Raw genomic sequence first — 144,179 nt, 5'->3', positions numbered from 1 at the left:
GTTTCCCAGATATGACATCAAAAATACAAATAATACATAGATAAATTAAATTTCATTAAAATTAAAATCTTTTGTGCTTCCAAAGATACCTGTAAGAGGCAACACAGAGAATGTAAACAGACTATGCAGCTGATACAGGACTCAGAACCAGAATATTCAAAGAACTCTTAGTATACAGCAACAAAGAAAAATGGCCCAATTAAGAATCAAAGAATTTAAATAGCCATTTCTCCAAGAATACAAATATCCAATAAGCACAGGAAAACATGGTTGACATCACTCATCATTAGAGAACTGTTAGTCAAAACCATGAGAGTACTCGCTAGATCGCCAGTTGACAGAAGGAATTGAAACTCTTGTGCAACTACCCAATAAAAGATAAACTAAAAAAACGAATGAATGAGTTAATCAAATAAAAAGCATACATCCTTACAAAAATAGTATATTGATATTGATAGCATTATTCATAATGGCACCAATGTTAAAATAGTCTAAGTGTTTCTATCAAATGATGACCGGATACATCAAAAGTAATATATATACTACTGACACATTACAACATAAATCTATAAACATTACACCAACAAAACCAGACACAATGGCCATAGCATGCATAATTCTCTTTGTATGATATGTATCCCAAGAAACAAAGATACAGATTAGTGGTTTCTGGAAGCTGAGAGAAAGGAAATGATGGTTAGTGGCCAAGGGATTTAATTCTCAGTGATGGAAATGTTCTAGAATTATGTGGCAATCATTAATACATTATTTTATTTAGCGAATACTTCAGCTTTTTGCTTCTATTTGGCTTTTTTCTCAAGGCTGATGCTCTACCACTTGAACCACTCAACTTCAAGCTTCTTTCTGGGTAATTGGAGAGAAGGGTATTATGAGCTCTCCTGCCAAGAGAGGCTTCAAGTCTTGATTCTTAGATTTCAGCCTCCTGAACAGTTAGGATTACAGATATAAGCTCACAAAGCCTGGCTTTAGAAGTACAACTTTATGAAACAAAAATACCAGATATTTTAAATGAATTATATAGGCCAGATTGTGGCCTAGTGGTAAAGTGTTTGCCTAACATGCATAAAGCCTTGGGTTTGATTCCTTGGTACCACATACACAGAAAAAAACAGAAGTGGTACCGTGGCTCAAGTGGTAGAGTGCTAGCCTTGAGAAAGCTCAAGGATAGTGCCCAGGACTGGCAATAAATAATAAATACATACAGAAATAAATATAGAATGTAAATGTTTATTTCAGCAGAAATAGTAATGTAGAAAGTGTAACTACATAAAGAAAAACATGGTCTTGGTTTATAAGATAAATATATTAAGTATATAAATTTAAGACGAAATTATCCATTCAATGAAATGCCAGAATAAATACAAATGCTTTCAGTATAATAGACTTAAAAGAATTATTAGATAAAAATTGTCAAATACATTTCAAACAACAATGTGAAGATCAGGGATTTACTCCTATGAAAGCATTCCAAGTGTGTTATAAAGTCGGGAAAGTGTTAGCACAGACCTAGGAGGTACCAGAAGTTTAGACAGACACAGACTCGGGCCCATTGGGGTCTTATTATGTGGCAGAGTTAGTATTCAACTCTCAGAAACAGGAAAGGGTAAGAAAAATGGACCCAAGTACAAAGGAGGAGCTTTGGGAGGAGAGCCCACCAGCAAAAACTGTGCGGACAATATTGAGCCACACACAGCAGGAGTCAGGACTGGAAAACAGCGTGTCACTGTGTTCCTCAGTTTTACTCTCGTCAGATTGCAAAATTCAGTGTTTGAGCACATGGGAACTGGCAAGCACACAGGACAATAAGAGCTCTCAGCCCACTTTCAGATGTTTATTTTGAGATTTATTGGGTCAATTTGGTGATTTATTAACATATAATCAGGCTAGTACACTTCATTTGTGGCGTGTGTGTGTGAGAGAGAGAAGAGAGAGAGAGAGAGAGAGAGAGAGAGAGAGAGAGAGAGAGAGAGAGAGAGTGTCTTGGGACTTGAACTCAGGGCCCTGGGCTCTGTCCCGAGATTTTTTTTCTCTAGGCTAGTGCTTGAGCCACAACTCCAGTTAGTTTTTCTTTATTTTTGGTAGTTAATTGGAGATTCGTTTCCTTCCTACCAGGGCTCTTTGAATTGTGATCCTAAGTTCATAGCCTCCTGAGTAGCTAAGTTTTACAGGTGTGAGCCACCAGTGCCTGGCTCTGAGCTACTTTTAAAATCATCACAGAGAAACTCTTGCATTACTTTATGTATTCAAAAGAAATGCAAAACAATGCTTCTAACAGCCCTTCTATGGTGAGAAAACTTTGATATGACCTGCATTTCTATCAAGAAGCAGATAAGGTAGATAAAAGAAGCATTATATCTACCTTATTTGTCACTAAATTCCAAGCATCTGGCACATACTAGTTGTTCAATATATATTTGTTGAACTAGTAAGTCAACATAAAAGCAAGCGTGCAGACAGATACTCCCAAGCCCTTTCCATCTTCCTGAAGTCCTAGTACGAAAGCATCTGACAGAGCTTTCCATGCTGCCACTTAGGCTAGTATGGTTTGGAACTCATTTCCTACAGTCTGGTAGATTTTCTTAAATCACCTCCCCTACAGAAAAAAAAAGGAAGACTTCTCACAGTTATTCAATTGTATGCTTCACGTTATTTCAATAGGGCAGGGTTCCTTTCCAAAATAATAGTTTTCTCCACCTACTGACCATGAAAGATGGTTCATGTCTGTAATCCCAGCATTTCAGGGGGTAGAAACTGTGAGGAGGACCACAGTTTAAAGCCAGACCAGGCAATAAGTCATGAAACCCTCATCTCAACCACTAAAAATTGGGAATGGCAGTACACGTGTATCATCCCAGCTATGTAGGAGGTGTAAATAGGAGAGCTGCACTACACGCCAGTCCAGGCAAAAAAAAAAAAGTAACAATAGGACTGAGGGCAAAACTCAAATGTTAAAGTCCCTGCCTAGCAAAGGAAAGGCCATGAGTTATGCTCTTAGTTATGCTATCAGAGGTTGTTATTTCTGATGCCATATTTGTCACAAATTTATGCTTGCAGGGGGGACGGAAGGAAGTTGAGATGACATCTGCTTTAGGAGCTTCCAATGTACCTAAATTGAAGTCACATGGTCCCCGTGTAACAGTATATGTGGACTCTCAAACCATCACTTTGGAATCACTAATTACCAGTACAATTTTCCCCAACCCACTCATACGACTCCTTATTCAAAGATGATGGTTCAAAACTCAGAATTTTGAGCCAGCTCCCCATGTAGTTTAGAGTCTGAGCTACCAACCCACTCTTCTAGTGGGAAAGTGTCCGCATTAGGCATGCTGATATGCTGCTTTGTGTTGCGTCTGAAAAGTAATTTCTTCTTCCTCATACCTCCACCCCATGTATCATTGATGGCTCAGTGCTCTGTGCCTCGCACATGCTCCAAAAGTTCATTCAAAGGAACAGCATTTCTGCCAAAACCAATGGGTTTGAAGCAGAGGACTGGGAAACATCCTCAAAAAGGCCAAGCAATCCCTACTTCCCACCTAGTACCAGCTCTTGCAGGATGTCCTAAGGAAAGAGAAACCATGAACAATGCACTCAGTGGTAGAGTTGGCTTATGAAGTGGAATTCCAAAGGATTCATGTGAGTCTTTCCAGAGCAAGACACCAATGATGGGACTCAAAGGACCATCTATGGAAGCTTTATGATCACCAGGAAGCAGAAACTATTCCTTCCAGACACCAAACGACACAAAGATGAGAAAGTGACTTACACCTCCCACTGTGTGCGTAGGTCACAGTGCAGCAGCCTATGACGGATGGAGGCAGAGGGCAGGGCCAGGTGCATAGAGGCAGGAGGGGTCACTCCTCCATGCAAAACTTTCAGACAACTCCAGAAATGTTCAATAGGTGGTAAAGGGCTACAGGGTCCTAAGTAGAAAAACAGCGATTAAGTTTGTGTCATAACTGAAGGTCATCTTCAAACGAACCAAACTCTAAATGATTGCTTACATCTGTCTCTACTGCTGCCTTATTCTAGAATCTCAGGATTTCTTTCCTTACAACATCATGTTTGGCCTTCCCGAGCCTCAGTTTTCAGGCACTCTCCATTCTATTCACTGTTCTGTAGCCTGCACTTTTTAAAAATGATTAAGTCTGAACATTTTACTTTCCTCCTTGAAACCATTCATGCTCTCCACAACTAACAGGATAAAGTCCAATTCCTACAGATTCATGATTACATTATGTGTCAAACATAATGAATGTCCTCCAAAAAGCTGGCCCTGGTAGAATAAATCCCGTTCTCTTTTGCCTCTGCTCTATGCCATACTATCTTTAATTATAATAGCCATAACATTTCATAACATTATTTACCTACCTGGTTGTCTAATTCTGTTCTCGGGTAGAAATCTCCTTCGTGGAAGGTCTTGTATCTTCGTGGAAGGTCTTTCATCTCTCCTACCAGGGGTATGCACTACGAGTCCAATCCACATTGCATTTACTCATTAACACATTTACTTTACTACCTACAACTTCCTGTCTCAATACATTCTTATTATAACTACCAATGAATCTGTGCCTTTTGTCCTACCTCTTGCCTGAAATAGTCTCTGATCTTTTTCATTTGTCCTTTCATTAAACATTTTTAGTAGCTGATAATGGTGTCCCAATCAAACGTGTCACAGTCCCTGTTGACTCTCATTGACATGGACTCTTGCTCTGCCTGTTTCTTTGTATGGTTGGGATTTGGGATTCGTAATCAAGGCTTGGTATGGTACCGTTAGGTACTGCCAAGTAAGAACTACTGTAGGTGAATTTTGTGACTGCAATTTCCTGTATAATTTTGGTAGTACCAAACCCTAATCTCATGCAGCATAGATGTCTTTCTGTGTACTGCTATAACAAAATATCTGAGACTGTCATTTATGATGAACAATATTTGGTACAGTTCTGAGAAGTCAATATCCCATTAAAATTGTCTGGTGAAACTACATCTTCCTGAGAGGCAGTACCCTTGCATGGAAAAACAAGATAGTAGGTCAGCTTCTAAAGGGCCCACGTTTTCATACCATTCCATTGGCAGCATCTAAATTTTGGAAGGGACACAGTCAAAGCATAGTAATGTAGCAATCAACTCATATTTCCTTTTCAGAAGAGCTTAACCTAGTGAGAGAAGTTTTCCCTATAGGTTTTCCTTTGCCTAGGGCCACCTTTCTTTCAGCTCCCATTTTTCTTTGAAATCTTGTTCCCATTTCAGTTTACTATTCTCCCTTTGTGTGAGTCCAGGATCAGATCATTTACAAAAGGCATCAAAATCTAGAAATTACTCAAGTAATTTAGTACAACACACTTCCTCTTACACACACTTGTTTCTACATTGTCCATGGCTACAAAGGCAGAGTTAAGTAGTTTTAACTCAGACACCAGGGCTCAGAGTCAAAAATACTTACTGTCTGAAAATGTTTATATAAAATGTTTGAAAACTTTACAGTAGATAACCAGGGCTATAAAAGGTTCCAGCAAGTCTTCCTTTTCTTAATGTCTAAGAATTACTTTTAAAAATTCATTGATCAATTCAAAGGAAATTTTCACTCAATACGTTCATTCACTTGGGTGGGAAGATTTTCCAGAACATCTAGTTCTATCACATTACTAAAAACCAAAGTTAGGCCTTTCTTTTAGCTTCTCAAAATCCAAATTACCTTTTGAAGTCCAAAACAGAAATTCTCTCTTCCAGAAAGCCTTCCTAAAAGATTGCAGCTCATTTCATCAAAGACATATCCAAGGATATTCTATGCTCATGCCAACTATAATCAGTGGCTCAACCACTGTGTACATGTACATTTGTTCATACACATGTGTGTATATATAATTATACTCCAGTTGTATTGAGCAGGCAATTATTCTCCAGTACAAAGACCTCAGAAAATTGCCAAAATTCATCAGTTAGAACACCACCTAGTATTAAAGGTTTAGAAGGCTGACATAATCTTGACAGTCTACAGAGTTCTGAATCTGGTGGTTTAGGAAAGAATTCTTGGCTTTGCCAGGACAGTGGAAGGAATAGGAAATAGCAGGTAGGAATAGTTAATGTGCAGACTTCTGTTCAGACAGAGCTAGGGTCAAATTCCATGCTTAGCTAATCCTATGCTATCTGTATAACCTTGGGCAATTATTTAACCTTTCCAAATGGAGACTGTTAAGTCTATGGAGGGACATAGAATGTATGTATGTATGTATGTATGTATGTATGTATGTATGTATGTATGTATGTAGAAATAGCCAAGTCAGGGCCTGGAGTTTGGCCTAGTGGTTAAAGTGCTTGCCTAGAATGCACGAAGACCCAGGTTTGATTCCACGGTACCACATACATAGAAAAAAGCCGGAAGTGGTGCTGAGGCTCAAGTGGTAGAGCTCTAGCCTTGAGAAAGTCCAAGGACAGTGCTCAAGCCCTGAGCTCAAGCCCAGAACTGGCAAAAAGAAAGAAAGAAAGAAAGAAATAGCCAAGCCAGTAAGCCCTTGTCATGCTGCTACAGAAACAACTTCTTTTTTGTTAATCTCAGGACCACACTTGAAGATAGTTTTATCTAACAGTAATGTGTTCACCCTAGACTCTGATCTGCATTTATGACCATGTAAAATTTGGACATGACGTATCCAAGGTCACTGGGAGAATGCTTCCCTCAACCTTACAAAAAACAATCAGATGTCCATCAGTTTAAGTCTGATTGCAAAAATTCTACAGGACTAGAATATACCCAGAACATAACTTAACCAACCTAATAAATAGCAACAATTAGCTGATCAAGTTAAAACTCAGTCATCAGAAATTATTAGTTGACAGCTATGGTTATGGTGAATAGATCTTGGTTTTAGGTTTGTATTGTCCCTCCCTGAAATCTGTTAATATCAGTCCTGGGCTCTGTCTTACTCTTACAAAGAAATTTCTTTTTTTGTTTTTTTGCCAGTCCTAGGACTTGAACTCAGGGCCTGGGCACTGACTCTCCTTGGATACTTTTTACTCAAGGCTAGCACTCTACCCCTTGAGCCACAGCACCACTTCTGGCTTTTTCTATGTATGTGGTTCCAGAGAATGGAACCCAGGGCTTCATGCATGCTAAGCAAGCATGCTACCACTAAGTCACACTCCTGGCCCAAAATAAATTTCTTTTTCTTCTCTCCTGGGATTTGTCTTTTTATTCCAATGAGAACCAATTTCTTTTTCTTCTCCCCTACCTCTTATAATGGACAAATAAGGAGTAAAGCAGAAACTCAAGAGGGAAACAGGTTTGTCTGGACTTATACGGTCAGCACTCACTGGAGCAGCAAGGAGCCTGGAGTGCCCAGCAGTAGCCAGACCAGTCGATAGCAGGAAGAGTTCATACATTTATGGCCCCAGAGGCAAAGGGAGTTTGCTGGTAAGAAGGCAGATTTCACAACTGGGACTCTAACTCCTCTGGAGCAATGGGCACATTTCTTTGCTGACCTCCAAGAGGCTCTTCTTAGATATCCTTCCAAGAGTGGGACACACTGGCTTTCATGCTTCTCTCATGTGGCAATCTCTGCCAGGCAGTCAAAGGAATTCCCATTTTATCTTTACCTTGCCCAACATACCTGCCCACACCCTTACTCCCAGCACTGTCATTTTACTGGTCCTCTCTTCTGACTTAAATATGGTATTAAAATACATTTGTCTTTATCACAATGACAAATACAGGTTTAGAAAGTGTGATCTTGAGTAGCTCAAATCACTATTAAGACATTCCACAAAGAAGCATCTTTAAGGTTTAATTCCGACACTATCCTTTTTTAAGAATATAGCCCTCTACTTTACAGGTAAATCAAATAGCTATATCATATCTCATGTGGTTCCTCAAAATATCCAGCAATAATGGAAAAATTGGCAATTCATATTTCTCTGTTATATAAAGAACACCACAAAATTAAAAGCAATCAAATCCCAACAGAAAAATGGACATGAGGGCCCAGGAGGGTGGCCTAGTGGTAGAGTGCTCGCCTAGCATGCATGAAGCCATGGGTTCAATTCCTGGGTACTACATACACAGGAAAAGCAAGAAGTGGTGCTGTGGCTCAAATGGTAGAGTACTAGCCTTGAGGAAAGTCCAAGAATCATCTAAGGTGAGTACAACGATTCAAGCCTATCAATCATAGCTACTTGAGACTTGTTGTTCAGGAAATTACTGTTTGGGGATAGCGTAGGCAGAAAAAAGTTCCAGAGATTCCATCTCAATCAATGGCTGAGCAGAGATTCACGTCTGACATCCCCAGTGACATGGAAGCACAGGTATGAGGACTTCTGCCCAGGCTAATCTGGGCATAAGATGAGACTCTCTTTCAAACAGAACATGAAGAGTAGCTGGAGTAGCCTTGGAAGCACAGGGTCCTGAGTTCAACCACCAACCCAGCCACCATGCCTGGCGTTCCAATTACATTTTAGAGAGATTATAACTGTCAGTGCCTGTATCTAGCAATTTCCCTCTGAAGAAATTGTCAAAACTAATGTATTCTCACGTGTATGTGTAAGATTATTCAGTATAGTACTACTTATAATAGGGAGACTTTGGGAAAATCTAAATGTTCATCAAAATGGGGCACTGCTTAAATATGATATCTAATAATGGAACACTAGGCAGCTATAAAAAGTGCAGAAGGAAAAGATAGGTCCTAAGGGAAAATCTTAAGGATACTTTGTTAATCAAAATAGCCAAGTGCAGGATGCTATGCACTATACAATACGATCCACACAAAAATGTGATGAAAGTATGTACTCTTTCATATGCACAGATTATCACTAAGGAGATGCAAAGTCTCACAGTGATTGCCTAAAAGAGAGAAACTGCGTGTCTGAGGAGGAGAAATCAGATGCAGACTTGCCCTTGTGAAGCCTTTTCTGCCATTTGAATTCTGATAATCAAAGCAAAACAGTTGTTGGTTATAGTATTTTCATACCAAGCCCTTTTGGGAAGTAAAGATGGCACCAAATCCCTCAGTTTCTCCCCAAGCACTTTGCAGACACTTAGGGTATCAAGACCAGTTCTTTCGAGGAGGGACACTTCCTAATTCCCTAACGCAATTTCTATCAGTGCACCCTGTCTCTTCCTCCTGCTCCCACTCATTCTTGCAGCCTTCCCATTACCCAGAAGCCTGATTCTAGGTTGAACAGAAAAGTTCGTATCTGATCATGGCTGTACTTTGTGTCCCTGCTCTGAAAGCAGGTCTGTCTGAACATAGAGTTGTGTCATCTCAACAATTAACCTCCAGTTCACTATCTGTGAAAATAAAATTGCCTCTGCGGGAATGATGGGAAGCAGATTTCTTAACACATCATTGTTTTCGGGAAGGGAAAGAATTGCTGCCTCCTCCCTAAATTCTTTCTTCCTCCCTCAGAAGCAAAACAAACAAAAGTGCTGGTGGGTTAAAGGGAACAGGTGTTGTCTGTAACAACTGCAGCCAGACACCAATTCTGATCATTGCTACAGATAAAAAAAAAAAAAACATGATTTGAGACCACTTTTCTCAAAAGAATGATCATATTATGTTCTTGCCTGGTGGTTCTTCCCCAATCCTTATCCATAGTAGCCCAACTCCATTAGAACTACTACCCTGCAATCATTTGAGTCTTCCATCTTGGTTGCAACTTGGACACTAAAACCTGTCATGGCCTTCCCAAAACACTATCAGATCATGCCTATGGAATGTAGTTTTTCCTTGCAATTAGACCTTCCAAAGAACCCTTCAAAGTTGGACTCCTTTCAAGGGAAGCTGGCTGGGTTGCTTCCTCTGAGATGTATACCTTGCACTCCACTACTGTATGGAAGACACTGAGCTAAGAAATGGTTGCAAAGACATTAGACACAGGTCTGACCCTCAGGGCATCTCCTGACCACTAGATATTACAGCACCAGTCGTTCAAGCCTATAATCCTACATACTCAGAAGGCAAAACTCTGAGGATCGCAGTTTGAATCCAGGCCAGGCAGAAAAAGTCCATGATACTCCTATAGCCATGGCTCAAGAGAACTAGCCTTGAGTGAAAAGGCTAAGAGATAGTACCTAGGCCCCAATTTCAGATTCCAGTAAGCGGGGGAAGGAGTCAGGGAGCACACACACACACACACACACACACACACACACACATCCACACAAGATGACTACAATATAAAGTGTAACGATAGACACATAACAAGTTTTATACAAATGACAGAATGGAATCAACCATTCAATGAATCCAGGTTAGAAAAAGGCATATTTAATCCGCTGTATCCTAGCCAACACACCAGATATGTTACCAGAAAGTTTAGGACAGCTAAATATCCTCCAGTCTTCGTATCTATCAAAAGAATTTAGGTAAGACAAGGAAATCTTATTAAAACAGAAATACAGCAGCTATATTACAGGCAAGTTCTATCTTAGCCTTTGCAAGTTCTGTCCTAGCCTTGGCATAGTGAGAATCAGATGGCTTTCTGATTGGTGGATCTTTTTGTTTTCTATAACGTTTACTACCAAGACCTCATTCCCTTTCTCGTCTTCATTTTTTTTTTTTGCCATTCCTGGGGCTTAAACTCAGAGCCTGTGCACTGACCTTGAACTTTCTCAAGGCTAGTGCTCTACCCCTTGAGCACAACACCTCTTCTAGCTTTTACTGTGTATGTGGTACAGAGGAATCGAACCCAGGGCTTTGTGCATGCTACACAAGCACTCTACCAATAGGCTGCACTCCCGGCCCTTACTTCATTTTCTAGTAGATCTCTGCCCTCATTTGTAGTCTGGCAGAGTTATCCTACCTTAGGCCACCTGTTGATATCACTTTTTCATTCTTTTACCCTTATTCCACATGTCCTTGTCCCTAGCCCCCATTTCCTTGTCAATCATGCATGTATAAGTTTCACCTGCTACTTATGAGTTGTTTGGGCCTCAATTTCCTGCCTTTCTAGTACCATCACCACAGCTAGACATGGTCATAGTGTACCAATACCTTGGAAGTTCACAGAAGGGAGAGGTTCCAGCTAGCTGCAAGACTCGGAAAATAGGAGGTGTTGATGAAGGAAAAGGTGTACTTGGAGACATAACCTACAACCTGAAGCAAGGCAATAGGGAACATCCAGTGGCTTGGCTTGACTAGACAGAGTGGGCAAAGAGCTTAGTAAAGATGAGCCTCCGTTAGATATAGGTGGCACCTGTAACTACACCCCCTACCGTCAGCCTGGCCTTTATGCTTCTGGAGCTCGTGCCTTCACCCTCAGAGTGACCCAGGACCTAGATATTTTTTCATTAAAGGAGCTACATCCCAAAGAGTAGTTGAAGGGTCTTGCCAAGGTTATTCAGTGGCAAGTTGGTTTCATGTTAAGAAAATACACAATATTTTTCAATAGAAGACATTAGAATACCCTAAATAAATGTTGCTTGTGTCTTAGTTGCCTGAAGCTAGTTTTAAAAGGTTGTTCTTAGGGAGTTTTCACATTCTCTGTGAGTAAATAATTTCCTAATATTAAGTTGCATTGCTAAGTCATTCGTTCCATTAAAAGATCTTCAGGTAAGTACCAGGTTAAACTTCAGCTTTCATTCAGTTAAACTCTGAATCGCTACTGGGTGTATAAGTTGAGTTTTCAAATATAGGATTTTTTTTAATGCCAGGTCACCTCTGCTGAGCTTTTAAAATTTTCACAAGCACTGTTTTAGCTTTTTTGTGATACTTTTATACTATTCTCAGAGTAGTGTCAAACAGAGAACCTCTCTTTCCACTCTCCATCTCTTGATCACTGCATTTAAAAAAAATAAAGATTAAATGAATAAAGATGACTCAAATGTACATTTGAGAGAAATTACTTTTACTTATATGTTGAAATTCTTCACAAAAGCCCAGTGGAGCTGACATAATTTAACAATGCCTTTTGATGAGATGTATGGCGGTAGTCTGTGGGGTTTTTTTGTTTTTGTTTTCCTAATCCTGGGCTTGAGCTCTGGGCCTGAGCACTGTCCTTGGGCTTTTTCAAGGCTAGAGCTCTACCACTTGATCCACAGCACTTCTTCTGGCTTTTTTTCTATGTATGTGGTACTGAGGAATCAAACCCAAGTCTTCATGCATGCCAGGCAAGCACTCTACCACTAGGCTAAACTCCCAGCCCTGTTTGTATTGACTTTATTTACCTTTTTCTCCTTTCTTGTTTGTGCTTTATTTTGCTTTAGTTTTGAGCTCTTGATTTGGCTCAGGGAGGGCTACATTAAAAGGTGCCTATTATTTTCTGTCAAAGAAGGACCCCTGCATCACCCACCCAGAACACCTGTCACGGGTGCTCTGAAAATATCTTCCACCGAAAGAAATGAGCCTCACAGTTGTAAACTTAAAACCTTCTAGAGCCCCATGCTATAGAGTACCCTTCGTCTTGTGGCACAGGACAAGGCAGTAGGGTGCAGGATCTCTATCAACAAGCCACCAAACATGATTTACAATCGTTTTCTTCTAATACAGCCATCAGGAACACTGAATTCCTGAATAACATCCATGGCTACCAGGGAGTCACAACATGAGGATCATGCCAGCATGCTGGCATGAGGATCATGCCAGCTTCTAGCCTCTGCATCTTATCAACTGACTGACACGTACCCTCACTGTTTCTAACAAAAGGCACCTTGTTTAAGATATATTTTGGTTTGATATATCCGTATCAAATTCATTTCCATATTACTCTAGCCAACTCCATGAATTCACACCTGGCTGAAGTTAACCTGACATACATTTTCTCTGGAAGATCCATGGTATCATTCCTGGGTTTCAGAACACTAGACAACACCCAAATCTCACTCTCCTTGGGTGCCATCTTAAACAGCCAAAGCATATAAAACGGCATGGATTAAATCATAAAACAAACAATTCTTTCCAGTAATTAAAAAAAAAGCAGAGCAGGGGCTGGAAGTTTGGCTGAGTGGTAGAGTGATTGCATAGTATGCACGAAGACCCGGGTTCAATTCTTTGGTACCACATACTTGGAAGAAGCCGGAAGTGGTGCTGAGGCTCCAGTGGTAGAGTTCTAGCCTTGAGAAAAATCCAAGGACAGTGCTCAGGCCCTGAGCTTAGGCCCAGGACTGGCAAAAAAAAAAAAAAGCAGAGCACTGCCTTATCTGACCTCACTGTGAACATGCACACCTGAAGGCCCAAAGTATTTCAGCATCAGCAAACTCGGAAGGGTCATGAGTATGGATGTAGGCTGTATGTTTAGCCAGGAGGCAAATCTGGATCTGTGGAAATTACAAACAGTGAGGATCAACTGAATACTGAAGATATGTATGGAGAGAGAGGGGGTGAAGCAGGAGAGAGGAAAGGAGAAAGAGGCAACAAGGGAAACTCGTAGAATTAAGGGGAAATTCTGTGGCTGGACAATATCAAGGCTACATGAACACAAGTCACAGCCATCACTAGCCCCTTCAGTACCTTCTCACAAATTACAGAGTAACAAGCCTGCCAGCCCTCCACTCAGAAGCACACATGAAAAGCAGACACAGCAATCAACACTTCCCCAGAAAATGAGCCTGTGAACCAGCAGAGTTGGCAACCAGACTAAATCCAGGCCCTTTCTCACTTTCTGGATTGTTTAATTGTAAAGCCAAATGTGGCAACTTAAGAAAAAACTGAAACGAATCCTTCAATCAGGTCCTGTCAAAGAGCATATAGGGAGACGTCAGCATTTCCAGTCTGACTCTTGGTTCCTTCCAGGCCTTATTTTGTTAAAAGCCCTGTGTTGGTTTCCTAGCACTCTTGTTCCAAATTGCCAAGGACTGAGAAACTAGAATTGTTTTGCAAAACAAAGTTCTGTAGGGTACAAGTCTGAAATCCAGGTGTTGGCAAGGCTTCCTTTATTGCCTCCATAGCCCAGCTTCTGGTGACTCCTAACAAACCCCAGCATTCCTTGGCTTGCAGTTCTGTCATTGTAGTCTGTCTTCATCTTCATGTGGTCATTTCATAAGGATTTGATTGGAAGCTATCCATAGTCTAGTGTAACTTCAACGAATTACAAAAACTATTTCCAAATAAGACCACATTCTAAGATTTTTCATGAATATAAATTCTGATGAAATGGTCTTCAGCCCATGATCAACCCATAATTGAAGTCTGAGGCAATTTTAAGAGTCCTTTCCATCACCCAACATCCTTTGACTTGACTGTCTCTATCCCTTTTCATATTCCTCTTATTCTGAGTTCTTTGTTCCTAAAGTTTTCTTAGAAGGGAAAAGAAAAAAAAAAACAGCTACAAGAAAAATCCTAAAACCATTTCACCTTGAGAGTTCATGCAAATATATACCATCCCATGAACAATTATCTTAAACTTCACTGTGACCTGAGGGAAAATTCCAAAGGACACCAAAGGTTTGAGCTTTCTAACTGAATCCAGAATAAGCAGGAAGTTAGACATTAATGACCCCATTTGGTCACAATGGCTGTGAACTGCGTGGGGGGGGGGGGGAAGGCACAGAAAACCTGCCTTCATGACAAGGCTTCAGTCCCCTCTGGTAGAATCACACCATCATCTTAAAACAAGTCAACCTGGTGGGTGCAGAATTTACCTAAAGGGGTTCTTAAGTCTAAATCTCTTTGATAAAATTATATGTGAGAATGATTACATTCTAAATGTTCTAAATAGTAATTTGTTCTCTAAGCTTTGAGATCTCTATTCTCGATAAGGCCATGCACTAAAGGTACAACTCTAACATGTCTAGTTGGACATGTGAAGCAACCTGACCAATTACAGCACTGAATTCTCCCAGCCAAATTACTAAAGATTGGACATCACAGTCAGAGACAATGGGAAATCACATCTTTATAGGACTTTGAGGAGGGTGTAGTTATTCTTAGTGGTTTTGTGGAGATACCAGCTACCATATTTCCGATGTGGTTAACTGGGAGTAAAATCAAGATGAAGAGAGCTGAGAGTGATACTGGAAAATATCAGTTGAGCTCCAGATCAAGTTATAGCTATTTTAATAGATTTTCAGTCACATGACACAAACTCCTTTTGTTAATTAGTTTTTGTCACCTGCAAAATAGACTGTCTTGATGTAGCACTGACAATACTATGCCAATTTTGAGGATACATAATTGTCAGAAGCTATGAAAAGAAGCAATGTGATGCTTCCAGGCTCACTTACAAACTTAGCTATTTTTGTCTAGGCTGTCTTGGACCTTGAGACCTTATTTGAAAAGCAAATCAGGAAAAAATAAAGGATGAGTGTGTGGCTCAAGTGGACAAGTGTTTGCTCATAAAGTCAATCCCTTCTCCAGAAGTGTTATTTGTGTCATTTTCTGGTCCTTTCATATCTCACTGGCATCACTAAGGCAGATAGCCTTATCCATATCCCCGTGGAAAAGCAAGGTTAGTGTCAGCAAGGTTTAGTGACCGATTTCCAGTCACATGCCACGAATAGATGGGCAGGCTGACTGTCACAGGAGCCCAGTTTGGTACAGAGCTTAGGATGGGAACAGCCATAGAAGAGAGTATGCCAGGCACAATGTGGGAGGAAGGGAAGGAGTCATTGAGGAAAACTCATTGAGAGAACATGGGCATCCCATATAAACCCTAGACGATACTGGACTTGACATACCCTAAGCCTACACACTGCCAATCACCAGTTCCTGTGGTGATACATTTAGGACCATGGGCTGAGTTTTTGTGGTCAGATCCCATTTTTGAGTGGTTAAGCCACAAGTTTGCCCAATCTGATTGTCACTGAAGGAGGGAGTCATGGTAAGGGTGCCATTATCCCTTCCATGAAGAGGAGAAAGCTACCACTGAGTGGGTCTCAAACACTTGCTCCCACTAAATACTGCCTTCAGCCAGGTACTGGTGGCTCACACCTGTAATCTGAGCTACTCAGGAGGCAGAAATTGGGAGGATTGAAGTTTGAGGCTGCCCTGAACAAATGTTTGCATGACATCATCTCAACCAATAAGTGGGCCATCTCATGTCATAGCTGTAAGGGAAACTGAGATTGGAGATATTGTGGTTGGAGGCTGGTGAAAGCAAAACAGTTCACAACCCTCCCCCCCCAACAGAAAAAAAACAAAACTGAATGTAGTGGCACCAACATTTTATCCTAGCCATGGTGTGAATCATAAGTGGATGTATTAGTTTGAGCTGCCACAATTCTCTCTCAAAATAACAAGTACAAAACCAAAGCAGGAGGCATGGTTCCGCAGTAAAACATCTGCCTAGCAAGTGTGCCATCTTGAGTTCAAACTCCCCCACAAAAACAAAATGTAGCTCTCAAGTGACAACTGAAGAATCTCGTCTCTGGTACCTTGACTCCAGGCCCATGCCATCTCCTCTAGAGGCAGCTATGCTGTAGTCCCTCTGAGAAATAGTTGCTTATCCCACCGTTCAGCATCTGTTTATCAGCTGGTGAGGCCGTGAACCTCTGAGCAATATTGCTTGCTCTTCCTTTGATTACCTAAGTTCTGAGCAACTTCAACTAGATGGTGAGCATTCCAAAAGGAGAGAGAAACCCAAGAGGACAGCTCTGAAGAGTCCCAGCAGCCGATGACAGCCCATATTGTGTCACCAAGAAGCCAGCCTAGGCTAGGCCAGCCGGCCCATCTGCTGGGGCATGTCTCCATTAGTCATAACGTTTTCTTGCCTCAGGACTGCTCCTGCAGAGCTCTACACTGACGAGACTGCTGGTTCAGGTGACTGTAGCCATCTTCTGGGACCAAAACCTCAGAGCAGTACCATGTGTGGGAAAGAGATCAATGCATGGCCACTTTGGTGAATCCTGATGATGCCCACCTTCCAAAGCATTCCCTCATCCCCCTGCTCCTAAGGTTTGAGAGCCAGGCAGGATGAGCCAAGCCCCTTCCCCAGTTCTACTGTGCCGGCTTCCTACAAGCCCAGGCAGCTCAGGGCCTGTGGACCAGTCGTTTCCGAGAAAACCAGCTCTGCCTGCTGGGTTCTTTCATGGCAGATGTTCTATGAAAACACCAGTTCCCAGCAACTCTGACTCCTCTGTGACACATGTGCCTGGACTCAACTTCTCTGGGACTGCTCACTGGGTGACAAGTGCTTCCTGAAGCCAATACCCCAGGCCCAGAGAAAGGAGAAGGAAAGGGAGGACCATGGCTTGGGAATCCAAAGATCTGCCAGTGCAAACTACTTACAGTGTGCTATCACTCCTTAGCCCTCAGTTCTTCAACAGCATAAGCACACAGGAGGTGCTCAATGAGTGTATGAATGTATGAACATAAGCTGCAGTCAGGGGCCTGCTTACTGTCTAGTTCTCAAAGGAACTAGGGTTCTGGCACAGTGCCTGGCCCCCATGCTGTCACTTCTCCATAATCTCTGTGGACCTGACATAATTAATGCATGACCTTTCGCTCAGGGCTGCTGTGAAGAGCTAATGAGATCGTGCAAGATAAGCACTTTCGGACTATAAAGGAATTACACAAATGTCAACAGAGCCAGGCAGGCAGCTCCTAAATGGAAAGGCAAGGGGTAACCCCAAGCCCACAGGAGAATTCCGCATATGTAGCAGGGAAAAGGGCTTGGTGAGGACAAGCCCAGAACACAGCATGAGCCCTTACAGGTACTCACCCTTAGAGAAGAGGGAGATCCAGGAAGCATCTACAGACTTGCTGCAGGGGCTTGCCTGTAATGAGTTGTGGGTCTAGAAATGGGCATTTCAAAGACATAACTTAATCAGACTTTGAGGAAGAGGTATTTGAGCAATGACAAGCTTTCTGGTTTTAGAAATCATAATTGTTTTAGTAATTCTTATAAAGAAAATAATTTTCCTCTCCAGGTCTCAATCATACTTTTACCTAAGCTTTTTAAATCTCTGACAGAGACTCAGGTTTTTACTTGTTTATCCTAAGCCTATGTCAATTCCTCTCCCTTCCCTGAGGCTATGGGCTTTTATCGTTCTCTGAAAGGTCAATGTTTCTGAAGTCAGCTGTGGTAAAAGGTCTGTGATTCTGTTGACCTCCCCTCCAGTCTTTCCATCTGGGGACTCACATTCCTTCATGCCAAATTCCTTCCATTTCTATGAGTCACCTAAGAATTTAACTACTTTCCCATTTTCTATGCCCCAGGCAGATATTAGTGACAAACCTTGAGTTAGTGGATGGATGGATAGATGGATGGATGGATGGATGGATGGATGGATGGATGGAAGGATGGATGGATCTATGGATTTTGGCTACTTTCACCTTCTTGTACAAACCTATTGGTTCCCAATGATGAGCTCACCACTAAAAATACTCATTACTATTAAAAGGCCAACCAAACTGAATGAGAGCTCCAAAGCTGCTACAAAGTACTTTGCCAAACACACACATGCACACAATTAGACCTACATGAAAACATAATAAAGCCATTGGAGAAACAGCTAAGACTTAGGTTTGTTTCTGCCATTCCAAGCCCAACCACAGAGCCAACTCTTGAATCCTCCAGAAGCCTTGATCAGGTGAGACTGTCTCTCCACAGAAAGGATTTGAGTAAAGGTCCTTCAGTGCACCTGGCATGTTTAGCTGAGCTGAATGCAGCTGATGCTCTTAGAGCCTCTGCCAATAGTGTCCCAGTGCTGAGGGTCAGTCAAGCGGGAATAAGCATCATTCACAAAGCAGCTTGGAGATTGGTCCTAGCTCTAATGAGCACAGCTAGCTCCACAATCAGCTATTGATGTAATAAACAGGTACAGAGCTAGACTGTCTCCCCAGCACTGTGCTAAGTAAGACTGAGCATATAAGGAATTTCCCTCAGAGATCTGACACCAGGTCCCACGCATTCCTCTTTTCCCCCCATCATCAGCTGTCCTCCCTCAAAGGAATTGAAAGCAGATTGTTCCCTGTGATCCATGCTAAAAAAGCCACCAGTTGCTTCTCGTCTCCACTAGACCAGTATCATAGTCCCTGGAGTCCCTTGACAACATTAACAGGGAGCACAGTCCTCAAAGCTGGCTGTGATTCAGAGTGGCACATAGAGCTTCCAACGCACACAAGACTGCATCCTTCCATGGTACGCCAATTCTATAGATCAGAATCGGGCCTGGGCATCATATCTGCTCGAGTCTTTTTTTCTTCTAACTACCTTTCATCAGTATCATTTTTGTGCATTTGTATTATAAATAAAAGGTGTCTTTGTCAGGGCTCAGGAGGCAGAATCCTTGGATTTTTGCTAGCACTGCCTGACATTGAGTTAAGCATTGAGAAACAGACTATTAGGTGGCCAATCAGGCTCCTAAGTCCTGCTACTCAATCAGCACAAGCACAGAATGTATCACCACCTTCTGGACCTCTACATTTTCAGACATTCGCCCCAAAGGTGAATCACAAATGTAATTCACTTCAACTTGGAAAGTATGTGGTTTTAATAGCTAAGTTGGACTCAAAGAAAATCACTAGCCACTCCATGGCAGGTTTCAAAGCCAAAGGGGAATGTAAATATAGTTATCTGCGAAAAGGCGCTTCTACTTGACTTCTGCATACAATAGGGAATAAGTGACATGGGCACGCATGCGCACACATACACACACACACACACACACACACACACACACACACATGCATACACACGCATGCACACACACAGAAATGTGTGAATATCAGAAACTTGACAGTTTGGGAAGGAAATGGGCCTCCTGAATCAGAGCTGAGAGCTGCAGGAGTGGAAACCCTTCTTAACTCTATAGCCTGGGTCTCCCCAGCAACAATCACCATCGAAGTTCAATGGGTGCTGAAGTGCTCATCTTCCAGTAGATATGGAGAATGATAGCTTTGGCGAAAAGTTATTGAGGAGTTTTCCCATCAGCTCAGGAAATCAACTCTGCCTCGAGTCATGAACTATGAGCAGATAGCTAGCGTGTTGCTTAGCAGGATGAATCGAAGTTAAGACATGCTGGTCCCTTTTGTCTCTTCTCATTTTGTTCTTGAATTGAGAATCAGAATTTGACAAGAAGACTAAAAGAAGCCCTGTGGGTTGGTGTATTTCAGCCTGGCTAGAGGGGAGACAAGCTCCCCAGGAGTTTACAGTGGAGAGGTAAAACCTTGAACTTGAACAAGGACCCTAGTATCTGCCACCTACAGAAAGACAGAAGTGGAGAAGTAGCCCGTTACTGAGCTCTTCTGGAATTTGCTGAGGTTCTTCCTACCTGGTTCCCTAACCACACAGCCTTTGCCAAGTATTGGAAATGCCAGGATTTCCCAGCCATTCAGAACCAGTCAGACATCAACAATGAGAGGTGACAGAGACAGGCATTTGCCTTTCACTTATTGTATGCTGGTTATTGTTGGATACTTGGCTGTGCCTCTGGGAAAGATAGTCCTGCCCTTTCCCTATGGATGGAGCTGCAGTGCTGCAGTGCTTCAGAGAGAAAGGAACTCTATTGGGAGAAGAGCAAGAGTGGGATGGTTAAGACAAAAAGCACTAACTGCCAGTTGGGGTTTAGGCCTTCCTACGCCAAGAGGAGCTAGAGGGTGAAGGCAGAGGTGGGAGTCATTCTGTAACATCCTTTTCATTTTAGAGCCACACCCTAGTAATGAGCCTTTTGTATTTACCAATGAAATAAGTTCCAACTGCCACCTGGCTCAAAGTTTCTCAGCTCTGGCTCCACTTGGCTACCCCAAAGTATCCCCAATATTAGGCAGGAATATGGCCTTCTATCAGGACCTATCAGGTTCTCTAATCCAGCAAGTGCTGACCTGCCTCCAACTCTTCTGCCTTCTCCTCACTACATACAATCTCAACTCCCTCACCCTCCACATCTAACAATCCAGTTCTCCAAGCAGCCTGTACAGACCCACCTCTTCCAGAAACCACTCTAGCTGACATTCTCCTTTCACTAATTCTTGTTACTTGTGGTATCCTCATTAGAAGAATTAAATCATGCCAACACTAGACCTGTGAGCTTGATACTTGGTATATTCTGCATGTAAATAAAGTGTATCAATGGACTCAAGACTTACATTCAGAAATAAGCAGCACAGGACAAGGAAGTTGGAAAAGGCTGAGGCAGGCTCTGTTTCTCATTTATTCTACAGTGCACCATTCATCTAGCCTACAAAGTGACAGTAACTCCTTCAAGTTGTCCAGTACATACCAACATACCCACACATGGAAGTACTACGCAACTTCCAGACGGCTTTTTGTAGCTGTCCATTGATGACCACAAAGAAGAAAGGATGAACCAAGCTGAAGTTCAGTTGAAAAAAAATCAGCTTGTGGTTTAGGAAAATGTCAGCTTATGCTCCTTGGCATTCTGTAATTCATGTGCCAGGAATGAGGCTGAACCACCCCCAGCATGTAGTGGAGTCTTCAATCCCTCTTCACAATGAAAAAAAAAATAAAAATAAAAAACTGGGCCATACTTTGAGCCAAACCAAAGGGTAAACCAGATTTCTGCTGCCTGACAACCACCACTGTCCATTTGAAACACGGCCACAAGCTTTACATACTCAAATACCTAGTGACTTCCCAACAGCATAGCCACTCTTCATTTTCTCTGACCCAAAGAGCTCCCTGACCTCACAGGTTCCCACCCACTTATGCGAGACTGCCACTGAGGAACTAGGCCATTAGTCATTCTATTAAGAGTTTCCAGACAGTGCGTAAGCATGGGCAATCTGCAGCAAGCAGGAAATTATCAGTACAAGTAGAAGTGACAAAGCATTTAGCAAACATTGAACCAAGGAAGCCTGAAAGGTCTTTGGGCATTATGAAGTAAACCTTCAGGATGACTGAGAGCACAGGGTATGACATGGAAAGGAGACCGTACTACTTTTTGTGAGTGGGAGAGGTTTGGTGGCATGCTGTAAGGGAACTGGGAGTCGACTGAAAGAAGCATCTCAATACTCACAACTGTCACCAGCTCTTTGAAGGATGGAGTGCCATTCAGTAAATATTCAGAACAAAGCAGCTAGTTTTTTTATATTCATCTCAGTTGTCTAGACTGCTCATTCTGAGATGCTCAGTAGCACCCAAGGACACACCTTCCGAAATAGCCCAACTAGGATCACAAGAGATAAACTAGCATCAAGGCCAAATGGACCCTCAGGCACCAAACACCTTGTTAAAGCCTCAAAGCAAAGCACTCCCAACGACTTACAAGTTCTTATCAGAAAATTGAGGCTGAAAGGAAACAGTTAAGTATGACATCCAGGGTGGAAACTACAGACCAAGTGTTCTAGAATTCTCTCTTTCAGCATTTCCAGAGTGCCCTGAGAGAGCTGGTCAATTTCTTCCCAGAAGAACCTGCAGGAAGAATGAAGACAGGGAAAACCTGCAGCACTGGAGAGGTGACAGCTGTGACAGGTGTGAAAAACAGTGATAAGGACACAGACATGATTTGCAAAGCCCAGCCTCTTTAGTCCTTTGCTTTAGAGTCTAATCTGCAGCAAGTTGACATCTCACATGGCTTTAATATAGTCCATGAAGCTGGGGGGTGGGGTGGGGTGGGGAGGAGTTGACTCAGAGGAGGGGAGTCAAGCGCACAAGCAAAGGGGCCGACGTCTGGCAGTGTCACTATTGATGAACTTGGAAGTCTCTGTTCAGCCATTGGGACTCAAATTGGCTAACGATCTTTTCAGTGCCCTATTCACTTTTCATGGATGTAAGTTAGTAAGGCAGGTCAGCTTTGGACAGTCTCTCTGCCCAAAATACATGGGTACACTCACTGTCCCTCCCTATAACCAGCGGATCCCCACAAGTCCACTTTCCAAAGTGCCCTGCAGCTCTGACAACTGCAGGAGGTATAAGCAAGACAGGCAGAGAAGCAAGTGCATATGATTTCCTGTTTGCAAGGGAGACAACACAGAAGATGTGCTCCCTTGCCGCAGGGTCAAGCCTGCCACTGCTCCTAAGTTCATCCTACATCCCTGGCTCCTTTACCATCGTTATCCCAAGTCACCCCAGGTTCCCCATTCATCAAGTCAGAAGTCACTGCCAGTGCCTACACTGCAGCGTCAGCCTCTCACTCTTTGCCACTTTATCCCAACCCTAGGATTCCCCTGTGCTCCACTGGCTAGTGTCACTTCAGGCATTGCAAACCACTGCTATCCTTTACAGTGCTGCTCTACCTTCTTTCCTAGCCAAGTCTCCACCAGACTCCTCCTTCCCATGAATCTCTCCTTCATTGTCAAGCCTGGGCTTGGCTACCCCACCTCATGCCAAGTGTCAGCCCGGGCTCCTCATTTGGACCCTCCATTCTCAGATCAGTGACCACAGCTGCTATTTCCCTGCCACCTGGCACATAAGGAGGGCTTGTTAGCTGGCTGGCAAAGGAACATCTGTCCTTTTGGCCAGCAGCAATCACTAGATGGGGCTGGCAGCTGTGGGCTCTTGCAGTCTGGGCTGTTCCGAGGCCACAACAAATGTATTCCAGACACCCAGGAAACCAAACCCCAACACCTGCCCAGATCTGCAACACTCTCAAGCTAGACTTTAGAGGTCAAATGCCAACTCATTTTAGCTCAATATTTTGTGTGAAGTCCCAGTGACACAAGGAAAAGAATTGGAAAATGGCCTTAGTTGTTACATATTGAATCAGTTATGAACTTCTAAGAACAAGGTTCAAGCTTCTCCAAATTGAAGTTATTTTTATAGTATAGTACAAAGACTCTAAAGAACATTTACCATTGCGTGGTGGCAACTGCTGGCAGAGTCTCTGGAAGGCCTGCCACGTGCGTATTTGCTTTCGTGGGCTGGGGTTAACTCTCTCATTGTAATGTGCTTATAATTTTATGTGTGAAGCTTGCTCCACATGGGTACTTTTCAAAATACAGAAATGTTAGTGCTGGAAACTGACTTTCCCAAGGCAGCAGAGGGGCAATATGAGAACAGACTGCTCAGTAAGCTCATGAGCAGGCAGAGGCTCCAACAGGGGCTTGCGAGAGGGGCCAAGCACACCAGGCCTGCCACTGTATTAGGCAACTTTCCATGGCTATGTCAAATCTGACATGATCAACTTACAAAGAGGAAAGTTTTGTTCAGGCTCAATTGTGGCAGTTCCAGTCCATGGGCTGTTGCCTCACGAAAGCCTTGGGGCCGGTGGGGAGTGGGGTTCTACATGGTAGGGAGTAGTGGATGGAATCTACTGTTCACCTTATGGAAAGTTCACAAGACAGTGAACACTCTGGTCCCTGAGGAGTGCATGTCCCAAAGACAAAACCTCCTACTACCTCTCACTGCTTTAAAGTTTCGTCATATCCCAATAGTACCACCCTGAAGACACTTAGATCTTTAGGGAATATTTGAGATTGAAACTAGAGCAACTACCTGGGTCTGTATGTCCTCAGACAAGTAACTGAGAAACATTGTCTTATAGTTTAACTGATACTTGAAAAAAAATTTGCATAAAGAGTACCATGCAATGTATAGAACACCATGCCATGCCTCAAATATGTCTATCCTGAGCTAAACATTACATAAGTTTTTGCATGTATTTACCTCTTCATTTAGCATTTCTGTAATACATTTAGCATTTAGCATTTATGGTAATACATTCAAAATCTCTTGCACTTTGAAATATGGCACATTCTCATTGTAGCTACTCTCTTGTGTGATAAATACCAGAAATGATTTCTCCTATGTGTAACTTTGTACTCCCTCAGCCTTTTCCCACTCCCAGCTCCCTACAGCTTATTGTAACCTTCTAGACGGTCAGTGGTACCCTTCTAGAAGAGCAATGTTTCACATGTAACAGATCATATGGCTCTTGTTCTGTTCTGGCTTATTTCACTTCACATAATGATCTCCAGTTTTATCCTTGTAGTTACAAGTGACAGATTTTCATCATTTTATAGCTGAATAGTATGTGTTCCATTTCCTTTGAGGCCAGACTAGGGTACAGAGTGAGACCCAATTCAATTCTCCTACCTCAGCTTCTCAAGGGCTGGGATTACCACCTAGTTTGTGCTGCATTTTTTTCTTTACTCAGTAAATGGGCCCTTAAGTTGGTTTCATTTCTTGGTTATTGTGAGTAAAGCTCAGATGAAATCAAAGCTTAGAATGAAATCAGTATGTTAAAGAGACATCTGCATTTTTCTTGGATACATACCCAGTAGGTAGTTCTTACAGTTGTATTTTTAGAACTGTTTATTATAGTGGCTGTAATAATATTCCCGCCAACAATGTGTTCTATAGTTTTGCTGTATATCCTTGGTCTTTCAGCAATGTTGAGCATTTAACATGCCCTCTAGCATTTCTATGTCTTAAGAAATATCCTTTTTTTTTTTGCCAGTCCTAGTGATTGAACTCAGAGCCTGAGCACTGTCCTTGGGTTTTCCCTCAAAGCAAGTGCTCTACCACTTGGACCACAGCACCACTCTGAGTATGTGGTACCAAGGAATCAAACCCAGGTCTTCAAGTGCATGTTAAGCAATCACTCTACCACTAGGCCAAACTCCCAGCCCTATTTCCAATTTTTTTTTTTGCCAGTCCTGGGCTTAAGGTCAGGGCCTGAGCACTGTCCTTGGATTTTTCTCAAGGCTAGAACTCTACCACTTGAGCCTCAACCCACTTCTGAGTATGTGGTACCGAGGAATCGAATCTGGGTCTTCATGCATGCTAGGCAAGCACTCTACCACTAGGCCAAACTCCTGGCCCCCTTTCCATTTTTTTTAAAGTAAATTGCTTGGGTTTTTCACTAGTGAGTTGTACTAGTAAGTAGTTTGACCAATTATTTAAAAGAAAACAACTATAAAAGGGACTCAGTTATGTAGTTCACAAATATTTTCTCCTGTTTTATACTCTACATTCTTCACTGTTGATTGCTTTGCTATGTGGAGCCATTTTAGTTTTATGTAAACTCATTTGTTTTGATCTTGTTCCTGGTGGTATTTGTTGTCTTACAAATGTCTTGAAATGCTTTTCCTATGTTTTCTTCTAGCAGGTTTACAGTTTCAGGACTTCAGCCCAAGATAGATTGACCACTTATCTTTATGACTGGTAAGGTAGAGGTCTAGCTTCATTCTTCTGAATGTGGAGATCCAGTTGTCCCAGGACCATGAACTGAACAGGCTGGCCTTTTTCAGTGAATATTTTGGGCACCTCCAAGAACACTTCCGGATTTTCAAGGGAAAACAAAAGCACTGAGCATATGAGGATTGCTTCATATGTGTATAATAAAGACTCTATTGAGTTATAACAAATTTGTCTGCACACATACACACACATGGGTCCTACAAGGCCTGAGGTTAATCCCATAGCTACAGTCCAAAGAAGTCCTGTGCAAGGATGCATATTAGAAGCTGGGTGGGGTTTCTGGTGATCACTCTGGTTTGTGTTACCTTCTAATATAAATAATAGCTAGGTGACTTCTGTCTCTGGGAGCCAAGCCCTGTTTAGTCAGTATGTATGACTACATTGGTGCTTGAATTCTTCGTGTCTGCCAAGAATCCAAACAAAGCAGGCAGGGAGAGAAGAAACAGTTAGCAGAGAAACCCCACCCCTAGCTTCAAGAAAGACTTTTTATTTTTATTTTTTGCCAGTCCTGAGGCTCAGGGCCTGAGCACTGGCCTTAAGCTCAAAGTTGGCACTCTATCACTTGAGCCACAGCATTACTTTGGTTTTTTCTATATATATGGTACCAAGGAATCATCTTTATGCATGCTAGGCAAGCACTCTATCACTAGGCTAAACTCCCAGCCAAGAAAGATTCTTCTTTTTTCTTGTCATTGCACTCAGGGCCATAAAACCCTCCCTTAGCTTTTTTACTCAAGTCTAGTGCTCCACCACTTGAGCTGTTCCTCCACCTTTCACTTTAATTGGAAATCAAGAGCCTCACAGATTTGTAGCTAGGATTACAAGTTTGAGTCACCATCATCCAGTTCATCTGCTTTTTACAAAAAAAAAAAAAGGTGAGTCATAAGATGTAGCTACTCTGGCCAACCACTTGTCAACCAGATTTACATTGAACATGATTGCTTGTCACTCTACTTGGAAACCAATTAGCATATTGGTTCCTGGTTCTGCAGCTTCCCATTTAAGTTGCCAAAGACAAAATCATAACGGCAAAATAAGTACTAGTCCAGTCAAGTTTCTCTGAAGGTAAAGATGACCCTGGTCTTTGAAGTCAGAAGATTAGATTTATGTAAATAATCTCCAAAAAGAAATGGGAGCAGAATCTTCTTTCAGTGTCTAAGAGAACCTCATGAAATAATATGAAGAAATGTTTGAAAATATAAAGAAAAACTAATACATTCTGCATGAACACAAAATCAGAGGACAAATTCTTGCAAGGACTTACGAAGACATACCAGAGAACAAGCCTGTGATGCTCTCAAGCCTTGACCACAAAGCTGTGTCAACCAGAGCTGCAGTCTTACTGCCTGATACACAGCTGTCAGTGTAGAGCAAAGCCACATGTTTCAGCTCTTAAGAAACACAACTACAAAATTCCTTGCAATCCTCTGTCCCCTCTGAATGTTATTATTGGACAAATCAGTGGGGTCTTGTGAGGGTAAATTTGCAATGGTGTCCATATTGCTAAGTTGAACTTGAAGTTTCCTGAGTGTCCTTGCATAATTGCTGATTAGCAGTGCTTAGCAGAGGCCTGGGTCTATAAGACTTGGGAGTTAAGGATAAAACACAGGCCATACTATTGATCCACAGAAAGATGGGACAGTATACCACATGCCATCACAGCACAAACACTCTATTACTTATTCTACAGCTCATCATATTGGCATAAGGATGCAACTAGGCCCTCAGAAACTTCAGCAGATCTCTTCCCAGAGTTTGACCTGGCTTCCAAATCAGCATCAGATTCAAAACAACTGATTCTTTTAGAGCTGATTTAAAACAACAGCTTCTCTTAGAGCATCCACAGTATAAGCCCAGCTGCCATAGTGAATCACTTATGGCACATGGTTTCTATGGCTCTATGGCTCTGATCAAGCCTGGCTGATTCAGAATCTCATGCTGGTACTGACTTTCAGAATAAGTTTTTTGGCATATATAGATTATATTGCTTTTCTCTACATCTTGTACTCATTTCCCATCACTGTCATAACAGTTCAGCAAATTAAATAACAAAGTGACCCCTCACAATTACAGAGGTAAGGCCTCCATAATCCAGTGTCCCAGGATCACCACTCTTCGGTGGCTCTAGGAAGGGATATTTTCTTGCTTCTTCTACTTTCTGATAGCAACCAGCAACCTGTTTTCTCAGATTGTAGCTCTATCACTACAAATGTTGCCTTATCTGTAGCTGGCCTTTTCCCTTATGTCTAAGTCTGCATCTCGTAAAGACACATCAGCCACGCTAAATTTACCTGCTGCAACATTGCGCATCCAAAATCAGGGGAGAGAGAGGATACAGAAAAGGATATGCAGTCACCAAACTGGCCATTACTCAGTATAGCTACTAGACCCCCATTACATTGGACTCTCAAAGTCACAAAGGAGAATAAGTATGTGGATTTATGTGAATCTATTCCCTTTTGAGAAATAACTAACCCACAATGTAGCCACTCTACCAGGGAGAGTCAGAAATACAGAAACAATGTACTCAGATTCACAGTGGCACAGATCAGCAACACAAAACTGTAGCATCCAGACACAGAAAACTGACACAGCACTGCTGTTCAGCCCAGAACCAATGGCCAGGAACTGTGAGAACCCTGTTGAGGAACCCTTCCCAGCACTATTCATGACCCAGACTTCCTGGCTTAGACTCTTCCTTCCACCTGAGAAGGGACACCACACTTGATGGCAAACAGCCCGAACCCTTTTCATCAGCCATCCCCTCCCCCGATAATGACCACGAATCCACTGTATCCCTGGATACTGGTGGAAAAACCTGATCAGCTGAAAGACTACTGGGACAATGTCCCAGCATCTGGTGGGAGCTCCTCCCTTCCAAAGCTCACCCACCCTGAAGGGTTGAATCTAGCCCCCCTAGCCTCCACCATAGACCAAACCAAGCACCCATCAGCTCATGGAGAGCTTGCTAACCCAGGGATTCAAGAGTGAGCCAATCCACCAACTGCAAGTCAAGCCAAGGCCAAGCACACACCAACTACCAGGTGTCATCAAGCGGCCCAGAGCCAAGACCGCATCAGTCTGGGGCCTCAATCCCTCACTCCAAAGGATGTAACTGACGGCCTCCCCTCATATTCGTTCTCGTGATTCTGTTCAAACTTCTGCATCACTCTATGGAAGCCTGCCTCTTCAGAGGCCCGTTCCTGTCCCAATCCAGGAGTCGGGCAAGGACAACCTCCCATTGAAGTAGAGAAGAACTCGTGCCCATCCTCGACAAGGCTCAAATGAGACCCAAGTACTTTAATGCCACTCCTGGCCCCTCTGGAAACAAGATGCCAATCCAGATTTTTCATTAAAATCAGTACAAAGAGACATGATCATTACATAATACCAAAGGTAATGAAGAGGCAATTACAGTGGACAATATTTATGAAACAATGGAGCACCTAAATAAATTAAACAGTTTTGAACTTGCAGAATATGATAGGTCCTAATGCAGTAATTGTGGAAGATTTTAATACTCTTATCTCATCCAAGGACAGGTCAACCAAAAAAAACAAAAAAATAAAGAAGCCTCCGAATTAAATGACACCAAAACCCAAATGGACTTAACAGATATCAACACAGTATTCCACCCAACAATGACCCAATTTTCACAGTCTTCTTAGCAGCCCATGGAACATTCTCCAAAGTTTCTCATATGATAGGAGATGCAAAGTACCCAAGCAAATAGAGGATTGAGGCTAACTCCCTGCATTCTGTCTGACCACAGAATCAAACTAGTGCAACAAAATATATTGCAGAAAACACTCAAAACATCTGGAGATGGAATAATGAGACTAATATCTGGGTCATAAAAGAAATTAAGGTAAAAATTAGAATTTTTTACATTTCAATGAAAATACAAAGTTCTTACAATTCAATGAAAATGAAAACACCACAACAGAACTTCTGGGATACAACAAAAAGCAGTGCTGTAAGTTTATAGCTCTAAGTGTACCCATAAAACAACCACAAGTGAATGACCTCATGAAACAATTAAAAATGCTAGATAAAGAACAAACCAAACCGAAAACTACTAGATAGAGAGATATAGCAAAGATTAGGGCAGAAATTAAAGAGTAAAAGTGCTATACATAAGAATCAATGAAACAAAAATCTATTTTTTTGTTTAAAAAATTGACAGCACTGGCAAGATTGGCAAAGAGACAAAATTCAAATCAATGAAATCGAAGAGATGGTACAAGAAACATTACAACAAACTCCAAGAAATCCAAATGATGACAAAGGACTACTTCTAAAACCTACTCAAAGGAAGTCTTAGCACAAACAAATTTCTAGAGAAATACAAACTGCCTAAGCTGAACCAAGGAGAAATAAACTAGTTCAATGGGCTTGTAAACTTGTAACAAGTTTGAGAATGTTAGCAGAGCTATTTCAACAAGGAAAAGCCCAGGCTGGGCATGCATTGTTCATCCCTGTACTCCTAGCTACTCAGAAGGCTGAGACATATGGGTGGAGATTCAAAGCCAGCGGGACACTGATGTCCTTGAGACTCATTTCCAATTAACCACCAGAAAACTAGCAGTAGTACTGTGGCTCAAATGGTGGAGCACTGGTCTTCAGCTGAAGAGCAAGGACAGTGCCCAGGTCTAGCGTTCAAGCCCCATGACCAACAATAAAAAAAGTAAAAGCCCAGGCCCAGATGGACTCACTGCTGAATCCTATAAGACCTTTAAAGATAAACTAGCCCCAATACCCAAGCTTTTCTGTGAAATAGAAACAGAGGGAACAATTCTAAACTCATTCTATGAAGCCAATGTCACACTTATCTCAAAACCAGGCAAGGATAAAAAAAAAACCTACAGATTCATTTATTTGATGAATACAAGTAAAGAACAAAGCTCTTCAATAAAATACTAGCCAACAGAATCCAGAAACAAAAATCATCTTTTGTGACCAAGTAGGCTTCATCCCACATATGCAAGGCTGCTTTAACATAAGCAAATCAATAAGTATAATTCACCACATCAACAGTGCCAAAGACAAGAACCACATGATCAATAGATGAAGGGAAAGCCTTCAACAAAATACAACATCCAGGGCCAGGAGTTTGGCCTAGTGGTAGAGTGCTTCCCTAGCATGCATGAGGACCCAGGTTCAATTCCTTGGTACCACATACATAGGAAAAAAAAAGTTGGAAGTGGTGCTGTGGCTCAAGTGGCAGAGATCTAGCCTTGAGAAAGCCAAGGATAGTGCTCAGGCCCTGAGTTCATGGCCCAAGACTGGCAAAAAAAAAATACAACATCCAGATGAGGGGTGGGTGCGGGGGTAGGGAAATGGGGACCAAAACATGAGAAAGGTTATCAATGTTTGTGAAGTAATGCGCCTTCTATTTGGTGAATATAATGTAACCCTTCTATTAATTACAATAAAAGTTATATAAAAAAACTAAAAAAAATACAACATCCATTCACGTTAAAAGCTTTGGAGAAGCTTGCAATAGAAAGAACATTTTGTAAAACAATAAAGGCTATAGGTGACAGAACAACAGCCAACAGCATACTGAATTGGGAAAAACCTAAAACCATTTCCCCTAAAATGAGGAACAAGGCAAGGATACACACTCTCTCCACTCCAATGTAGTTCTGGAATTCCACACTAGAGCAATAAGCCAAGAAAGGATCAAAACAGGAATTCACGTAGAAGTCACATAGGGAAAGAAAAAAACCAAACTATCCTATTTGCAGATGACATGACCTTTTAATACATAGAAAGGACCCCAAAACACTCCATTCCCAAGCATCTAGAGTTGATAAACCACTTCAGCAAAGTAGCAGAATACAAAATTAACTCACAAAAATCAGTAGTCTTTCTTTATGCCAACAATGAACAAAGAAGGGGAAATCATGAAAATTCTATATGCAATAGCCTCAGAAAAATACCTAGAAATTAACCTAACTGAAGACAGAAAAGATCTTCATAGCAAAAAGTATAAAAATCTGAAGAAAGAAGTCAGAGGCCACTAGGAAATGTAAAGACCTACCATGTTCATGATAGGTAGAATCAATATCATGAAAATGGCCATATTACCAAAATGATATGCAAACCCTATCAAAATTCCAATGGTGTTCTTTACTGAGATAGAGGACACAACCCAAGAATTCATATGGAACAACAAAAGACCTAGAATAGCCAAAACAATTCTAGGCAAAAAAAAAAGTAATGTGGATGGTATTACAATATCAGATTCCAATTTCTGATTGGAACCGTAATAAAAACAATTTGGTATTGGCCCAATAATAGACCTGCAGATCAATGGAATGGATTAGAAGACCCAGAAACAAACAAACCATACATTTACAGCTATCTGACATTTGATCAGGGAGCCAAAGACATACAGTGGAAAAAATATAACCTCTCCAACAATTTATGCTGGGAAAATTCACCATCCATGAAAAAAACTAACAGTGGATCCCTATTTGGCACCATGCACTAACATCAGGTCAAAGTGGATCAAGACTTCAGTGTCAGATTTGAAACTCAAACTACAAGAGAGCGTGGGAGAAATATTAGGAATAGGAAGAAACTTCTGCAATAGAGTCTCAGGGTCACAACACATAGGAGAGAGATTTAACTATTGAGACAAAAAGTTTCTGCACAATAAAGTTTCTGCACATCTAAGGACACAGTTACCAAATTAGAGCTAGCCTACAAACTGGGAAAAGTTCTTTACTAGCAATGGATCAGACAGAGGCCTAATATCCAATACATACAAGGAGCTGAAAAAACTAACAAAACCAGTTACTAAATGGGCAAGAGAACTAGGAGAAAGTTCTCAGAAGAGAGAAGAATAGCAAAGAAACATATGAGGAAATGCTTCATCATCCCTGACGATAAAGGATATGCAAATCAAAACCATGAGATACTATCTTACCACGGTTAAATGGGCCAACATTTTGAATTCTAACTAAAACTGTCATGGATATGGGGGAAAGGGAGCTCTACTGCTCTGTTGGTAGGAATATGAACTATAAACTAGTACAACCTCTCTGGAAAGCAGTCTGGAGGTTCCTCAGAAACTAAACTTCGAACTTCCCTACAACCCAGCCACACCACTCAGACATCTACCCTGAATCATGAGCCAGAATATGATAAGAACACCTTCACATCCATGTTCATTGACTATTCACAATGGCCAAGATACAGAAGCAGCCCAGGTGCCCCACAAAAGATGCATGGATCCAAAGAAACTTGTGATACCTATTATATACAATGGAATTTTACACAGCCATTAGAAAAAAGAAAAGAATACCATTTGCAGGGAATTAGAGAGAACTAGAAAAAAAAAATCATGTCAAGTGAGGCAAGCCAAGCTCAAGAAATAGCTCATGTAACCTCCTCATAGTGGAGAGAACATCTAAAATACACTAGGATATGGCAAATTATACAGAATTCTAGGTATTCATACACAGTGAGACCAAAAGAGGATACTCTTAGGAGAGAAACATAAAAGTGCACTGCCTAAATGCTTATTTATATAAAGTCGTATACATATGGAAATGAACTCCAAGGTATGGAAATAAAATATTGTTTTAGCTTTTGTTTTTGATGGTTCTATCCTCTGTACCTTATGTGTGGTGTATTTATATATGTCTTTGGGATGGTGGAAGAGAGGTCACAGAACGAGGGAAAAGGGTCAAAAGTGGCAGCAGTGGAGCTTACTGAACATTGTTGAAAAAGTGAGCTACACAACTCATGAGTAGTGACAAGAGGAAGGGACTGGGAACGAGTGAGGGAACAGAAGACTCTGTACAAAAGGAAATACTCATTACCTGATTCATGTACTTTAATCCCTCTGTATATCACTTCTATAATAAATTTTTAAAATATATTGAATCACATGGGGTTTTAGTACCCTGCTTTGTTCTCTGAATATTTTGTGGCAAGTATTTTATTGCCACTATTCCTTCCAAATACTTTTATTTATAGCTGAATTATTTTGGACATCCAGGCTGTTAGCAATTTTTCACTGTTAATGCTGTGATGAACATATTTTAAAATATAGTCCTTTGATCACATTAATGATTTTCTTCAAAAGATCCTTTAAAGTGTGACAAATGACCAAACATTTTTAAGAAAATTCTTACTGTCAAATTATTTCCAGAAATATTGAGGAAATTTACAGTTCTATCCGCCATGTACTGATCTAAATACATTGCAAAAGCAAGTCAGTAATTTTTAAAGTTTTCAGATTCATGGGGAAAAAAATGGCATCTCATTATTTTGATTCATATGCTGTAATGATTCTGATCAGTTTTAGCTTGTCGGCATGTTGGTTTTCCTCTTATGAACTGTCTGCTCATCCAGTCATTTTTCAATGGAGTTACTAGAATCTTATACTGACTTGATACAAATAAACTTGCTTCTTTTTGTCACATTGTCATATTGTCACTTAGTTTTGATTATAGGTTTTTCATATACAAATATTGGTTCTATTATGTCATTTTCATATGTGTAATACTTTCATCATATTCACTCCCATTTTCCCTCTCTCCTCCTACTAGTCTGCTTCCTTTTCTCAAGTAGTTCTTTGGGGTTTTGTTCACATTATGTTGTTAAATCTAACAAGCTATCTTTTATCCAGTGGCTTTTGTTTATAAAATTTTCCCAACACCAAGATCAACTAAATGTGCTCTCTTTCTATGGTCACACTACATCAGAATTTGAAGAGCTGTCAAAGTCCTTCATTTAATAGATGAGGAAAATCCAGCTTGTGAGGTAAACTCAAAAATCAGATCATGCAGCCACGGTTTTATAGGATATAATTAGCACATGCACAAGTATTAACTATTTAAAGTTAATATTTTCTTTGACAATTGCATAGTTTTCTAACCACCACCCACCCAAGACTCAAACACCTTTACCAGTATCAGAAACCATCACCTGGTTATTTTTCACTATAAGCTATTGATATTTTTTTAAAATGTACTCAAAGGGGCCAGAAGTTTGGCCTAGTGGTAGAGTGCTTGCCTAGCATGCATGAAGACCTGGGTTCAATTCCTCGGTACCACATACTTAGAAAAAGCCAGAAGTGGTGCTGAGGCTTAAGTGGTAGGGTTCTAACCGTGAGAAAAATCCAAGGACCGTGCCCAGGCCCTGAGCTTAAGCCCAGGACTGGCAAAAAAAAAATGTACTAAAAAAAAAAATGGAGGTGTGACTCAAGTGGTAGTGCCAGCTTTGCGTGTAGCATTATTGTATCACTTTTAGCTTACCTATGGCAGAATACTGTTTGTGCAAATAAATATTACTGGCTCTTCCACTTGACTTTCATAGTGCTTGGACCTGGTGACCGTGATAGCCCTTCTGCCCCTGAGGCTCTTGAGCCCTGGTTCTTTCGTTTTCCCATACTGGGCTCTGCATACTCAGCTCTCCTGCTTAGACTCTGACCCTACTCAATCCCCGAGGATTCATTGAGTTAAACTCAGTTAAGATTCCTTAAGATCGGAGCCATCTCCCATACTCAACTCTATCTATCTTCTGTGGAGACAATCAAAATGCCCCAGGCATAAGCATAGCAATTCCTGACCCAACCTGAAGGTGGGTTGGATGCATACCATACTAGGAGATGGACCTGTGATGCTGAAATCCAAAACACTTCTCCCATAGAGTTCTGGATAATCTAGTCTGGCTCTTCCTCTATGCCACCTCTCCCACTGATTGTGAAGCCACATAATGGTAGCATCTAAATACCCACAACTCTGGTGCCTAGTAAAACATTGATGCAACTATTCCTCACCTTTCACCTCCTCTCACTTTCCTTCTATAACTGAACCTCTGGCTTTCTGTTATAAAGACTAGGAAATTAGAGTTGAGAAAAGAAGGCTTTTTACATTGCTTTGGAAAATAGAAGCAGTCATTCGTCAACAGGAGTGTTTACAAATCAATTGTTGCTGTGCTTATATAGCTGGAATGTATATTCTAAGACGCACTTATGTATAAATCAACTTGGGGGATGAACACATCTGCATGTCATACAATATAAATTTGAAAAATGCAAAAAGACCCTATCCTTGAGTATAATTACATAGAAAAAGAAGTACCAATGCCTGCATATAAGCTAGTGCAAAAATGAAAGCCTCCACCCTGAACTGAGTGGTGGTTAAAGTGGAACCAAGTTATGTGGATAAGTTTTTATAGAGAAACCATAACTGGCTTGATCAGGGCTAGAAAGAGGTTATCCATTGTTATCACAAAGACTATTACGTATCAGATCAGGTTTCAAGCCCTTGAGATGTTCACAGAGAGAAATCCCTGCCATTGCTGATGTTCCTGTTGCTTCTCAGTCCTGAGGCAGAAAGCTCTTTTTCCAGAGTCCAGATGTCAACTCACGAGGGGTCTTGTACCTTAGGATTGAGTGGCACAGGCCACTTCCATATGAAGGGTGCTGCATGAAAATAGTTCTGTATCTCCATGACCCAAAGAGTTCCTGATTGAAAAGTGGAACATAGGCATAGAGCGAAATTTATTCTTGTTCTAAGCCTGCAGCAGAGCTCTGCAAAAATAGCAGGTTCTCTGCCCCCAAGAAGCTCACAAATTAGTTCTGGCAACCATTCACACGGCAGTTCATTCAGCAAATGCTTTCTGAATGAGTATGTGGAGATCAGCAGTAGATGAAAAAGAACTTTTTTATTCTGGTAATCTATGGGCCCTACAGCCCACAGCAGGCTGTGGCGGCTCTTGAGAGGATGTGCGGTCACTGAGAGCAGAGGGCAACCCGAGTCAGGACACAAATAATGTGAGAGTTACGACATGCACTTGTCTCTCCTCCAACCCAAGTACCTGCCCCACTTTTCCTTAAACACTGTTAATCCCCCAAACACTGTTAATCCCCCAAGGTCCTGGACCCTCTTTGGCTCAGGCCCCAGGCCCAGCAGACTAGAGCCATAACTTTCCAAACTCAAAACATCCACTCAAAATAGATAAATCTCAGGTTCTAGAAGCCTGGGAAGGGATATTAGAAAAGCGTGTGGCTCTGGTTGTTCATGTATTGACAGCATCGTGTGGAGAAGTGTCTGTGAGGCCAGGACCAAGACTGAAGTCCCAGACACTACCCAGCTGGTGACTGTGTAGTCATTTAGCCACATACCTCACTGGTATGTTGACATGCCTACATCTTGCTGGATGTTTCCAGCTACACCCATTCTGTTTCCTAGAGGGGCTAAAGTTGCATAGCGTGGGAGGCTTAGAAGAGCAGATCTTGTCACCTATCCACAGAGGATAAGAGTCTGAAATCAAGGCCAAGTTGATTCCTGAGGGCTACGGAAGAAATGTATACATATGTTCCATGTCTCCCTCCTGGCTTCTGGCTTCCTGACCACTGTGGCATACCTTGATGAGGAGATTCATTACATCACCTGGATTTCCACCTTCATGTTCAAGTGGCATCCCTTGCATTATGTGTCTGCATGTGCCTGTCCCTGTGCATTTCCACAGGACGTTTCTTTCTGGAGGATACTATGTTGGATAAGGAGACTATCCTGATACAGTATGATCACATCTGAAATGATTACCTATAGTAACCCTAATTCCAAATAAGCTCATATTCTGAGATGCTCTGCGTTGAGTTGAACATATAAATTTACAGAGACCATAATTTAATCATGCTGAATCTCAACTATTCTCTTGAGGGTCTGTAAGCAACCATCAAGTTTACCCATCCACTAGGGAATTTGCAATGAAAAGGGGTATTAACAATGAGATCTGACAGTAGACATGATGGGGGCAGACAGGAGGGAACAGAACCCAGCACAGGGCTCAGGAGGTCATTGCCTCTTGAGACCAAGAGGAAAACAACACTCACTTCTCAAAGTGAGAAGTGCACACTGGAGAGGATGAATCCATGCTGGGAATTGCTGGGGAAAAGGCAGCTGCTAGCATGCTCACACCCAAAGACTAGAGAAAAACCTTAAGTGACAATACTAGGGCTTGAATTCAGGATCAGTGTGTGATCCCTTAGAGCACAGGTTTTCTGCTCAAACTGATGCTCTACCACTTGATTCTCAGATCTAGCTCTGCTCTAGTTCTACTTCCAGCTTCTGGATGGTTAAGGGTCTCAGACTTTACTGTCAGGCCTGGCTTCCAGTCATAATCCTCAGATCTCAGCATCCAAAATAACTAGGATTATGGACTGATGCCTGGAGATTTGTAACCCATGTCATGGATATTGGAAATGTTTTTCATATGTTTTTATTGTAATTAATAGAAGGGTTACATTATATTCACCAGATAGAAGGTGCATTATTTTTACCCTTTCCATTTCTTCCTTTCTACAGTAGTTGAATCTGTTTTAATCTTGATTTCTTTAAGAATTTAGATCTTTTTTTTAATACATAGGAAAAGATCTAAAACTAAAGCTTTCTTTGTGTACTACTTTTGCAGGATCAAAAGAATCAATGTTTCCTAATCTATTTGCATCCAATTTAGTTTTTCTATTTTCTCTTGCTCCTTCAAGGTTTGTATCTTGAACTTGACACACTTGATTCTTGCTGCTTTATCCATTCTAATGGCCCCTGCATTGTTAATTCAAGTGTTTAGACTATTTATACTTTTTTCTTTTATTTTTTCCTATGGTTTTAAAGCTCTTATCACCCTCTTTTCCTGCTTTCCTTTTTGGTAAATAGGTATTTTCGATTACATTATGTGTGATTATATTAAGTCACTTTATAACCTCCGTTGTGTACTTGTTTCTACTTTCCCTTTTGTGCTAGTAATCTATATTTCACAATTACAGCCAATATCTATTAAAGGAATTTTAGTGAAGTACTTTTAATCAGTTTCCCATATAGGGTACTTTCTATTTTTTTCATATAACAAAGCATCTTCTGTCTAAAGAGCTTCCCTATGTGTATCAAAGTATTTTCTGTTTTAAGGACTTTAACATTTCTGTGAGCCTAGGTCTCCTCTATAAAATTTTATTTTTACCCGGAATATCAGGATTTCACTTTGAGAATAAAGGGGATACTTTTACTTGAAGTAGAATTGTACATTGACAAGTCTTTCCAATTCCTTCACTTCCTTCATTGTAAAGATCCTGCTCTGCTGGCATTGTGTCTATACCAATGTTTTCAAGGTCACTGGCCTTTCCTGCAGTGAACTCTTTTTTTCATATATTTTTATTGTAATTAATAGAAGGGTTACATTATATTTGCCAGATAGGAGGTGCATTATTTCACATACATTGATACCCTTTCTCATGTCTTGGTCCCCATTTCCCTCCCCCCAACCCCCACCCTCAACCCACCCCCCATCTTGTTTTCCCCCCTCTCTATCCAATTTCAAATAACCAAATACAAATATATCAAATATATCAGATAACAAAGTGAGATACTGTAACAATATGAGATAACCAAGGGACAGAAAAAGAGATGAGAGATAACATAGTACATTAAGGACAGCAATCACTCATTATATGGCTTTTGTTTCTATATCCTAGAGGTCCTTTCATTTAGCATCATACTATATGGCCTTAGGTATCTGGGTTTTGCTCTATTGCAGATCTCTGTTAGTAGAGCACAAGGTTTCTACTGATTATGACGAATGAGGGAAACCATTGAGCCTATGTTCCTTTGAGTCTGGCTAACTTCACTTAATATGATTTTTTCTAAGTCTTTCCATTTCCTAACAAATGGGGCAATGTCATTCTTTCTAACAGCAGCATAGAATTCCATTGTGTACAAATACCACATCTTGTTGATCCACTCATCAACTGAGGGACATTTGGGTTGGTTCCATATCTTTGCTATGGTAAATAGTGCTGCAATGAACATAGTTGTGCTAGTAGATTTAGTATGTCCTTATTTCTGGACAATTGGGTAAATGCCTAGTAGTGGAATTCCTGCAGTGAACTCTTGAACTTACTTCTAGGGCTTTATGTGTGTGTACATTCACATGTGTGCCTATTGGCATTGAGCCTTGAACTCTTGCATTTGCTCCCTATAGCTCAGCTTTTTCACTCAAGGCTGGCTTTACCTCCACTTTTGCTAGCTAATTGGAGATAAGTCTCATGGATAAGTCTTATGGCCTAAGTTGGCTTCAAATCAAGATCCTCAGATAAGCTTCCTAAGAAATACACAATGTGTACTGGCGCTTGGCAAATTGTTCATTTTCACTGAAGTATTTGGTTTTTCTCATTCTTAGCACCTCAGTTAACTACGTGTGCTAGTACTAGGGCTTAAAACCAAGAGCCTCACATGCTCCCTAAGAATTTGTTCAAGGCTGGCACTCAACCCTTGAGCCAGCTTCTGGCTTTTTGCTGCTTGAGAGTTAAGGACTTTTGGGCTTTTCTGTTCCAGTTGGCTTCAAACTGAGAACCTCAGATCTCAGTCTGATTATCTTGGATTTGAGGCATGAGCCACAAATACCCTTATTTCTCTGCTTTCTAAGTATTTTTTCAACCTTTTATTTCTAGGCAGACTCATAGGTCACAAATTTCCCTCAATTTTTGTTTGTCCCAGAATATATATTTTTTTCAGAACTAAAACTCATTTCACAGAATATGTGATTCTAGGCTTTTGGGCTTTTTCTCCCTTTCAGCAATATAAGTATTTCAATCCATTTTCACCTGCCTCCTGAGAAGTTATATGCAATTCTCATTTTTATTACACTGGAATAAGCTGTTACTTCCCCCCAGCTTCTCATTCAGGTTTATGTTTTGTTTTCCTTTATCTTTGGTTTTCTGTAATTGAAAATGATATGGCTAAGTAATTGTTTTGGAAAATATCCTTCCAGGGTCATAAACTTCTTGGATCTGTGGTTTGGTATGACATTTTGTAAATGCCGTTATTGCTTTCACAATTTGCCTTTTGTTCCTTTCTCTCCCCATATCTGCCTTCTGACATTCCTACCATGGGTAGGGGATACCTTTCATTATGGTCTTTGAGAATTAAGGTTATGTTGCTTTCTCTTTGCCTTTCTATTTGAAGTAACAATATATCCATCCATAAGTTCAAGGAGTCGTCACAGCCATGTCCAAAAACGTATTCTCGAGAATGTTCAAAATTGGCTGGGCACTGGTGGCTCACTCCTGTAATCTTAGCTACTCAACAGCCTGAGATTTGAGGATCATGGTTCAAAGCCAGCCCTAGCAAGAAAGTCTGAGACTCATCTCCAATTAACTACCAGAAAACGGACAATGACTGACAAGTTCAAACTAGATTTCTCCTTTTATGTGTCAGTGGTTTTAATTTCTAGCATTTATTTATTTTGGAGGGGGGGATTCCATGTCCTTACAATATTACCCACCTGTTCTTGCATGCAGTCTTTATTCATTAGAGCATAACATCCGTGATTTTATATCCTGTCCATTCCAACATCTCAGTCTGGGACTGATGACTTTTCATCTAAGCTTGGGATTGGGAACCTCCGAGGATTTGGGTTTTGATTGTTTTGTTTTGCCTTTGTCAGTTCCTTCCCATTTTTTCCTTGATCACCAGAAATGATATACTGAGGGAAAGAATTACATTAAACAGAACTTTTATTGATGCAGTGGTAAGCTGTAAAAAGGGGAGGTGGTGGTATTCTGTTGACTTATGAATCAGGTCTTCCTTTTCAGTATCTCTACACCATGAATTTCTCACTGTTCTTCCCCCAGTTCTCGAGGTGAAGATAGGACAGCTAAAGGATATATTGGATTTCTTCTACATGGAAGGCTAAGTCTTACTGAAGTTGGGTATTGGCTTTGTCCTAGGTCAGACAGGATCTGATAAAACCCTAGAAGGTTAGACTCTGGTTTCAAAGATTTCCTCTTCTTGTCAGTGTTTCATTGCTGTGACAAAATGCCTGATGAAAAACTTAAAAAGGATTTTGATGTTTTCAGATTCCAGTGCCTCATGGTGGGCATGGTGCAGCAGAGCCAGCTGGCATATATGGTAGGCAGGAGGCAGGGAATGACTTGCCTTGAATGTGATCTGCATATCATTAGCATACCGTTTCCCCACCCCCCTCGTTACCCCTTTCTGGAGACTCCTCACTGATACACCAGAAGTGTGCTATACTAGCCTGGCCTGGTAGCTCATGCCTGCAATCCTAGCTACTCAGGAGGCTGAGATCTGAGGATCAAGGCTCAAAGCCAGCCCAGGCATTAAAGTCCATGAGACTCTTATTTCCAATTAACCACTAGAAAACTGAAAGTGGAGCTGTGACTCCATGGGTAGGGTGGTAGCCTTGAGCTGACGAGCTCAAGACGACAGTGCCCAGTCCCAGAGTTCAAGCCCCATGACCAACCAACTAAAAAAAAAAATAGTGTGCTGTACTAATCTCCTAAACACTTCTCAATCTAATCAAGTTGGCAATCAAGATGAACCATTGCAGCTTTCCCACAGGTAGAGACATGAGGATGCTTTGCCGCCAGTATTTACTATGAGAACCTAGCTCTGATCCTGAGAAAGACAAGTGATGGAGGGCATGACTTCTCAAAGGTTTTAGCTTAAAACCTATCCACACCTAGCCTTCAGCAATTTGTCAGTTACAGTGCAGGTTTTCCTCCAAGTTCTGATTGCCACAGAGATCTTGGGTCCAGTGTGTTGCAACCATATGTGCCTGTTAATATCTCTAATTTGGGGGTCAATAGCTTGCCCCATGACCTCACTTCTTGGATGTTTCCAAGAATTGTTGATCTCAGTTTGTTCAGCTCCGTTGTTGCTAGGGAAGAGAGCGACATCCTCTGAGCTTCTTACATACAGAACTGGAAACTGGATTCTTGCACTTTCCCCTCTGCTATGGTATTTTTCTGCTCTAGAATACTTTTGGTTAGCTCCTATTTCTCCTTTCATTATCTTCACTGTTTTTTTTTTACTGTTTTGAACATACTAGACACATTTATAATAGATGAATTGTTAAATAGAATGTTTTGGAATTTGTAGAAAAGCTGCCACATCACGTAAAGCTATACATTACTTCTCTGGTTTCTCCTAAAACATCTGTGTAATTATGACACATTGGTTTAAATGAGGTTTTGAGAAATTTGATCAAACAAGACATTTCTACCACTTGGCATTTGCATATCTTGCATTTGAAAATAGGGTCTGTGCAGAGGTTTAGACTGGACTAACATGAGCCCATGCTGGGATACAGTGGACCCCAACAGCTGAATTCCTCATAAATCAAAGTCAGGAAAGAATGTCATGCTATCAGGAAGAGAGCGCTTGAAGGGAAGCATCTACAGGGTTTACTAGGGACCATGGTTAGGTGGAAAGGAGCAAGGAATAGTCTCCCCCTTTAAGAATGGTTCTGCTAGCATTTTGCCGGTTTTCATACCCAGATAGACAATCACTATTGTTATAAGCCACCCAAATAGCCCTAGAAAACTGGGGAATAATATTAGTATATTACTATGATTTAAAACTGCCAGGCTTTATTAGACTTGTACCACTTTTCCTTCCACAATGTCCTGTACTGTTGCAGAATTCAGGAGTTTCCATTGCATTTGGGCTTTGAATTTCTTCCCGACAGTGACATATCAAGCTTTGTTTCCATGATCTTAGAAGTACACTCAGCCTTTTGTAAATAGCCCACAATTAGATTTTCTGTCATTTTCCTCACTTAAGGCTCGGGTTATAAGCAATCCTTTTGATGAAAAACATTCTACAAATACAGTTCATCTCTTTATAGTGACGTGGGACTTTACTATAAAGTTACCATTCCTCTTCCCACACTTAGTCTTTGCAAGTGAGTCACGAAGTCCAGGCATTCTCAGGAGAACAGGGTAGAGGGGGGGGAAATAGTTTGCTGCCAATTCCTGCTAATTTCATCATATCTACCATTCGTGGGTATGTTTCTTCTCAGCATTTTTCTTTTCTCCCAGTTAGAGGTCACCGTGTCTTTGCATATCTAGTAATTTTACAAATTTCACATTCTGAAGTATTCACTTTAGTTCTTTTTCAAGCCTGTGTTGGATTTTGACAGTTGTTTTTTTAGGTATGCCTAAAAGATTTAATCTAAGTGATCACCATTCAAGGAGCACCTTTCATGCTGCTGAGGAAAATGTGTCTGATGGAAATTCTCAGTCCTGCATAAGCTCAAGGGGGAAAAAAAGCTGGTCAACAGATCTTCAGTACTGGACTAATTCCCTACCCCAGAAGTCTTTGCCCAATCCAAGCTTATCATTCTACTCAGTTGCAGACATCAGGAACACCTGTGTACATTGCTGAGCTCCTTTTCCATAAGGCCAGTACGCTGCTCAAAGTCTTGGCTCTCGGGCCTCCTTATCCCTTACTGCAATCTACCTCCCACATTCAGCGAGGACTACTGGGAGTCTCAAGTTCTCTCTCCTGGGCCACACATGAGGAATTCACACCAGGGAACAAAAGCAATCAGCTGACCCATCTTAATTTCTCTCAAAACCTGGGTTCTCTATCCCAGTATCAGGCTGCAGCTAAACCATGTGTGGTCTGGAATTTTGGTCATTTGTAGAATTGCCATGGTCAAATATTCCCGAATTCCTCCTTTCCCACTCGAGATCGCCACAGTGCTCCAGGTTTCCTTGATTCCTGCATTCCCTCCACCTTTCCATTCTTCTGATCCACCCTACAGTACCCCAGGTTTTCTTCTTTCCCCTCCTCTCCCACCTGATAAAACTTGTAACATGACCTTTGTACCCCTCCATTTGTCTGCTTTACACAGAACAAGATTTCCTTATTCTTTCCACTCCTCCACTTGATAGGGAAAGAATTTTCCTTGCACTCTGGCACTTGAGATAAAGTTTCTCGTTTCTCACTATAATATCCCAGTCATTTGGGGGACCCCGAATCCCCAACAATAGAGTCACCAGCACTTAGAAAACGGAGCTAGGAGTCAGTTTAATAGCAGCACAGCAGCTACTCCCCACCTTCAGACTGACAGAGCAGCCCAGACCTCCAGTGGGCAGAGCTTTTAAAGGTAAACACCACACAGGTGGTAGTTACCATATGACGTCACCTTATGATGCCCGTCAATAACCACAAGGACGAAACCACACGCAGGTGATTGAGTAGGTTCAGCAGTTTTACAAAAACAAAAACAAGTTGGCAGCTAAGCCTGCCAGGTTATTACTTTCACCACACCCTCAACTGTGATAGGCATAGCACAAAGATCTTAACCCCCGCTTTTCCTCCACTTCTCCTAGTTGTCAAAATGTTTTTACTCGGCTCCTCTACTTGCTCAGGTTTTCCTCATTCCAACATTCTCTTCAGCTCTTCACTCCTCCACCTGAGAATTTAAAATTCTCTTGTCCCTTCTTTTCCTCCACTTCAGAAAGGCAGTATGCTCAAAGACTGTGTGTGTGTGTGTGTGTGTGTGTGTGTGAGAGAGAGAGAGAGAGAGAGAGAGAGAGAGAGAGAGAGAGAGAGAGAGAGAGAGAGAGAGAGAGAGAGAGGGAGGGAGGGAGGGTTACAGGCTTGGGCACTGATCCTGAGCTCTTTTGCTCAAGGCTAATGCTCTACCACTTTGAGCCATGGCTTCTAATTGCAACCTTCAGATCCGGTCACCTGAGCAGTTAGGATTATAGGTGTGAGCCACCAGCTCAAAGAATTTGTGTGTGTGTTGCCTATCCTGGGCTTGAACTCAGGGCAATGGCACTATCCCTGAGTTTTGCTCAAGGCTACTACTACTCTACCACTTGAGTCACGGATCCAATTCTGGTTTTTCCTGCTTTGAACCATGAGTCTCAGATCTGAGCGTGTAAGTAGTTAGGATTACAGGCATGAGCCTGTAATGTCACTCAGCTTCAAGAATGCTTTTGTCACTGTTTTTCCTCCACTCCACTTAAGATAGACGTGCTCAAGGATTTCCTTATTTCTCTTTTCCCTCCACATATCCACTTGATAGGTAGAGCTCTGGGTTTTCCCAATTTCTCCTTTCCTATACCTTGCCACTCCATTTTAAGATGCAAAAACTTAACTCCTGGGTCAAAAGTTGGGCCTAGTTTTAGAGTGCTTGCCTAGCATGCAGGTTCAATTCCTCGGTACCACACACATAGGAAAAGCCAGAAGTGGTGGTGTGGTTCAAGTGGTAGAGCCTTGAAAAAGCCCAAGGACAGTGCTCAGGCCCTAGCCTAAACTTAAGCCCAGGACTGGCAAAAAAAAAAAAAAAAAAAAAAACAACCTTAATTCCTCCTTCCCTCCACTCCTTTGGAGACAGGCAGATTCATGGATGTCCTTATTTCTGCCTTTCCTTCACTCTTGCACTTGAAATAGTACTTGAGGATTTCAGTTTTATTCTAAGGGTGATGTCAGAGGGGTTACAGTTACATAAGGCAGTTGGTATGTTTCTTGTAGTACATTGTTACTCACTCTCATTTTCTCCTACTTTCCCGACCTTCCTAACTTCCATCCCCCAGGTTGCAAAGTTCATTTCCAATCCAGTGTCCTGTGGATATCACTGTTGCATTGGTTCCCCTTTGGTCCTTTGTCTCATTATTTTGTTATTCACCTTCCCTCTCCCAAATCAGATAAGCATATGTGTGATATCCCAGCCATTTTGCGGGGGGGGGGGGAGGCCTGAATCCCCCAGCACTCAGTGAACAGAGCAAGGAGTCAATTTAACAGCAGCACAGTGGCTAACTTCCACTTTCAGGTTTACAGAGGGCAGCCCCGAGCTTCAGGGAGGCTGCGATTTGAAAGGCAAACACCACAGACAGGTGGTAGTCACCACATGACGTCACCTTATGATGCCCACAGGATGGAACCACACGCAGGTGGTCCCAACCAGGTGGTCGAGCAGGTTACGCATTTTTACAAAAACAAAATCAATTTGGTAGCTAAGCCTGCTAAGCCTGGAGGGAGAGGACTGGGGAGAATGTACTTCTTGGAAGAGAATCCACTTTTTGGAATGAATTTGTGGGTTGGCAAAGTCAATGTGGATGTCCTCCCCTTCATACCTCCAAAGTAGCCCTGAAACTGGGAAGAAGCCAAAAGGGAAATCATAGAGGACACTAGTCAATGTTCCCTGGAGTTATGAGCTAGGATCAGGCAACCAGCTCTCATTGGATGGCCAAAGTTGGAGAGTAAGAAGAGCAGACTGACAATAGAACGGGCCTGGGAGAGGTCCCAGGGCTAGGAACAGCAGCTGGGCTGGAAGCCATTTAAATGAATGCTTCTCTATGACAGTAACCTCAACAAACTGCGGTGGATGTAACTACAGAAGCATAAACTGAAAGATATTTCTGAACCAGCTGGACAATCAGAGGAAACCATGGGGAGAAAAGATTGTTTGAAGAGTCAGACAAAAGTTCCAACAGGGAAGAGCCCAGAGAAAAGTCCAAAAGATTTCTTCAATTAACTAATAAAAGAGAAAAAGGAAGAAAGAAAGAAAGAAAAAGAGAAAGAAAGAAAGAAAGAAAGAAAGAAAGAAAGAAAGAAAGAAAGAAAGAAAGAAAGAAAGAAAGAAAGAAAGGCTGGGTTACAGACTTGGTTCAAGGGGTAGGGCACCGGTGTGGGCAAGAAATCTAAGTAGCTGAAAACCCTGATTTTAAACCCTGGTACTGGTGTGGGGAAAAAAATTACTCCATCAGACTGTAATTTCTGTACTTTTTTCTTTCATGAATCAATTCTTAGCTCACCCTCTGAGCAAACCTACCCAGACAGACACTGTCAGTAGCAGCCCATTCTGGCCTCTTTTCCTCCCTTCAGCCCATAGAACACCAGGGCATTGTTCCTCCTAGAAGGCAGTAAGATTGTGTGGCTGACCGTCTCTTCCCTTTATTCCCCCCTCCTCTCCAGGCCTCTGGTAGCCACTCAACTTCTGTGGGATCAGCTTTTCTAGATTCTACTTAATGAGTAAGACTATGTGGAGTTTATCAGCAACTGAGGTAGGTAGGGAGATAGATAGGTAGATAGATCAGAACTCCATAAATGGACAAATATTATGTGTCAACCAAAAAGATAGAAAGTGTTTAAAATGTATTTTTTTTGCCAGTCCTGGGCTTGAGCTCAGGGCCTGAGCACTGTCCTTGGACTTTCTCAAGGCTAGCACTCTGCCACTTGAGCCTCAGCACCATTTCCAGCTTTTGGCTATGTATGTGGTACCAAGGAATCAAACCCGGGTCTTCATGCATGCTAGGCAAGCACTTTAACCCCTAGGCCAAACTCCCGGCCCTTAAAATGTATTTTTTAATTCAACTGGAAGCTGGTGGCTCACACCTATAATACTCAGGAGACTGAGATCTGAGGATTGTGATTCAAAGTCAGCCTGGTCAGGAAAGTCCATGAGACTCTTATCTCCAGTTAACCACCAAAAAAACCAACAATTGGAGCTGTGGTTTTTAATAACCTGGTGGGCTTAGCTGCCAAACTGTTTCTGTTTTTGTAAAAATACACGACCTGCTCGACCACCTACATGTGGTTTCATCCTTGTGGTTATTGGCTGTGGGCATCATAAGGTGACTCATACAGTGACTACCACCTGTGTGCAGTGTTTGTCTTTAAAAGCAAAGCCCACTGAAGATCCAGGCAGCTCTCTATCAGTCCGAAAGTGGACAATAGCCACCTCGTTGCTATTAAAATGACTCCTAACTCGGTTCACTGAATGCTGATGACTCTATTGCTTGGGGGGTTCGGGCCCCCCAAATGGCTAGGATATCAATGGCTCAATTGATAGAGCACCAAGGTTGAATGAAGTAGCTGAGAAAAGTCCAGGCTAGCTTCAGCAGATGCACTAAGAAAAACATTCAACAGCTGCTCTATTCAGTGTCCTTCAAACAACTTTGGATGAGAAAACATCACTACTTTCACTGAATTCTCCCAAATGGGTTCCAGTGCTACTTCTGTACTTTGGCATTCTTGCCATCCTGCCTGCTTACATACACTACTGTGGTCATTTCTCTAAGCTATTTCAACCCAATTTATGTAGCCTCCTAGGTGCCCTTCCTCTGAAGTTTATTTGGGTACATAGTCCCTGTTTATATTTCTCTGATGTCAGTTCTGGCTCAGCAGTGTGGCTCTTTCTCACCATGCTTTACCTTTCTTGTGAGATTACAAGGCCCTTACAAGCACGATTCATTTCTACATTATTGCCTCTTTTATAATACCTGGCACAGGGCAGCCCAATAAACTTGACTCTTCATCCATGACTGAAACATAACAGCTTTCTCCTAAAGGACAGGATGAAGGAGGCTATCCAGAGATAGACAACTTCTCCCAATGACAAGAAGGCCCTGCCTTAGTGAACTCGGGCCAGGGAATTTCATCCGCACAAGAGAAAAAGATTGGCTGCTAAGTGGTCTCTTCAGAAGGGCTTTGTGCCTCTCAAAGCCCTGCAGAAAACAAGGATACCAGCTGTCCCCCATCTCAGGCGAACAGGACCACGCCTTTCGTCTCTCTTGGGCCTCTTCTGCCCAGCAGGGTATCAGAGCTTGTTGCCAGTTGTCCCAAAATAAGGAAGCAAAGTTGACAGATGGGAGATGGGTTGGTGTTGGGTTTTATTTTGCTTGCCCCCTCCCACCCCACATTGTTCGTGGCAGCACAGGCCTGATTACAGGGTGATGAGCTCTGGAAGGAATTTGCCACTGGCTGGAAAACAATTGCTGCTTGTTTTTGTTGCTGCATATAAGAATCCACCAGGAGGAGGAGAGCATGGGGGCAAGACATGCCACACTTATCTCCAGAGAGGTAATTTGTAGCCAATCCAGCAGGTTAGCTGTAACTGATTCCCCACCCCAACCCCACCCCAGCTTCCTCTCTGACTTCAGAGGAAGTCAGGAGAATTGAGAGGTTGGGAAAGAGACAGGGTCCATCTGGTTTGCCTGGTTCTGGAGGTCCTGATCTTCATAGCAGGAGACATTTTCCATGTGCAGAGTGGCCATATCACATCTCAGAATGGGACTGTCCCAGAATTGGTCTCTCTGTCCCGCAGAGTATCAACAACTCTAAGGGAATTAGGAAAGAAAAGCACAGGAACCAGATAAATAGATGGGTATTTAGAGGAATGGAAGGGGCAGAAGGCATGGCATAAAGGATATTTTTAAAAATTCAGAAAAGAGGCCAGGAGATACTTTCCTTAAGGGGTTGGGGAGACTAGATAGCTCAACAAACCATTTATTTGCTAACATCTCCGATGCTAGCAGTAAACATTTCTGAAAGCCTGCCCCTCAGGTGTTAGAAAATGCTCCCTAGCTACATTTTCCCTGCGTAGGTGACCACACAGGTAAGGCATGAGTCTTCTTGAAGTGCCAGCCCCTCTTGCCTCCTGTTGCTGTGAAGTTATCATAGAAGGCCCAGGAATACTATGACTTCCCAGAGGAAGTCTACCAAGCGCACTGAAAAGTGTGTGTGTGTGTGTGTGTGTGTGTGTGTGTGTGTGTGTGTGTGATGTTTGCCTACCCACGTAGGAAAACGTTGGCTCTGAGAGCTCGGATCACTTAATTTTAGTGTCTGTTCCTCTCTTGCAGTCCTCAGCATGGTGGGCAGGAGGTTAGACACTCCATGATGTCTTTTTTCCACTCAGAGGCCACTCAACTTTCCAACTCAGCAATCGGGGCCAGGTCTCAACTCGCATAGTCCTGAACTTTTGAAAAGTCACTTTTGTCCAAAAATGAGAAAAGGAACCATGCTTTCTCCTTTTGCTGGTAAGTACACTTTCTGAGCCCTTGTGAAGGTTCTTTCAGTGGAGGTACATTGAGATTGTCATGGAGCCATCACCATCAACCATGCCAGAACATTTCATCTTGGAGATTCTCTGCTTTCCTTCCCTCAGCACCCACCTGACCCCCTCTTTCTACTTTCTTTGAAACTTGACTACTATACGTTGTATGAGTACATGCAAACACTTTATGTAAATAGTTGTATAGTGGTTATGTTTTTTGTGATTCACTTATTTTCTCTTTGCACAATTTCCTCAAGACTTATATGAATTATGGACTATAACAGGATTTTCTTCTTAATACATTTCACAATTTTTTTCATCTTTTCACCATCCCCTCATCTGTTTTGGGCTACTTAGGGAATAATACTGGTATGTACTGGGTTTTCAAACACCTGTTGATGACCTATCTCTGGTTATTTTAGGTATATGTTCAACAGCAACATTGCTGGATCATTTGATAATTTGGTCCTTTATTTTTAAAGAGCTCCCCTGCTGGTTTACACAGTAGCTGCATCAACACTGCAGGAAGGCTCTGAGTTCTTCGGATCCCTACCAAACTTGCTACTTTCTGTAGGTTTTGTCCTGTTTACTTTTTGACACATAGACTAACTATGACCCATGGGCTGCCCTGGAGAGCCTTCTGCCTCAGCCTTCTAAGTGTTAGGGCCACAAATGTGCCACCCCCCCCCCCCGCTTGTCTGTACTTTCTGTGTGTTTGGTTATAGACATTTTCGTGGGTATGAAATGGTCCCATTGCAGTTTTGAATTGAATCTCTAATGGTTAGTAAAGTTGTACATGTCCTTTTGTGCTTAATGGCTGCTTGTTCAAGTCCTTTGTACATTTTATTAGCTATATTCACTGTGCAAAGGATTTTCGTGTAATATTTTTATACATGCATATAATCAACAATAGAATCTACCACTACCTCCCTTATTCTTTTCTCATCTCCGTTTCTCTCTTCTTTTAAATTTCATTTTCATACATACATATAAAGTATTTGTCATATTTGTTCAACCTTCTCCTTCTGTCTTCCACTTCTCTCTCCAAACATTTTGCATTCCCTCCCTCCCTCCCTCCCTCCCTTCCTTCCTCTTTGTCTACATTTTTCTTACATATGAAATAAGAATCTAGATTTCTTATAACATTTTTTGTGGATCAAGGGGCTTGAACTCTGAGCCTGAGCACTGTCCCTGAGCTCTTCAGCTTAAGGCTGCCATCCTATCCCTTGAGCCACAGCATCACTTTCTGTTTTTAGGTAGTTAATTGGAGATAGAGTCTCACGGATTTTAGTGACCCAGCTGGCTTTGAACTGTGATCCTCAGATCTCAGCCTCCTGAGTAGGTAGGATTACAGGTGTGTGCCACCACGCCTGGCTTACATTTCTTATGTCTAGACAACATGTAATACAGTCCTTCACAAATTACTCCCAGAAATGATAGTGCAACATCATGTAGTAGTTCTATGTCTAGTTTCTTGAACCACCATACTGATTTTTCACCAGCTGTTTATAAAATTGTAATCCTGGCCAGCATTTCTTATTTGGTTTTTATTGTCGGGGTAATATATAAAGGGGTTACAGTTAATATTCATCAGATAGTGGGTGCATTACTTGTCACATTGATACACCTTCTCATGTTTTTGTCCCTGTTTCTCTCCTCCCACTCCCTCCTAATCATCTTGCTTTCCCCTCCCCCCAGCATTTATTGTTGGCTTTTGTTGTTGCTGTTTGTTTGCCAATCCTGGGCATGAACTCAAAATCTGGGCGTTGTCCTTGAGCTTTTTCAAGGACATTCTACCACTTGAGTCACAGCACCACTTCTGGCTTTTCTGTGTATATGGTACCAAGGGATGGAACCCAGATCTTTGTGCATGATAGGTGAGCACTCTACCACTAGGCCATGCTCTCAGTCCCATTTGCTTTCTTTATGATTAACATTGTGACTAGGATGAGAAGGAATGTCAATATAGTTTGATTTACATTTCTTTGACAGCCAGGGATGTTGAACCTTTTCCATATATTAATTGGCCATTCACACCTATTTGAGAACTGTTCGATTCATTTGCCCATTTATTAGATGGGTTATTTGTTCCTTTAGTGTTTAGGTTTGGAACTCTTTTTTTGCCAGTCCTGGGCTTAAGCTCAGGGCCTGAGCACTGTCCTTGGATTTTTCTCAAGGCTAGAGCTCGACCACTTAAGTCTCAGCACCACAGCACCACTTATGGCTTTTTCTAAGTATGTGGTACCAAGGAATCGAACCCAGGTCTTCGTGCATGCTAGGCAAGCACTCTACCACTAGGCCAAACTCCCGGCCCTGGAACTCTTTTTTTTTTTTTTGTCAGGGTATTTACTGTCGGAGTAATGTATAGAGGGGTTACAGTTACATTTGACAGAGAGTAGGTGCATTACTTCTCACACATTGATTCCCCTTCTCATGTTTTTGTCCCCATTTCCCTCTCCCCACCCCTTCCCAATTATCTTGTTTTCCTCCTTTTCCTTTCCTATTTCAAATCATCAAATAAACAGATATACAATATGCCAGGTAACAAAATCAGATACACTAACAATATGAGATTAACCAATGGACAACAAACGAGAAAAGAAATAACATAGTACATTAAGAACAAAAATCATACAAGATAAAGCTCTTGTTTCCATATCCTAGAGATCCTTTCATTTAGTCTCATCCTATATGAGCTTACACACCTAGGTTTTAAGCTATTGTAATCCTCTTCTAGGAGAGTCCTAGATGTGTACAAATGAGGGAAACCATTGAGCCTATGTTCCTTTGAGTCTGGCTTCCTTCACTTAGTATCATTTTTTCCAAGTCTTTCCATTTCCTTACAAATGGGGCAATGTCATTCTTTCTGGTGGCAGCATAGAATTTCATTGCGAATAAACACCACATCTTTATCCAATCATCTACTAAGGGGCATCTGGGTTGGTTCCATATCTTTACTATTGTAAATAGTGCTGCAATGAACATCATTGTGCTAGTGGCTTTAGCATGTCCTTGTTTCTGGATGTTTGGGTAAATGCCAAGGAGTAGAATTGTTGGGTCATAGGGGAGCTCTATGTTTACTCTTTTCAGGAATCGCCATACTGTTTTCAATACTAGTTGAATGAGTTTACATTCCCACCAACAGTGTAGTTAGCTTTGGAACTATTTTGATATATTCTAAGTATTAATCCTTTATCTGATGAATAGATGGCAAAGATCATCTCCCATTTTATAGGTTTTCTCTTGGTTCTGGTAATTCTTTATTTTTTTGTGTGCAGAAACTTTTTAATTTATGCCATTCCCTTTTTCAATCCTCATATTTTCTGAGTAACTGAAAACTTATTTTCTTAAGTTGAATAAGTTCTAAATAGTAAGTCCTTATCAGACCTATGATTTGCAAATATTCTCTCCCACTTGTTGGCTTTTTACTCTATTGATTCTGTTCTTGGATGTGCATAACTTTAATTTTTTTCAGTTTATCCAATTTATCTTTTCTTTTGTTGGTTGTAAGAAAAAATATTTTAAGCTCCTCTAGGGATTCCATTGAGAGAAAGAATAAGATAACCAAGATAAGATCCTCTGTCCTGAGTACTGTAATGTTTATGCCTCTGGGTATCATACCAGCCTCCATGAAGTCATTTTCCTGCCAAAGTTTATACTAATATGATCAGAAATCTTTTCTTTCAACCCTAGTTATTTAGGAAGCTGAGACTTAAAGGACCAAGGTTTGAAGCCAGCCCAGGCAGTCCATGAGACTCTTATTTCTGGATAATTAGCAAAAAAAGGTGGGAGTGGAGAAGATATTACTCAAGTAATAGAAAATTGGCCTTGAACAAATGAAAAAGTTATGGGACAGATCCTGAGTGCAAGCCCCAATAGCAGCACATTTTTATGCAAGACTGGAGGTGTGGCTTGAGTGGTAGAAAAGCAGCCAGGCAAATAAGTTGAGTGAGAATGCAAAAACCCAAATTCAGTGCCCTAGTACTGGCACTACAGAAAGAGAGAGAGAGAGAGAGAGAGAGAGAGAGAGAGAGAGAGAGAGAGAGAGAGAGAGAGAGAGAGAGAGAGGAGAGGGAGAGGGAGGGAAGAAGGTGAGAGAGGGAGAGAGAGGGAAGGAGAGAAGAAGGGAAAAACAGAAGAAAAAGAGAAGGGTAAAGGGGAGGGAGGGAGAGAGGGAGAAGGGAAACAAAATTAGAGAAAATCCATCTGTTAGAAGCATATGCTCATCAAAAAATTGCCGAAGGTTTTAGATTTGGGATTTGTTGTTATTTTGTCTGGCAGGGTTTTGGTTTGATGGTGGTTTTGTTTGCTTTTTTGTTGGGTTTTTTTTTTCCTGCCCTCTGTGATTTTTAACTCCTATAACAAGAAACTTGGAGGAATGAACTTCTCATAAAAAATCCAAACTAGGCCACTTCTTTAGCAGAAACATCCCAGGTTTACCGGACAGCTCCTATGATTCCAGAAAAGATCCCCTTATAAAGTCACTAAATGGTCCCGAGCAGGATGATCCAAAGGCAGACATTTAGCTGTACCGGGAGATAAGCAGTGAAAGCATCATCGTATAAGAAGGCATTCAGCATGCAGGGTCCTGGCTCCGCATTTTATGAGCACTAATCTGGTTCAGTGTTAACTACTGGATTCTCTGCCAAGAAATATTGGGCAAGCAGATTTTCCCTAGTTTCACTGATATGTCAGCAGCCGGTGGACATTGTCTATGAAGCCAGACCACTCTTGAAAATTACAAATCTGCTGAAATGAATTCATCATTTTTGCCTCATACAGAAAATACAGCTAGTCTAATGGAACATGACTTTAACCCACTAATGCCACCTGCAAGTGAGAAAGGGACAAGCTTTGCAGGCAGGAACTGCAAAGCTAGTGAGATGCTGTGTAACCTCTGCCTTTTCAGAGGCTATGCTTACAGCATTTTGGTGGGGTCTGATAGTTCCAGCCCATTCCTTTTATTCTTAACCTTCCAAAGGATGTTACTTGAATAAAAGTCATATGTCAGGCTGAGGCAATGGCAGTGAAGGAAGGTGACACAGAATGGTATTGCCACAGTCAGTCACTTCGTGGTACCTACAGATAGTTTGAAGCTGGGCGATGGTGGCTCACTCCTATCATGCTAGATTCTCAGGAGGCTGAGATCTGAGGATCAAGGTTCCAAGCCAGCCTGTGCAAACAAATACAAGACTTTTATCTCCAATTAACCAATCAGCAAAACAAAAAAAAAACCAGAAGGGAAGATGTGGCTCAAATGGTAGGGCACTAGCCTTGAGTGAAACCCTCAAATGAGAATGTGAAGCCCTGAGATCAAGCCCCAGTCCCAGAGCAACAACAACAAAAAATCCCAAGAGCCAAGTGCTAGTGGCTTAGATCTATAATCCTACCACAACAGCCACAGCACCACTTCCAGCTTTTTTCTATGTATGTGGTACTGAGGAATCAAAGGCAAACAAGTTTCATGTGCACCGTGGGGGGGGGGTGGGGGCGTCCAGGGCTCAAACTCAGAGCCTGAGCTGTCCCTGACCATTTTTGCTCAAGGCTAGTGCTCTATAATTTGTGCCACATCTCTACATCTGGCTTTTGGGTGGTTAATTAAAGATGAGCCACATGGACATCCTCACCCCAGCTGGCCTTGGACTGCAGTCCTCAAATCTCAGCCTCTTTAGCTAGGATTACAGGCATGAGCCACCAGCTCCCAGCTTGGGGGGGGGAACTTTTAAAAGAGTAACTTGGTATCATAGAAGGTAGTTGCAGGAACTTGGGGAAGAGTCAAATATGGAATGTCTCTTGCTGAACTCCAAATACTCTCTGTAAATGTACATTTTTTTTCCTGGTGAATGAATGCTGGCTTATTTTCAGTACAGGTCAAGTTCACATGCTTCATGAAGCCTGGACAATTATTGGACCTGAAGAAGTCCAGGTGGTTCTGATTAGGTCAGAAAGCAAAAGATTCAGCTAGGGGAGGACCCAGTATTCACTGGGCTAAGGTCCCAAGGTCAAAGCTCCTGTCCCTGCCTGCCAGATATACATTTCATTCTTTATCCAATGCAACTTCCCAGCTTCGACTTGAAGTCTGATTCCTTTTTCCTATCTATCCTTCCCACAAAGTCAGCAGGAAAAAAAAATCTGGCTTGAAAAAAGCCAGGACAAAAAGGCCCCAGGTTTGTTTGGACATGCCCCATGCTCTGTAAATCAGCATTTTAATGAGCTTAGTGAGCATGAATCAGAGACACCAGGGTCACATTTCCTCTGACATACTTGGGCGTGGGGGTGCAAAATGTACTCCAAGTTTTTCCTAATCCAAAATCAGGAGGCAGGCCAGACCCTTGTCAAGTCTCCTTGCTTCCTGATGTTTGGCCCAGCAACCAGCAACAGTTCCCTGGCAGCCTTTGGGCTGGGACAGGGCTAGAGATTGTCCATGACTCTTAAGTCCTGAGCCAGCATCATATGTGACAGCCACGCCAGCTCCAATATCAATACCAAGAATATCAAAGTCAACCAGAAAGGGAGGCAAGCGATAATGAGAACAATGAAAGGGCCTGACATGAAAAATTTCAGTAGGAAACAAGAAATTTTATAAGAACAAACATTCCCAAAGCCACTCACACTCATCCAAACACGTAACAGTGATCATTAAGCCACAGCAATGAAATAAGAACCCGGCAGCTTGCACTTTGGGAGAAGTAGGACTTCGTTGTAGGTGTGTGCCTTTTTAAAATGTGAGTTTTATTTGACTCGGCTTAGAAGCCAGAGCCCTTTCTCTTCAGTGGATCCACTTGGTCTTCTACACAAATTTCCATCCAGCAGGTAAGGGAGGAAAGGATGAGTCAGACAAGAAGAGAGCATTTTCCCTGGACATGCTGTATGTTCAGTCTGGGAAGTCCTGTAGAATGTGTAGACAATGAATGTCATTTTCCCCCATCTGCAGCCTCCATTTCACTAACAGCTGTCAATTGTGACCCTTGAGAAAGAAGACATCCAAAACTCAGGCAGCAGTCAAGGATAGTTTGGGGCAAGAGGGGGGATGCAGGGTATTTACATGTGTGCCTGTGGCATATTTCACCGCTGACCATGATTATAATTTATAGGTGATGCTTATTTCTCTAGCCAACTACTGGTTGCCTTCTCTTTTTCTTCCTCTGCAATGAAGCATAAGTCCTCCCTCCAAGCCTGATCCAAGTCACAGGTTAATGTGCCATGCCAGAAGGAGGTGCTACTGCTCCAATCATTGAGAACCCCCCCCCCCCCCCACACACACACACACAACAGCCACCCAAATCCAGAAGTCCACTGGCCTCAGGCCTTGGAAAGAAGCTCTGACCCCTAAGGAAGTCAGTTTATTCTTGTGGTACCCACTGTGGTCATCTTAGGGCCACATTGGGAAATGGCATTTGAGGTTTTTATACATCATCTTCTATCCCTTCAGATGAACTTGTTGTCTAGAAGAAAAGAGAAAATCACCCAGATATGTACAGGGTATCCTAAAAAATGGGAAATGACACCCTTAAGCCATCCTCCTTTCCATTGTCCATTCCAAGCATAAATAGCAACAATGCAGAGTCACTAAGAAAGCACTAAGGAGCCTGAATGACTGGACGATACTACAGCATGCCACAGTCATGGGATCGTGTACAAAGTATTGCAACGAGATCTCCCATCTCTTTAATTGTCTTGCTTGGAAGTATACCTAGAGCACAATTCTGTGGTTTGAGTCTTCAGCTAAAGTCCTGACACCAAGGAATCTAGGAGACACTGTGGCCTGGCTCCCACGTGGCCTTGCAGTAGACAGGTTCCAGTGGGCAAGCAGCTTGCAGGCCACAAACTGAGAGGTTCGGAGGAGGAGGAGGTAAGAGCTTCAGCTCACAGCAGAGCTCAGCTGAAATCTCAAGGACAAGACCCTTGAGAATTCTGATCCATTACCATCAACCCCCACCCGTGTATTCTGGCACTCAGGTGATGGGATATTCATCCTAATTAAAACCACATGGTGAGGGCTCAGCTATGGAAAATTGCTGGATCCTTTCTCCTCCTTCTCACCTCCTCTTTCTCCCCTGTAACACATACACACAACTTTCCCTCCCTTTATTTAAGCAAACAACTCTCTCTGTGATTAAGTACAGCCCTTTCTTATCTAAATAGTCTACAGATGTATGAAGACACAGAAGCTTTCTGCTCCTATTAGGGGCTTGTTCTGGTACCCATCTCTGTTCACCTACAAAAAGCATCCTTCTTCAGCTTTTGCTGACAGAAATTCCTAATACCCTCACTTCCCAGTAAACCAGCCCTATGCAGCAGGCAGTCCTCAATTTATCCCACGTGGGATTTCCCTCCAAATGTCTCAGTTACCCCCCTTTCTTGACTACTCCCATAACCGGAGTTTGAAACTGCCCAGATGTGAACACATGGAATAAGAAAAGCCCCAGTTCTGTTGTCAAATTCCTGTATTACTTTAGCTGTCCAGGTAAATAAATACTTGTAGCCAGCTACCTCTGAGAACTGCTGTGAAGCTGGGGACTGAGAAGTCTGGCAGAAGACATTGCTTGGGACATTAATAGACTGTTAGAGAAGCAGAAAATCGACCTAATGGAATCTGTGGGTTCCCAGAACAAGCAGTGTCTAAGAGAAAGAAGACATGCTATAATGGGGTTGAAATCTTGGGTTTGGGGTACAGTTCAGTGGTATAGTACTTGCCTAGCATGTACAAGGCCTCAGTTTTTAATCCCTAATACACGCACACACACACTATAAGTGGCTGAAGAATATTAAATCCTAGTTTTTAGTTTATGACCAGCTCTGATTCTCTGAATTGATTTCTTCTTAACCCAAAGTGTGGCTCATATTTTGAGTTCCTAAGAAAATAGGCTCTATATACGAACCCCAGAGATTTATGACAATAAAGACATTGGCGCTTGTCTAGCTCATGTTTGCTGGACAGACTAGCACCCATCTACAAAGGAAAGAATAAGTCCTACTTTTCCTCTAAGTACCTTCTATAAATTAAAACCTAGTGAAAATAATCTACAGAATGATGTGTGCAAAAAAGGAAGGATCTCCAAATAGCCTCCTGCTTTTTCTTCTCAGGTCACATCTGCTTTGTTAGAATGTTTTGCAAAGTCCAGTGTGCCAGACAGTGGAGGAAGCCCCTAAGAATCCTAAGGCATTAGTTACAATTTCAGATTTCCATTTCCCCATGGTAAACCTTCCTAATTAAGATTTCTGCAGAAGGAAGCCAGGAACTGCATGTGAGCAAACTCCTCTCAAAGACACTTTCATATGCTTAAGTTTATGAACAAGTTTCCACCTTTCCTGTGATTGCTACTGGATAATGAGAGCAGATTTCTTTTCCTCGGGAACAAATATGAATTGTTGGCACCTATCTTTATTGCTCCCATACGCTACACCTGGGTAATTGAGAAGGATGTGGGCTATGCAGCTTAATGGAAAAACACAGTTCTTGGCACTCCTGCATTCCTAAGCATAAGGTTCACACAATCTTAGCCCTGGGGGCCAAGAATTTAGGGTGACCTAGTACTTGGATCTGAAATGTCTGCACCTGCACCCCCATCCTTCTCAAAAAGATGTTATTTCATCCACAATAGAAATGGGTATCATCAAGGACACAAATGATAATAAATGCTGAAGGGTAGAGAGGAAAAGGGACCCTTATATGCTATTGGTGGGAATGTAAACTAATGCAACCGTCACTGGAAAGAGGTAAGGTTTAGTGACACTCCCTTTAAATGTAAGAACTCTTCACTTGGGGTTTTGACTTCGGTCACTTAAGAATTTCTGGACAAGTCATGATGATAAGAAAACTTGGCAGATGGGCTGGGAGTGTGGCCTAGTGGTAGAGTGATTGCCCAGCATGCATGAAGACCCAGGTTCGATTCCTCGGTACCACATACATAGAAAAAAGCTGGAAGTGGTGCTGAGGCTCAAGTGGTAGAGCTCTAGCCTTGAGAAAGTTGAAGGACAGTGCTCAGGCCCTGAGCCCAAGCCCAGGACTGGCAAAAAAAAAAAAAAAAAAAAAACTTGACAGAGTTTTATTAAGTAAACAAGCAGACAAGACAGACAAAATGTAGATTAAACACAGAAGGTCACACTAACAGTATGAGTGCTCTCATAGGGAGACAGACAGACAGACATAGACCCAGAGAAACACACAGCTCATTGTGTTGGAGTATTTGTATAGAAAAGGCAGAGGGTTTGGCTCCAAAAATTATGCAAAGATAGGTGCTTTGTCTTTGCTCTAGTCACATCTGGTGTTACTTTCAGAGTTTCCAGGTAAGAATGCATCCTGCCATAAAATAGATCCTTTTTCTTGAGATAAGAAGGCCCCTGCTACCTGCATTTAGGGGCTTAATTTGGGGGGGAAGCATTGTTCTCAGGAGGGTATACATCATGTCAGACAAATGTTCTCTTTGGATGATGAATGCATTCTTCAGGAAGGAATGCATTCTGTTGTCTCTCTTTGAAGCAAACATAGAACTTCTATGTTTCTAAATACCATATTTCTGAGTTGCCTTCACCAGGCCTCTGTTTCCTTAAGTTATCCTGTTTCATTTTCCCCTAGTTACTTTGTTCCCTTAATCTTAAAAGAAATATATGAAGGAATATCTCCTATATTTACTGTAAGCTGACTGTAGCTCATTTTTCTTCATCTATCCAATTTCCCACCCACTACAGAAATCTGTATGGAGGTGCCACAAGAATTGAAAACTGGAATTCCCCTGCAATCCAGCAATGCCATTCTTAGGCATTTACAAGAAAGAATGTAAGTCAGAATATAATAAAGGTCTCTATACACCACCCATGTTCATTGAAGTAGTATTCACAATAGCTAAGCTATAGAAACAACCCAGGTGCCCTACAGCTGATGACTGGATCAAGAAGTTGTGATTATATATACACAATGGTCTTATTTGCCTATAAAAAAATGAAATTATGTCACTTACAGAAAAGTCTGGATCTAGAGACCATCCTATTAATAGAGTAAGCTAGGTTCATATGTTTGTGTTTTATATGTGGGTGCTAGGCCTAAAAGATAAACATACACACATACAAATATGTATATGCATATATGTGATAAATCTAAAATATGGCCTATATATGTGTGAGATGCCATGATTAAGCCCCTTTGAATGACTAACATGAACTTAAAAAAATGAAATATTAGGAAAGTGAAAATATCCTGTCTGAGATATAGATATGAAGGGGAGATGAGCAGAGAACCAGAGGATATGTGCATATGTGTAGATGAAACAAAGAAAGCTGTTAACTCTAAATTGGAAAAGGAGGGAGAATGATGGAGGGTTGAGCCTAATCCAGTCACATTGTGTGTATGTCAAAATGTCACATGGCATAACAAAATGAAACCTCCTTGTACAACTTATTGAGACCAATTAGAACAAATACCAAAAAGCCTGGCACAGTGGCTTACGCCTGTAATCCTAGCTACTAGGAGACTGAGATTTGAGGATCAAGGTTCAAAGTCAGCCCAGGAACAAAAGGACCTGAGACTCTTATCTCCAATTAACCTCTAGAAAACGGGAAGTGGGGCTTGGCTCAAGGGTAAGGCAGTAGCCTTGCACTGAAGAGCTTAGAGATAGTGCCCAGGTGGAGATCAAGCCCTATGACCCACCAAAAAAACAAAACTACCAAAAAGAAAGTATAATAAATTTGAAATAAATGGGCCTGGAGTGTGACCTAGTGGTAGAGTGCTGCCCTAGCATGCACAAAGCCCTGGGTTCGATTCCTTGGTCCCACATACACGCACAAAAGCCAAAAGTGGTGCTGTGGCTCAAGTGGTAGTGCGCTAGCCTGGAGAAAGCTCAAGAACTGTGCCCAGGCCCTGAGTACAAGCCCCAGGACAGGCCAAAAAAAAAAAAAGTTGAAATATGGGGCTAGGAGTTTGGCCTAGAGGTAGAGTGCTTGCCTAGCATGCACAAAGACCGGCGTTCAATTCCTCAGTACCACATACATAGAAAAAAAAACACAGGACAATAATGGGAAACGAAGGATCATGACAGTGATGCTTTGATGAGGGTAACAATGATATCGACATGCAGTCGAAAGGAAACTCTTGCTTGTTGACCACTAGTTTCAAAAATTATCTGCATGGCTGGGCCAACATCTGTTTCAGCAAGCCAAGTGTATGAGTATGTGAAGATGTCAGGCAGTAACTTTAAACAGAACCATACAAGTCTTCCTACTTCACCTAAAACAGTAGCATTTCTGTGTGTGTGGTTTGGAGTGGTTTGAGGCCATTTGTTCACTGTTGGGGAAAACTGCTGGTTGCACCAGATTTGAGGATGCTTTATTAATTGGGGAGCCTCCTCTGATGGTGAGAGCCCAAAACTGCTTACAGAATTGAAAGTCCTATGGAAGAATTCTGCGACCTAATAGGAAACACTTATAATCAACAAAGTGCAATCCCAGAAAACCCAGCAGTCAAGGCGGATCTTGTGCCTACCACAGTTGGGATTCAAGGGTTCTGGTTGAGTTGGGATCCCATGGAAATCTCAGACACATCACAACTTAGATTTTGCCAATAAAGAAGACATACTGATCCACCACTCCAGACTCAAAGTGTCCAAGTTCCAGCTGGCAATTTGAAAGTGAAGTTGGGTCAGAGGGAAATGAACATCGGCAACCAGAAACAGGACTGAGAAACTCCAGCCGGGCTGTAAACCACATCCTCATAGAACAAATATGTAACCTTCCCTGGGATCTGAATTGAACAGTCTGGAGACATGTGATTCAGGCACTTATTCATAAGAGAGGGCAGTGTAGGGTCCCCTCCAGCCACCACCCAATTAGCATTTGAAACTGTTGAAATGACTCCTGTGTCTATGTGTGCTGTAGAGGAAGGTGAGTGGGCACTATGAGAGAGGAAGTCACCATTCACACCAGTGATTAATTGAGTGATTTTAGTCAAGTGAATACACAGCAGGGAAAGCATGAGAATAAAATGAACACATATGGGAATTACTATTAACATAAGTGATAACATCAAAACTCCTGGTCAAATGCAATTAAAAAAATACACATGAAATGGAATGCAAAGCATCTTCACAGTATTCAAAGCTTTCATCAAAGATTTAGTCTCTAGAAGAAGAATTCTCCACAAAGTAACGAGGGGAAGCAGGAATTCCATTACTATTGATTTATTCTTGCCAGTCAGAGTGGCTAGTCCCTTAGCCCAAGAAATTGCCTAAGCTGTGATTCTAAAGTAAATCATAAAGCCCATCCTATCTGTGTAATTTACAGATCCAAATGTAAATTGATGCTTCGATGGGATTCTGCCTTGAAATTCATGCTTGGAATTCTCTCCTCTTGTTCTGTTTTAAGATGATAATATTCTTCAACAATTTAGCCACGTTCTGTCAATGGCCTCATAGAACTTGCTCCCGAATGAGTATTTTAAGCTCAACCTTTGTGCTAGTAAAATTTATCAAACTGCATATGGACTTTCTTTTTTAGAGGTCAATGACTAAGCCAATGAGTCTGCACACTGGTTTTGTTGTACCCTTTGTTGAGAAAAACAAAGGTTGGTGATCATGCAGGTTTGAGCCCATAGATAGCCTCACATTTTGTTCTGAACTTACTGATGCAATGTCTCCCTAATAGTGACAGTGAGACTCAGAGGCCAGGGACCTTTCTAGTTCACCAATCTGCTGCAAACTTTTCTGAGATATTGTTTCCTACTTGAGAATAAACCCTCACATAGCCTAGCCACTGTTTTACACATTATTCCTGTGGGAACCACTAATACCTTGGATAAATACCTATCTTTGGGCCCCAGCCCAATGGAGAAAGCCCTGCTGCATAATATACTTTATCAAGACAAGCAAATACATAGGAAAATTGAACTCTTGACATAATCAGAATCAAGCTCCAGCTCTACCTATTCCTGAAACTACCCTGAACTTTAGTTGAACAATAGGAAAGTAGAATATTTCTAATTACTAATATATATATTTATATACACACATTTTAAAATCACCCAAAATTACAGGCAAATCTTATAAGGTCCCCCAATACTTTATAATTAAAGATCAGAGAGAATTTCTTCTAAAGGTATTAAAATGCTAGGATTACTAATTGTGAAAAGTTAATTATGTCAAGATTAATCAAGTGGGCAGCTGCATTGGCATGTTTATTTCAGACAACAGAATCTTTCACTGGTGATTCCTGATATCTCAGTTGCCTGCAGACTAGATGCCACTGAAGGTTCTTGAAATGTGACAGAATATGAAGAATTAGGCTTTGGTGGAAGAAATTAACATTCATTAAAAAATAAAACTAGCCCTCAGCATCGGACAACAGGAGTAAAACTATTTAAGAGAACCAGTTTATTTACATTGCTTCATAAGTATAACAGCTCCGAAGACTATCCTGCAGCACACGAAAGAGGTTCAAGGACAGGTTTGTCTTTGAAACTCTCTCCTTAGACAGGGACACTGATCAACACCCCCTCTGCAGGAATGAGGAAAAAATAGAAAGCGAAAGGGTCAGGAAGGCAGGCTGTTTTGAATTTCCTTGATCTACAGGCAATCACATGTAAAGGAATCAAACCCTTCATGGTAAGGCAAAGCATATGAATGGCTGTGGAGGTTGCTTGTACTGTAGGGTTCCAGGGCGGCTGAGCTCTCCTAGGGAAAGAGGGTGTCCAATCTGCTGTTGACACCGTATTCTTAAAGGAGCGTCATGTCGAAGAGAGTGGTACATCTTTCAGATTCTCACTGTAGACGTTTTAATCAAGAAAGTTAGTAGGCCTGGAGCTGGTGGCTAATACCTGTAATTTTAGCTACTCGGGAGGCTGAGACCTGAGGATCTCAGTTCAAAGACAAATAATCATCAGAAAATGGAAGCGGCACTGTGATTTAAAGTGGTAGATCTCTAGCCTTGAGCAAAAGAGCTCAGGGGCAGTACCCAAGCCCCAAGTTCAAACCCCACAACCGACAAACAAAAAAAAGTTAGTAAGATGCTTGTTATTGTGCCCATCATTGTCATTTTTCAAAACAGGCAACAGATAAAATTAGGATATGAACCTCTTTTCCTGACTCATAGCACACCCTTACTAGATTAGATGATTATTTGTCTCCTTTATTCTTTTTTAACTGTGTGATTTGAAAAAAATCACCGATTATTGCCTTCGCAGCCTCTAAGTCCTCAATTGTCTCGTGCTTATTTTTCTCTTTGTTACACGAAAACAGGTAGGTGCTTTCCTCCCCCACCCAAAATCTGGCTGCAGACTGTCACTCATTGATAAAATCAAATTGAAGAGCCTAGTGGTAAAAAGTGAGGGCAGAAAAGGCAGTGATTCCCTTCTTGTATTCATTATTGCATACTGGGCTGTTGGGTTTGTTCCTCCCCCTATCACTTTCAGAATTGGTCGTGTGTGTGTGTGTGTGTGTGTGTGTGTGTGTGTGTGTGTGTGTGTTTCTATCAAAAGCAGACAGACAGAGGAATGACTCTAGGACTGAAAGCAAGATGACTTACCAATAGTTAGAATTTTTCTACTTCCAAAGGCATAGATTAGCCAAGGAACATAAGCAATTTGTATCAACACTCAGAAAGATGCACAACCTAAGGCTCATGCTCGCTCGCGCGCTCTCTCTCTCTCTCTCTCTCTCTCTCTCTCTCTCTCTCTCTCTCTCTCTCTCTCTCTCTCTGTGTCTTTCTCTCCATCTCTCACTTTTTCCACAATCCCTTTTGTTTAACCTTTTCCCCCAAATTGGCAAGTTTTCTTTTTTGGAGACTGCCTTTTTGGGTGCAATGTTTCTGCACATCCTTTTGCACAGTGACAGCTGTTCCATGTTGTGGATCTTTAAAGCCTTCCTAATCTAAATGGTCCCGGCATACCTGGACACGTCTATGCTGGGGTCTGGAGCATGGCTGTGAAGGGGAAGGGGTGAGGATGCTGCGAGAACAAAGCCAAAGGTGTTACAAGGTCCCCTAAGGTGTGACAGTGCATATGATCAGAGGCGGTCCAGGGTCTCTGCTTTCCCCAGTGCTCACCCAGCCCCCAGCTCCCTCCCCAACCTGTCGTAAGCATCACTTAAAGACCGACTGGAAAGTGGGGCACTCGTGATTTTTCATCTTCTTCATGAAGTTTTTGAACTCCTTGTTTTTCTTGTCCCACTTGTGAATGGCTGTCAGCAGGTACTGGCTCTTCACTTTGCGGCCCATGATGAGGAAGTGGTGGCTGAGGTTGTCCAGCTGGTGGCAGGGGCAGTCGGCGCCATTTTTCAGGAAGAGCACCAGCTTTTTCAGCTCCTTCTTCTTGATAGGACCCAGCTTCAGGGGCTTCTTCTTTTTGGGGACAATCTTCTTGTCACCATTTTCTTTCTTCACTTCTTTTATTTTCATCCTCAGTGCTAGGGATGGTGGGAGAAGAATGGAGAGAAAGGGAAACAAAGAGAAAACATTTTAGGACACTTGATTTGAAACAGAAACCTGAACTCAGGGCAACAGAGAAGGGGAAGGAAAGAGACCAAAACAAGCAGGAGAGACAGCAGCCCTGGAAATGTTCCCTCTTCCCTAAAGATCTCAGCACAGATCCAGTGGTTCACACCTGTAATCTAGCTACTCAGCAGGCTGAGATCTGAGGACCACAGCTGGAAGCCAGCATAGGCATGAGGCTCTTAACTCCAATTAACCACCAAAAATTTGGAAGAGAAGCTATGGTTCAACAAGTAGTAGAGTGAGAAAAGGAAAAAAAGCTCAGGGACAGTTCTTAGGCTCTGAGATCAAGCCCCAGAACCAACACACACATACAGAATGGAAAGAAGGAAGGGAGGACGGTAGGCAGGCAGGGAGGGAGGCAAGCTCGTCATTGCTGTCTGGTACCAATGTCACCTCCCTAGTTTTCCAAGTTTAGTGGTATCTAAAAGCATCTGAGGAATTGTCACAGGGTTCTTAAAATTTCAAAACCAAATCACATTTCTCTTTCATGAAATTCAGTGATTTGGAGTCTCATACAGTACTTTGACAGAAGGGGTCATATAATCCAATTTAATCCATATAATCTAATGCTACAGTTCCCAGCATTCCACGGAGGGGAAAAAAAAGCTTAGCCTCATTTTTTTTATAAGAGAAAGTTAGTGGTTTAGGTTTTCAATATCCAAAATTCCTTGAAAGTTGGGTCCTGTAAACAAGGCAGCGGGAATGGATGTGCACACACAGCAAGGGCAATTTAGAACACACAGCTAACAGTCACGCGTGGGTGCACTCCACATCAACATCTCCAGTCTCTGAATCTCCCCATGGATGGAGCCAGAGTGCTCAGGACCTTGTCTCAAGGGGAGCTGGATAGCAGGCATTGCTGATGTTCTGTTACCATGAATCCATCTACCACCAGGGTTCTACTAGCTGAGGAGCCCCACTCACAAGGACTTTCTGACGGCTCACAGCAGATCCAGCGGAAATCCTAGTCGCTATATCCAGGTAACAACCTTGTATGGTCCAGGGATGTTTCTATTCTCAGCATAATCAGCAGCAGAAAGAGAAAAACACTGTGCGCCTCAATTCTGCCTCCTCTTTTCCTCCCCCCCCCCTCTCTCTCTCTCTCTCTCTCTCTCTCTCTCTCTCTCTCTCTCTCTCTCTCTCTCTCTCTCTCTCTCTCTCTCCCTCCCTCCCTCCCTCCCTCTGATGAAACCCAGGTCCTCACAATACTTAAGGCAGGCAAGCTACCACTGAATCACAGCCCCTGCCCTTAACATTGTTTTGACCCCGTGAATCAGATCCTCCCTGCTTGCCACACAGTTGATAAAGACACTCAATGAGCTATACATGCACTCAGCATGTGGTGATGTCACTATCACAATCAATCCCTTGCAATGACTGGCCAGCTCCAGAAATTTAGGGATTGGGAATCATCATCCAGTTGCCAGTCCACAGATAACTGGTACCTCCTCTGAATTCTTCTGATTTAAAAATTACATGCAAAAAGACCTGGGTTCGATTCCTTGGTAACACATACATAGAAAAAGCCAGAAATGGTGCTGTGGCCTAAAGGGTAGAGCTTGAGAAAGCCCAACGACAGTGCTCAGGCCCTGAGTTCAAGCCCTAGGACTGGCAAAAAAAAAAAGTACCTAAAAATTATACATCTCTTTTTGGAATAACTCAACTTCTATGTACATTCTATGAGGAAGGAGTCTTGAATTTGAATCTCACGACAGTAACTTACAATTAGGAAAATGTGTGGAGTGCCAAGTAATATACTAGATTTTGACATACATTTATTCAATTAATCCTAATAACCCCATGACAAAAAGTACAATTATTTGCTCATGAGAAAACTTAAGGAATTAAGTCGGCTTGCCTCAAATCATTAATGCTAAACTTTTTTTTAATTTTCTTTTTCTTTTTTTTTTGCCAGTTGTGGGGCTCGAACTCAGGGCCTGAGCACTGTCCCTGGACTTTTTTTCTCAAGAGCTCTACCCTTGAGCCTCAGCACCACTTCCAGCTTTTTTCTATGTGTGTGGTGCCGAGGAATTGAACCCGGGACTTCGTGCATGCTAGGCAAGCACTCTACCACTAGGCCAAACTCTCAGCCCCTTAATGCTAAACTTTTAAACACATGTGTTAGCTAGCCAGCTTCCTATCACTGTAACAAATGCTAGAAATAAACCAATGGACACAGAGAAGAGATCGACTTTTACTCATAGTTTTGTAGGTTCCAGTGCATGGCTACTTGCTGCTGTTGCTCTGGGTCTCTGGTAAGGCAGCATACCACAGCAGAAGGAAGTGCTCACTTCCTAACAGCTGGGAAATAAGGAGGGAAGATGAAGAAGGGCTGGAGTCCCCAGCATTCCCTTCAAGGGAATGCATCCAATAACCTAACTTCTTCCCACTAGGCACACCCTCCTGAAGGTCCCACCACGTCCCAGTAGTACCACAGGCTGGAGGCCACGTCTTCAGCACATGGGTTTTTACACAGGCCGTTATCCAGCTATATGTGACTATGCGCTTTCAAACACCATGCTGTTTTTGCTGCCTCTGCTCTCCCAAGTAATTTATAATGAACCTCAAACTTAGAATGCTTATTACGTGGGCCTCAAACAAAAAGGGAAGAAAAGCTTGGGCCCTGTTCCCAGCTTCACCCGTATTTTAAAATGATTGTTTTCATGAGGAAGTCAAAGTTCCTCTAACCAAACAAGAAAGCTGTTTGCAAAGGTCTTGTTATTTAATATCCAACTGATTAGAAAACCACACTCGTGTCTAACCCACTAGTAATGAGGGCAAAATTTCTAGGAACAAAGCTTTAATGAATGTGTCCAAGTCAGGGAATTAAATACTCTCCCACTGTTTTCTTTTTCTGATGAAAGAACTTCCAAACCTTGGAGGCTGCTTAACTCAAGATCTATACAATACCCCAGGCCTGAAAAAGACCTTACCCTAGCATGGCAGAAAGGCCAGAACTGGACATTAAGAAGCAGAGGCCCTGCCTGAGGATTAATGCTAACCTCTTGGTTGTGCCAAGCTTCTAGCACACATGGAAGTAGGTTGAGTACAATTTCCCAGTAAATTTATTTTGGGTTTTTTTTTTCAAACTCTTTCTCCACCTTAAGCTAGTAGCCATTGTTCAGTGTTTCTGGTATTGCTTCTCCCTCACCCCCATGGTGAAGAGCAATCGGGAGCCAGCAGACAGGGGTATCGTGTATACAAAGCAGAGACTACCCCTCACATCAGACAGGCCCATAACCTGCCTTGGCCTCCATTGCTGGCTTGCAATCCTTGCACCTAATGGTTCACGTGAGAAAAGACTGCCCGTTACAGTGGATAGATTGCTGAAAGACCAAACTTCTCAGTAGGATTGAGTGAGGGGCCATCAAGCAGAGTCTTGGTACCCAGACCAAGGCAAAGTCAGAGCCCATCTCCACCTCCACCCTCCCTGCAGAACTGAGCCAACACAAGTGGGAGAAGACATTTGCTTAGTTTGGGTCTCAAGTGTTCCTCTTTGGCCTGTATGTTAAAGGGTTGGTCCCCAGAGTGGCTCTATTAGATGGGGATTGGTCATTTAGGAAGCAAGACCCATTGGGATGCGCCTTTGAAGAAGGCTCTCTTCTCTCTTTTTGGTTTCCTGCATATGAGACGAGCAGTTTTGCTGAAAGATGTACTCTATCGTACTCCTGTCATGAGGTGTTGCCTCACCTAACGTCAAAGGCCAACTAAACATGCCCTAAAATCTCCCTGCTCTGAGCCAGAAGAAACCTACCTCTTATTAAGTCTCGAGTATTTGTTATAGTAACAGAAAGCTAACACACCACTCTTCAAAGAAAACGTGCAAATTATTATAGGGCCACAAGGGAAAAAACGATTCTGCTCCCTTCACAGAACACAAAAAGTAGCCCCAAGTTGTTAGGTAAGTCCCACGCCATCCCCTAAATTCTAAGGCTGTGAGCCAAGCATTACCCTTGGAATAATAAGGCACATCATCAGGAGAGTCTAATGCATGAACCAACTGGTCATGTGAGACCCTCTCTTCTGCAGAGATATGTCCCATCATGTACGGAGTTCCTACCACATGCCAGGCCCTCGAGATGAACACAAGGTAGATGCTCATTCTCCTGTGACCCCTGGCTGGCTCACTACTCACACCAACCAAGTTGAGTCGGCACTATAATTACTTGATTACAATCAAAAGAAGAACCCAGACTAAGCAATGGTAACACAAGGCCACAGTTTGTGAGAAACACAATCGGGCCTAGAACCCATGCACAGATCACACTCTTTCTACCATCCATGACTCAGTTTAAAAAGATACTGCTTCAGTGGAAACTATTTCACTCTTTTGATTGTGTTGCTTTTAATCACAACTCAAATCAAAAATTAACGTTCCCTTTGCCATGACCGTGTAAAGGAATTTAGTTTACATAGGTGGGGACTGGTGAGGGGAGTGGGAAATCAGATGGTGGAAATGTGTTATGCATTAGAAGCTTTCCTTCTTGCCATTTGGCTCCCTTTCTTTGTGGAGGTGGGGAGAGTGGGGACGAGCACACATGTGGCCAGAAATTGCTAACATCTTTCCATCTTTCAAGAGTTTACTTTAGGGGTACAGATTACCAACAATGTTTGCATAGGTAATTACCTGTCCAAGGTTGATTTTGCCATGCCTGTGGGCCTATGCACAACCTCACCAGGCCATATCCAGGGCTGTTGCTCTAGTCTTTGGCCTAGAGCAGCCAAGGACAGACCGCCAGTACCTCTCCCAATCATGTACATGATGCCAGGACCCCGGGGATTTCATCCTTGGTTGAGCTGCCAATGCAAAAATTAGTAGCTGTCAAAGAGGAAAAGACTAAGAAGGGTAGGGAGCAGTACTAGAGCATCCGGACAGAGTGCCAGCTTCTGGGTTCAAACTGGTTTGGGATGCCTGGAGTGTTCATTTTCTCCATGTAAGGTGGAAGGCACAGTGTAAATGCTAAACCACAGAGCTGCCATCCAGAGGTCCAGCAGTGATACTGGGAAACCAACTCTGGTCATCTCCAGCACTGTTCTTTACTCTGGTTTCTCCCTCCCTCCCTCCCTCCTGTCCTCTCCCTTCCACCCTCCCGGCCTAGTGCTTGCTGCTTGCTCTGATGGTTATCAATCTATCTGAACTACATCTTAGGCCCTTCATCTCTTCTACCTGTAACAACCTAGCCCAGAACTAAAACAAAACAAAATACTTTCTCCTTTCTTATTAGTCATACTTTAACATCACCCTCCTGCCCCCGCCAAAGTAGAATGTTCTCCCAATCCATGCCTCGCTGCCAGCAAGAATTCAAAAACTCAAAAACTTTGAAAACCCAAAACTTGAGGTCGCAATTAGAGGCTGTCTGGGTGTTTCTCAGCAATCTTAAAACAAATAACCCCTTACATTCAATCGTGTGTGTGTGTGTGTGTGTGTGTGTGTGTGTGTGTGCATGCATACCAATACTGTTGTTTAAACTCAGGGCGTGGGCACTACGTTAGCTTTTTCACTCAAGGCTGGCACTCTACCACTTGAACTGAGGTACCACTTCAGCTTTTTGATAGTTAATCGAAGATAAGAATTGCACAGGCTTTCCTGGCTGGGCTGGCTCCAAACTACAATCTTTAGATCTCAGCCTTATGAGCAGCTGCGATTATAGGTGTGAGCCCAGCTTCAAATTATATTTTTGCTCACAATCATACTTCTTTGACAGCCTCTCCAAGAAGATTGACCATATTTCTGAGGCTGCAATGAGAATCAGAAAGTCCTTAGACCCATCTCTTTTAGAACTATCTCTTGTTTCTGACTTGTCTGCTGCTTCTAACATTTCCCCTATCCTCCAATGACTAAATATAATCCTTAGATATAAAACAGCCATTGGCCAAGGACCAACCATGTAAACAACTAATAATCTAGAATTGTACCAGAATCTACGAGGGATCTGTGGGAAAAATAGGAATAAGGCTATGTTAATAATCAGATTTGCAACTTATCTGATTAGCTAATACTTACAACAGAAGGTAAAGTACAAAGAAGAAGAGAAGGAAGACCCAGGAAATACTTGCTGGAGTGAGAGCAAGAGAGTTGCTGTAAAAGTTATTATAGGCAAAGAGAAAAGGCCAAGCAGTTCAGTGTCATGAACACCACAGGATGGGTATCAAATGGAAGCCCTACCCCCCCCCCCCCAGACCCAAATGCCAGAGAGTTAGAGAATGAGTTTGAAACTGGATCTCTTGGTGGCTGGCAGGCCACTGATGACCTGTAGAAGGCCAGGCTCTCAAGCAGGGAGAGCAAATTCCAGGGAGCTAAGAACAATGGGAAACCGAAATGAAAACGTGCCCTGCACAGACACCAAACTCCTGAATGTCTGCGGAAGGTTACCAAACGCTCAAACACATATATTCATTCCTAATCAGTCCTTAAGTCCATTTAAAAAAATCACAATTTAAAAAAATTACATGCAAGAGAATAGTAATGGAAGAAGAAGAGTAAATCACTAATTTACCGTATCACCACTTTCTGTATAACAGAAAGTAAATGGAATGGGGAGGAGCCAGTCTTGACAAAGAGAAAAGGCCATTATACCCAGAGGTACCAGTTAGAGGCTGGCTATCTACCCACATGGCAGGCCTGGGCCCACATGATACTCCAGAGCACCATTACAGAGCTTGTACTACGTATGGGAGTTGTAAACTCTAAGTAGGAAACTCATACATTCTCCTCTGGGCTAGAAAGCCAAGTGACTGCTCTCCCCAACTCTCGTAGGAGTCAGGGGGGTTATTTTACACAGAAATGTTCAGCCAACACACAAGAAGAGAACAGTAGAGTGCTTTGTCCACTAGACAAAAGTCTTCAGAGTAAAGAGTGCGACCTTCACATAGAAGCTAATATCACAAAGGAAAGAAAAAAAACTTACCTCCTAAAATGTCTTTAAAGTATCACAGGCCCTGAATATAAACAGGAAGCTTCCAATTCCATGTCTTGTTCTTAAATTCATATGCATAGGCAAATACTGGCAGACACTTAAGGAAAACTTCTGAGTGAGAATGATGGGAAATAATGTAAATATAAAACAAATAAGGAAGCCTGGCACCAGCGGCTCACTCATTTAATGTTAGCTACTCAGGAGGCTGAGGTATGAGGATCATGGTTCAAAGCCACCCAGGTAGGAAAGTCAACAAGACTCTTATCTGCAATTAAGCAACAAAAAATGCCAGAAGTGAAGCTGTGGTTCAAGTGGAAGAGTGCTAATCTTGAGCAGAAAAGCTCAGGACAGTACCCAGGCTCTGAGTTCAAGCCCCAAGATTGGTACCAATAATAGTAGTAGCAGTAGTGAAAAAGAAGAGGAAGAAGAAACAAAAAGCCTTCATTGACAAGAAACATAAGAAAAACATTCAGGATGGCAATGTTATACAAATTATTACAGTCATAAAATTAGAACAGAAAGGTACTAAAGCAAAAGTCCCCAGAACTGAAAAGAATACTTGAATATTTAAAATATAAGAGGAGAAGTAATGAACTCAAAACAAATGCATTCAGATCTGGTTAAAGAAATTTCCTGAGATGCCAAAGGGGATGCCAAACTCTTCTCAATCTAGAGTTTCCAGATCTGAATAAAGGGAATTATAAAAAGACAGAATAAAGAAAAGGAATGAGAGAAAACAACAAAGGAACAATTCTTTAAAGTTTACTGCTTATTTTATTAAATAAGTCAAAAAGTTCCCAGATCCATGAGTAATGGCATTGAGAAACATGAAGTAGGATAAAAAAGACTTTTGAAATCTTCTAAAGAAATAGAAAATATATGCCTAAGACAAAGGACTGGCAGTGGAGCAGGACTGGGTTTATTAACAGCAGCACTTTATTAAATTAAGATAAAGAATTAGTGCCTTTAAAGTTCCTAAATGGGGAAGTGTAGTGGTACAGTCCTATAATCTCAGTTACTGGAGAGGCTTAGGTAGGAGGATCACACGCCCAAGGGTGGCCCCCAACAAAATGCAGGCAAAACAGAAATGTGTGAGACCTTATCCATAAAACAACTAAAATAAAAGAGGTATGAGGTACAGCATAATAGTAGAGCATTTACCTAGCAAACACAGAGTTCCTAGAGGTTCTAGAGTCCCCAGAACTGAAGAAGAAAGAAGAAAAAGAAGAAGAAGAAGAAGAAGAAGAAGAAGAAGAAGAAGAAGAAGAAGAAGAAAGAAGAAGAAGAGGAGGAGGAGGAGGAGGAGGAGGAGGAGGAGGAGGAGGAGGAGGAGAAGGAGCTCAATTGGATTCTGAATGAAATCTGTGTATCAGGATATGATGTGTCAGAGCACAGTAGACATCTCCAGGTTAAAAAAAATAGATATCTCCCACATATCTTGAGCTAGGAGTCTATTTTAGAAATACAAGAAGACATCATGAAGTTCAGGAAAGACAAAAGAGGGCTGAGAGTGGGCTCTCAGGAACAACTGCACCCCAGCCTAAGAGTCAGTGGTCCATCAGGAAGTAAAGGGCTCTGGAAGGGACTCCCTGAGTATCTGGAATTGAGCTCCTAACATCAGCGTTAGAACTGGAAGTAGCATGAACCAGTTGCTATCTCAAGATTAGATGAAGGATAGGAAAGGCCGGAAGCTAGCTCAAACACTCCACTGCTCAGAGCACTCTACACTGCCCAACACCAAGCATCATCATCTACATCATGTCCAGAAATTAAAATGTCATTAACTGAGCCAAATGTGGGAGATCGCTGTATTAGGAAGCTAATGTAAAGGTGTGATCTCTCACTTCAATAACAGAAACTCCAATAAATAATATTTGAACATGAAAATAGAGAAATCAAATTACATATGCATATTATGGATTTGTTCCAGTTTATTAAATATCACAAAAATAGCTACAGTAGTTGAAAATGGTTGCTCCTGGTTCATAGGAAGCTGAGGGGAGGAGGCCTAAAGGGAGGAACAAAGTGCAGATTTCATTTTGGGGGGGGGGTTTGTTTTGTTTTTTGCCAGTCCTGGAGCTTGAACTCAGGGCCTGAGCACTGAGTTCTTGAGCTTCTCAAGACTAGAGCTCTACCACTTGAGCCACAGCACCATTTATGACTTTTTCTATGTATGTGGAACCAAGGAATCGAACCCAGGTCTTTGTGCATGCTAAGCAAGCATTCTACCAGTCGTCCAAATTCCCAGCCCCCAAAGTGCAGATTTTATGGAAAGTCTCTTATTCCTATTTGGCTCTTAAAACTGTATTTAATGTGAAGGGGAGGGGGAGCCCTTAAATTTTAAAAAAGCTTATAGTCTAGTAAAGAATATACAATCTAGTTGAATCACAAAATGTGGGATCATAAAACAGCTTCCAATTCCAGGCCCTCATTTGAAGCAACTTCACTTTAGTTGGGGTTAGAGATGTTGCTTCAGTATTTTGTTTTTGCCAGGGTACTAGTAGCTCATGCCTATAATCATAGCTCCTCAGGAAGCTAAGATTCCGAGAATCACAATTTGAAGCCAGCTGAAACAGAAAAGTTTGCAAGGCTCCTTCTCCAACATAATGAGCAAAGGGCATGGCTCAAGTGGTAAAGTGTCAGCTGAGCAAGCAAGCCAAGCAATCAGATGACTCTGCATTCTAGCCCCAATACAAAAAGTTTGCTCTTCAAATACATTTTGAGAGGGTGAAGAAGGGACTGCCTATAGATCTACACCATGGCTAGTCTTTGCAGGCTGAATGTAGTTTATTCCTTCTGACTTAGGAGTCAACCAAAACATGAGGGTCACTGGTAAAGGGCCACAGGGTCTGTGCAGGGGTACTGGCTCTTCCTATAGGCAACAACAAAAAATCAAGCAGAACAATCACCTGCCTATATCCCTGGTTCCTGGGAGATTTTATCCCCTCCCCACTTTTCTCTTTCACAGAGACCCCAAATCCCCAAGTAGACTCAAAGTTGGTTGTCTCTTTATGAAGTAGCCAGAATCTACTGGCCCTTTGCTTGAGAAAATGCCGTAACTGTGCTCCCTGAGTTTCTGTCTTAATCATGGTGTCTCCAAGTCAAATGTGGTCCCATAAGAATATTTTATGAGAGCCAGAAGGGCTAGTGGTGGAGTGCTTGCCTAGCATGCACGAAGCCCTGAGTTCAATTCTTTAGTAGCATGTACACAGAAAAAGCCAGAAGTGGTGCTGTGGCTCAAGTGGCAGAGAGCTTTGAGCAAAAGCAGCTCAGGGGCAGTCAGTACCCAGAGCCTGAGTTTAATTTCGCCCCAGAACTGCCCCTACCCCCCCAAAAATCATCTATTTCATGAGTCATGAAGTCAGAGGGACCCATTTTGTTGCCTCTTCCATCGGATTCACAAATCTCTTGGGTGGGCGTCCTCAAGGGCCAGGGAAGAAAGCATAGTTCCCAGTGAGTTGAACAGCAGCCTCCTTCCAGCACCCAGCAGAGGGTCTTGGCCTCATGGAGAGCTGGCTTTGTGGTACTGGGGCCTCAATGAATCCTACTGACAAAGGCCTCCCCAATGACAGCTTAGCAGAACCCTCTGTTCCCAGCAGGAGCCAGTGTTTGGCATCACTGATTCATTTAGCAAAGAAAAGAGCTGGCACTTGGTCACAGTAACTCAGACTCTCTCCCCTGACCACAAACCACAGACTGCATATTTACATGTATGCTGACTACAGGACATACATTACCAAAAAATGCTGAAAGAAAAAAGAAGATGGAAGGCAGCGTTACTTCTGCCCTCCTACCTACAAAAGGCAGCACATGGAAAAATTGCTCTCGAGTGAAATAATTTGAAGCAAATTATTTCATTAAAGTTGTTCTGTTTCTTGGATTCCAGATACTTTAGGGAAATGATTGGGCAGGAGGACAAAGTTTGCATATCTCTCTCTTTCTCTCTCTCTCTCTCTCTCTCTCTCTCTCTCTCTCTCTCTCTCTCTCTCTCTCTCTCTCTCTCTCTCCCCCTCCCTCCTTCCCTTCCTTCCCTTCTTCCTGTCTTCCCCCTCCTACTGTCTACACCCTCCCACTCTCTCTCTCTCCCTCTCCCCCTCTCAGCAGCCCCCAGAGTGTCAGTACCTAATAGTATGTCAAAGGCCCACTGATTTAGCTAATGGCGTAGAAGGAAGATCTTCCTTGAAGAGAAGAATGCTGCCTGGTAGGCTTTATTCCAGCAGAAAAGCCTGAGTGTTGGTGGCTCTCACAGCAAGCACTCGGGCCTCAGAATAGGGAGAATGAAAAACGTGGGCCCTTCCTCTTCCCTTCCCAGAGTGCCCTTCATCCACCTCCACCATCAATGCCAACAGAGGCAGAGAAGAGGCGACTGGCTTAAAGAAAGTCAATCATTAGGATTGACTGGATCTTGGCTCCAAATCTAGGCAAATCTGCCAAGGCAAACATATGTTCCTAACATGGGGTCCCCAGTTTTCCACCCCTCTCCATTCCACCTCCTGGTGTTCCCCCAAATGGCAACTTGGAACATGTTGTGATCTCTTAGAAGAGTGGGGGGGGGGGTGAGAAGTGGGATTCAGTGATGCCCTCACTCTGATAAATATCTGAGAGCAGCAGTATCAAAACTGCCAAGAAGACATGTTAAGATGCAGATTTTGCTGGACATAATAGTCCCAGCACTCATGAGGCTGAGACAGAAGGATCAAGCCTACATAGATAGACTCTATCTCAAAAAGTAAAAAAAAAAAGGGGGGGGGAGTTTGGCCTAGTGGTAGAGTGCTTGCCTAGCATGCACAAAGACCCAGGTTCAATTCCTCGGTACCACATACATAGGAAAAAGCCGGAAGTGGTGCTGAGGCTCAAGTGGTACAGGTCTAGCCTGGAGAAAGTCCAAGGACAGGGCTCATCCCCTGAGCTCAAGCCCAGGACTAGCAAAAAAAAAAAAAAAAACTGCATAAAAGGGTGGGGGGAGAAACACATTATTGAACTGTATCCTAGAGTCCTGATTCAGTACCAATGGTGAGGCCCAGAAGTCTCCATTTCTGACAAGCGATATTGATGCTGGTGAGCTGGAAGTAAACCCAGCACTGAACTGCTGGTTGAAGGAAATGAAATGAAAGGGTTGGGCTTTTTATTTGTCACCTTTGCTAATCACAGGGGTATGTTTTAAGGACTCTTCTTGGATAATGTTTAAGCTTTCTGAAGGTTACCACATCCCCCAGCCCCAACTCTACTGAAACTCAGACTGAAGCAACAACATAGAATGGCAGGGTATGTCCAAGACCATGCTGGCTGCAGAGAACTTTCCATCAAATTTTCTGTGCAATTAATTACCTATTCTGTGGCAGTGACACCTGCAGAGCCAGAAAGCAAAGGTTGTGACAGCAAGAAGTGACATACCCAGGACCAGGATCAACAAACCACAGCTGACCCCTCATGAATAAACTAGGATAAATGAATTCACCTCTCTGGGTCTCCCTGCATCCATTTGTAGAACAACGGTATTGGAGAAATTCATGAGCATTTTTGTTCTACTATTGGTAATCAAGATCAAAATCACATTTTCTTCTGTCTTTGAAATTCAAATCTGAAACCCAGGCTGCCCAAGAGAAAACATCCCAGATGACAAAGGCTGCTCTCACCTTCGAAGGACTTGGCCTGTATTTACCCCAGCCCAACTGGGTAAGCTCAAACAATAACCCAAGAATAACATCTTGGTTGTCTCAACCAAGATGAAGTTGTCTCAATGCAACTCCAGAGCAGGGCCACTCACTCCAAGCACATGCAATGGGCTTTCATGCTGTCCCATTTGGCAAATGACAGAAAAAGACCCAGTGTAGGGATCCCCTAAAGAAACTATAACCCATTTGAAATTTGATAGGGAAGGGGGAAAAACCAAGATGGGGGGGGGGGAGGGTAAAGGGTACCAAGACATGTGAAAGGGTATCAATGTATGTGAATTAATGCACCTTCTATATGGCAAATATCATGTAACCCTTCTATTAATTACAATAAAAAATTAAAAAAATAAAAAAAGAAACTATAACCCTATAACATAGCATGGAACAATGGCACCTTACATGATTGTTCCAGTCTGATTCACTTATAAGCAGACATATACACTCTTCCTACCCACCCTGCAAACCAAGCTACTTTTGGTGTATCATCTCTGGAAGCCGTTAGCCAGGTCCACATTTAACCTTCATGGCTTACCTTGTCAAAGCCTTGAGTCAGCATAGAAATGTTCAAAGCTCCACCCATACCTGTGCAGCTACTTGGTGCAGTGCCCCACCCACCAGAGGGCTCAGTTAAGCATTTATTGAACACATGAATGAATACAAAACATGTAGACAGCATAGTCACTGCCCTGAAGTTCATGGCCTCGTTTGTGGGACTCAGGCTCTTTAACACAAACATATTCTTTAGTGCTAATAACCAGTAGTAATAGAGTCCTGAACATTCACAGGCTTCCGACATTGGCCTAAGCTCTTGTATAGACAAAAACACCTCACGTTCTCGAACAACTCTACAAGGAAGATACTTGAAAATATAAACCTGTTTCTAGATGGGGAAAGTTAAGTAGAAAGATTCCAATAATTTGCTCATGTTCCAGCTAGTCAGTGGTGGAACTGGAATTTAACCCTAAGAGCCAAACTCACAGTATACATATAATATTGAGAGGAAAATGAACTGGCTAGGCAGACCCTCACTTGCTGGGGCATCCTTTACAGTCTCACTGCCTCCATTTTCTTCCATAGAGAAGGAAGCAGCTATTGGGTTCATCACAAACTATAGCTAAGAAAGTTAAGAAAGAAGCCAGTATCCTAAATCCCTCATTCTTTCCTGAGTGTTATACTCTCAAATGAAGCTTCAGACTTTATCTGTGTAGCTTCTCCACCTTTCTACACTTAAATCTGCTTGCTTTGTTTGCTTTCTGTGCTTCTAGGTTTTGTGCTAGCAGAAGGACATCCCAGGAAACAGTTACCTTGGCAGCCTGCCTCAACTCTGGCCCTTGGTAAGTACATAAGTCCAGACTGAGCCAAGGCCTAGAACACACGTCTTCCCCAGACACACATTCTCTCCATCAAACAGGAAGTACCTGGTGTCACTGAGAAGAGGGGAGTCGTGTGTGGAGAGAAGGGCAGAGCATTAAGAATCCTTACCAACCACCAGACAAAACCCAAGAGAAACTTGCACATTGGGTTGGATGTCAATATGTAATTTGCAATGAGTTCTAGAAGGTGAAATTGTACCTAGCTAACAAGCAACAGAGCAGCTACAAAAGTCCTCGTTTGTGTGAAGTGACACTTGGCACCAGGGGCACGGCAGTGACCAGCATGCAGTTCTACTTGTCACCCTCCAAGACCAGCTTTCTCAGCCCTCTGGGGTCATGGTGGGTGCCTCTGTAGCTCTGGTTTCCTCTCCCCTCAAGTGTACAGATGCATAGATCTCATTGGTTCTAGGTTTTGTTTGGCCTCTTATACAGAGCATGCTTGTAATTTTTAGAATGTTAGAAATTAGATCCTGTAACACTCTCTTGTAGGTAGGTAGGGCCACCAGCTCTGTTTAGAACAGCCCCCTGCCTCAGAGTGGCTACCAGAGGTCAGGCCTGCCAGCTTGGGATGTGACATGTCACAGGTATCACCTAGTATCTACAATTCTCTCCAGCAGGGGAGATCCCTTCCCAGGTTCACACACCAACACTGACTTCCCCAAGCTGGCAGTGAATTCTTTTGTACCCTTATGGTCTATTTGGTCCTTACCAAACCCTCATTAAATCAGCACCACTACCTCCTCCCCTTAAATCCCATATGGTAGCATGTAATTTTCCAAAAGACAGAGGGGAAGTAACAAGGCCAGTATGTAATCTAAAGTCCTTGTCTCTATGTTCTGTAGAAGACTGAAGACTGAGTACTGTCCTTTTTCTTTCTTTCTTCCTTTCTTTTTTTTGGGGGTCGGGGGAGGGGTCAGTCGTGGGGCTTGAATTCTGGACCTGCGTGTTGTCCCTGAGCTCTTCAGCTCAGTGCTAGCACTCTATTACTTGAGCCACAGTACGGTACCACTTGCAGTTTTCTGGTGGTTAATTAGAGATAAGAGTCTAATGGACTTTTGTTCCCGGGCTGGCTTTGAACTGTGTCCAGCCATCCAGCCTGAGTACTGTCCTTTATGAAGATATCTCTGACACAGCTAGCCCTCTTGGCTCACTCCTGTAATCTTAGGTACTCAGGAGAATGAGATCTGAAGATTTCAAAGCAGACCAGGAAGAGAAGTCTAAAGAACTCCATCTCCGATGAACCAGCAGAAAGTTCAGCTGGCAGCAATGGAGATAGCAGCTCAGAACAGAACTTCAGCGAGCTCCATCTCAGCCTGCAGGGAGTGTAGTAGCTTCTAAGTGGATGTCAGCTCCTAATTTTAGGATCCAGCCTCCCATACCCTGGAATCTGTACTGTGCCCTGGAGAGCAGCTGGTCAGTGAGAACAAGTATAGGATAAGACTGACATAGTCTGGGCACCAGAATGTCATTGTTCTTACCCACAGGCTGCAAAGCTAGGGACCATTTGGCAGGAGCCCTGGTCTGGGAAGGAAGCACAGAGAGAGTCACTGAATAATCTGTCTTCCCTGAGATCATACTGCCACTTGTCCCAGAGATGTGCCCCAGAAGCCACAGAACTATACCCTCAGCCTGGGCAGTACATTTTCAGAACACTTACAACACAGATGTAGAGCCTTAGAGCAAAGGGACTTAAGAGGCCGTATAAGCCATATCTGAGAATTGCAGTTCAAAGCCAGCCAGAGCAGAAAAATCTGTGAGACTCTTTTTAATTACCCACCAGAAAAAAGTGGTAGTGTGGCTCAAAATGATAAGAGTACTAGCCTTGAGCAAACAGAGCTCAGGGACAGTGCCCAGGCCCTCAGTTCAAGCCCCATGATCAACCAAAACACAAAGAATATTCTAAAGACAGACAACAGGAGATGCTGGTAGGGACAGAAAGGGGAACTCTACTACACTGCTGATAGGAATGTAAACCAGTACAACCATTCTGGAAAACAGTCTGGAGATTCTCAGAAAGCTAAATATAGACCTCCCCTATGACCCAGCCATACCACTCCTAGGAATGTGCCCTGAGCATCATAACCCAGGATATGATAAGGACACCTGCACATCCATGTTCATCACTGCATTGTTCACAATAGCCAAGATATGGAAACAATCTAGACGTCCAACTACAGATGAATGGGTCAAAAAAATGTGGTATTCTACACATCCATCAGACAGGATAAAATAATGGCTTTCGCTGGGAAATGGATGGAACTAGAGCAAATCAGGTTGAGTGAGATAAGCCAAGACCAAAGAGACAAACAGTGCATGGTCTTCCTAATATACAGATGTTAGATCTACACAATGCAAGGAAGATGTTAGGATGGAGAGAATAAGAGAGAAAGAAGGAACAACCAATTCCCTAGCAAAGGGAAGAAATGAACATAACACCTGATCTGGAAGAAACGGTTTTATTGTCAGTGTTCAAAGCTGAAGAAGAAAATGAGATGAGCCTCATGGCTCAGACTCCAGCAGCTAAGCTAGCCCCAAGGTTAGGGTCAGGACCTGGGCCTCCACTCATTCCCTAACACACAATTCCTCCCATTTTCCTTCACACAGACTGTCTCAGAAGACTCTCAGCTTTCCACACCACAGGCTCAGACACCTCCTCTCTTATAAATGTGAGCAAATTTCTTCCCATCCCAGTGTCTGAACAAAATGCCCCACTCTAGACTTGAAGAAGTCCAACCCTCGTTCATTATCAGATAAGTCATTTCATGTAGGAGGAAAGCCAAGCTTAGAAGCCCCTATCCCATATTCCCCACTGAATTCCTCATCTCAGGACCGAGGAGAAGAGTGCACTAACCCAGCACTGCTTTGAGAGCTCTCTGACCTTGTTGAGGTATCTTCTGTCCTCCAGTCCTCTGGTTAACATTTCAAACAAGGTAGAGACCTGACACAGCCAGGCCCCAGGGAGAGGGGACTGATAAGGACCCCTCCAAGCCACCTCAGAAGTTGGCATCTGTGCTGGAGTTTGGAAGCTGTGTATTTCAGAGACTTTTAGACTAAGAACTGTCTGAGAGAACAGGCAGGCTTTAAATTACAATCCAGGCCAGGCATAGTGGCTCACACTTAGAATCCTAGCTACTCTGGAGGAGGAGATCTAAGGATCTCACGTTGAAGCCAGCCAAGGCAAGAATGTCCATGAGACTCTTGTCTCTACTTAACCACCAAAAACTCAGAAGTAGAGCTGTTGCTTAAGTGGTAGAGCCCTAGCCTAGAGCAAAAAATGCCTCATAACCATTTCCAGGCCCACAGTTCAAGTTCTAGGATCTTCTCCATTAAAAAAAAAAACAAAACAAGAAACAACAACAGCAAAAGCACAAGCAAACTACAAGTCAGATTCCTTGTTTTATAGGGAGTGGTGGGCAAAAGGTGGCCAGGTGCCTTGAACTATCCTGCTTCCAAAGGCCAGGAAATGGGAGCAGAAGCAGTAGGAAGGGAAAACTTCTCAGCTGCCCCAGCTTGCCTATTCTTGGCTCCAAATAAGGAAACCTGCCAGAAGATGCATTAAGTCTGGAAGAGAAGAAGGCTCCAGGCAGAGAGCTGTCAGTCACCCGGGAAAGCAACACAATGTATTGATTCTACTCTCTCCCCATGAAGGGCTGCCTTGGCCTGGGCCTACCCCCACCGCCCAAATCTCACAGTTACACAACTGTGGAAGCAAAATCACCAGGAAAGCTGATACCCAGGGAAGGCATGGGGAAGGAAGGCAGGCCCAGAAGTTCTTGCTTTAGAAAAGGACAGCCTGGAAGAAGGGAAAGAGGCCAGCCTTAGGCCTGTGCTTCACTGCAGGACTCTGGAGATTTCTTCCGACAAGGAATTGTCATTGAAGACAGCCTCCCCCCGCCCCCTCCCCAAGCCATCTGGTCTTTGTCGGCAGGGTCCTCAACCAGGCATCCTTCCTAGTGCTGTTTCTGCCCAACCAGGGCTCTCTTTTGTGCTCACAGGAGGCCAGTAAAACACATTTGTTTGGAGAAATAGGAAGGAGGGGTGTCCCATGCTAATAGCAATTTGGTAAGTGAGGGACTATCTACGCCCACAAAGTTCCCCCACCAGCACACCCACCATTGGGGGAGGCTGTCTCAGGGAGATATGTAGGCGGTGCATCAAGAGTCACATCATCAAGGCACCAGTGACAGTGGCACATGCCTATAATTCTAGCAACTCTGGAGGTTGAGCTCTGAAGATCATAGTTTAAAGCCAACCCAGACAGAAAAATTGTTGAGCTGGGCATGATGGCTCACACCTGCAATCCTAGCTACTTTGGAGGCTGAGATCTGAGAATCACAGTTCAAAGCCAGCCCAGACCAAAGACCGTGAGACTCATCTCCAATTAAACACTAGAAAACCGGAAGTGACACTGTGGCTCAAGGGGTAAAACAGTAGCCTTGAGCTGAAGAGCTCAGGGACAGTACCCAGGCCCAGAGTCCAAGCCCCATGACCGAATGACAAAAAGAGAGAGGGGGTGGGGAGGGAGGGAAAAGGAAAGAAAAATTGCTGAGACTCTTATCTCCAATTAACCACCAAACACCTAAAGTAACTCAACAGCGTTGAGTGAAAAGCTAAGGGACAGTGCCTGGGCTCTGAATTCAAGCCGCAATACTGGTACATATACCTCCCCCCACCAAAACAAAATCATCCTTCAGATTGGAAAGGGCAGCCTGGTGCTAGTGGCTCACCTCAATAATCCTAGCTAGTCAGGAGGCTGAGAGCTGAGGACTACAGTTCAAAGCCAGCCTGAACACAGAAGTCCGTGAAACTCTTTATCTCCAATTAACCACTGGAAAACCAGAAGTGGCTCTGTGGCTCAAGTGGTAGAGTGCCTTGATTCAGCCTTGAGCTGAATCGCTTAGGGGCAGAGCCCAGGCCCAGGGTTCAAGCCTCATGATCAATCAAAAAAAAAAAAAATAGATTGGGAAGGGCCATGGTTGGCTGGATTTCTTGTGGCTTCCTCTAAAAATCAGGTCCCAGGATCTGGACAGGAGGTTGTGAATACTGCTAGTGGTGCGATGTGGTCCCTCAAACAAGGTAGCCCGAGTGGAATAAAGTTTGCTTTCTTCCACATGCCATGTTCCACAGGAACTGCATAAAACAAGTCTTGCAATTATCTGAAGCCTCAGCTCTGTCTTCTCTCCTAAGGGGTGAGGTAGCCATTCTGAAACACAAAGCCCATCCATGAAGGGATGATATGGGGAAGAGAACTCTGAACCCTCTGGAAAATGAGGAGTGGTAAGCCTGACAAGGTCATGGTAGTCTGGATATGTGGGATCTGGCAGCCGCTTCTCCTGCTCACTGTACCTGCAACAAACGCCTGCACTGACCTTCATACTATGAGATGCTGGTTGCAGGGGAACAATGTGAGGTGCCAGTGAAAGTCCAGATCACTGGTAAATATGTCACACCTGCCCAGGTCTGCTCTGGGCACTGTGCCTTTCTTTGGGGAAAGTTTGGCATAAAGTCTCAGCTTGGAATTTACAAGTCTCCTCTCCTACTAGGTGATATCCAAGTCCTTGATTAATAGTTACTCCCCCTGTGAGCTCACAGAGGTAGCTAGCCTTCATTCAGCCTGTATTTTAATAACTTTGAGCCAACGGTGGTAGTCCTGTTACCACAGCATTCTGGAGAGTGAGAGAGGAGGATGGCAAACTCAAGGCCACCCTGGGATACATTACAAGACCCTGTCCGAGAGAGAGAGAAAGAGACAGACAGACAGGCAGACATACATCTAAAAAATTCTTATAAGCGCCTCCAACGGGGGCGGGGAATGACTATTCATCCTTTTCAGTTTTCTTTTTTTTATTATTTATTTCTTCTATTTATTTTTTATGTGGTAATGAGGAAATGAACCTGGGGGCTCATGTATGCTGCAAAAATACAGCCTACCACTAAGCCACATCCCAGCCTCAATTTTTTTATAAAGGAAATGCAGTTTTTGCCATAAATGATCTAGGGAAAGACAGAGCGGTGTGACATGAGCTCCCAGGATGGGGTTCTATGCAAAGCTATGAGACGACACCTGGGACTGCCTGCCCTAGGGGAGTAAACTGTACTTTTATACTTTCCAGGATGTTGGTACAATGTCATGGAGCATGCATGCCAGGGAGGTACGCTCATTCCTATTTGGCAGATGAGACCAGTCTTAACTGCAGTCACAGGACTGGTAAATTGTGGAACTGGAACTAAAGTTCAATTCTGAGTATGAGAAGGAAGTTGCTTAAAAAGTACTTGTTCCCTGCTTCAGATGACTTCCTCACAAAGCTCCCTCTCTCCACACAGGTGAATAGGTCCTATCTTTGGGTTTCTGAGTCGCACGGGGATGAAAGAACCAGGAAAGAGACAGTCAGGAAAGGGGATCTCATATGTGAGGCAATCAAAGACAGGGGCTGAGGTTAGGACACCAATGATAGTCTAGAGGTGTACAATGCCCACACGCCCCAGCCTCATCTCACCTCAATTCTTGAGAGCATACATTTTCCCTCTATATCTCTTACCCTCTATATCAGCCTCTCAGACACAGGCTTCTCTCCCACACCATCTGAAAGGGAGGTCAGGGAGCAGGAAGGAGCCCATGAGATACTGTACCAATTTGTCCAGGCACAGGTAGTTTATACTTATAATCCTAACTACTAAAGAGACTGTGATCTGAAAACCAGGGTTCAAAGCCAGCCCCAGCAGACCAATTAGAGAGACTCTTATCTCCAATTAATCACCAAAAAGCCAAAAGTACAGATGTGGCTCAAGCCTTGAAGTGTCAGTGGGGTAAGGATCAGAGAGTTCCAGCCCCGAAACTGGTACTAAAAAAAGCAACAGAGTGACAGTGCTGCAGAAGGAAGTCCTATCAGTAGAGCTGGCCCAAGCCACACAGCTGCTCCCAGCAGAGTTGGAATCAGAGCCTAGAACACCAGGATCTGGTCTATTTTCTATCACATCGTATGTTGTTTCCTAACACAGCAATGTGCATCTGGAGTTTTGACAGGTAGGTAGGCTGAGCACAGAGAGACTAAATAACTCACCTCCATCAATACAAGTAGGTGGTAGACCCAGGCTCTGTACTCACCATCTGACTGCTAACTTTACATGTGCTCTGCCAACATGCTTTTTAAATTCTGAGGATTACACCACATCCTTTATGACAATTCCTGCTTACCGCTGGAATCTGCTAAGGAAGCGACTCCTGCTCAGAGAGCCAGAAGTTTTAAATGGGTTTGTTGTTGCAAGACTAAAATCTACGCACAATAGGCCTATTTGGCATTTGGATTTATAATAAACAAAGCACCAAGCCTGTTGGAGTGCTCCCCAAACTCACACAAAGACATTACTACACAGAAATCTCTTACTGGCTTCTGTGAAGGCCTAAGTAAGGGGACATGAACAACACATTCTCAAGGGACTCTCTCCATGAAGCACTGGGGTAAGAGGTAAGCCAGGGGACTCTTGATAAAGTCCAAGCACATGGCAGGACCAGGCCAGCTATAACCGGCAGATTCCCATTAGCTCATTAGCTATTGTAAGTAACCGGCTGGAACAGCCATGCTACCAGGAAGATACTGTTCCCACACGCACAAACACACATAAACACACATGCCCATACATGGCTAATCTCACCAGCAATTATGAACAACCATCTACACCATATCTTCATGGATACACCATATACCCACAGAACCATAAATGACACATGCACCCACCATCTGTAAACTCCTACCCTTATTCTTCATTATACCTACAGTCTCTCTTACCTCCCTCCTCCAGAGAGACCCCAGACAATTGACCTGGCTCAGTCCTTCAGCGCTGACCAGTGTCATTACCAGTCCAGCCATTAGGAAAGCTGGCTCTAAAAGCTTGGACAACTAACAAGCTTGAAAGAGAAAAACCCATGCCATCCATGACAGTTCCTAAGGACAACTACTCTTGGTAATGAGCAGCTCTGCGGGACAGAGGTATGAGCTGATTATAGGATCTCCCTTGTGCTCAGCACATCCGCATGAGGTTTCCTGGGGCCCTAACCACAGCCAATGGCTCTTCCCCAGCTGCTGGGACAGCCATGCGGACCTCATCAGGCCTGCTTCTTTAGGTGGGTGGCCTGGAGCTGGCTCAGGTTTCTTGAGGAACCTGCTAATATATCTGCCCCACAGCTGCCTGAAGGCCTGCCATTGCTTCCTCCTCTTCTTCCTTTTATTAATTTTTCTTAAGGTATGAGTAACAGTCATCTTACTCTCTGATTGCCTATAAAGCTTTTTTTTTCTTTTTGGCAGTAGTGGGCTTTGACCTCAGGCAGAGCCTCAAGCTCTGTGACCTACCACTCAAGCCATACTTTTAACCTACTTTACCTTTATTATTTTCTTTTTGCCAGTCAAGGGGCTTGAACTCAGGGCCTGGGCACTATACTTGGGCTTTCTCAAGGCTAGCACTCTACCCTGAGACACAGCACCATTCCTGGCTTTTTCCATGTATGTGGTACCGAGGAATCAAACCCAGGGTTTCGTGCATGCCAGGCAAGCACTCTACCACTAGCCCATGCTCCAGACCCCTATTATATTATAATATATTATATTTGTTTGTTGCCATTCCTGGGCTTGAGCTCAGGGCCTGAGCACTGACCTTGGACTTTCTCAAGGCTAGAGCTCTACCACTTGAGCCTCAGCACCACTTCTGGCTTTTTTCTATGTATGTGGTACCAAGGAATAGAATCCAGGTCTTCGTGCATGCTAGGCAAGCACTCTACCATTAGGCCAAACTCCCGGCTTATTTTCTTATTTTTATAAGACCTTATATATTTTTCCAGGCTAGCCTGGACCAAGAGTTTTCTATCTATATTTTCTCCATATTTGAAATTTATAGGAATGAGCCACACTATCTGGCCTATTCTCTCTCTCTCTCTCTCTCTCTCTCTCTCTCTCTCTCTCTCTCTCTCTCTCTCTCTCTCTCTCATACTGGGATTTGAATTTAGGTGTTCTACTACTTGTGTCATGCCTGCAGCCCATTTTTTAAGATTTGCCTTTATCTTTGCCAGGACTGACCTAGACCTCTCTCCTCCAGATCTTCAGCTCACAATATCTAGGGGTAGGTATGAGCCATTGGCACCCAAAAGATTCTCCCCTCATGAGTAGATCTTTGTCTACTTTGTCAAGCTCATGTCTAGATACTCACCATGATGGCTAAATGTCCTGATCACAAAAAAACTCACCTCTCTTCAAAAACCCAATGTCAGATCTTCACATTCTGACCTCTGTGTCTGCCTGTGACTAGCAGGTTGTGGATTTCCACTCCTAGTCAGCCAGTTCCTACTGGAGGTGAGTGAAAAGCCTCATGCCCAACCGCACCAGCCTTTGTCCTGGCCCCCCCGACGGCCACAGCCACCAGCATGTGCTCAATTCTGTCTCTTTAAGCAGGCTGCCTGACTTCTTTCCTCTCTGGCTAAAATCTCTGTACTAGTACAGCTCACTTGGTGTGACTTTCGCTGTGACACTAAAACTGGTTTCTTGGAGAGAGCTCAGACCCCAGCTGTACCCCTGCCATCTTCCTCCACCTCCCTCATCTTGACCTCTGATTGGCCCCCTGCTTAGATCCTTCCTGTGCCCATCTTTCTGCTTGACAAAATCCTGCCAATTTCTTGCAGGATGCATGTTACCATTTTTTCTGCCCTAAGACCCTTCCTAGGAAGAACTATTTGCTCTCAGCTCTTATCCATTACGCATACTTCATTTCAGCATGCAATATTCTATGCATTCCATGTACTAACCAGTGGTGAGCCTCACCACAATACAGACCATTCAATCCATTGGTATGAAGTCTTTAATACGCATTAGTATTCAAGTTTCTCCTGAAGTTTCATCCATCCAAAACAGAAAATACCAAAAGGAGCGGTATAAGCCCTGGAGCCTGAGTTCTAGAGGCACTTTGAAAACTCTTGGTAAACTCAAAGCTTTGCCTCAAGCTGACCGTGGAAATGGCAAGGGGAGGGTTTGCCCCAGTCCTCACAAGAGCTCACTCCCCAATGAGGTCGCATCCTCATTTCCAGACTTTGCCAGCTCCCATCTCAGCATGAGGCGCACTGAAATGAATGCTCCCTCTTCACCAGGCAGCCATCTGCTGGGCTGTACACACTTAACACAACTTAATAAGCAACCTGTCACAGAGAGAATCAGCCACCAAAATCTCCTGTGGGCACTATGTGTGCAAGTAGAGCTAGTGTCTGGCCAATACAGGCTTTATCTCCCAAGCCCAGGGCTGACTTTGGGGTTCAAGGGCACCTGGAGAGTAGGGGATATCTGAACTCTACAGTGAACAGGATTGACTTGACAACTGTTCTGCCATGCTCTGACTGGGACCCCTCTTTCCTGACCCCCAAAAGAAATGACAATACTTTTATCTGCACATATGAAACCATTTTGGTGGGTGATGATGCTAAGTTATTGGATTTTCTATAGGCAAATCTATTCCACAGAAGCCTAAAACCTGGCCACTGAGTCTTTACCTGGCCTCTGATTGTCAACACATACAGAGAGAGGGGGGGGGTGCCTGTTTTACAACAATGCATGTTGAGTAAAGAATATGTAACTGGAGAGGCTGAGTGCTAGCTGGCATTCAGAACCTTGCAGCCTCTGGGCCTCTTTGCACCCCTGCACAGCAGAACAAAAGCCCTGACTCCAGCCAGCCTGCTAGCTCTGGGAAGAGGCAGTTTGGGTTGTGGATTGTAAAGGCCAGAGGCTGCCTGCAGTGGCTGCTTTGTCCTTCCAGGCAGTTTGCCTTAACAGCTTGCTCAGGACTGGCAAGTACCTGCTTGCCTGCCTTCCTGCAGCTCTGCTTCACCCAGCTGCATCTCTGGCTAGTGGTCACAGCCTTACAAGTGACTCATGCTTTTCATTTCAACAGGTTCCACTTCAGAAGGCCCAGTGTTCCTGGGACCTCACCATCACTCTTCCAGCCAGGAATCACAAGGGACAACCAGTTCCTCTGTCATACCTCAAGTTTCCAAGTTTATTCCAAGGAATAACTAAGAGAGTACCAAAATTAGTCGCTACAGTTTACAAATGAGAATCTGACATTTATTTCCTGACTTAGGTATAACCCTTAGGTATGAGCTTAGGTATAATGGTAAGAGCCTGTTTAAGTAATAATGTCATCTTGACATTATTTGTTGGGATCTAACTCCTCCTGCCTTCACTTTTTGATTCCTGGAATATACTTTGTGACTTTTCCTTTTAGGCTTACACCTGACAGGACCAGTAGTTACTCACATCCTCTAAAAGGTTCCCCAGAATTTCCTCAGCCCTGCAGAAGACCTCCAGGCACTAACACTCCATTTATAGAGCTGGGGCCAAAGGAAGTATGGAAAGGATATGGGCAGTGTGTGAGTTCAGGAGCAGCACAAGGCAGGCTGGTAATACCACTGCAGGAGGGGCTATGGGATGTAGCTCGCATTCAAGTAGCAGCTGTGCCTCAGCTTGCTTCTAATTCACAGGCCACAAACATGGAGGTAGGAATTTCCTTCAGCCAGAAGCCATTTCCAAAAGCTAAATGGATATGTGCTAAAAGACGCCAGCATGGCTTATGAATTAATTTTTAACGGGCTGTGTCCTGTGGAAAAGGCTGACAGAAGGACTAGGAAAAACAAGTGAGAAAATCCCCTCATAATCCTGCCTGAGAAGGAGAAACTGGTTTTGGGAGGGTGACTCCACTACCAGGGTACTATTTTGGCATCTCCTCACAACTCACAGACACCATTTCAGAATTTGTAAATGATTTCCCCCAATTTCTTCCCTAAAAACTACCCTTTTATCCCCTCCCCTAAATATCTGTAAGCCAGATATTACCTGCATACCTGTCCCTCACAATAGTCGCACCTAACACATTTTCAGCCTCTCTATAGACCCAAGAAACTCAAAACTTCAAAAGTGTGTGTGTGTGTGTGTGTGTGTGTGTGTGTGTGTGTGTGTGTGTGTGTGTGCGAGTGACTGGACTTCAGGATTTCACATTCTTATTCAGCTTGTTTGCTAATCTCTACCATTTCTGCCACATCTACAGTCTGGCATTTTGATGGTATCTAAAGATGGAGTTTCAGATTTTTCTGCCTTTTCTAGCTTTGAACCTTGATCCTCAAGTCTCAGCCTTCTAAGCAGCTAAGATCACATGTATGAATCATTGGGGCCTAGCTATTAGCATAGTTTATTCTTAAGACCCAACCACAGGAATAGAGGCTGGGCACAGGAGCCCAGCACCTGCCCCAGGTGGCCACTTGCAAGATAGTAGAAGCTCGTCTCTCAGTCTTGCTCTTCTGTCCAGCAAGGAGTTAGAGAAGGATCATGGAAGAGTGTAGATCCCAGGAGGTACCTAAGCCATCTCTAAACATGATCCTACAATAAGGATGGCCAAGGTCATGTAATCCTAGCACTCCAGCATGGAGTGAACATGCATAGAGAACATGCAGCTTGTCACACAGTGGTCCTGCCCTACAAAACAACAAGCAGTTGTTTATTGTCTTTTCAGTCATCACACTTATTCTGTTACTCTGTCCCTTCAGCATGTCCCAGGCACTCATTTCTGTCTGGCCAGAGTACCACCTGCTTCTGATAATCTCACCTAAACCTCTCAAAATCATCAGACAACAAAGCTGGAGACCCAAGGAAGCACATGAAGTATTCTCTCTCAATCTCTCTCCCTCCCTCTCTCTCCGTGTGTGTGTGTGTGTGTGTGTGTGTGTGTGTGTGTGTGTGTGTGTTGGGGCTTGAATTCAGGGCCTGGCTACTGGCCATCCTTCAGCTTTTTGCCCAAGGTTGATGTTCTACACTTGAGCTACAGTACCATTTCTGGCTTTTCAGTAGTTCATTCAGGGTCTAACAGACTTTTCACATCCTGACTGGCTTCAAACCACTACCCTCGGAGTAGCTAGGGTTTTAAGGTGTGAGCCACCTATGCCTGAGAGGTTTTGTTTGCCACTAGAAATCAAACTCAGCAGAATGCAGGTTGATTTCATTCTCACTCACTGTGCCCTGACCCCACCTTCCAAATCACTCAACATGCCCAACCCCCTGCCAATTTCATTCAACAAATGTTTCTTTTCAAAGAAACCTAAGCTGGCTGCTTCTGGTTCACTTCCCTCAAACCTCATCACAGCCTGGCTATGCTGCTGCAGAGACAATCTGGAGGCCCTGCCCCCTCTGAACCAGGAAGCCCCAGATGCCAACGCTAAGTGGCACTCAGCCACAGGAAGGCCCACGCAACAAGAACAGCTCCTGCACATGTGGACTGTGCCAGCCTGTCCAGGCAGCCACGCTGGGAATGACAGCTCTAGTGACAGACAGTGCCTCTTACACGGCAAAGCTGTAGTTCAAATATTTATTGTATGTGTCTGGCTTTCACACGGAATTTGCAACCTGTCAGTCACTAATGTTTACCTTGGTAGAAATTCACGGGGAATCTTAGTCTGAACAGGCCCAGAGTTTATTTTACTGCCAGATAAACAACTTTCTTTGATAAATCATCCGTGTGACAGTGTTCCTGAAAGACTAAACAAAGATTTCAAGCACAAATCCATAGGCCTTTGAGAAGCCTTCCAAAGCTAATGCATGTTTAATTGGCTGCTCAAGCAGGCTGGGGCAGGGCAAGGGCCTGACATTTCTTTAGCCATTTGTTCTCCTTGAAAAAAAAAAAAGTTCAGATTGGAGCTTCTGGCTCATTTTTGCAAAACTGGATGAAAACTACCAATATTTAAATGCTCCTTTGCTTCTGAATATAGCCTATTTGGGGGGTGGGGGTTTGAATATCAAAAGGCAGCTGTTGGAAAAGAAATAGGGAAAAGGAAATCTGCCCCCAAGGTATTGCTTGAGAAAAAGGGGAGGGAGAGGGCGGTACACCAGCACAAAAGGACTCTAAACCCTCTATGAAACAGACCCCAATAAATTATGAGGGAGATATATTAGGTCTAAGATTTCTTAAAAGCACACAAAAACACAAAGAAAACTTCAGGGGGCGTGTCCTGGAACTGGTATAGAGTCTGGCCTAATTGTCTAATGGTTTCTACGTTGTAGGATGATTTAAGAGTGTCATCTAACTAAAATCAGACCTCCTTCACTTCCAGCTGTGCAGGGGAGGAGGGGGGCCAGATTGGGGTATGGGGAGTATTTGTGTTTTTGTGTTTGTTTTTGTTAACTACAGTACCTTAAAGCTGCATGAAATTTTAAAAGGTTTTCCAAAGGGGTCTTTTAAGAGACCTTCAGTTTAATCTTCTTCTAACCATGGAATTAACCAGAACATTCCATTCCAATTTTTAATCCACTCCCTTCCCCCCACCCCAATAAGCTGATTCCATGAGTGCTTAGTCTCCGCCTTGCCTAGCTAGGCTTCATCTTGAAATAGTTCTTTTCACTAAGAGATCATTATTATGAATTGAATAACAGCCATATTTCAAGAACTGGAAATAATTAATTAATTAACATAGTAACATTGGAATTACCATCCAAATTTTGCAAATGGTGAAACTAGGCCCAGGGAGGCTGAGACTTTCTGGTGGGTCGCTCAGCTTGAAGGGCTGGGATTTGATCCAAGTCTGTCTGGCCCAGAGCCTGCCTGCCTTCTCCACCAAGAAGGAATCCAACAATAGCTGAGCTCCTTCGGTGTGTGAGACACAGGCATCAGTCCTTTTAAATTCCACACTCAGAGAGCAAATGCCCCTTGCCTAGGAGCAACTTCGACACCCCTGGCAGGGCAGGAAGTGACATGCATGAGAACACCAGAAGGTGAGCGGGTATGCAATCTGGCCTGACTGCAGGGCAATGCTGGCAGGAGGAAAAGCTGTCAGAGGTCGGGATGGAGCAGCCTTGGACAACCGACTATCTCCTTTATCTTACGCTTCTGTCTATAAAAGAGAGCATGAACTGGATGATCTTTGAGGTCCTATTCAACTCAGCCTACATCTACAATGGCAAACTGGTACAGATGAACAACACGGCCCAAAGAAATAGGCAGCAAGCCTAGGCTGTGACTAGCTTCTTATCCTTCTTTCTCACCTTCACCAGAAAAAGCATCATAAAAGGTGCACTTAGGAGCAAATGCTTCTAATTGCTGTCTTCCTCCATGAGAGTTAGTGGACACACGAAGAGATCAAGATATATCCTTGTTAAACTATGACAAACACACAAGGACAAATTACTATATGACCCTACCCCATGAGGTAGTTGGAGATAGAAACAGGGCTGTGGAGAGGGGGCAATGCTAATGTTTAGTGGTTACATTACAAAGCTTCAGTTTAAATGAAGAAAAATCCAGAGACGGATGGTGGAGATGGTTGTTCCATAATGTGAATGAACTTAATGCTACTGACTGAACAGTTAAAAATTGTACATTTTAAATATGTTACCACAAAGAAAAGGAGGAAAGGAGGAAGAAAGGGAGGGAGGGAGGGAGGTACAGGTTAGTCAGAACTACTCACAACCAGAGAATCACAGAACTGCAGGTTGTTGTACCTTCCAAGAACACCTAAACCATCCCAAGAAATAACTTCATTAGACCTGGACATAACTGCAGACCACAGAAAGCAGGTATCAGCTGGTCCTGATCCAGCCATCATGATATCCCTAATTCTATCTTGGGACAAGGAGATGCACCCATTTCAGAATGATGCATAGAGATCACATGTGAAGGGCTGAAAAGAGAATTGAATTGAAATGCTGACAGCAGAGGACAGTACTCTAAAAACCACCCCTCATTCTTTTGGTGAAATCCAGGAAGGAGACCTCAACTGCCAGACCTCTGGTTACTTCCATCTCCAGGGCACTGAAATGAACATCTACTGCATTGAGCCTGCGAGATACTATTTCAACTCATCTGCTCCTACAACAATCTCTACCTGCACATGCGCTACCATCTCATTGTGAGAAACCAGGTTGTGACTGTGGTGATTTCAGGAGGTTTGCATTGTGGCAGGAATGCATAGGCCTCTTGGAAGGAAGCCAAAGAAAGTGGATGTGCAATAGCCCATCCATGAGTCCTGGATGCCTGTGTCCTTTCTCATCCTTCATTACACTCCCATTTGTTTTAAAGATACTAGTAAAGTGAGGCTCATTGAAATTTTACCAGTTAAGAGTCAGGAACTTGGGCCGGGAGTTTGGCCTAGTGGTTAAAGTGCTTGCCTAGCATGCATGAACACCCGGGTTCGATTCCTCGGCACCACATACATAGAAAAAAAAGCTAGAAGTGGTGCTGAGGCTCAAGTGGTAGAGCTCTAGCCTTGAGAAAGTCCAAGGACAGTGCTCAGGCCCTGAGCTCAAGCCCAGGACTGGTATTTTAAAAAAAAAAAAAAGAGTCGGGAGCTAGTGACAGAACTAGTGACAGAGGAAGAATGCCCTAGGCTCACCAGAGAAGGGCATTTGGCTCTTTATGCTTTTTCCTTGTGGCTCATTGGTGTGTGGCTTTAGCAGAAACAGCCTAGGGGCCCATTCTTTGGGCTGGACCCCAGGTTTGGGCCCCACTGTGAAATATGAGTCCCTAGATGGGCAGGAAACTAACATTCCAAATATCCTGCCCACTGGAAAGCTTTGAGGTACTCAGATTCTGCCGTGGCCTCTGCACTATCTGCACACTTGGTGCCTGTTTAGAATAAGCGGTTCCCCCTGGACCCCAGACTCCATCTCTAGTTGCCAACCCCATGTTTTCTCACATAAGCAACACCACAAAAGCTGTTCAGATGTTCACAGATGAATGAAAGGGGTATGTGTTTTATAGCTCTCTTTTACTGTGTGTACCAGTCCTGGGGCTTGAACTTGGGGGTCTGGGTACTGTCCTTGAGCTTATTTGCTCAAGGCTAGTGCTCTACCACTTGAGCCACAGCTGTACTTCAAGCTTTTTGGTAGTTAATGAAAATAAGAGTGTTATAGACTTTCTTGCTCAGATTGGCTTCAAATCATGATCCTCAGATCTCAGCCTCTGGAGTAACTAAGTTTACAGGCATGAGCCAGTTATTTTATGGATCTTCAATAAGACAATCAACAATAGGACCAACTGTTTTCAGTGTGCCACCTGTACCACTGGGTGGCAATTCCTTCTTCCCCATCTATTTCATTTTACTTTGACCTAACTAGATTTCTAGATGTTAGGGCTGTTTTTCATGTACACACATAACACCAATTACCCCAAACAGCGCAGGCAGTTTTCCCGAAATTAACAAACAAATGTAATATTCACTGGCAAAGAAGTTCTCTCCTTTACAAACAAGGAAGTCTAATGTCCAAGTCCCTGCCATGTCCTGTCCTTTGCATGCCCTTGTGACAAACTCATTTTATGCCTACTACATATGAGACACTGTGCCAGGGTCTATTTAGGTACAAATAAGCCTTGTTTTTTGTTCACCATAAGACTCAGATTTTCTTCACATTTAGCATTAAGTATGTTTTCTTTGTCAGTGGTGCAAATCAAATCCTGCATCTTACAGTGAGCCAGCATCTGCCATCAGGTAAAATGTGGCATGGGACACAGAGCTTGTTCTCAAGTAACTTACAGCAGCTTCAGTTACTGAGCTGGCAGTAGCGCTCCTTATCCTTGAGAGGAAATTCAAGGTTTAGTTTGGAAAGGCTGAGCCTACTTTTTGCAAGAGAGCATACTACCCTGCTCTGCAGAGTGAGACACTGTCTTTTACACAGCACCACAGCCAAGTATCTTGAGAAACCTGTGAAGCAGAGTGAAGACAGGCATGCAGAGGTGCTAGGACCTCAGAGAACATTTCTTCTAGGAAATGCTCCCAAATGCTGTTAGAGTAGATTTTTTTTCTTTCCTATTTGGCTAATTTTAAGATGCAAAGCACAGGTTTTTTTTTTCTCTTGATGAGGAAATATATAGGCAAAATGAAAAGTCCTTCTAGAGGGCAAGGAAAATGTCTGGGGGCAAAGAAATCTTTTCCACAGCAAGAAAACACAGGACTGTAGAAGTTACCATCTGAATTTTCAAGCTTAAAAAGCTAAAGAGGCTGATCTCCCTTAGCAAAAGCTCTATATTTCATCAAAAAAAATGTCTACCAGGAAAGCTTAGGGGGTTATAGGCTCCAGAAAGTGGCTGGAGGCCACATTCTAACCTCAAAGCAGTTATAAATCAGATCTACATATCCCTGAGGTAAACTAACCTGGGAGGTTGGGGGGGAGAGGCAGTGGAGGAGGCTGTGGGCACTGAGCTGTTAACAGCAAGATTCTTAGTGTGGCAGCTTGCAAATTCTGTTCAAGAGGCAAATGGGGCAGGCACCCTGTTGTCATAGAGCAGGAAAAAGCAGAGAACAAAAAGCAGAACTGTGCGCCCTAACTGAAACACAGCAGGAGACTGGACACCATGTTGAATCTGGAGACTTTGCACCATCTAACTTTTGGCTTCCCACATCTGGTACTTGATCCAAGCTGATCCAGCTGCATTCCTGAGCATCCATACACAGGCTTTTCTGCTGAATTTTCCTCTGTTGGGGGAAAAATGTGCTCTAAACAGAGGGGTAGAGTGCAGGGGTAGAGAGAGACAAACAGCCAGAGAATCCTGCCAGAAGGCTGAAAACCCACAGTGTCCAGGAGAAAGTAAAGTGATTGGGCATGCCCAAGTCACATAGTGACTGTGAAAATCTAAGGATGTGCTGGCAGAAAGTCTGGTGTGCATGCTGATCCCACAAGGAACACACCTCCCTCTTTCTGGAGCTCAGAATGCCTTCCAGCAACTGATGCCTCCCCCTTTGCAAGGCCACTGCTGTGGGGAGTCAAACATTCTTTTTCTTCTCTGTTGTGTGTCAGTCTGCATTTTCAAATGTCTTTGTTTCCTAACTGAATCCCATCAGTGTGGCTGACTGCCTTGCTTACTTGAAATGAAGGCTGGCTTCTCTAGGGTCCTAAAGATACCATTAAGCTCAACCCCCTGAGAGGGAGTGAGAAACTGGGAGGAGGGGAATTCAAAGCACTGTTTTGTTTTGTTTTTTTTAAGTTCACAAGAAGCCAAGCACTGGTGGCTCATGCCTGTAATCCTAGCTACTCAGGAGGCTGAAATCTGAAGGACACAGTTCAAAGCCAACCTGGGCAGATAAATCTGAAAGACTCTTTATCTCCAATTAACCAGCAGAAAAGGAAAAAAAAGCTGGAAGAAGTAGAGTTATGGCTCAAGTAATAGAGTGTCATCCTTGAGGAAAAAAGCCAAGCCCTGAGTTCAGACTGCAGTACCAGCGCGCGCGTGCACACACACGTGCACACACGTGCACACACACACACACACACACACACACACACATGAAAGAACCTCACAAGCACAGATCCAAGAAAGTTTGTGTCTAGCAAAGTGGCCTAGCACACCTCATCTTCTCACTAGGCAGAGAAATACATCAGGGGTGAAGGTCCAGTCACATTCATCTTTGCAGAGGTGGGAAAGGCAGGGCCAAGTGGAGTGAAAAATCTCCAGGAGGATGTCAGTCTCCTCATGTACCAAATAAGAGGACTTGGTATGATGGCCTCAAGGTCCCAGAGGACCTTATGACCAGAAGAAGGAAATAATGTCTGGGCTGAAAAAGGAAATAATGCTCTGGACACAGTCCAGAGCTAATCACACTGATAAAGCATCCGGGTTCACAGTACTGGATGGCTTGCTGAGTCAGCAAGCTCCCAGGCATTCATGCCAGGTAAGTTACCAGAGCCCCCTTTAGACTTCTGCCTTACACTCTAAGCATTCAAGCTCTTCAACCCAAATCTACCAATATATCTATTTTAACTGTCACAAAGCCTTGATGGACAGGGAGACTTGATGACAATTGGGGTTGGTAATTTCTGAAGATTCTGAGCTTAAAGATGTGGTAGCCTGTTTTCCTTCTCTTTTTCTTTCTCTTTTTTTGGTCAGATCCTAGAATCTGAATTCAGAGCCTCACCTTTGCTAGACTCACTGGGTGCTAGTTGAGCCATGCCTGCAGCTCAACTTTTTGCTAGTTATATCAGAGATGGTCTGTCAGATTTTTCTGCCCAGGCTGTCTTCTAAGTTCAGTCCTCCAGATCTCAGCCTCCTGAGTAATAAGGATTATAGGTGTGAACCACCAGTAACTGGTTCATGCAACTCCTTTCTTCAGCTTCCTAAGACCACTTTGGGCCTTGATTTTCCCCTATCCCTGTCTACAGCCTGAGTTATAAACTGAGTCATAAATACCTAGCAAGTCCCTGATTACTGTTTGGTTATGACCTAAAAGTCTTAAAAAGACTTAAAAAACTTAAATTTGTCTTGCTGTAGATAGGTACTTTGAGGTTACAGTGTAGAGGCCAGTGTTTTGTACTCAATAAATGTTGAGTAAAGGGATACATGCATAGAAATGATCAGACACACTAGACTTTGAGTTTCCTGACAGGATATTCATCACCTGCCAGTCAGCTCTATACACTGGATTCCAGGGGCTTCCATCACTCTTCCCCAAGGAGCTGAACCTGATTAAATTACCTGAACACAAAGCAGCACCCTCTAATGTATCCATTACCTCTCAATTTCTCTAGAAATGTGATTCCTGAATTTTGAAAATGTCAAGGGGCCAACTTCTAAGTGTGAGTGGTGTGATTTACCATATTTGAAGATCAATGAAATTCAAAGAGCAGTTCTTTAGTTGTCTTCCAGTTATCCTTTGGGATCTCATCCATATCTGAGCTTGCTCTCCTGCAGGCTCACATAAAAAAAAAGTCTTCTTGCCAGGATATTGAAGAGATTTATTTATGTCTTTGTTTCCTCTATGTTCAAATATATTATTGGGAAATGAGCCAATATACCTTTGTAAATGAAAAGCTTGTTGCTGAAATAGTATGCCACAGACTATTGAGCAGGACACCTGCTTGACTCATTAGGAAAGCCCAATACAGCAAAAGTGTTAACATTATGAAGCAAATATTAAGCCAGGTGCCAGTGGTTCATGCCTGTAATCCTGGCCACTCAGGCAGCTGAGATCTGAGGATGAAAGTAGGACAGTCCAAGCTGTCTCTACTCTAATATCTAACTAACCAACAAAAATCCAGAAATGGAGCCCTACCTCAAGTGGTAGAGTGCTACCCTGAAGCAGAAAAAGCTCAAGGATAGCACCTGGGCCCTGAGTTCAAGCCCTAGTACCAAACACACACACACACACACACACACACACACACACACACACACACACACACACACAATCAAATGATAGGACCATTAGTTACAGGAAAGGACAGACTACATTCTTCATCACCACGGATGTCTTCAACTCTATGTTCATTTTGTAGTACAACAAGTCAGGCACGGTAGTTCACACTAGTAATCCTAGCTCTAAGGAGGCTACAACAGGAGAATCACAAGTTCAAGTCTATTCTGGGCAATAGAACAAGCCCTTGCCTCAAAAACATAATTATTTTTCAAATAAAATTAGGAATGACAGCGAGGATATGACCCAAATCTCAGCAGTGGAATGCACTAGAGACCAATTGTTGGCTGGGGGTATTATTCTCCTCCGAGACCCGGGGCAGGCAGGGACACCTAATGTCAAAATAAAAGCCACAACCAAGGCTCCTGAGGCTCTCTGGAGTTGCAGGTGCTGAAGGGAATTTTCTTCCAACCCAGAGTGATGGGAGATAAGGGAGAGCAACCCCATTCTTGTGATGTCAGCTCTCAGTCTGAGTGTGTGTGAATACCATGATGAATAATCTCCTCAGTCTCATGTGTGCTCCCACATGTGTGTGACTTACCAGTACCCTTTCTTGTGCTTTGTCACATCTGATGGATGACAACACAGAGGAGCTGGTTTCGAATGAACACAAAGCCTCATATTACCTACCTTTATGTCTTTCCTAGTGGGCGTTTCATAAGAAATTCAACCTCAGGGACACAATGTAGAAATTAGAAAAAATGTGTTACTCAGTGTCAAGCTGTCCTGGGCTGTTTCTCTACGTCCATGAAAAGCAGAGACAGTGGGAAAGGAGTTAGCCCTCCAAAATGATGCCCTTCATGTTGAGTTTTCCCAGGGTAGAGATGCCATGGTGTATGGACCTAGGTGTTCGAAATGTCCCTACATAGAACTATGCCCAGATCTGGTCCCCAGGCCTGGACTAGTCCTATTCCAGGAGCTGCAGGTACTGATGGGAAATCTTTCCACCCTGAGTGATAGAGGACAAGGGACGAACATCCCACTCTTGGAAGGTCAATTCCTTTGCCTTTGACAATGTGACTGCCCCCAACCACCTCTAAATCCCCCAAGCATGGAAATCTCCCCTCTTAAGAAGACACCCTAGGTAGAGTAGTGCTGACACCTAGGGGTGAATATGAAAATGAACCCCAAGGAAAGAACCCACCAAAGCCTCCTCACTGGATCACTGAGAAGGGGCCTTCTTACAGCCTCTGAAGATTTGGTGTGATCCCTAGCTCCTATCTAATTGTCTCTAAATCTGCCTCCATTCACTACTTATGGGTTACCCTAAATATATACAATGACTCATATTGGTTTATTCTCTCCCTGACCAGAGCCTTCTATCTGCTTGAGCAAAGCAGAAATTAGAAAAAGAGGGAGATGGAGAAGGAAAAACTCCATGGAGATGCACTGTCCAGAAGAAGGCCCCAGAGGTAGCCAGGAATGCTGTCTTACCAAACTCGCTTGCACAAAGATGCTCAATGATGGCTTCAGATTTCAATTCGTTGTCACACGGGGGACACACAGTTGTTCCTAAGAATTAAAAAAAAGAAGCAGAAGTTGTAAATTATGGGGCTGGACAATACTAGGGAAGTGACAGTTTTAAGGAACAGGTAAAGTAACTACAGGTGTTCTAGCATTTCAGAAGGATATCCTGAGAATCAAAAAAAGAAGGGCTCTTAAGCGCAGGATCTAAAGTAGGGAAAAGGCTCCTTGAAAAGTGTTCATCTAAAATGGCACATGTTCCCCCTGATATGGGAAAGTTAGATTTAAAGTACAATGGGATATGACAAATTATACAGGATTCCAGATGCTCAGAGTAACACCAAAAGAGGATAGTCATAGGCGAAAATCTCCAAGTTGTGACACCCAAACACCTCTTCGTACGTATAACATACTGAAATGAACGCCAAAGATAAAGAAACAAAGGATCTTTCCTTAGTCTTTTCCTTTTCTAAGAACTCTTCCTTACCTCATCTACGGTGTACACAAGGGCACATCTGAGGGAAGGTGGGAAAGAGCAGAAAATCAGTGGAAAAAGGTGAAAAGGGGGCAGCAATGAGCCCCACTAGCCCCACAGGAAATTCATGAACGTGAACCATACAACCCGTGGACAGAGATGGGAGAGGAGCAATGGGAGAGAATAGGGAAGGAAATGTGCTTATTACCTGACATATGTAAAGGTAACCCCACTAAAACAACACCTCTAAAACAACAATAAAGTAATTAAATTATTTTTAAAAAGAAAGAAAAGTGTTGGTCTACTGGTGCAGAGTACAGCGCAGTTGATTGAATTACCACCACCAAAAGTTCATGGAGCAAGCCTGCTGCTATGAGTCCCTAGAAAAAGTTGGCTTAGAAACAAAGATAGTGCTTTCCTGTCCTTCCTTCTTTCCCTAAAATAAAGGCATCCAATTCCTGTCCCCTTCTTACCTGTAGACAACGAAAGAATCAGCTCATCCTTTGACCAGCTTTCTAGAAGCCAGGAGAAAAGCAAACTCATCAGAGCTTCAGCCCCAGGGCCCTAAAGTCCCCTCTCCAAAAGGCCCATTGCAGTAGTGGCCTGAGTTGAGCAGGAAGCCAGCAGCTGAGTGGGGGTGGGATGGCCCACCAAAAGGGAGGGCAGAGCTGGATGGGGAGGGGACCTTAGAGGGTCTTTCAGAAAGGACTGGAAGGGCTTTGAAGAGGTGAGTTCAGATAGGCAGGCATGCCACTGGGAGGTTGCTAGGCCCCAGGGGAGGAGACATCTGAGGCCAGAACCAGAGGCCTCCTCCAAGCCAAAATGCTGTTGGAGCTGGGGGAGGGGATAAGAGGTGCCTCTTTCACATAGAAGAGGAGAGTCCTCCAGGGCCAATGGAAGTGTCATGTCATCACTGGCCTACTGCTCCTTCTCCTCCATCCCCTCCTCCTCCTCATCCTCCATTAAACATGGTGCTCATCAAGGACCCAAAAAGCACCACAAATTCTTTAAAACACACGCACACACGCACGCACGCACTACAGGGAGGCTGAGCTGGGCTCAGATAAAGAGCACAGGACATTTGCCTGAGATGGATGCCAAGGAGGCTAAAAGGGCAGGACAGACCAAGTTTGGTAAGCCTACCACCTTTTCTTCATCCTCTTCTTCCTGTGGTTCTAACATGTCATTTCCCTCCCTGTGGACTCTCTATGACTCTTCCTCAAGGTAGAAAAGGAGGGAGCAGCACCACACACCCAGATTCCTGCCCCACTCTGGACATAACCTCTTCCTAGACCTTTTCCTACAGGGCCTAGCATAGGCCATGGCCCTGTCCTGACAGATTTCACTTACAGTGTTGTAATCAGAGCCAGACACCTTTCAGATTCTTGGGGCAGCAAGAACCACACTCCAAACAAAGGTTGGCATGACTGCCTTTAGGTCAAATGTGCTCTGCACAACAAACTGTGCTCTGCACACACGACTTTTCAGACCAAGACAAAACCTTGCTCGAAATTTTCCTTCACCGTTCTTACTCCCAAGGAGAGTAAAACAAGGTAAGAAGTCCTACAACTAGAAAGGACCATGCGATCTCAAGCAGGAGAATAAAAGCATGCTTTCAGGTTTTCTTTGTTTTGTTAGCTTTGTGTTTCTCTTTGTTTTTGTAAGTAGAAATTATCACCTCTGAAGGTTCTAGGAATGTCATATTAGCCAAAGTTAGAGCAATGTGAATACAAAGCCACATGTCATAGTCCCTATATACTCACCATATCTCCTTTGGATCTGATTGGCAGCCAAGTGCCTGCACTCAATAAAGGTGTTTTTCTTAGTCCATGAATTTCTTTGGGATATTAAGGACTCTTAGTAGCAAGAATTCCCTACTGGGAGCTATGTGTTTTCAACATGGCTCTCTGTAGCCTCCATCTTCTCACCGCCAGACTCTGTTCTGAGATGGTTTAGCCAGAGAAAGGAAGAGGAATGTGTAAGGCAATATTTATCTGTGCCCTTGTGTCCTTGGGGCCCTGCAGGCTGTGCTGCCAGAGAAATCCATCCCAGCTCCCCTGAAAGGGGACTCATCTATGGTTATGAGATGTATTTAAAACAATGTTAGGGTATGTGAACAAAATCTAAAAATCTTGGTATTTGGTTAATATTAATATTTTACCAATATTTAAAGGAGGGTAAAGGAGAAAGGCAAAGACTGCAACTGAGATATGTCACTCTTTTAAATGTTTTTAAATGAGTATACACACACATGCACAAAAGACCTTTTACACACTCAAATCTAACATATACAAACATCATCTCTCTCACACATACACACACACACACACACACACACACACACACACACAAGATCTCTCTCACAAACAGGATCTCTGTCTCATACCATTTGATCTTTCTCACACAAATGTCAAGACCTCTTTCTCACGCACATACACACACACACACAATATCTTTCTCTCCCACACATGATCTCTTACACACACACTGAAAATCTCTTACACATAAAAAATCTCATACAGGGGCCGGGAGTTTGGCCTAGTGGTTAAAGTGCTTGCCTAGCATGCATGAAGACCCGGGTTCGATTCCTCGGTACCACATACATAGAAAAAAGCCAGAAGTGGTGCTGAGGCTCAAGTGGTAGAGCTCTAGCCTTGAGAAAGTCCAAGGACAGTGCTCAGGCCCTGAGCTCAAGCCCAGGACTGGCAAAAAAAAAATCTCATACATACACATACAAGAGCTCTCACACACATCTCTCAGGCAGATACAAAATCTGTCTCACTCACAAGGTCTCTCTGTCTTTCTAATACACACATGCAAACTTTTAATACACTCACTAACCATATTTTCCCTGGCCAGATCACTGAGTGGTAGAAAGGGACTCTAGGGAAGAAAAAAGGGCATGGTAGCCTCTACAAGCTGTATCTAAAACACCTAGGCAACTTTAAAACATGACATGACTAAGAATACAACTGCACTGAACACTAAACGGACTTGTTCCTACCACTCCCATCATTAAATCTGGCAAGAAAGGGGAAAAACAATTTTTGTACTGGTCTAATGTAGAGGCAAGATTTAGGAATCACTTTCCTGGAAAAGAAGTGACTGCCTCTCCTGTAACAGAAGCCCTTGTAGCTTGGGTATCTGTGTTTGGGAAAATGCCTTTTGACTCATTACTCATTATTAAGCTTATCCTTCATAAGGAAGGGCTACTCAATACCCTTAACATTCCATGTCCCCCAAATGCGAACAAAAACCAACTTAATGTACGCAAAGATTGATACTGCTTTGAAAATTTGATTTTAATGCCAAAGAATACAACGAATAGAGGAAAAGTAAATAAGAGTAACGCATGTAATAGAAAATATATTTTTTTAAAGTAGCAGCTGTGCAGTTCTGAGGACTAGTAGTTTGATAGGTCTCTGCCTGCTCTCAACACACACACACACACACACACACACACACACACACGTATACCCTTTGAGAATACATGGGGTTTCTCATGGAAAGTTGAAATCTTAGAAGAACCATGAGCCTGAGCTCTCAGAATTGCTCGCACCAAAATCGCAGAGGAAAGAAAAAACACCTTCAAGCCCCATTGCACTCCTGACTGATTCTCCCCAGGCTTTGCCTTCCATTCACCAAAGGTGGATGACAACTTGAGCCCAGAGGAGGAGAGAGAACAGTGAACTAGCAGCCTCCAGCACAAGCTGTATGGAGTCTGGTGATGGTGGAACTCTCCACTGCAAGGCAGCCTTTGGAGGAAGGGGTTAAGTTGGAGGATTCTTCCCCCTCAGTCCCCTCATCCTCTGTTTCCTCAGAGATCTCCACTTTAGTTAGGCTCACCAATGAATGGTCCCAGAAAGGGGTTAACAGTGAACTCAGTTCAAAGAAGCCTGGCCATAGCCTCTGGGCAGAGCCTGCTTGACCAGCAGCAGGTCCAAGGCAAGGAAGCTCTGCCAACTCAAGAGATAGCTCCCCACCTACACATCAGGGGCTTTGATCAGCGGGATGAACGCACCTCTCTCCCTCTCAAAGCACATCACTTTCAGGGAAGTTCACTTTGAGAGCAGAGGAACTCCGGTAGTGCACACAGAAGGCTACTGCCACAAACCTCCCCAGGCCTCTGCCACTCGGTGTGGAGTATGCTGACCCCGGTCCCTCCCTGATGTCAGCAAGGATATATTCAGAGGGCTCCTGTGATTTACTTCATGCTGGCTGGGATGGGGTTGGGAGGGGGCAGCAGGTGACTGCACACCCCTCTTTAAAGCATCACCAACAAGTTAAAGAACAAAGGCAAATTCTGCTCTCACAAACGAACAAACAAACAAACAACAACAACAACAACAAAAACCCACTGCAGAAAGCACGGGTCATGGCCTCCTGCTCCAGATAATCACCTGCCCATCTTTGAGTTCAGTCCCTACTTTGGAAGAATTCAGGATTGAATTCACTCCTATAAAATGAGGCCACCAGGCTGGGCTGATAGTGAGTTTTCTTAGTTTCCAGATTCCCCCCCCTCCCCACTCTTTAATTGCCTTTTAAATAGGAGGGGCTCGGAGAGGACCCTCAGGTCCAGGGCTATTAGGAATTTTCAAAGTCCAATTTGCAGGTTCCTACCCCCTCTGGAAGAGATAAACAAAACGCTAATTACATTTTTATCTTTCTAATTACCTGAGGATTTGAGTAAATGAGCGTGGGGGAGGGGTATGCAAAGATAGGGCTGAGAGATTTTCCACCCCCTAAATCTCCCCAACTTACAGCTAGCCGTGAGGTGAAACGTACAAGTCTCTGCCGTTTTTTAAACTCCCCCCCAACCCCCCGCCACCGCCGCAGACTTAGAGGTATTAAAAAACAAAAAAACAAAAAAAAAAATCAACGCTGCGCACAGCATTCTCCTCTTGGGGAGAGCTCTTTGCTGAAGTTCTGGTGTTTTTCCTGTGGAAACATCCCAGTGGGACGCTAGAAATAATGATAATAATAATAATAATTTAGGTGGGGACTGGAGAACGCACTTTTTTTCCTTAAAGCACCAGGCTTTGTTTCAGGTACGGAGAAGGCGAGACTGGATCCCCAGAAGCGCAGCTCCAAGGAGCGGCCCCGGGGCACAGCGGCTCCCACGCAAGACCGCGGGGCCATCGGGGCGCGGAGAGGCGCAGGGCGGGCCCTGGAGCCCCCGGGGACCTCTCCACCGTCCCCACACCTGGCGCGGCCAGCCCGGGGCCGAGCCGGGACGTGGTAACCGGGGTGCCCGCCCCGCGGCAGCCCCGGCGGGTCCTGCGGGTCACCCCTTCCTCACCTTGGGGCTTGGAAGCTTCGGTGGCATTCGGCGGGGTCATGGCGATGCAGACGTCGCCCTCGGGGAACTTGTCACACTTGAGCATCTCGGGCCAGTAGAAGCCGAAGAACTGCATGACGGGCTCGCACGAGTCGCGCACGGCCTCGCAGAGCCAGCGGCACGGGTAGATGGGCCGGTCGAGGCAGACGGGCGCGAAGAGCGAGCAGAGGAAGACCTGGGTGCCCATGTGGCAGTTCTTGTTGAGCAGGGGCACCCAGCTGCTGGCCTGCTGCTTCACCTCGGCCATGGTCTCGTGCTCCAGCAGGTTGGGCAGCACCATCTTCTTGTAGCCCACGTTGTGGCACAGCCGCAGGTCCACCGGGATGTCCACGCACTGCGGCGGCTTGGTGTAGAAGCGCCCGCTCTGGTACGAGCCGATGTCCGACTGGAAGCTCACGTAGTCGTACTCGCTGGCCGAACCCACGGCCAGGAGCCCGGCGGCCAGCGCCAGCAGCACGCCCCAGGCGGCCCCGGAGCGGCCCCCCGCGCTGCGCCCGCCGCCCATGCTGGCTCCCCGCACTCGCTCCCGCGACGTCGGGGCTGCCGGCGCCGCCTTCACGCCCGCGTCCCGCCGCAAACTCTAGGAATCGCCCGGGGACAAAAGGCGCCGTCCCCGACCCCGTCGGGCTCGGCGACCGCGCGCTCCTGCTGGGTCTCCCGCGAGGGCTGGGAGGGCGGCCCTCGGCCTGCCCCGGGAGCTGCGGGGGAAGCTGGCGCCCGAGGCGAGCGAGGCGCGCGGGGACCCCGAGCCGTCCCGGCTGGCGGAGGCGCGGCGGGGCTGCGGGCGAGCGCGCGGCTCCGACTCCCGACGCGGCAGGACTGGAGTGCGCGGTGCTCGGGCGGCCGAGCCCGGGAGTCTCCCCGCGCAGCCAATCAGCTCCCGGCTGCCGCGAGCTGCGCTCGTTCCCCGGCCAGTCAGCTTTGCCATTAACCAATCGCTTCACTGGACCAGAGGGTTTGGTTTACTAGAACTAGACCCAGGTCAACACCCCTTAAAAAGTGATCAGAGTGAATAAAGGAGAGAAAACCAAGCAAAAAAAAAAAAAAATTAACAAGAAGGAAAGACCAGGAGTGGAGAGGCCAGAAGTGGGGGTGGGCCAGGAGAAGGTTGTACACCCTAGTTCATTTGGGTCCGTTTGAAAGAAAGCAAGGCACGGTCATAGGATCCGCAAATTTCAAGAGATTACCAGGGGGCAGGGGCAGTCAGAGCAGGAGGAGCTTGAACTCAGGGCCTGCAGCTTTTGCACTCAAGCCTGGCCTTCTGCCACTTGATCCACAACTCCACTTTCAACTTTTCCCTGGTTCGTTTGAGATAGCAGTCTGACTGGCTTTGAACCACCATCCTCAGATCTCAGCTTTCTGATGGTCCTTCATGTCACCTAGGCCCTAGGTCAAGGTTGCTCCTTATGGAAAAACGTTGCTCATGTGTGTGTTAGCTTTGGAAGTGGTGCACCAGTGTGACCACAAGTGCTTTAAGAAATTAGCCCCAGAGCCAGCCACAGGTGGCTCACTCGTGTAATCCTATAAAGTCAGGAGGCTGAGATCTAAGAACAGCAGTTTAAAGTCTGCCTGAACAGAAAAGTCCATGAGACCGTGTATCCCCAATTAACCACGAAAAAGCCAGAAGCTTTTTGGATTATATGATAGAATGCTTTGGGAGGACAGATTTTTTTTTTTGCCAGTCTTGGGGTTGGACTCAGGGCCTGAGCATTGTCCTTGGTTTTTGTTGTTGTTGTTGTTTTGTTTTGTTTTGTTTTGGGGGTTTTTTTGGGGGGGGTTGGTTTTTTTTTTTCTCAAGGTCAGAGCTCTACCACTTGAGCCTCAGCACCATTTCTGGCTTTTTTCTATGTATGTGGTACCAAGGAATCAAACCCGGGTCTTCATGCATGCTAGACAAGAACTCTACCACTAGACCAAACTCCCGGCTCCCATTCATTTTGTAAATAAAAATTTTAAAGTCTACTCAAGTCCTAGCTGACCAACACCATTTCGAGATGTGCATATGCATAATATACATTGACATGTTTGTGGTGCAGAAAGCCAAAACATCAAAAACACGTGTGTACCTATGACTCTATAGACATAATGTTTTATTTCATAAATTAATATTTCTATGACATACAAACCCTTAGCCTAATTGTGATTAAGTTCTAAATACTAAGTCCCAGTGATTGTAAATAGAGATTCCCTCCTTGAATACTTGTATGCTAAACTTGTCATGTAAAATATGATGTAAAAATCAATGTTAATAAATTCATGGGGGCTGGGAGTTCGGCCTCGTGGTAGAGTGCTTGCCTAGGATGCACAAAGACCCGGGTTCAATTCCTTGGTACTCCACATACATAGCAAAAAGCCGGAAGTGGTGCTGAGGCTCAAGTGGTAGAGTGCTAGCCTTGAGAAAGTCCAAGGACAGTGCTCAAGCCCTGAGCCCAAGCCCAGGACTGGCAAAAAAAAAAAATCAACGTTAATAAATTCTTTAAAAAAAAAAAACACGTGTGGCCTCTGTAAATATGAAGGTCATTGTTCAGGCACACATGCCACATGCACACCCAGTCCAAGGACCTTAACTCAGAACCCAAGATCCCTAGAAGGTAGAAGCACAAAGTGAAAAGTATCTCAGAAACAGCTCACTAGCTTCAGCTAACATCCAGGAACAGAAGTCTAAGTGTCACCCACTACCTCCCAGTTCCTGAGAAATCTTTGTATGTTTCAACTATCATGGAAAAGGAGGATTAAGTTCTAGACAGCTAGGAGTGTGAGCAGGAGATAGCAAGCAGTTTCTCAGGGTCCCTGGGTCCTTCAGCGTGGGTAAAGCCAAGGATGCTAAAACCCCCATCTGGGCAGTGTGGTATCACCCCATTTGGCAAAAGGACCACAGGCTTAGACTCTAGGAAGTGCTGTCTTTCTAGGCCAGCTTGTTTTAAAAAGCTCTAAGGAAGCATGCTTTAGACTCTGCAGGCCTAATTCCTTGATGGACAGATTCCAAACAAAACTTCCTAGAGTTTGTGAAGTACCAAGACTCTCTGTGATGTGTGTGCGTGTGTGTGTGTGTGCTGGTATTAGGGCTTGAACGTAGGGCCTAGGCACTGTCCCTGAACTATCTTTTGCTCAAGGCTAATGCTTGAGCCGCAAGAGTACTCTTAGTTGTTATTTTTCACTGGTTGATTGGAGAAGAGTCTCACAGACTTTTTGCCTGAGCTAGCTTAGAACCAGTCTTCAGATCTCAGCAGCCCAAGCAGCCAGGTTTACAGGTGAGAGCCACCCACACCCAACTCAGGGCTATTTCCTGAAAGCAGTTGTGGCCACATGGAGGTTGTGAGTGCACAGGGCAATATAGGAAACATCTGCAGGTCATCCACTTTTCTCTCCTCTCCAGGCCAATAAAAGCTGCCCAAAGCTTCCCCTAAAGAGAGAGGAATGAGGAAACAGAATATGGAGCCAAGCTTGGATGGCTAAGGGTTACTCCCATAGCAACTGGGCAGTGCTAAGCCTGAGGCACTAAGGCAAGAGATCAAGCAACTATGTCTCAATTCAAAGGTCATTTAGGGGAAAATGCTGTTGGTAGGGGGTCCTTCTCTCTCCTCTGGCCTGGCCCTAAGTTCTTAGCCAAATGTGTCTGTTTACTCACTGATTGTAGATACCTTATTTGCAGACAATATCCTCTCAACCCGCAACCCATACTTAGCTGACACCTCACTCATGTTTATACAATTTTCACAAATGACAGGAAGACTTGGATCAGTATTCTGGACTTGAATCAGTATTGTCACTAATAAATTTGGAAATGAGTCCTGGGTACTAATGAGGAGCTAATTTCCCAATATCCATTCATGGGAGAATCTTGTTTATGTCTTGTCACCCAGATTGACTATGATCACCCCAAATATCCATCCCCCTCTGCATCCCTTCCAGTAGCCCTCCTGCTACAGATTAGCCCTAGTGTCTGTATTAAGTACATTCCAGAGTCTTAAACCCAGAATATTTCTGACTCCTTCCAAGACTCAGCTAGCAAGGAAGACCTTGGGTCTCATTTTAATTCAAATTGCAATCTTCAATTCTCCAATGGCAAGTGTGTGTGTGTGTGTGTGTGTGTGTGTGTGTGTGTGTGTGTGTGGAGAATGTTCTAGAAGGCTCTTTAAGCATGTTATTGACCTCCCATACTCTGAGAAACTACAGGCCTGAGTAGGAAAGTTGTGGGCCAGGAGAAGGCTGTAACTCTCTCCTAGCTCCAGTGCTTTAAATGATGACAGGAGACACGAAGATTTAAATCATTCCTCCTTTCAAAGAAGGTCTTGATTTCCTCACACACCTCCAAGTGCCTGTACATGAAAATTGGAAATGTTTCATAACACTAGCTTAAGGAGGCATTAGTCAGTCTCCCCATGCTCAAAGCTGACTGCCAGGCCAAGCAGGGTCACTGAGGGGCCTCCCAGGTGCCTACCTGGTGGCCTTGTCCCACACACAGAGTTGAAACCTGGGGGAGAAGGAGCCTCCCCACCCCCTGTGCCTCCCTGTTTCAGGATTTTCAGGACACTCTCCAAAGACATATTTAGCTTATTCTCCATCCTCCAGCAGCTCTGTGCAGAATGGAGGGATGCTTGCTCATGGTTGGGCAATGGCTGTAGAAGACAGAGGAAAACATCCTGACCAAAAGTCAGAAAACACAGACCCAGCCTCAGTTCTGCCCTAACAGGCTGAGGCTCCCAAGAAATCCACTCCACTCCTCTCACGTTAGCTTTCACTTCTAAAGGAGAACTAACAATGTTTACTCGGCTACCCCTCTGATATAAAGGACATGAATTCCCAGCATCTAAGGCCACAATGAAATCGTCAAACAGTATTTGATGCAGATACCAGGAAGCGCAGTGCACAGGGAAGTTTTGCTCCGATGAGCTTCTTTGTCCTTCTACTTCTACGCACAAGAAATCTCAGGCCCCTTGATGCTGGAAAATGAGCCTTATCTGCTACTGGGCTTTGAAGAAGGCTGGAAAGAATCTTTACAAATCAGAGTAGAAGTCAAAGCCCAGCCTCGTGTGGGTGCCCTTCTGTATGGTGATGCCCATTATCACTGCTGGACCCTTCTGCTTCTTTGGTACATAGCTACACAGTTGAGGCAATCCACTAGAAGATTCTTCACTTTCTGAGCAGAAACTCTGCCATGGCTCATGAGATCTGCCCAGAATTAGTGCCCACCCTTATTCACCAGCAGCCTCTCAAAAGTAGTATTCCTCACACCCTAACTAGGGTGTGGTCAGTGTCTCTGCCTCTCTGTTCAGATGGAAACAGCTACCTCTCTCTCCTGATGAGGGGGCTTGTCTGCTGTTTGAAGCCCAGACTGTAGTGGGATCTTAACTTCTTGACATCTGAAGTCTCTCTGGCTGCATCTCTCACCACCCTAGGCTCCAGTCTCAGGGAAATGCTTCCATTTTCCCAGCCCAACTCACTTCTGCTATCCACCTTTGCCTGTAATTTTCTCTGTGATGCCCTACACTGCCTTTATATAAACTCCACTCATACAGTTTTCAGACTTAGCAAATAAAAATATAGAATGTCCAGCAAAATGTGAATTCCAGGCAGGCAATGAAAAATCTATTGCCTAAGTATATCCCACATAATATTTGGTATATAATTATACTAAAAATGATTTCTAATATTTTTTCTAAAATTCACATTTCCTGGGTGTCCTGTAATTTTTCTGGCAAACCCATTGATACCTGAAAGCATTTCTTTCTCCAGGCAGTCATACCTGGTTCTTTCTCTGCCCATCACTTTCTTCCTCTATCCCTAATCTGATAGCAAGTCAAGCTGGACCCCAGGGCCTCCCTGGAGCCAATTGTTGGATGGCGCACGGGAAACAAGGGAATGAATGCAGCAGGGAATGCAGCAGGCTCCTCTGGGAGGAAGGCAGAGCTGACAGATGCATGAAGGGGTAAAAGGTCTCAGAGGCCTCTGCTGGCAAATGGAGGAGTAAGGAGCAAGATAGACAAAGGACACTCTACAGCCAGCAAGCCACCTGGCTCTCCATTCTGTCTTTAGAGTTCAAGGTTTCACTCTCACTCCACAGAGCAAGAGGCATGGGCCTCTAGAAAGCCCCTTCCCTCTGATTATCTAGAAGTAAGAGTGAAGTGGGACATGCTTTGGCGATGGGAGGCCCATAAATCCACTGTCATTGCTTCAGGTCTTGGCAGCCAGCACCAGGAAGCTTGTGCTTATTTATCTAATCCTTCTTTGGGCACACCAGCTGAACTGCTTGCCTCCCAGGTTCCATTAGAGAACAACTCCCCTTCCTGACTCCAGCTGTGAACAGGCTCCTCTTCACTATTTCTCTCTCTGGGCTGCTCATGCCTTTAATCTTAGCTACTCAGAATGCTGAGATTTGAGGACCATGGTTCAAAGCCAGCCTGAGCAGGAAACTCTGTGAGTTTTTTTTTTTTTACCTCCAATGAACACCAAAAAGCTGGACGTAGAGCTGTGGCTCAAGTGGTAGGGTACCAGCCTTGAATGAAAAAACTAACAAATAATGCCCAGGCCCTGAATTTCAGCCCCAGTACTACCACACAAGTGTATACACATGCACACAACACACACACACACACACACACACACACACACACACACACACACACCTCTGCCGGAATAATTGAATAATGCATCCATCTTCTGCCATGGAGAGGCACCACTCACCAAGTTTAAGGCATAGAATCCCATCATGTCCCATCCAATAACCAGTTGCCTTTTTGCAGTCATTCTTGGTGTGCATTCTGTGCAATATCACAATTGGGCCTCACAAACAGCCTCTGAATGGGCAGGGTTTCAGTATTTCTGTCTGACAGAAGACGGGTTCAGAGTGGTAAGACCCTGGCAAGCAGCCCACTCACCAAAGCATAAGGAGGATGCCAGTCCCAGGTCACCAACACAATTCTCGGAATGCTAAATTCTGTTGACTTTGCAAAAGACCTGTTTGCTTTTTAGTAAATTGCCTTCGTTAAATGTCTGGAGTTCTTCCAGAACTTTCATGAGAAGACATACTATGTCATTTTTATCTTTTACATTTCCAGTCCCTGTCAGAGACATAGATGCACAATAGTTGAGCACTTAGTAATTGAGTCACTTTCTTGAGGCTGGACTTATGACCCACCACTGGCCAGTGAGAATGGATGGAAGTTGTAAGCAAAATCATAGCTTAAAATAGATGTCTTTTTTTTTTTGGTTGTGAGGCTTGAACTCAGCCTGGGCACCGTCCCTAAACTCTTCAGTTCAAGACTAGTGTTCTACCGCTTTGAGCCACAGCACCAGTTTCTGTTTTCTGGTGATTAATTGGAGATAATTGTCTCATGGACTTTAGTGTCCAGGCTGGCTTTGCACCACGATCCTCAGATCTCAGCCAAGATCTTAGGCAAGATCTATATTCTCTGATGCTCTCTCACCAGAATGTTTTTTCAGGAAGTGACTAACCAATGTAAATGGCACAGCTCTCTCATATATAGGCCCTTAGAACACCCTCCTGACTGCTGTCAAGTTCTGAAGGATCTAATTTTTTTATTACCTCCCAGGACTTGGCTACTCCAAGTGTTTTTTCCAGACCAGCAAATCAGCCTATTCTGGAAGTACAGTCTCATAGCTTCCACTCCAGACCTACTCAATTCTAGTTTTCATTTTAATGAGACTCCTCGGGGACTCCTATGCTTCTTTAAGATTCCTGGCCTTGGGGGTTAGTAAAAAATCACCTTGGATTTCCATCCCTCCAATCGTGACGTTACTTCTAAGTGCCACTGTGTCACTACCTATATTCCTTTATTTATCATCCAACTGGGGGAGGGAGGGTCTTCTTAGCCCTCACTCTTCAGAAGAGGAAACTGTTACAGAGACCTCCATCAGCCATTCAAGCATAGAGCATTCAGATAGTCAAATGAAATCAAGTTCTCGGGCAGAAAGAATGGACAAAGGAAGGTAGAGATCGACTCAAGGTCAGTACATCCAAGCATTTCTTCATCAACCCATCTCCAAAAACAAGCTTGACATGGTGATACGTGTCTGTGAACCCAGCTACAAGAGAAGGTGAAGGTAGGAAACTCACAGTGGGAAACCAGCCCTGAACAAAACCATCTAAGACTCTATTGAAAAACAAGGTAACACAAAAAAGGCTAGAGATTTGGTTTAAGTATTTGACTAGCAAGGACAAGACTGAGTTCAGCTCCCAGTACCACTCCCCCCATCCCCCAAAAATAAAGATTTGGCAGGCAAGTAACTTTGTTAAGGAGGCACCCACCAGGATGTCATACAAGAAGAGTAAGAAGGCCGCTCTGAGGCTGACTGCAGCCGCCAGAAGCCCAACAGACCTTGCTTTCTTCCTCATGTGTAAAACACAGACTCTGTGTGTCTGGAGGTATGGGTACCAGTCCAGCACTCACTCACTCTATCAGATTTAATATCTCTCAGCACAAATGGAGTCTTTTACCAAATGCTTCTAACACTTAGACTGTTACAAGTAAGCCATCGCTACCCCCACACCCCGGAAAAGCATAATTTGTCCATCAAGCCTCTTTTGTTCTTTCTTTAACTGTAGTCTAGACCACCAAATTGCTTAATACACACTAGAAAGCTCCATAAATACCAATTTCCCAAAGAGAGTCACTCAGTCCTGGAGTGCTTTCCAAGTTCTACATTAGTTCCTCTGGTGTAAAGGGGTTTGTAGCCATTTTGGTCTATAACTGGCTGCTCTCTAAGTCTTTGTGTAATCTTCACCACCATATCCTATGTTTACTTTTATTGCAATTATCATTGTCATCCTAACACCAAAATAACTATTCCTTTTGGAGGAAGAAATGCCCCCCACCACATCCTGCATGGTCTTAACCCAACTGAATCCCCTGGCATTGGGGTTTTATTCCTATCCTCACCCACACAGAAATTACCTCCTGGCAATTAATGGATATCTCATACATGCATTTTGTTCCGTTCTGTTGTGTCTCCTGACACTAGTTCAACCTGCCACTGGTGCTCTCTGAGCTGTGCTCTATTGCTTTGAGAAGCCAGATCAACAAATGTACATTGCACACATAATTCCATGTCCCTGGTTCTGGTCTGGATCAAATGAAGAATGAGGACTCTAATGTAATCCTTAGCCCTGGAGACGGTGGCAGTGGAGTGGGGAGGGGGGGTTGGGGGGAGCAGTGATAATAGAACTAAACATACAAACAAGGTCAGCATAGAGTTAGAAGGCTGGGAAATAAATGGTAGAGGTAGAAGTGAAGGTTAAAATAGGATAAGGTGATAGATATCACAGTGTTGTAGTTTGGTCCCCAAAAGCCAGTGCCAGAGGTTTGCAGGCCAGCCTCTGGTACTAATGGAGGTGGTAGAACCTGTAGGGGGAAGGGTCTAACGAAAGGAAGTTAGGTCTTTGCGAGTGGCTTTTGTAGGTAAGATCAGGATCCCGGGCCCTTTGCGTCTCAGGCTTTTTGAGGTCCCAGCTTTGTACCACAAGGTGCTCTCTGCCTTGACACAGGTCCAAAGCATCAGTCAGGTGCTCTTCAACTGAAACCTCTCCACCATACTGATTATCTCATGTGGGCTCAAATGGTGGAAAACAGTAGGGACGCAGTGTTTTTTATTGTTAGATTCATCTGTCATCGGCTTTCTCGTGATCCATCAACCCAGAAAAAGCAGCAGGCATTTTAGGGACACACTTCCAGAACAAGTCCAGCAGGAACCACACCCAGCCCACTGCGGCATTAGAGGCAAAAGGCTCTGTCTTTTCTCCCATCCTTCCTTCCTTCCTTCCTTCCTTCCTTCCTTCCTTCCTTCCTTCCTTCCTTCCTTCTTCCTTCCTTCATTTCTTCTCTCCCTCTCTCTCTCCCTCCCTCTCCTTCCCTCTCTCTCTCTCTCTCTCTCTCTCTCTCTCTCTCTCTCTCTCTCTCTCTCTCTCTCTCTCTCTCTCTCTCTCTCTCTCTCTCTCTCCCTCTCTCTCATACACACACATACTTGCATCAATTTTGTTTATCCCTCTCCCAGCCCTACCTACCCAGCTATCCTGAGCAAGCAGGCTTTCAACCTGCTGATTTGTCTCCCAAGAGCTGAGGACTTGTCAATGAGAGTAATAGAGGAAAGGTGGAGCCAGGCAGTGCTGCTGTGCAGAAAGGGGAGTGAGCTCTGAAGAATGAGCTCAGCTGGCACCAGGGCCAGGAAAGCCACACTTTCAAACCTCTGTCTTGTTAGGAAAAACACCTGAGCTTCAGGCCAGCCACATCCTGCCCTCGCTCCTTCCTCCCTTGGCTGAGTCTCCCTCTAGGAGGTCCAAGGTAGCAGAGCAGCCAGAGGTAAAGTCGTACTCAGAGAGACTCACACAGCTCTTCTTTTCACAGAAGCCTGAGAAACAAACGTTTGAGGGCCATCTCCCATCTACAAACCCCTCTTCCACTTGTCCTCATATTTCTCCTTGTCCAGGCATGGCTGACCCTGGCAGAGATGCCTGCAGATTTTTCAAAACATGCCCCTCAATCCCTCATCCTCTGGAAGAGAAATAACTGAATAAGAGAAGGAGCTGATGACTGCTCTTGCTGAGCCAAGGTGTGAGGGAAGTCAAGGTACAAGCAGACCAAGTATCAGAGTAACAGGCAGCCATCAGCTGTCTCCTGTCTGGCATCCAATCAGCCTCATCACACTGCCCCAAAGCTCCATTCTCACTCATTGCTTTCTTCCGGGACTCATGGCCAGTCCTATCACCTTTTCTCTTCTACTGTAGGATTCCAATAGGGTCCTTTCCCATAGCAGTGTTCAGGACTTCCCTCTGGGATGGAGGCTGCAGAGCTGGGGAGCAGGGATGGGGGAGGGAGCCTGAAGAATGCTGGCCCCACCCAACACTCAGCACTGAGGACATAAAAGAATACATTAGTCCTCTCCATTCAGCTCAGCCTCCTCTAAGAACAATGGTGGCAACTGAGCTGATTTTTGCCAAATGACTGGCTTTGGTCCATTCAGAGTGCAGCACACCAGACAAAGTCCATATTCAATACTTTAGCTGGGTATGACTTTCAAGCATACAGGGCACAGGATCCTTTCTGGGCCTGGCACCCAAGGCTAACTCCAGCCACCTAAGCTATCCAAAAGCCATCCACAGGCACTGCCACATGGGATCCTGAGTCACCAAAGACTTGCTCCACCAAAAACAGGCAGGACAGAGTTCAGGTTTCACATGAGACATCTGAGACCAGTGGCAGACTCCAGAGTGACCTTTAGTATCTGCAGCTTAACTGAGGAATGTGGCTGCTAGCAGGGTCATGTTATCACCATCTCAGCCCACGGAAAGAGAGCACTAGGCCAAAAAGCTAGTTTCCACCCAGAAAGAGGAGCAGAGTATATCACACTGTAATCTTGCCACTTCTGCATCACAGGCTCCACGCAGGATGAGGTTAGATGGGCTAACTCTCCTTCAAGCCTTGACATTTAAAATAAAAAGAAAACTCTGACTTCCTTTACCATCTCACCTGAAAACAGTATTTGGAAAGATTCCGGTGAAGAGAGCAAAACCAACACTAAATCAGAACTAAGCTGATGTTTTGTTATTACTGTATTATTCCTGTTGCCCATAGGCAAGCAAGCAAGAGCATCGCCCTGTCTGTGTGGCTGTGAGGAGAGGGTACAATGATGACCCATATTACTTGTCTAACCCTGACTCAGTCATCTCTTCATGGACACTCTGACCACCTTGAGGACAAACTCAGAACTCAGCCCTAAACTTTCAGCACTTTTCTTTTGATCAGACATGAGGATTGAATTCAGAGCCTGGGCTCTGTCCCTGAGCTTTTACACTCAAGGTTAGCACTCTACCACTTTGAGCCACTGCTCCACTTCTAGTTTTTTGATGCTTAATTGAAGATGAGGGTCTCATTGACTTTCCTGCCTGGGCTGGCTTTGAACCAGGATGCTCAGTTCTCAGTCTTCTGAGTCAGTAAGATCATAGGCATGAGCCACCAGCCCCTGGCTCAGCACTGTGTGTGTGTGTGTGTGTGTGTGTGTGTGTGTGTCTGTGTGTGTGTCTGTGTGTGTGTCTGTGTGTGCTTTCTTTGGTAATACTGTGTTTGTTTGGTAATACTGAGATTTGAATTCAGGGCTTTGCCCTAGCTGGGAAAGTACACTCCTATTGAGCCACGCCTCAAGCTATTTCTTTTTAGTGTTGATTATTAGTGAGAAGGGAACTCAGTTCCTGCCCAGGCCCATTGGTGGACTTTAATCCACTTATTTCAAACCTCCTGTCATTGCTGCAATGACAGGTATGTGCCACTGCATACAGCTCTCCTCCCTTCAGATGGGACCTTGCAGGCTTTTCTGTCTGGGCTGACCTGGAACTACAGTCTTCCCAGTCTCAACCTCTCAAGTATCAAGGATTACACACATATGCCAGTGGCTCCTACTGCTTTTGTTTTCTTTTAGATTTTGCCTTTCTAGTGCTGAGGATGGGGCCCAGAGCCTTGCATATACCAAGACACTGGCACTGGACTGCACTCTTTACCCTGTTTGTCTTCTGAAACAGTCCATTCTCAATATTTCTGCTATGGGAATTTTACCTATGAGAGTATGTGTCCCTGAGAAAATCATTCCAACACCCAATTTTTGACATAAAACACACAGGGTCTTTGGAGAAACATTTCACTGTCAGGCATCTGCCTCTCACACACTTGTGTGAAAGAAAGAAAAAGCAAAAGACAAAATGGATGCCGTATGGAAAAGATAGCTTACATCTATAATAAAATTCCAATTTTTCAGAAAGATTAGAAGGATAAGAGAAAGAAAAGAGCCAAATGACCTGAAAAAGCTCAACTGAAATGTCCACTCTCTCTGGGTGTTGGATCACAGGTGACTTACGTGGTCTTCTTTTTTGTTTTATCTTCATTTGTCTAGAACTTCAGCAATGACCGTACATCGCTTACAAAGAAGATAAAAGTATAAATATTAATGTTTTGAAAAGAAGATAGATGGCATCCATCCCCACACACAAACAGATGGGATAATATGAGTCTCCAATATTGGGTTAATTGTACAGTTCCTTTAAAATCCTACTTCATTTGAACCATCAGTAATGATTGCAAAAGACTAGAGTGGTAAGCAGTGGCTCACAGCTTCTGGATGCTTGCCCCCATTGTCCAGTCTATGGTGAGTATGGAGTCATAGTCTCCATCTTTCTTCCAGACCACACAGAAGCGAACAAGGGAAGGAGAACTCCTAGGCCAACAATCAATCAACAAATATTTAATGAGCCCCTACTATGTGCACAATTTTCACTGTGTGTGTGTATACGTGTGTGCATTTTCTAGCTCGCTTGTCCTCTCTCACTGTCTCACTTGCCAACTCTTACACATACCTTCCTTTACCCCTTACCTCTTCCAGCATATTCTCATCAGGCCTCCCACCCTCCTTCCAGGGCATCTATTCATTTAGCCCTGCACCTTCTCCTGTCCATGAAGAGATGACTGAGTCAGGGGGAAAGGAGGAAAAATCCTGAACCTCTTCTACCTGCTCTCATTCTGGACAAAGAAGCATAGGAGGCTCGAAATAGGCCGAGAGAGATGTTGCCTGATTGAGGTCTCACTGTTCGTTGTCATGGTCACCTGTGGTACCCTCGCCTCAGGCCCCCATGACCTCTTGGCTCTCTTTAGCGTGGAAGCTTGGCTGTCTCATGTGATCCACCATGACGCAGCCCTGGCAAGGGGAGAGCCCTGGAAGGTCATGGGCTGCCATCCCAGGAGAGCATTGGCAGACATGCTTTCCAGGCTGCAGGAATTCATCCTGTAAGAACTTGCCACATGAAACACACCTTTCCCATTTGGCCTGGTCTCTATCCCCAGGCAGGAGAGATGGAGAGTGCTGAGCCTCCATCTCCACAGGCCAGACCCTGGCACCTGCCACATCCTGTAAGGCATACTGTGAATCTCTCCAGTGGCTTCCACGTCCCCCACAGCCAATGCGCATGATGAGCCACCTGGAGAATCCCCAAGGGCCCTCTAGGGAAGCAGAGGTGGCCAGGGGAGCCAGCTCCTTCCTTCCAGGCGGCTCCACCTGTGTGTACTGGGGATCTAACTAATCTCTGCGATTCCTGCTAAGAGCCTCAGACCTTCCCTTCCTCAGCTATCCCATGAGGCAGAGATCTCCAGCAGAGGTGGAACAGGAAAGCTCCTGGAATTTGACCTGGGGTACCTACTGGGTGGAAAGGGAAGAGACCAGGGCTAGTGGGGCCTCCAGGTCAAGAGAATATTCTCCATAGAAAGGACAATTTTCCCCTTTCAGGGGAGTGTGGCTGGGGCTAGATCAGCCTCTTGTCTTGGTAAAGTTATTGGAGTTTGGACTTTTCATTCAACTTTGATATGCAGGTTCTGGGAAGCTGAATAAACATGAGAGAGACCCACTCTGAGTCCACCTCTGGACAAAACAAGCTGAGATTCTGGATAAGTTTTTGTTTTTTTTTAAACATCACCTTGAGGGCTGTTTGCACCCATGAGTCCAGTATACTCGTCTCAGCAAGTGTCAGGGTTAAGCTCATTCATTCTGGGGGAAAAAAATGAGGGCAAACTCTCAGCAACTTACCTGTAAGCCTATAGCTTATAGACAGAGAAATTGTGACCTTGGGCTTGGAAAACCTTTACTATACCTGATGGCAGTGGAGGTAAGGGTGGAGGAAATAAACTGTTAAGTAAAAAGTTTACCATTTTTTGTGCCAGTCCTGGGGCTTGAACTTAGGGCCTGGGCACTGTCCCTTTGCTCACAGCTAGAGCGCTGCTGCTTGAACCACAACTCCACTTTTGACTTTTTGATGATTCATTGGAGAAAAGAGACTCATGGGCTTTCATGCCCAGGCTGGCTTCATACCATGATCCTTGGATCTCAGCCTCATGGGTAGCTAAGATTTTTTGGCATGAGCCACTGGGCCCAACTCACAAAAATGTTTGAACCCCTACTTAACATATTGGGTGCTGTGTCACTTGGCAAGAGCCATTAACACCAGGCCACAATGATTCCAGGAAACAAAAGCCCTGGCTGCGATCAATTCTGCTCCATTCCATACTGCCCTATGCCCTGGCCCAGCCAAAGACCACAGTGCCTCTTTGCACTTTGCAGACAGCCATGGCTGCACAGCAGGGTGACTCTTTATGGGGGAGGGGGCAGAGAGGTGGACCTTTGGAACTGTTTTCCAATCTGTAAGGCTTTTCTCCCTCTGTCTGTCTCTTTCTTGCCTCTTTTTAAAAAGAAAGTAAGGTCTCCATTGTATCCTATTGTGTAGTGGCAGCCCGGCCCATGGGTTTTTCACCCTGTCTCATTAAGATGGATGGGGCTGCTGCCTTATTAATAATTGGGAAGGTTTCTTTGTTTCGCCTCTCCTCTTCTCACTAACGATGCCTGCTCCAGTCCTCCATAAAGAGCCTTGCAGCTTGGAACTCAACCACACACCTTCTCTGGCTCGGGACCCCCACTGCCCAGCTGAGCTTCCTATCCTGGAGAAATCCCAGCATTCTCATCTCCAGGCTTCAATCATTAGAGGGACATATGGAGGTGACCACTGACATCCTGTTAGGAAACTAGAGGGAGCCTGATGTACCTGACCACAGGCACCAGGCTGTTAAGAGACCCCATCTCTAACTGGAGATCTGCCATAGTCCCCTCAGAATCAGCATGAGCTGTTTACACTGCTCATTACACTGCCTTTAGTTTTTCCTCAGAGCTACTCAAGCACCTGCTGGCGCATGTGCACTGGTTATTGTGTGGGGGAAGGGGAAGACTCCTTCCTAGAGGAAGTCTCTTCAACACAGAGCAAACGAAGGGTGAGAGAGGGATAAGAGAAGAGTGCTTATTTTTAACTTTTTAATTGTTATTATAAAGGTGACATGCAGAGGGGTTACAGTTTCTTAAGTCAGGTCATGGTGTACATTTCCTTCTGGACAATGTCACCAGGGTGTCTTCTCTGATGCCACTCACTTCTCATGGAAATAGGACAAGACCAAAACACACACACACACACACACAAGAAACTAGGGGGTACACTAGGAAAAGAAGTCAAACAAGGCAATTATGTCTGGAGGGTCTCAACTGGAAAAGGTCACCATGAGAGGTGACAATGAGCTTGAGCCCTGAATGACCAGGGTAGGACAATTTAACTCTCCAGCAAGAAGCTGACCTCCTTGAAGGCTGAAGAGATCGAGCACACAAGCATTAGATGCTGTGGGACTGACTGATTCTCATGGAATTGGCTGGCAGTTTCAGAGAGGAGGAAGACCAGGAGATGGGCTGAATTGGGTCTAGCCAAACCATGGGCTGCTGGTGGTGCAACTGTGAGAAAGACACAGAAAAAATTTGGCCACTGGAGGTTCTGACATGACAATCATTGGTCTCTTTGTTCTGAATCTCCCTAATTACTGCACCTGAATACTCTAAGACCTTCTCTCTCCTCATTCCCAATCCTGTTGTTCTCATTACAAGTCAGAGAGACCAAAACTGGGGTTGGAGGGGAGTCAGGGAGGAGGCTCTCTCTGTGGGCCTCTCTGGCCTCAGACTCCAGGCTCTTCTGGATTAACCCACTCTGGGGCCACAGGACACATATAAGACAGAGAGGAATAATCCAAATGGGAACATCAAGGTAAATTAGGACTACATAAGAGAGGTAGAAGCCTCGCCTGCCTGTCAGTAGTTTGTAAAAGCCTTTGGCTACATTGATGATGTTCTACTCACAAGTTTAGACTTCACCAGGCCTGCCTTGTCTACAGCATGAACCTTCCTCACCTTCCCCCTCATACTGCCTCTGCCTGTGAGACCTCCTCCTGCTACGGTGTCTATTCTCCATGGTATAGAGTTCCTTCCACTTTTGCCTTGCCTTCCTTAAGGTAAGCAAAGAAGGTAAGTAAAACAGGAGAAATGAGATTTTTCATAGTGCCACTTAATTTTTGAAGTCTACCTTGGCTTAATGAAAATTAAAATGAAAGCTTTATCCAGGCAGCCAAGTAAGATGATTTCTCTGCTCACAGGGTTGTCCCAGTTAGAGATTCCAGTCCCCAATTACCCTCCCCCACCACTGCCATGTCAAGAAGATGAATGAATGCCCTTTCTCCAATCTGTGAATGGGAGGCTGGGCTGTCACCAACCTTCCAAGGAAAGCCATCCACGTTTGCATGGGAATGGGAGAACGTGGTGGAGTGGGAGTCTACACACACACAAATCCTCCCAGGACCCACTGAGGGAGGCTTCTATTCTCATCCCAGTTTAGAGCTACATCAAAATGTACCATAGCCTGTGAGTGAAAGAAGTAGATTGATCCTTTGTTACACCGGGGAGCTGGCAGGACTAGGAGGACCTAAGTTCAGTCTGATTGAGTTTTAACCCTACAAGGGAATGGGTCTCCAGAGTTGCTTCATTACTGATGCAAAAACAAAAGCAAATTCAATGAGCATTTGCTGGGTGCCCAGGAAATGGACACCAATCACTGCGTTTAAATGGGTATAGTGAGGTACCTCAGACAGTCTTCCCAGGCCAACCTTCCCGGCCCCGATCTGCATGGTGCTCCTGCATTGGGTCTGGTTGGATTTCCTCCTACAAATCTCGCTAGTGGGACAGTATTTTATGGTGGCCTTTCTGCCTCATAAACCCACATTTAACCATAGAGAAGACAGAGGCTGGCTTAATCTGCACTTGTTTTTTCTCTTGACTGCATTGCATTTCCCTAAATCTTTCTTCATTTGATTCCCAGCACCTTTACACATACCTGAGTATACATTAGAGACTAAAATGACAATAATCCTTGTAGCTGTTTTATTAGGGGATATTCATGTGTTTAAGTGAGATGCTGTCCTTAAAACTTAACAGTGCTTAACAGCCAACACTCACAGCTTGCAAATGTTAGCTATGCTTTCTCGTGTATACTGAGCTATAGGGCCTTGGACTTTGGTTTCTACAGCATAGAACCAGAGTGCCCTTGTCGTTCTTCTCAATCCCACCCTGGATCAGAGCCTTGTAGATACTTTAACTACACAATTGTTGGTTAAATGTTCTTAAAATTACACCATAAGGGCTGGGAGTTTGGCCTCGTGGTAGAGTGCTTGCCTAGCATGCACCAAGACCCGGGTTCAATTCCTCGGTACCACATACATAGAAAAAAGCCAGAAGTGGTGCTGAGACTCAAGTGGTAGGACTCTAGCCTTAAGAAAGTCCAAGGATAATTCTCAGGCCCTGAGCTCAAGCCTAGGACTGGCAAAAAAAATTACATCATAGACATTCACTTGTAATGTTGATCTCTCAGATGATGGCAACCACAGATTTATAATCCAAGAAATCTGCTCCAAAATGCTAAAGACTGGGCAGTTCTTATTGCTGGTTTGTTTAGATGCTGGGGTCTTATTGTATAGGAACCAAAAGAATCTCTCACCAAGCACCAGTGTCTCACAACTGTAATCCTAGCTACTCAGTAGGTTGAGATCTGAGGATCACAGTTTGAAGCCAGCCTGGGCAGAAAAGCCATTGAGACTCTTATCCTCAAATTAACCAGCAAAAACACAGAAGTAAAAATGTGGCTCAAGTGGCAGAGCACTAGCCTCAAATAAAAGCCTAGCAAGGGAGGAAGGCTCTGAGTTCAAGCCCAGTACTGTCACAAAACCAACCAAAACAAAGCTTCTCAAATACTGCGCACTGAGGTACTGGGGCTGGGTAAGGAGAGTAATTATTTTGTGAGAAAATGCCTTTAAGAACTGCTGAAAATGCTATATGAGCACAACGGGGTCACTTTACATTCAGCAAGTGATATCTCTCTGTTCCACTGACAAATGACATGAAACGCCTCACACCTGACACCATCATGCATATCTGTAGGCCCAGCTACTCAGGAGACTGAAACTGGAGAGTCACGTGTGCCAGCCTGGATAATATAACCAAATTCCATGTTTTGAACAAATGAATAAATACATTCCATTAAAAAAAATCATCACTTGGTGGCTGGGAGTTTGGCCTAGTGGTAGAGTGTTTGCCTAGCATGCACAAAGAGCCCGGTTCGATTCCTCGGTACAACATACATGGAAAAAATGCCAGAAGTGGTGCTGTGGCTCAAGTGGTAGAGCTCTAGCCTTGAGAAAGCCCAAGGACAGTGCTCAGGCCCTGAGTTCAAGCCCCAGGACTGGCAAAAAATAATCTCCCAAACTACTTCCCAAATAACTCAGCAAGTTATTCTAGTGATTTTCTCTTCCATCAAGGTTGTCTGTCACTTGGTCATGGGATGTGCGTCATTGCTTTCCATCTTTCTGTGTGTGGTGCTGAGTAGCCATTGTCCAAGTGCTTGGACAGGAGGAAAGGGATCCATAGGGCACCAACTTAATGGCTTCCCAGGGCCTAGGAGAGAGTGATGTGGGCTCTCTCACTGGACACTGGAGGAAGGCCTTGAAGATAGATATCTCCTATAGCCTCTGTCTGTGCCAGCATAGTGTCCCAAGCACAGCTCTGGAAAGAGCACACTCTGAGTAAGTTTTGCCTGCCTATTGCATTAGTTCCTGGTTCAGAGCCTTCTGCAGTTTAAATAATGTCTCTCCCTCTGGCTTTACCTCCCACACAAGCCCTGCTCTAAGGCCAAATCAAAGTCTTTCCCTGAGCTGCTGCTCGCAGCCTTTCCCCCTTACCCTAGTTACATCTCTTTCTCGAAAGGTGAAATCTAATCATCTCCATCAGTGGCAATCCCTCCCCCATCCCCAGTCCCTCCCGGCTCAATTCAGCTGTCCCTCTTCCCAACCCACATCCATAGAATCCCTTCTCCAAATGCATGAGACCATTTGTCCTCTGCTGGTGGTCTTCCTGTGGTTCTTGCTCCTTCATAGAGTGTATGCATTTATCTTAGCTCCCTGCCAGGCCTGGAAATTTGTAAAGAGCAAGGAAATGGTCTCTTGTAACCCCTGACAACTCTTGTACAATGCCACAGTGGGAGGATGGATGGATGCATGGATGGATGCATGGAAGCATGGATGCGTAGATGGGTAGGTGGATGCATGGAGGCATAGATGGATGGATGCATGGATGGAAAAAGGAAGGGAGACAGAAAGGAAATGGAAAAGAATGAAGTAATAGATCCAAAATGAATAAGTGAACACAAGATCTTTTACTACGGGGTTCTGCCAGCTTCCTACTTAGTTACCAAATAGGCATTGCTCAAGAAGATGGCAAAATGCACATCCTCTTCTGAATGGCTTCCTCCTGCCCCTCCTCCCCCCTCCTTACACAGGCCTGGGCTCACTGAGGACACAATATGCAAAGGCAGACCAGGGGTAGCCCTGCCCCGTGAAATCCTCTTGTTCAAGGGCCACTGACCCTATAGGCCATCAGTGAGGGACAGCCCAGCCTGCTAGGCCCTTTTATCCCATAGCCCTGACGCTCCTGAAGCTAATCGTGGCCACACACAGCATGAAACACTCACAGTCCCCTCAATCTGAGTTTCACTGTTTTTCACCAGCAGTGACAAATCCTCTGAGCTACACAGACACATAGAAGCCCGTCATCAAGTCAAAACCGGTCTTAAGAAAGTCACATTTAGCAAGTCAGCTCCAGCTAACCAGAGCTCCTGCAGTGGGGCTTGCTATATGTGTTTATTTTGATGTTTCTGTATTTGATTTTTTAGGTTTGTTATTGAGATCTCAGCCCCTTCTCTAAGAAACAATCCAAGAACACTGACACTAAAAATACAGTTAAGCTGGGCTCCAGTGGCTCATGTCTGTAATCCTAGCTATTCAAGAGGCTGAGATCTGAGAATTATGTTTCAATCCAACCAGGGCAGAAAAATCCATGAGAATCTTATCTCCAATTAACTACCAAAAAGCCAAAGTAGAGCAAAAGGTCAAGTGGTAGAGCCCTAGTCTTAGCATAAAAGCTAAGGGCCAGCACCAGATCCTGAGTTCAAGCTCCAGTACGGGCACAAAAAGCAAGGGAGGGAGGGAAGGAAGAAGGAAGGGAAGGAAAATAAGAGGAGGAAGGAAGGAAAGAAAGTGGTTAAGAAGAGTTTCCGAGAATTGGGGAAAGGAGGGAGTGCTAGCCTCTAGAATCTCCATGATGATTTTAGAGCCAAGCTCTTCTCAAATCACTATGCGCCAAGTCTGTGTTTGTGAGTCGGAGATGCCTAGATTTGTTGAGTGATTGACAAGGTTCACAAAACCCCACACTATAGGGTCCAAATAACCAAGTCTTACAGTGCCAGTGTCCTATCCTTCTTATTTGACAAATACTTGGGCAGCATGCTCCTATCGCCAAGGACAAAGAGCGAGCCACAGCTCAACACATATGCTTTCCATCCCTTCTGCTCCAGAACCTTGTCTAATGCCTGTAAGGCTCCACTTTAGGATCCAAATCTGTAAGTAGGGTGATTGCTTGCTTGTGTGAGAATTAACAGGCAGTTTTCACAAGAAAACCCAAAAGGGTAAAATAAACAGGATGCTTCCTTTCCTCCCTTCTACATTCCAAACCACCTAACCTACCCCAGGTCCTTGGTACCTGCTCCTAGAGGTTTATCTTTGAAACCCTCCTAGCCTCAGAGAGTTGCTTTGGTTCCTAAAATGAACTACCTCAAAACAACCCTTGGACATTGCCCTTGGACAAAGCAGATGGGTGCCACACACATCTTCCTCCACTCTTTGACAGCAAGCATTCAGGAAGGATGTAGCTGCCTGGCCAGACAGTTCTAACCTTGACCCAAATGCCTGCCCTCTCTGATTACTCTTTAACCCCAAGCACAGTGCCAACTCTGACACATACCTGAGATATTTCATTTAATCCCAGCACAACTCAATGAGGCAGGGATTACTACAGTCCCTTCCAGATAAGTTCCAGGGGCCAGAAAAGGAACTTTCTCAAGGTCATCCATTTGACAAGAGGTAAACTAGCATTTGAGATTCCCTGGGGAATTACCAAGGCCACCCTCTAGCACATTGGAGGTTCTGTCACTGTGTACCTCTAGGCTACAGAAGAAGAAGCTCACACCAGCATCTTGTCAGGTGTGGAGACTCACAGTGAGCCTGTGTGATGGGTAACATTTTCCCATTTTTGCAGATAAGAAATGCTGAGGTTTTAAGACAGTAAGTAAAACTGTGAGGTCATTGAGCCAGGAGGTAACTTCGGACTTGCCTGATTCCAAATCCTGTGGCTTTCCTACCACCTGATGGACTGCCTGGCCCCTGAAGCCATGTCAGGGGCACAGGAGGAGAAAATTGCCACCTACTCAAGGATTTTCAAAGGGTGATGAGGCCTCCGCTGCTGAAGTATCTTCTTATACCTGCCCACTTGGTACACGATAATTCCAAAGGCCACTGCTTGAGGGCCTCTCCAGGAGCCCTGCTGAGTACCCACTACCAGGGTTATCTAGGACAGAACCGACTGTGTGAGCAACAGGCAGATTAACCAGACTGCCTTTATCTGTGATCAACTGTCTGTTGGTAAAGAACAGAACCCAAAAGGATTATGACAGAGAATGGGGACACTGATCTGGAGTGGGAGAAGCTGAATATTCCAGGGGTCATGAGGCTGACATGTGGAGGACAAAAGTGTTGAACCAGGGAGAAGCCTCCGGGAGGTCAGGTCTACATTCCCCTGAAGTCTTTGAACAGCCTCACCTACACTCACAGAGCTATAACACCCTAATTTTAATGGTGGAACATATACCCAATCCACATTTTAGATCTACTCATCAATAATGTAAGTATTGCCTGACATGATGATGCAAGTCTGTAATCCCAGCACTAGAAGATACAGATAGGGGGATCCTAAGTTCAAGACCAGACTGGGCTCCAAAGTAAGGCCCTATCTCAAAGGAAAGAAAAGTAGTGTAAGGAAGGAGTCAGTAACAGAAATCCACATTCAGTGTTTACCATACAATGACTAAAAAACAGCTGGCACACAATAACTCAGAGCTGCTGTTGTTCTACATAACTAATTATTCTCAATAGTGATTCTCTAAGGATGTTGTTTATTGTTGTCATTACTTATTCATTTCCACTGCCTCCTCACAATGCAGAGCGCAGGCTGATCTTTCTCAGCTATTTCTTACTCATTCTCTTTCCAGAATTGTCATGGAGCACTCTTCATAGACCTCCAGTACATCCACATGGATAGCCCTTTCATAACAGGGCTCACAGCCTCTACAGCCCAACTTTTAACCACTTGAAACTGAGGTCCTGCATCTCCAGGCTAGCTGAACAAAATTACACCACAGGGTCTTCAGCTTCTCCTTCGCCCTTTAAGGATCCCGGGTTCTTCAGGCTTGGCGAGAATAGATGGTACCATTCCCTCTCCTGTGATCGCTTAGGGAGTGTTATTCTCACTCATTTACTGGTGAATCATCTGGTCCACTCCCTTTGGCCCATCAGTTTGGACAGATCTACCCATATCCCCAGGGTCTTCTTTACCTGAGACTGTAAAAGCAATAGATACTTATTATTGGTTTGGCATCCACAGGTTATAAAAGAGAAAATGGTTTGGAGCAAAGTGTGAATGTGATAAATACCATCTACTTCTGGCCTCTATAAAAGTAAATAGGGAACATCTTATTGCAAAGGAGATTTGGGGTTGAAAGCTCATTAAATTCTCATTTATTGCAGCTTCAACGGATAGCCAGGAACCATATAAGCTAGACATTGTTATAGAACAGCTCCAAAATCTGGAAGAAATTGATGACTTTTTAGCAAATACTGATATAGCCACACTAAGAAGAGCTAAACCTATTGTATATGTTTGTTTATTTGAAATAGGAAGGGAAGGGGGGGAAGCAAGATAATTTGGAGGGGGTGGAGGGAGGGAAATGGGGACAAAAACATGAGAGGGGGTGTCAATGTGTGAGAAGTGATGTACCCTCTGGCGAATGTAACTGTGACCCCTCTATACATTACAATAAAAAAAGAACTGAATTTAAAAAAAAAAAAAGATCTAAACCAGCAAACCCATTGCAAGTAATGAAATAGAAATGGCAATAAGAGACCTCCCATCCAGGGCCAGGAGTTAGGCCTAGTATTAGAGTGCTTGCCTAACAGGCACGAAGACCTGGGTTCAATTCCTTGGCACCAAATACATAGTAAAAATCTGGAAGTGATGTTGTGGCACAAGTGGTAGAGCTCTAGCCTTGAGAAAAGTCCAAGGACAGTGCTCAGGCTCTGAGCTCAAGCCACACAACTGGCACAGAGAGAGAGAGAGAGAGAGAGAGAGAGAGAGAGAGAGAGAGAGAGAGAGAGAGAGAGAGAGAGAGAGAGAGAGAGAGAGAGAGAGAGAGAGAGAGAGAGAGAGAGAGAGAGAGAGAGAGAGAGAGAGAGAGAGAGAGAAGAGAGAGAGAGAGGAGAGAGAGAGAGGAGAGAGAGAGGGGGGAGAGGGAGGGAGAGAGAGAGAATGAGAGAGAGAGAGAGAGAGAGAGACAGAGAGAGAGAGAGAGAGAGAGAGAGAGAGAGAGAGAGAGAGAGAGAGAGAGAGAGAGAGAGAGAGAGTGCTCTTATCCAAGAAAAGCCCAGGACTTGATGGATTCACAGCTGAATTCTATAAGGCCTTCAAAGCAGAACTCACACCAATGCTCCTCAAACTCTTCAATGAAATTGAAAGTGAAAGTTCTCTACAACCTTATTCTATGAAACCAACATAACCATTATCCCAAAACCAAACAAGGACTCATCAAAGAAAGAGAACTACAGACCCATTTCTTTGATGAACATCAATGCAAAACTTCTCAACAAAATACTGGCCAATTGACTTCAACAACTCATCAAAAACAATATACACCATGATCAAAGAGGATTTATTGCAAGGATGCAAAGCTGATTCAATAAAGGCAAGTCAATTAATATAATTCATCACATCAACTGGAACAAGTTCAAGAACTATATGATCATCTCAATAGATGCAGAAAAGGCTGGTGATAAGATCCAACACCCCTTTATGATGAAAGCTCTGGAGGGAATCTATGAAACATTCCTTAGTATAATAAAGGCTGTGTATGACAAACATACAACTGGCATTTTCTGGCAAGAAGTTAAAGTCATTTCTTCTAAAATCAGGAACCAAACACACCTCTCAATATAGTATCAGAATTCCTAGCCAGAGCAATAAGGCAAAGAGCAAACAAGGTGATCCAAATAGGGAAAGAGGAAGTAAAATTTTCCCTTTTGCAGATGACATGATTCTGTATTTAAAGAACCCTATAGACTTCACTCCCAAATTACTTTGGCAACGTAGCAGGGTATAAAATTAACACTCAAAAATCAATGGCTTTCCTGTATGCCAACAATGAGAAGAGCCAGGCTGAAATCAGGAAAGCAGCTCCTTTTGCAATAGCCTCAAATAAAATACTTAGGAATAAACCAAGGAAATAAAGGGCCTTTATGATGAAAACCTTAAATACCTGAAAAAGGAAATTAAAACAGATCTAAGGAAGTGGAAAAATCTCCCATGCTCCTGGATTGGGAGGATTAACATGAAAATGGCAATCCTGCCAAAGGTTATCTATCAATTCCCATCAAAGGTTATCTTCTGCAATACCCATCAATATCCTAACCTCATCCTTTAATGAAATACAGGAAGCAATCCAAAAATTCATATGGAATAGTAAAAGACTCAGTATAGCAAACAATCCTTAGCAGAAAGAACAGCACTGGAGGAATTTCAATACCAAACTTCAGACTCTATTACAGAGCTACAGTAATTTAAAAAAGAAAACAATTTGGTACCATCACAAAAACAGGCCTGAGGACCAATAGAATAGAACTGAAGACCTAGATATTAACCCACAGACCTATACAAATCTAATGTTGGATAAGAGACCCAAAAAATAGAATGGAAGAAAGACAGCCTCTTCAACAAATGGTGCTGGCAGAATTGGTTAAGCACTTGTAGGAAACTAAAGTTGGATCTTTATATATCACCCTGCACCAAAATTAATTCCAAATGGATCAAAGACCTTGAGGTAAAAGCAGATACCCTCAAAACTTTACAGGAAGGAATAGGAGATACACTAGGATTCCCTGGCACACAGATCAAAACTTTCTTACTAAAGACCCAGAAACACAACAAATTAAAGTAAGTTTGGACAAATGGGTATGCATTAAACTGTATGGCAATGGACATAGCTAGCAAGATAAATAAAAAGCCCATGGAATAAGAGAAGATCTTCACTAGACATACAACAGACAAGAGCCTCATATCTAAAATATACCTACAGCTCAAAAAATTGAATCTCTCATAAACAAATCCTCAAAGAAACAACCATCTTATTAAAAGGTGGGCTAAAGACTTAGATAGAGACTTCTCTGAAGAGGAAACAACAATGACCTATACACACATGAAGAAATGCTTGACATCTCTGGCCATAAAAGAAATGTAAATCAAAACAACTTTGGGATTCCACCTCACTCCAGTTAGAATGGCCATTACCAAGAAATCTAATAACAACAGATGCTGTCGAGGGTGTGGCCAGAAGCGATTGCTACTGCACTGTTGGTGGGAGTTTAAACTCGTTCAACTATTCTGGAAAGAAGTATGGCAGTTCCTCAAAAGACTAAACATAGAGCTTCCCTATGACCCAGCAATCCCACTCCTTGGCATTTACCTAAATGTCCAGAAACAAGGACATATTAAAGCTATTAACACAATCATGTTCATGCCAGCATTATTTACCATAGCTAAGATATGGAACCAATCCAGATGCCCCTCAGCATATGAATGAATCAAGAAGATACTGTATTTATACACAATGGAATTCTATGCTGCCATCAGAAAGAATGACATTGCTCCATTTGTAAGGAAATGGAGAGACTTGGAAAAAATCATATTAAGTGAAGTAAGTCAGACCCAAAGAAACAGGCTCCATGGTTTCCCTCATTTGTAATCATTAGTATATGTCTAAGATTCTCCTAGCACAGAATCACAATACTTCAAGAGCTATGTTCATTTGGCCATGTAGGATGAGACTAAGCAAAATGAACTCCAAGATATGGAACAAGAGGCTTATCTTTGTGATTGTTATTCTTAATATACTAAATGAAGTTATTTCTTTTCTCCCCCCCATTATGGTTCATCTTATGTTGTTACTGTATCTGACTTTGGCAACTGGTATATTGGATTTACATTTATTTGTTTGTTTGAAATAGGGAAGGAAAGGGGAAAAACAAGGTGATTGGGAGAGTTGGGGAAGGAGGGAAAGTCGTAGAAAAACATGGAAAGGGATATCAATGTTCAAGAAGTAATATACCCACTACCTGACAAATGTAACTGTAACCCCTCTATACAACACCCTGAAAATAAAATACAATTTTTAAGAAAGGAAAACAACGTGAGCTACAATGAAGATAAATATTTTCTAGAATGCCTATCTTTAAGAGATAAAATTAAAACTGTAATTTAGTAAACAATTCTTTGAGGAAGAAGAAGAAGATCCACCATCCTGGGAGGAGATTCTTAAATTTTGAAAAGACAAATAAGAAACACACACAATTCTCCAAGGTAAGAATCATTAAAGAACATGATATTTTGAGGAAAACTTAAAAGCACAATAAGAAAAAAATACCTGGATTAAAAAACCAATACCCTGAGTCCTCTGTGTTGCCTCTCTAATCATAACATAATTAGTCAATGTTCTCCCTTTTCTCAAATATTTATTGAGCATCTGTGGCAGATCCTGATCTCTACACTCGTGGGTGGCCAGGCAGAGTTATTCCAAATGATTGGGCCTCTGACGTTTTTTGAGAATCTTCCATCTGCAGTGGGAAGGACAGGAGAAATAGCAATTAAGCCACCACCACATGTTCCCTCTCTAAGCCTCTGGCAGAGCCTCTGATTGGCTATGAGAGGGGGAGACTTGTCCAGAGCTGAGTTTCTGGATTGATAGGTAGGAGCCCTCTAGCCTGTATGACCCCTTAGTTCCCTTTTAGTGCTAATGCTCTCTGATAAGAACCAGCAGCCAGGGACTTCATCCATCACAACCTATAATCCTGGGCTCCACGGGACTTCATCCATCACCACCAATAATCCTATGTTGATGGAGAAAATAGATATCCACCCCAACATAGGAGAACTCCTAAGCAAAACAGAACAGCAAGACAGGCTCTTCAAGCATCTCCAAAACACACGAACCTGTCCTCTCTCGCCTATTATTCGGTCAGCATCCCTTCCCCAGTAAAGACCAATAACAGTGTCCTAACTTAGAACTCCATCCAGAGCGAGACATAGTCCAGTTTCCTATGGCACTTGTCAGCCCTAAGTACCGAATAAAAGCAAAGACACATTATGCTTCCCACGGCCTCATAGTAGCCTTTCTGTCTACTGAAGCTCCCAAACTCCCTCTCTCCCCACATCCTTCCTGGCACCCAGGCATTTCTGATCCATCCTTTCCTTCTCGTGGCTTGTAGGCTTCTTTACTCACATGCCACCACGTGGCCGCCCCCCTTGTAGCCTTTTCTCCACTGGCTCTCCCTTTGTCTGTTCATATCCCAGCACCACCCCAGATCCCCTTCCTCATCTAACTGGTCTCCTTCCAGATTCTCCAGCTCAAGCAAGGTCTCCTTCCCACCAGCTATTCTCCGCCAGTTCCAAGCCACACAGATTCAGACTTTGAGGTCCACCCTGAAGAACATTACATGCTCAAGACAGAAAAAGTATTCCTTCACTTCCTTTCCCCATTGCCCAAGCAATGGCTCGGGGCTGCCTTCCATCTGTCCTCCTCCATAGAAGCTTGTAGACAACTTCTCTTCTTCACTCATAAAAATAGCATTTTCCAGATCTCTTAATCAGGACCTTGGTCAGAGTTTTCAAGCTCCAGTTTCTCCATCTCCTCTTCCCATTTTTAAATCAATGGTGCATTTTTTAGCCAATAGAGACTCAGACATCTCTCCATTTGATCTTCAGCAACCGTAAGAATTCACTTCTGTCTAATGATAAGTGACCCAGCAAAGCCTCCCCTAGCAATCTGTCCTTCTTCTACTCTGCTTTCTCTCTACTCGCTGAGTCCTCTGAGTTTCTAAAACTCTGTTCCTGTTCTAATAGGCATATTCCTTTCATTCCAGATAGCCATCTTTTCCTGTCTCCCTGCCAACCAAGAGTCCCTGAGTAATGTCACTACATTATTTATATCAAGTCCTGACCAAGCTAGAATGCTGATGTTGGGTAGATTTGTTCAATGAGTGAGTGAGTGAATGAGTGAGTGAGTAAGTGGATGGATGAATGAACGAACACCCTGCTTTCCTAGACCATCATGGAGCTCTCTGGAAAGGAACTTTTGAGATTCTTGTCCAAGCACAGCTACCTCTTGGAGGAGTAATTAAAATAAAACCCATCGATTGTGTTGACCCAAATTCCTTGAGCAGCCAAATCTCCACCCCACCCTCCTGGGGGGAAGATAGAAGTTACTGCTTCCCTCTCTTCCCTGACCTGGGAGCTGGCTCCACTCAGCACAGGCAGTCCGACCCCACCCCCACCCCAGCTCAGCCACTGAGCTCATGTCTTCCAGCCTAATTCATTCTCTAGATAGATGGAGTAAAGACCTAGCAAATATTATTTATGACTTTGTGATAAATAAGCCTTTTACAGGAGTGATTCAGGGAGTTCTGGGGAATTTCAAGGATAACTTTCAGCAAGTTTCAAAGGTCGGGTCAGCGTGGGATAGTGAGCCCATAGTATTTGCCATACTGTTCATCTGTTTTGAATTATTGGTCTTAGCCAGCTCCGGCTGGCTTTCAATGGACTGGCTGTGCTTTTAGCTAGCTCTCTGGCTGTATTTTATTTCGATAGTGGGCAAGGGACTTTAGTAATTATTTGTGCTAGACTGACAGTAAGGAGAGAGAGAAAAAAAAGAGTTCTTCATAATGAAATTCAAGTGCCCCCAGATGTGGAGGGAGGTAATACCCGCCCAGCCGTGGCACCCATGTATCTCCAGCCCCTTCCCCCCACACACAGAGCAGTATGTCCCTGCATACAGACAGAGAGGGCACGGGGCAGAGTCTAGCAGGACTGAAGCAGGTCATAAAGGGCAAGGTGTTCCCAGAGGGTTGGAAGGCCTTGGAATGAGCTGGGCCTTTTCTTGTGAGTCAGTGACTGAAATGCATAGCTGATCCTGAGCTTCTTGAGACAGGGACCACATTTCACCAACTCCTCATCCTCAGAATCCAATGCTTTGCCTGTACATAGTATGTTTCCAACAGAAGTGTATTGCATTGGATTGGAATGGACTGAATTAGAGAGTCACACTCTTATTTCTTTCTACTCTGTACTTTTCCTTGCACTGTGCCTTTTATTGCTTTTTTTTTTCTCTTTCTTATATTATTGCTGACTTGTGGCTTGTGATATGTTTGGTTGCGTAGGGTTCGATTTGAACTTGCCAGATGAAGAAGTTTGGCTTGCAATGCTAATGTCTCTCCAGAGCTGGACAACTTTTCCTAGATGATCTGGCAAACCTTGCCATTTATTCCTGACATTGAAGACTGCCAGCCCACTGTTCTGGAATACAGAGTTAAAGAGTGCTGTCTCATTTTGTGACTTTAAGATAGACAAATTTGGTCCGGCGCCAGTGGCTCATACCTGTAACCCTAGCTACTCAGGAGGCTGAGTTCTGAGGATCACATGCCAGCCCGGGCATGAAAGTCTGTGAGATTCTTATCTCCAATTACCCACCAGAAAACAGGAAGTGGTGCAGTGGCTCAAAGTAGGAGAATGCTAGCTTTGAGCTGAAGAGCTTAGGGACAGTGCCTAGGCCCAGAGTTCAAGCCCCATGACTCCCCCCCACAAAAAACAAAATTGACAAATTTGTATCTCCCTTTATAATCTTGAAAATGCTTTTCTTCAGGTAGCTCTTAACATTGGACTTTCTCCTTCATGTCCTACAAGGCATGCATGTGTTCTGAAAACAGATTTGGCAAAGTGAATTGAGTGAAGAAATCCTGAATTTGTTCACCTCTTTTGCTATTTATTCTTAACTTCAGAAAGTAAGAAAATCTCTAGTGAGAAATTAATCAAAGGCTCTCTCTTAGGACCAAGGTACATTCTGCTATATTGCTTTCTAATAAACACCTGTCCCTCCCACTTAACATGATAAGTATGGCCTGAAGGAATACTACTTTTATTTCTTTTAACTAACTATTAGAAATTATTAACTTAGTAAGTATAAAACCCTAAGTTCAAACCCCAGGGGAAGAGGAAGAAGGAGAAGTCTAAAAATACTAAAAATTCGTGTGTGTGTGTGTGTGTGTGTGTGTGTGTGTGTGTGTGTGTGTGTGTTGTTACCGGGTATTGGATCCAGAGGTACACTCTACCACTTGAGCCATGTCCCCAAGTCCTTTTACCTTTAGTTTGTTTTTTTTCAGATAGTTTGTTTTATCACATGCTTTTTGCCCCAGCTGTCTTGGACCTTTATCTTCCAACCACTGCCTCCTAAATAGCTGGGATCACAGATATGACCCACCATACCCAGACAGTAGTGGACATTTAAGGGAACATCTCAGGCAATGAAATCCTCTGAATCTTTTCTATTGTTTTTGTTGAAGGAAAATTTATCTCTCCTTTGTTCTTTCTCAAAAAAATTATCAATGGGTAGGCTGCTCCAAATCTCATTTATCAAACAGAGATAAGGGGTGAGGCCCAGAAGGCTCCAGACTTGTAGTTAGACTTGTATGTGGGCTCAAGCAGTCCAGCTCAAATAAAAATTAAAAAAGAGTTCAGGAAAAGTTTATTTTTCTGCCCTCCATTACTGAAATGATCCCTTCCCTTAGGAAAAAAAAATGAGATCAGAAGCAAAGGAGATCAAGAAAAAAAAAGAAAGAAAATCAGAACCAAAGAATAATTAAAGTTACTATTAGTCTCTAAAGAAGTCATTAAATCATGAGGCAGGTGTGTGTGTGTGGCTGGGAGTGCCTATGCATGGGATGAGGTAGTAGATAAAAGGAAACAGAAAATAGTTGAGCCCATTGGCTCATACAAGAACAGTTCAAATCCCATGGCAAAGCCCATTACTTTTGCTGGTTTTGACTTGTTCCTGCATCCAGCTCTGTAATATGCCAGGAACAGAGAAAACAGGGTTCTTGGATTATTTTCCTGATATTCCTGAGTTTCTATCGCTCTTACTCTGAACATAACCCTTGGCTCCCAATCTTCTTCCTTCAAGCCCGCCCCCCTGAGCCTCTGCCTACCCTACCTTGAGCATCCCATACATTATTCCTCCCATTTGAAGGGAAGTCTTTCAGTCTGTTCACACTCAGATCCACACGTGAAGGGGCATTCCTACCACTATCAGTGCTCCACATCCCTTTCCTAAGGAAAGGCATCCTTTCAGTGAGAAAGGCAGGAAAGTACACTTCTCCTGGGTACTTCAACGCATCTGGGGCCCAGCTCCTACATCAGTTGCTAAACAAGATCATGCTCTACTACCGACTCACCTCTAGGACAGTCTACCAACTCCTTATTTGTCTGCGCTTGGTAGGTAGAATTCAAATGGTTTCCTCCCCTTCGGAGCCCTTTCTCTGTTCAGCACCTTTGTTCCCAGGGATGGGGCTTTGGGGACAAAATCCTGGTTGGCTCTAGTTAAGTATGTTGTTCAAGAAACAGAGCCAGAAGCTAGTAGTTTAAAACAACTTCATAGATGGGGGGCCCATCTACATGATGGCTGGAGTTCCTGGGAAGATGTATCTCTAATGAAGATCAATCTTCCTGCTCCGACCTTTGCCTCTACCCTGGCCCTGGAGATCAGAGATCGAGGCACCTCTGAGCTCTTGGTGAGTATCCTGTGGTAGAGACTCATGTGCCCCAGTTCCTGAAGAGGTCAGATTCCTCATACTTCAGGACTTTCTCACCAGATCCTTCTCCCCTTTTATTTTCTCTCATCTACATTGTTCCAGAATAATAAGAAATCGCAGGCACTGGTGGTTCATATAATCCTTACTACCCTAGAGACAGATCTGAGGATGACAGTTCAGGCCAGAGAGTCTGTAAAAGTATTGTCACCAACTAACCACCAAAAAGCTGGAAGTTGAGCTATGGCTCAATAAAGAAGAAAAACCACAAAGCTGGATGCCAGTGGCTTATGCCTCTAATCTTTTAACTACTCAAGAGGCTGAGACATGAGCTTCACAGTTCAAAGCCAGCCCAGGCATTAAAATCTGTGAGACTCTTATCCCTACTTAACTGAAAGTGGCCTTGAGGCTCAAAGTGGTAGACTGCTAGCCTTGAGCTGAAGAGCTTAGGGAAAGTGCCCAGGCCCTGAGTTCAAGTCCCACAACTGACCAAAAACCCAATAAGGCTCAAGGACAGTACCCACATCCTGAGTTCAAGCCCCAGAACTGGTGCACACACAAAGAAAGAGCAGGGGGGAGGGAGGGGAAAGGAAGAGGGAGGGAGAGAGAGAAGAGAGAAGAATAGGACAAGGATGAGGAAGACAAGGAAAATGAGGAGAGAAAAGGAGGAAGAGGAGAAGGAAAAAGAATGAGAACGAGTACAAGGAGAAGGGGGAAGAAGAAGGTGATGAGGAGGAGGAAGAGGAGGAAGAGGAGGAAGAGGGAGGAGGAGAAGGAAGAGGGGGAGGAGGAGGAGGAAAGGAGAAGATGAAGAAGAAGAAGAGGAGGAGAAGGAGGAGGAGGAGAGGCGGAAGAGCAGCAATCTGTTGCTGGACTGTGGGCAGCAGCTCTGGTTGCTCTCTTATACATTATAGGTGACAGGCGATCTGAAGGCTGGACAAGACTGAACATCCAGGAAACTTCACTCACTTGGCTGACAGTGGCTACAAGCGGTCCACAGGTCACCTGTTGATAATCAGAACACCTTCAGTTGTCTCCTTCAAGCAGCTGAGTCCCAAAGCAGTGTCAGGACAAAGCCACAAAGGTTTATGGTCTTGCTTTGTGTACTTCAGGTTTTGACCCAGAGAGTGATTCCTTACAAAACATTGGCAAGCTTTTTGTTGTTGCTGCTGCATTTTTGAAACCGTGGATAAAGTGCATGGAACTCAACTGTATCACTCCAGAAATCTTGGAACTTTCAGGTGTTTCTCCCACCTACTCCTCCCCTCCCTCACTCTGTGGGGGAAAAAAAAAACGGGATTAGAAATCAAATGATACATGCCTTCTGAAGTTCTTCTCTTGACTTGTATTTAAGAGTAAAAAGGAGTCAATAAAGCGGGGAAGATGCAGATTCAACAGAACGTGATTTTGAGAAGGCTGGATAATCTCTCCGTTTGAAAGGAATCTTGTAAAACACACACACACACACACACACACACACACACACACACACACAAATTGTTTGAAAGTGAATCTTGTAAAGCATCAAAGCACCACAGAGAACAAATGAGGTTTACACCAAAAATCCTACACCCCAATCTGGCCCCTTCCCCCTCAGTGGCTGCTGGGTTTAGCCCCAAGGCCAAGAAGCAAGAGAGTGGAGCTTTTCTCTGCAGAGAACGAGGACCCAGCAAGGGATATCTCTGTTCTAGCCAGCTCCTTCCCCTAAAACATGGTTGTACCTCTCTCTAGGGGCAATGGAAATAGAAATGGGCAGGAAAACACCATTGTTCAATCTCTTCCTGTGTGGCCCAAAGTAAAAAATCTTTCTCTTGCTCAGGGCTGTGCCTATAAGAAGTTAAATATTGTACATGTAGTATGGCAGCCTGCAATGGTAATACCAGCTGAAGCAGGAGGCTTGTTAGCACACAAGAATTCACA

General features: G+C 43.7%; 1 protein-coding gene across 1 annotated transcript; it reads right to left on the bottom strand.

Moving 5' to 3' along the window:
* Window positions 1-66,224: 66,224 nt before the first annotated feature.
* Window positions 66,225-110,267, bottom strand: Sfrp1 (secreted frizzled related protein 1). Its single transcript, XM_090353878.1, has 3 exons — window positions 109,480-110,267; window positions 103,676-103,753; window positions 66,225-66,995 (listed from the first exon to the last, which is right to left on the bottom strand). The coding sequence occupies exons 1-3, from the start codon at window positions 110,021-110,023 to the stop codon at window positions 66,673-66,675; spliced, it is 945 nt and encodes a 314-aa protein (XP_090210004.1). The 5' UTR covers window positions 110,024-110,267; the 3' UTR covers window positions 66,225-66,672.
* Between the last annotated feature and the right edge of the window lie 33,912 nt (window positions 110,268-144,179).

The sequence above is a fragment of the Megascapheus bottae genome, chromosome 20 (assembly GCF_031878675.1).
Source record: "Megascapheus bottae isolate mThoBot1 chromosome 20, mThoBot2.hap1, whole genome shotgun sequence".
Taxonomy (NCBI): domain Eukaryota; kingdom Metazoa; phylum Chordata; class Mammalia; order Rodentia; family Geomyidae; genus Megascapheus; species Megascapheus bottae.
The sequence above is the reverse complement of the archived record's forward strand: the minus strand, read 5'-3'. Positions and strand labels throughout refer to the sequence as shown.

Bases quoted from the DNA above. Each gene is read 5' to 3' on its own strand.
- Sfrp1 (XM_090353878.1), bottom strand. From the start codon at position 110,023: ATGGGCGGCGGGCGCAGCGCGGGGGGCCGCTCCGGGGCCGCCTGGGGC. The intron at 103,754-109,479 runs GTGAGGAAGGGG...TTTAATTCTTAG, and splicing joins CGAAGCTTCCAAGCCCCAAG to GAACAACTGTGTGTCCCCCG. The intron at 66,996-103,675 runs GTAAGACAGCAT...CACCATCCCTAG, and splicing joins TCTTTGTGCAAGCGAGTTTG to CACTGAGGATGAAAATAAAA.